Source organism: Pelobates fuscus, chromosome 1, assembly GCF_036172605.1.
Source record: "Pelobates fuscus isolate aPelFus1 chromosome 1, aPelFus1.pri, whole genome shotgun sequence".
NCBI classification, from domain to species: Eukaryota; Metazoa; Chordata; class Amphibia; order Anura; family Pelobatidae; genus Pelobates; species Pelobates fuscus.
The window spans coordinates 259445303-259589481 of record NC_086317.1 but is presented as its reverse complement, the minus strand read 5'-3'; the positions used below and the strand labels follow the sequence as shown (position 1 = coordinate 259589481).

Below are 144179 nucleotides of genomic sequence, written 5' to 3'. Positions count from 1 at the left end.
ACTCTCAAACCCTGAATGTGTGGGTTGTCCCTGATACCCTGCAGGAGAGGTTCAAGCACCAAAATGAGGATAAGAGGTGACAGAGAGCTAAGGGGAGTTGTTTGGTTGCTAATTTGAATGTGTCTATTGTAATGGGATGTTCAAAGAATTCCACCATGCTCTGTGGGATTGTTGTTTTGATTCAGGTCGAGAGAAAATAGTGTATCTCTGCTGGGGAAGGCGGGGAGTCTCTGATGTTATACAGCTAAGTGTAGAACTCAAGGAAAGCTGCCATTATATTCGGCATGAAATTTGATTGCTTGCCGTTTGCCAGTTTAATGTTTGGTATGAAAGTGTGTTGGCCACATTGCTGGAGTGATTGTCCAGGAGGTGGCCACTTTCCCCCCCCTTCCCACCCCCTGGGTGTAGTATGTGTGCTTAGTTAGTAACATCCTACGCTTCGTGTGTAAATGCAGAATGGTGGTTAGTTCCGATATTTTAGTGATCAGTGTCTTGTAAGTGTTCAATGATTTATCAGATCTGTGTTGTTCCTCAATGTTTTTAATGTCTTGTAGTAGGCATGTAGTTTGCCCTTCCCTCCTGCATTTGTGTGCTGTAGCAATTTTCATGAGTAACCCTTGCAACACTGATTTATGGGCTTCCCATTGTCTGCACGGTGTCTGGTTTGGGTGTTTTCTGCAAAATAGTGTGTTATGGCCAACTTTAACTGCTCAGTAATTGTTCTGTCGTTAAGGAGGAGGTCGTTTAACTTCCACTGCGGGGAGGAGGTCGGGAGGGAGGGGAGAGCAATGGCAAAAGACAGGGGCACATGGTCCGACCAAGTGATCAAACCGTATGAGCACACCTGAATTAGGTGAAGGAAGCGATGGGGCAAGAATAGCATGTCTATGCGTGTGTATGTCCCTTAGAATAAAGAGTAGAAGGAATAATCTTTTCCCGTGGGGTGCAGCACTCTCCAGCTATCATATAGTTGGGCCTCTTGTAATAGTGCTCTTAAACACCTGCAAGTGGGTTCTAGATATTCACTGGAGGGGGAAGAGGTGTCAAGGGAACTGTCCATGGTAACATTTAAGTCACCCCCCATAATGAGTATACCTTCTTGGAACTGTTCCACCATAGTGAGTATTTAATGCAGAGCTGGGCATTGCTTCTTATTTGGGAGATAAATGTTGGCCAGTGTGATGGTCATTGTAACGGACCGTTTCACTTACAAGAGGATAAAGCCCAGTTTAGGCGATAATCCCCTTTCCAGATGCACAGGCAGCTACTGCAAACACCATTCTCCCGACTGGAACCACACGAACACTGGAACAGCTGAACAAGAAAAGCAGACATCGGCTTACACTCTTGGCAGTCAGCATACAATCCCATTCCCCCAAAGACCGAGACGACACATCGCTTTGAGGGTTAAGCAAGACTCTAGACTGGGACACCCAGTCTGGCTTTTATTACCAACAAGTACATACAGGACACTCCCAGGGGGAGGATGAAATTAACCAATCACATGGATGTACCTCCCACACATTTCCTCCCCTTAGATTAACACTTAACACAATTATACTGTACACCTTTTTCCCCAATTCCTGGATGTACCCCAAATACCTATGCTACACCTCCAAAACAGGTATCCCCTGATAGCCCTTATTCAGGGGGACAACATATCCAAGAATCAGGTCATTCGGATGAATGATTCGGGAGATATGAAGTTCCAAAGATTTGACCGACCGCATGGGCAAAGTATCCGAAAACAGTTCCATGCATTTTGCCCTGCGGTCGGTCACAAACAAGGGAATGAAAACAGGCGAATTGCCTGTGTTATAGAGCCTGGAGAGGGTTTGAATGAATTCCCTTGTTTGTGGGGTTCTTTCTACCGAACGGCGGGTCATTCGGTAGTTTCCATACGAATTTCTGGAAGTATGGAGGTCTCAGCGGTGTTTGCCTAGTCAAGTGTCCGATTTTAGTTCCAGACACTCGACGGCAAAACACCGCTGTTCGGTAGTTTAAGATGGCCGCCGCCACGTGGTTGTTTCCTGAATGGCGGCCACCCAGAGGACACAGAACACATTACATGATTGCCAATTACCCGTTTGCAACATTGTTGCAAACGGTAATTGGAGGCACACTTAATCCTGGGTGGTCTGGTTGTTCGGTAGTTTCCTCAATACAATGAATGGAGTGATTCTACCGAACAATCAGATGAAGGCTGCATATATATATATATATAACCCAGGTTAACTGCATACAAAAATACATACATGACATGAAAGTATTAAAGGCAGGATTACTGTACTACGCTCCACAGTCTTAAAGGTACAGTAGTCCCAAAAGTTCCAATATGTCCATCGCTGCTTTTAAAGGGCCAGCAGCAGCAATACAAATTATTACATGCCCAAATATAGTTTCTAAAGTGCAATATGTCCAGGGGCCATAGTCAGCGGGCAGGAGGCTAGCAGCCAGGCCTCTCCAGTTCACAGTGGCGAAGCTGGTTTCGCCACATTTCTCCCCTTGGCCAATTAGACTAACAGGGTACCTGACTTTCTGCCGGTCAGTGCCCTGGTTAGTCCAGCAACCCACCCACAAAACAGAAATAACAGAGCAGCCCACCCACACTAACCGGTTACTACATCTGGGTGAGGAAGGATTTTGTCCAAGTTCTGGTGTTTCACCACTGCTGGGTGGGAGACGGGTAGGCTGCCTTGGTGGGTTGCTGAGGGGGCAGAGACCAGCGGTACTCTGTCCTGTTGCCAGCACTACCACGGGAGTAGTCTGGTGGGCGTCTGGTTGCTGGAGACTGGCTGTCTCCCCGTTAGGTGCGCAGCTCGACTGCCGGAGGGGGAGACCGACTGTCTCCCCTTTGGATCCATCACACTGAGGCTGGGGAACAGGACCGACCGTCCCTATCCCTTGTGCTGTAAGTGCAGAGACTACGGTCCCATCTGCACAGTTGTGGGGCTTAACATCTCCCCTTGGTGAGTTAGGCTGCCGCTGGAGAGAGGGTGTAACAAGCTCCTCTCTCTGGACGGTAAACTGCCGCTGGGGAGGGGGGTTAGCAGGCTCCTCTCCCTGCCACTCTCTCTGCTGGTGGAAAGGGGGACCAGCTGTCTCCCCTTTCATTCTCTTGTCCGGCTGCTGGGGTGCGAGACTGACTGTCTCTGCTCCCTGCAGGACACACTGCCGCTGGGGAGGATGGACGACACCATCAGCTCCCTGGGGCACACACTGCCGCTGGGGAGGGAGGACGCTGCTCTCCTCTCCCTTCGCTTCACACTGCCGTCTTGGCATCTCACTTTGCTGCTGGGGGGCAGGAACAACAACCTCTGCCCCCTGTAACTCAGCCTGCCGCTGGGGAGGAAGGACTGCACCTTCGGCTCCCTTGGACACACACGGCTGCTGGGGAGGATGGACGACACCATCAGCTCCCTGGGGCACACATTGCCGCTGGGGAGGGAGGACGCTGCTCTCCTCTCCCTTCCCTTCACACTGCCTTCTTGGCATATCACTTTGCTGCTGGGGGGCAGGAACAACAACCTCTGCCCCCTGTAACTCAGCCTGCCGCTGGGGAGGAAGGACTGCACCTTCGGCTCCTTTGGACACACACGGCTGCTGGGGAGGATGGACGACACCATCAGCTCCCTGGGGCACACATTGCCGCTGGGGAGGGAGGACGCTGCTCTCCTCTCCCTTCCCTTCACACTGCCTTCTTGGCATCTCACTTTGCTGCTGGGGGGCAGGAACAACAACCTCTGCCCCCTGTAACTCAGCCTGCCGCTGGGGAGGAAGGACGACACCTTCATCTCCCTGGGGTTGCTCACAGGACCAGTCTAGGAACTCTGCTACCTCGGGTACTGCTGGTTGCTGTTGGGCGGGAGGGCCGGTTGTCTCTTCCCAGGCCTCATTGATGAGTCGCAGGTAATCCCCCTCCAGGTTCCATTCCTGGTTAACTAAATATCGTAGGTCTGCCTCGAGGTCAATAGCGCCAAAGAGACCCAGCATGTTCTCTCGGATGCCGTACAGGTCCCAAAAACGATAGTCGGTATCTTCCCCAAAGTCCTCGTCACCACTATTATCCCAAAATAGACCGGGGCCAGTGTAATCTCCGCCTTCTGGGAACTCATACTCTGCCATCCTGGGGACACACTGAGCCGCGTACCACTGTAGCGCCTGGTATGCGTCGTCGAGCACCAGTTCTGCGTATACTAGAATCTCGAGTCTAGTCACCCACTTTTCTGTGGTCTGATTTCTCAGGAGGGGCATCCGCTCTGCCATTCTAGCCAGAATTCGCTGCCTTCTGCTGCGGCGCTGATCCCCTCGTGAATACTGTACTTCCTCTAGGGCTTCGTCCCACAATTCGGCTCTGACAGTCTCTCTGTACATCAACATGTCCTCTTCTGACATTGCTCTAGACCTCCGGAGTACGGAACCGTACAATCTATCCTGCAACTTCTCCTCCATTTTCTGAGTTCCTTTGTAGATAGGGTCGCTGTACGGATACTAGCGTTGCCCTCAATTTGTAATCCAGAAATGGTGTTGTCTGTAGCTGTCCCTCTGGTTGTAGGAACGATCCCGCCGCTTGCCACCAATTGTAACGGACCGTTTCACTTACAAGAGGATAAAGCCCAGTTTAGGCGATAATCCCCTTTCCAGATGCACAGGCAGCTACTGCAAACACCATTCTCCCGACTGGAACCACACGAACACTGGAACAGCTGAACAAGAAAAGCAGACATCGGCTTACACTCTTGGCAGTCAGCATACAATCCCATTCCCCCAAAGACCGAGACGACACATCGCTTTGAGGGTTAAGCAAGACTCTAGACTGGGACACCCAGTCTGGCTTTTATTACCAACAAGTACATACAGGACACTCCCAGGGGGAGGATGAAATTAACCAATCACATGGATGTACCTCCCACACATTTCCTCCCCTTAGATTAACACTTAACACAATTATACTGTACACCTTTTTCCCCAATTCCTGGATGTACCCCAAATACCTATGCTACACCTCCAAAACAGGTATCCCCTGATAGCCCTTATTCAGGGGGACAACATATCCAAGAATCAGGTCATTCGGATGAATGATTCGGGAGATATGAAGTTCCAAAGATTTGACCGACCGCATGGGCAAAGTATCCGAAAACAGTTCCATGCATTTTGCCCTGCGGTCGGTCACAAACAAGGGAATGAAAACAGGCGAATTGCCTGTGTTATAGAGCCTGGAGAGGGTTTGAATGAATTCCCTTGTTTGTGGGGTTCTTTCTACCGAACGGCGGGTCATTCGGTAGTTTCCATACGAATTTCTGGAAGTATGGAGGTCTCAGCGGTGTTTGCCTAGTCAAGTGTCCGATTTTAGTTCCAGACACTCGACGGCAAAACACCGCTGTTCGGTAGTTTAAGATGGCCGCCGCCACGTGGTTGTTTCCTGAATGGCGGCCACCCAGAGGACACAGAACACATTACATGATTGCCAATTACCCGTTTGCAACATTGTTGCAAACGGTAATTGGAGGCACACTTAATCCTGGGTGGTCTGGTTGTTCGGTAGTTTCCTCAATACAATGAATGGAGTGATTCTACCGAACAATCAGATGAAGGCTGCATATATATATATATAACCCAGGTTAACTGCATACAAAAATACATACATGACATGAAAGTATTAAAGGCAGGATTACTGTACTACGCTCCACAGTCTTAAAGGTACAGTAGTCCCAAAAGTTCCAATATGTCCATCGCTGCTTTTAAAGGGCCAGCAGCAGCAATACAAATTATTACATGCCCAAATATAGTTTCTAAAGTGCAATATGTCCAGGGGCCATAGTCAGCGGGCAGGAGGCTAGCAGCCAGGCCTCTCCAGTTCACAGTGGCGAAGCTGGTTTCGCCACAGTCATGTTGCCCATCGTCCCCCTCATGAAGAGGAATCTACCTGCGTCGTCTGTGAGTGTATCCTGCAGGGTGAAAGGGACTTGTGCACTGAACAGAATAGCCACCCCCCTGAACTTTGATTCGGTATAGTTACTAAAGTAACCTGTAGGGAACTTTCGATCATGCAGACTGGGTGCAGAGCAGAGTCCTTATGAAAGTGTGTTTCCTGAACAAAAAAACAATGTCTGCCCCCAGTCTGCAGAATACCGTTAAGGCTAAGGATTGTTACTCTGGGGTGTTTAGTCCTCGAGCATTGAAAGATACAACCTTTATCGTAGACATAGTTATCTGTATTCACAGCACCTATAAGCAGGGCAGTCTTTAAAAAGGGGCAAACGGGGTAGCTGCCCCAGGCCCAATAACTCCTGGGGGCCCAAAGCAGCTGCCCCATGGGCCCCCTGCCTGCAACCAGGACTGAACAGCCCACCGGGATATTGAGAAATTTTCCAATGGGCTGCAGCAGGAGAAGTAATCAGGGTCCCCCTTGGCCATTTAAGAGTGCTCCTGACCTGCCTGCTGGGAGGAAGTGACCTCACCTCACTTAGTAACAGAGCGCCCTGGGGAAGAGGAGACACACATGGAAGTGGAGGAGAAGGAGGATGCACACACAGGATGAGGAGAGGGACTGAGGTAGCTGAGTTCCTCAGACTCCCATCAACCTCAGCCATCCAGCTCCCACTGGACCCCAGGGAAGCCACCCTTCTGTAAAGGTAAGGAGACAGGAGGGTGGCTAAACTATTTAAATTGATATAAATGTGTGGGTATCTGACTGTATGTTTTTATCAGACTGTATGTTTGTGTATCTTACTGTATATGTGTGTATCTGGGTGTGTGTATCTGACTGTATGTGTGTATCTGACTGTGTTTTGGTGTATCTTACTGTATATGTGTGTATCTGACTGTGTGTGTGTGTGTGTGTGTGTGTGTTTGTGTATCTGACTGTGTGTGTGTATCTAACTGTATGTGTGTATCTGACGGTATGTTTGTGTATCTTACTGTATGTGTGTATCTGGCTGTGTGTGCATGTGTGTATCTGGCTGTATGTGTGTATCTGGCTGTGTGAGTGTCAGTGTGTGTATATCGGGCTGTGTGAGTGTCAGTGTATGTTTACCTTTGGGTCAGTGTTTATGTGTATCTATGTGTATGTATACCTGTGTCTGTGTACTTGTGTGTCAGTTTGTATGTGTACCTGTGTGTCTGTGTATGTGTACATGTGTGTGTATATGAGTGTAAATTTGTGTAAGTGTGTATCTATGTGTGTGGCAATGCATACATTACATAATTCCAGTACCAACACTGCACACAAATACACTACTACATTCCAACGCTAACACTGCACACAAATACACCACTGCATGTGTATCTGTGTTCCTGTGTGTATCTCAGTGTTTGTGTAAGTGTGCATCTGTGTGGCAATATACATCCCAGCATTACTACGCCAACAATGCACACATGCCCCTGTATGTGTACCCATGTGTCCGTGTGTATCTAGTGTGTACATATCTGTGTCAGTGTGTGTATGTGTCTATCTCTGTGTGTGGATGTGCCAGTGTTTTTATCTCTGTGTGTATGTGTGTGTGTATGTATGTGTCTGTGTGTGTATACGCCAGTCTGTTTGTGTCAGTCTGTGCATGTGTCCAGATGTGTGCATGTATCAGTGTGCTAATGTCTATGGATATCTGTGAATGTATGTCATACATCCCAGCAATCAAACACAACATGCAAACACACCCCTGCAAACACAAACATTACATACAAACACACCCCTGAATTCAAACTCAAAAAGTATATAGAAACACACCCCTTCATTCTAATACCAATATTACACCCTACATGCACACACACATACTCTATACAACAACATGCTCACATTCAAATGTACAAACACTGCTCACAAATACAGCCCTGCAAGAATGGCCAAATGGTAGATCCCCAGCTGGCATAGCATTGTGGGAATTGTACAACAGATGAGGATCTATCTTTTCTCCAGATGCCAGGGGGGGAGGGGGGAGGGGTGTGGGGGGAAGTCCAGGGGGCCCAAGCAAATGCTTGCCCAGGGTCCAATTAATGTTAAAGACGGCCCTGCCTATAAGGTGTCTAACCTCAAATGTGTAGTCCTATATGAACCGTTAGTAGTCTTCAGTTCAAATAACAGATTGTGCAACCTTTGCACTTAATAAGTATCAACAATATTCAGTTACTTAAACATGAAATCAGAGTAGGGGGAAACTGATGTATGAAAGCGTGAGGGGTGGAGGAGTTGGAATTGTGGGAGCGATTCCTCGAAAAGTATATAAGCCTGTCTTAGGTTTGTGTATCAGAGGCATGGTACATGTCAAACTCGAGGGATGTGCCCATCCCTGCTTCCATTTGAAATTCGTAGGAGACTTCTATTTGATATAAGTATCGAGGATTCAAAGGTCCTCAGGTAATGATTGGGGGGGGGGGACTCAGCCGTAGACATCTTTCCCACACTTATGTGGATGAACTGAGTGTCCCAGGGAGGACACGCAGGAGTAATAGTTACAGTCAACTGCATATTTTCATTGGGGGGCATTTGTGTGTGTGCATTAACATTCCTATTTTAGACCAGCTGTGGGAGTCCCTCTTTCCCTCCCCCTATATTATCAGGGTTCCCTCAATAGCATAGAGATTATATTAGATGATGAACCCATCTAGGGTGGCAACAGGCGAGGAGGGGGAAGGGGCACTCCCCACACAGATCTCACCCTTTATGAGTATGATACAATGTTAGCACTGCAGTGAAACAAAAGACATTTGTAAAGAGTTCTAATGCTAGACTTTTACCAACATTTTGGCCTAGGAACATAACATATTGAAGCAGGTCTTCCCGCTTTCATACAACCTGTACGTTGACCCCTCCGTCTTCATCTTGGTATGATATAGGTCTCGATCAATTGTCCATCTGGAGAGGAACATATTTGTGGGTTTTGTCTTTATTTTTTTGTGTAGTTTTAGTCTGTTCTTCTATCATGGAGTAATCTGAAACTTATATGGTGACTGCAGTCTCACAAGAGTGCCCTTCCACAGGGTATGGACCTTGGAGATGCGCAGCTATATGATAAGTTGTATTCCATAGCTGAGGCTATATTGTGGTATGCAGGCTAAGTTCTTTTGCCCGGTGGTTATTCCATGGGCGCTTCAGTTGCTATCTCTGCATACGGCCTTAGTCCCTGTCACTGTCTTGGCGAGCAGGTCTGTGGCTCCGTTCTCCTCTTCTTAGTAGGGTTGTTCCATCGCTGACTTTGAGGGAGTTGGGAAGGTCCAGATGTCAATTGAGGGGAGTACCAGTCCTGTATGTGTGTTTCAGGAAGATTTAGTGCCCTGAGGAAAGGTTGGACATCAGCGTGGGTGTTAATGGTGTGATTCACTCCTCCCTGCGAGACGATTAAGGCGAATGGGAATCCCCACCGGTATTTCAAGTTATGGTGGCTGAGCAGGTCAGTAACAGTTTTCAAGGCCCTTCTAACCCGCAGCATGAGCCATGAGAGGTCGGAGTAAATCTAGATTCGGTCCCCATGAAACAGCATGGGTTGGGAGGTCGTCCTGAGAGCTTTCAGTATGCTACCTTTGACCACAAAATAGTGAATACGGCACATGATGTCGCGAGGTGCTTCAGATGCCTAGCCCCTGGGTCGCAGCGATCTGTGGGCTCTGTCAATTTCAATGTGAGTGTCACTGGGGTTATCCAGGATGAGGTTAAAAGGACACTATAGCTTATTGAATTTGTTCTGGTGAGTAGAATCATTACCTTCAGGCTTTTTGCTGTAAACACTGTCTTTTCAAAGAAAATGCAGTGTTTACATTACAGCCTAGTGATAACTTCACTGGCCACTCCTTAGATGGCTGATAGAGATCCTTCCTGGGTCATGGCTGCCTAAAATGCATCCAAACATTAAGTATCTCCTCCCTCTGCATGCAGACACTGAACTTTCCTCATAGAGATTCATTAATTCAATTCTTCTCTATGAAAAGATACTGATTGGCCAGGGCTGTGTTTGAATCATGCTTGCTCTGCCCCTGATCTGCCTCCTTGTCAGTCAATCCTATGGAGAAGCACTGTGATTGGATCAGGACACCACTTCTGATGATGTCAGCAGACAGCTTGTTTTTTGAGGCAAACAGGGCAGAGCCAGCAGCTTCATGCTTGAATACAGTAAGATATTGCTATATTTAGGGAGGCATGAGGGCCCAGGGGGGCTAGATGGTGGTTTTAACACTATAGGGTTAGGAATACATGTTTGTGTTCCTGACCCTATAGTATTCCTTTAGAGAGCTCTGTGAGGAGTAACGGTAAATCTTCCTCTTTTGTCTCCGGTAGACCTCGCACCCAAGGTCATCTAAGAAACTGTGATAATAATATTCCATATTAATTAAGAATGATTGATTGATCACTATTGAGCAAATTAAACAATTATAGATAGTTAAGATGGCGCGGGTACATAGCACTAAAAATGTTAATAACCACAAAACACAGCACCAGAATGACTCAATCATACCATCACGAGAATATTATGAGAACGTAGCTAGCTTTTAGATAAGAGATAATTAACCGCACAGATCTGGCATGGCAATTTTGGTGGGGCAGGACAGACTGGCCAGCTGCAGGTCCCATCCAACCCTTTTGCAAGGTCTTTGCTGGGCTGCACTGATAAGATTTGGTGGAAAAGTACAGACTATCCATCCCATTGATTATGTATAACTTATAAAAGACAAGAAAACTTGGCACTAATTGGAGTACTACCCACCTGTAATACGGACGCGTTTTGCTGGTTCTGCTGATTTCCCAGCAAAAGAGGGTCTCCTGCAAGCTTGACGGCCAGAGGTTCTCTCAGTCGAGTGCAGCAAGCTCTCTTATGGTGATGTATACTTAAGCTGTTTCTTTAAGCTGAATATCAAGCTGTTTCTTTAAGCTGAATGATTAATGTTAATCAATGAAGTTTGTATTGATTATTTACAAGTACTTGATGTCAATGTCTTTCCCTTCCTTAACCCCTTAAGTCCGGAGGGCGTACTATTACGTCCTTTTAAAAGCGGCTCTAAACGCCGCCGGACGTAATAGTACGCCCTCCGGTTTTTAGTAACTTACCCGGTCGCCGGTGGTCCCACGCCGGCGATCGCGGTTGGGGGGACTCCCAGGGAGCCCCCCCGCGGCACATCTTCCTCCTCCGGTGCCTCCCGGTCATGTGAGAGTGAGGTCCTTGCGAGGACCTCACAATCACATGGCCGGTATAGCTGGCTCAGGCATTGCCAGCAGGGGGACCAACTGTAATGACAGTTGGTCCCCCTGCTGGCTGAAAATAAAATAAAAATAATGTTAAAAGTGTAAAAAAAAAAATTTATACTTAGATCATATATATATATATTATATATATATGATCTAAGTATATATATACACATATACATACACACACATACACCGTCTAGGTGTATTTTAATATAAATATATATATAATTATATATATATATTAATATCAAATTACACGTAGACTGATACTGATTAAATATATATATAATTATTGTTATATATATATTTATAAATAATATAAAATAAATAAATATGTAAATACGTAAAAAAATAAAATAAAATAAATAATTAAAAATAAAATATTAAAAAATATATAGATGTGTTTTATTTCGTTCTAACTGTATTGTGATATTAATATATATATATTTATATCAAAATACACGTAGAACGAAATAATATATATATCTATATACATAAATATATACGTATATATCACTATATATATACCTATATATAAATAAAAATATTAAAAAAAAAATATATATATATATACGTATATATACACATATGTATATATATACATATATTAATTCTACACATATATTTATGTAATAATTTTACATAATTAGGTATCCTAATTAATTACAATTAGCGGGACCTGCCTGACCACCCATGCCGAAAGTATAGGGAATTTAATTTGCTAGCACTATATTTAACCCTATAACTTTCCAAGACACCATAAAACCTGTACATGGGGGGTACTGTTTTACTCGGGAGACTTCGCTGAACACAAATATTAGTGTTTCAAAACAGTAAAATGTATTACAACCATGATATCGCCAGTAAAAGTGACGTTTTTTGCATTTTTCACGCACAAACAGCACTTACAGGGACGATATTATTGCTGCAATACTTTTTACTGTTTTGAAACACAAATATTTGTGTTCAGCGAAGTCTCCTGAGTACAACAGTACCCCTCATGTACAGGTTTTATGGTGTTTTCAAAAATTACAGCGTCAAATATAAGGCTTGTGTTTAATTTTTTTCACATTAAAATTCGCCAGATTGCTTACGTTGCCTTTATGACCCTATGGTAGCCCAAGAATGAAAATTACCCCTATGATGGCATACCATTTGCAATAGTAGACAACCAAAGGTATTGCAAATGGGGTATGTCCAGTCTTTTTTAGTAGCCACTTAGTCACAAACACTGGCCAAAATTGGCGTTTTTTGCATTTTTCACACACAAACAAATACGAACGCTAACTTTGGCCAGTGTTTGTGACCAAATGGCTACTAAAAAAGACTGGACATCGCTTATTTGCAATACCTTGGGTCGTCTACTATTGCAAATGGTATGCCATTATGGGTGTAAATTTATTTCCTGGGCTACTATACAGTCTCAAAGGCAACGTAACCAATCTGGCGAATTTCAATTTCAAATGTAACACGCTATATTTGACCCTGTAACTTCCCAAAACACCATAAAACCTGTACATAGGGGGTACTGTTTTACACGTGAGACTTTGCTGAATACAAATATGTGTATTTTATTGCAGTAAAAGCAAACAGTATTATGACATTGACAGTTAAAATGTCATGTAGAACGAAAAAAATAAAAAAAAATCTTATTTTGTCCCATTTTTTTCATATTAAATTATGTTTCATAGCTAAATATTTGATATTAAATGAAAGCCCTGTTTCCCCTGAATAAAATGATATATAATAAGGGGGGGTGCATTTAATATGAAAGAGGTGAATTACGGTTGGACAGACATATAGCGCAAATGCCAGGTTTTGTTTACGTTTTGTTTCGTTCACAACTTGTACATTTGGCTGCGGTGTTAAGGGGTTAAACACTCAATTCACTCATCCCGAACAGCGTTTTGGCGCTTCATGAATTTAATGATTAGGCACAACAGGAACGCTGCAGGTAAGTCATATATTGTGCATGGGCGTTGAGAGTTGTGGTTATATACTGGTTTTGCACCTGTGTAGCCCCTCGGCCCTCCTCCAGCTCCACCACCCTGTGGCCTAGTTGTTTGATCTCGGACCCCAAAGCATCCATCTTCGATTGTAAGGACGATCTCAGCTTTCCTAGCATATTGGCTAGGTCAGCTTTGGTTGGAAGGTTCCTTAGTAGATCCCTAATGTCTGGGTCTTGGGAGGCTATGGAGCACTTAGAAGGAGCTGGACTCGGTGGAGTGCAGTCCGTTTGGGAGGCCGCTGGGGCCATCTTGGATTCGGCGGACTCAGCCTCGCGGTCCAAATTATCTTTGAAGAACTTCGTTAGAGCGCCAGATTGTCCAGCAGGGCTATTGTAGAGGTGATTTTGATTTTTGGGGTTCCCCATTATTGCGAGTTGTCTCCGATTAACGTGGATGGGCAACTGGAGTTTGTGAGAGCTGAGTTAGTGCACAGCCATTCAGCTCCGTGGTCGGCCATGCCCCCCTTATTACTTTTTTATGTGCTCTTCCTTGCCCATTTAAAATTTCCTTGTCGCCTTTGATGAATACAGACAAACAATTCACACAGTTCACCCTTTACTATACCCCACTTCAACCTTCAACACCCTTACCCATCATTATAAAAAATGTTTAATCTGCTGTCTCTCATTTGTATCTTGTGTTATGTATAATAAACTATACCGAATAGCGGTTCTATTTTAATTGGAATGCAGAATTTGATACATTTAGGCTTAAATAACTAGAAAGAGTTCTCTACTCAACTATGTTTCCAAGTTGGCTATTTGGAATAACATAATGGGCTCATGTTTGTGTGATAGATCATGGGCAAGTGATACAGATGCATTACCTATTCAGTATGAATGTCATGGCTGGGTCTGTTTGAAAAAGAAGTATCATAAAGGTAAGCAATAGTATTTGAAGCACTAGACACACTTGCGAAAGCCCCTTTTTGTTATGGTGCTTAAACTGCCCCTTAAATAAATTTCCAAATACAGATAAAACTTATTGGTAAATTGCTTTTACAAACAACATGTAGCCCATGGATCAGCACAGATAAGAGAAATAGGCATTGACAGAGCCAGGAGGTATTCATAGCAGCCACAGGAAGTTAGTGACAGCTAGCATGCTGGGTAGGGCGGAGCCATAAGGGGAGTATTTACACCAGCCATTATATGAAGTGGCCATTTTAACTGAACCTAAGCTTACCTGTCAGTTGTGAAAGCTGCCTGTCCTGGAGGGAGAAGGCAGCAGCATGGAGGCAGCATAGAAGAACAGAGCAGTATTGAGGCAGGAGGCAGCATGGAGGTACAGGAGAGGCTGGAGTGAGCTGCTGCTGCATGCTCACTCCCATCAGCCTCAGACAGAACTCCAAGCAAGCCACCATCCTGGACACAAAGGTTGTGGCAGAAATCGTGGCTGGTGGCTGCAGGAGCAGCTGGGGGCTCTGAGCACGTCTGCTTCCCCCCCCCCACGCAGCGACGGAACGGAGGCCAGCATGGAGAGCGAGGCTGTTCGGCGGCGCAAGAGCCTGTCAGGAGGCCGTCTGTTCGACGCGGCGCTGGTCAGGCAAGGTGGCAGGCCATGATGAGGCCACACAGGAATAGCGCCCCCTGCCATAAGGCGGGGGGCGGGAAAGCACGAAGGACAGCGGAATCCAGCATGACATGATGGCTGCCGGCAGGGAGAGCGGCAAGAGGCGTCCTGATGAGTCTGCCCCTGGTGGCATACCTGAGGGACGGGGGGAATGATGCAAGGTGCCAGCAGTGTAAAAGTGGTGTCCCCCCCAATGGGCAGGCGGGGGGGGGGGGGGTCCAGGTCGGCAGGACACAGACAGAGGCGGCCCTGGATGGGGCCAGGGTCAGGTCAGAGGTGAAGGAAGGGGATAGTGAAAGCAGCAGGCGGAGTCTTCACAGGCACAGCAGAGCAGCTATGGAGGGAAAGGCCAGCTACCAGTATTAATTAAAGGGGCCACAAGTGGATGAGGCGGCCGGGGAGAGGCCAGGTACTGCAAGCAGAGGGCAGAAGAGAGGACAAGGACGGGTGGAAATGGACGTAAGGGACAGAGGCAAGCGGGAGCCCCCTGGAGGAGCCCCCTCAGGAGCAGGAACACAGGAGGGGCGTCAGCAGGTGTGAGTACAGGAGGGAGCAGCGCAGGGACAATGACAGGCATAGCAGCAGCAGCAGGGATGAGGGATGGAGGAGCAGGTGAGGAGCCCGTCAAGAAGTCGGTGTGGTAGGATGAGGTCCAGTTCCTGGGAGATGAGGAGGTCTCAGTGCAGCTCTTCAGCTTCATCTGGCAGGATTTCACTAGGGCAGAGGCGGGAAGGGGAATGACGGGAAGGGGAATACGGTGTACTGGTACATCCGACGGGGCAGGAGAACAGTTAGATGTGTGGCAATATTCCAGGCACAGCACGATGAAATGGGCATGTGTCCATCGCGGGGACATTGAGGGGTCACTTGAAGGTGGAGGATAAGATTTGATTAAGGGGATTTGTTAAAAAAAAAAAAAATTCCTGTCTTCCACTCGAGGAGTTCCTTGATTTAAAAGGGGATGATAGGAAGGAGGCCGGAAAAGAAGAGGAGGGGAAAGGCGGAAGTATCGCAAGATACTGAAGACTTTGGGAATTGGCTTAGGGCTTTTGTATCCTAGTAGGCGTAATCGGGGTAAGGTGCCCGGTTCCTAATGATGGTGCAGGAAAAGCGCTCTTTCCGGGGGCTGCTGGCGTGCCCCCAGGAGGTACGGTGCTGGCCAAACAGAAGAAAGGTCAATGCAACTGGGGACCATCAGGTAGGCTCGGATACGGGTGTTCCGGAGGCGGTGGGAGTCACGGTGTCAACTGACACGTCAAGAAAGGAAAACCTAAGGCAAGAGGGGTACTCGCCGGGGCTTCAGCTCGGAGCGGCACTGGTGACGATCAGTACGTTGCTGCCGTGGCTAAGGCAGTAAGCCTTCCATGAAGGCACTAATTTTATGGCTGGGATTGTTGGGGGGGGTTTTCGCTATTCCATTAAAAGTCGTGTGGTCAAGCGAGGAAGCCCAATTGGGGAGATGGCGGGTCCGTAACATCCCGATCTGTGGGTGTCTCCGTCGGGGGTGGTGCCCTAGAAAGGGGCAGGCAAATTCCGTCTGATACAAAACTTATCGCACCCGAAAGGGGCATCGGTAAATGAGGACATTGACGCAAATCTGTTCTGTATCTTTGGCATCATTCGGCCTTGCCGTCGAGTTGGTTCGGGGGAGCAGGACGCGTTCGATTATTGACGACCCTTCCATCTTTTGGGTTGCATGTTTGCAGGTGCCTATTGGTAACCTCTGCTTGCCAAGGGGCAGTTCCATTTCATGTTCCTACTTCGGGAAGTTGGTTCCGTCTGGGAGTGGATGGTGAAAGAGGAATCAGGAAGGGGTTCCTTAGTACATCAACTGTAAGATAGCTTGCTGTGTGGGCTCGGTTGGGCCGGGCTGTTGTGGACATACCTTACGCTCACGGGAATCCTACCGCGCGTCTTAGCTTAGGCTGGAAATTGTTTTGGTGGTAGGAGAGTGTCAATTGCCTGGGGATCAGTTGACTGCACTTCGGGAGTTCAGGGTGAAGGTTCGCAGGTCCAAGAAGGTCACGCTGAGAAATCGCAGTTGTTCGCAGTTTCAAGTTCGCATGTCAGGTTAGTCGCGAGGAATGGGTCTGTAGCCGTTTCATGGCGAAGGCTACTTGTGGAGCCATTGCGGGTGGTATCGAGTTGTTCACGGATGCCTCTGAGAACATACCTGGAAGGCAGGTGGTGTGCGGAGCGGTGGCGGGAGGCATGAAAGGTAAGTCTTCTTAATTGAAGTTGGCATCTTTTGAGTTATTTCCATTGGGAGTGGCCGTGGCTCTAAAAGGTGAAGGATTAAGGGACGAAAAGTCGTAATTCACGGACAATACGGCGGGGTTCATGCGGTTTACCATCCAGCCTAGTCCTCGGTTCAGGAGGTACGCCGATGGCGGCGATTCGTATTACTGTGCAGGCCATTTAATATCAGGTGCAGGCACACCACGTGCCTGGTTGGCAGAAGGTAGGGGCTGGTTACTTGGCTCGCGCACAAGGGGACAAGCTGCGAATGGCGGCCCCAGGGGGTGAAGGAGGAGGGACAGGCCGGTCTGAAGGAAATGTGGCAGCTCGAGACGCCATGCTTGGAGGATCGATATGGAATCCTGTGGCACCGGGCACGGGGACTGCCTATGTGAAGGTTTGGAATATGTGGGACGAGGTGGTTGGTTTCACTGGGGGGTCCCAGTCAAAGGAGGGGCGAAGGGATACCTTGCTGTGCTTCCTAAGCCGCTTGTTCCGTCAGGCATCGCGGGTCTTACGGAGAGGTATGAAATATGTCGGTGCCGGGCGGCTGGTTTCCTTGGGTAACGCAACGCCTGGTGGTGTGTTACTCTACTTTTGCGGTGAGTTTGTTTGCGGTGGCCTTCTCGGGGACTTGGAGCAATTCGAATTGGGGAGCTGGTGAGTGCCTTTCAGGCGGGTGTTGGGGGGTTCTACACTCGGTTGTCGAACCTCAGTCGGTTAAGGTAACGATTCGGTAGGGTTGTACAAGAACGGATGTGTCTGGTAAAGGAGGTTTGGTAAAGCTATATTCCTTGCCGGGGTCAGGGGTACGCCCGGCGTCAAGCGCATCATGCTACTTGGAGCTTCGCCCGGACATCCCGGGTGGCTAACTGGTAAAAGGGGACGGATCGGCGCTGTCACGATTCAATTCCCGCAGGGGTTTGTTCGGAGGGGTTTGACAATGTTGGGTTTGGATCCTGGGCACTTTGGGGCCCATGCTTCCCGGATAATGGCGGCGACAGAGGTGTCCCGCCTGGTTTTAAGTGAGGACCTGGGGAAACGTTTAGGCAGGTGGGAGTCAGTACGGTTTAAGTCCTGTTTACGGCCGGTCTATTTGGTTTAATGGCTATGGACGTATAGGTTTGTGTTTTGGGCTATGCCTTGTCGCTAATTACCTTCGTTTCAGGTTTGGTGACATGGTTGGTGGGCCACTCTTACATCTAAGAGGCGCAGAAGGGAGCCGCGGTTAGAGTCAAGCACAACTGGGCTTTCCTTTGGAATTGGTGGAGCTGGAGTGGTTTTGGTTTTCGGGGGTTTTGGTGGCAAGGCATTAGTGGAGAAAATCTTCCGGAAGGTAACAAGGGGCACCCCTACAATTTAACCTGGTGGAAATGTGGTCATATTGGGTGGCCAGTTTCTGTATTAACATGTTATTTAGATTGTTATCTATTGTTATTATTGTGGGGTCATTGCTAGGGGTATGTTATGTATATGGGGGGATGTTAACTTTAATAAGATTTGTTGGCAATGACCCCATTTGTTATTCCTTAATTATTTTATTAATAATTTAATAAAGCTGTGGACTAATTATTTCCAACAGTATAACCTGGGTCCGTGTTTTATTGGGGGTTTGGGTAAGGTTAGCGCATATGCCGGCAAATCCGACTGTGCGCCTGTCAAGTAAATGCCACGATGATTAGTCTCTTCTGGTCCATATTGTTTAACCTTGCTGCTTCTGACAGTCAAAGGATTAATATTTAATTTGCTATTATTCTTGCCTGAAATTTGCTATTGTTGTTTCATGCTAAGTCAACCAGTGAAAGCTCATTTTAAACCTGCCAATTTGATAACTAAAAAAAAAAATTGGGATATAAATAGATTTAATCTCCGATTTAATTTGGAGCACACATGCTTGGATCTATGGTTTAATATACAGTAATACCAGTAAGGGGTCCCTTATTCCGAATGCAGAAAATAAGTAGCATGATTAATTTTATTGAGTAGAAAAATAATCAAATAGAGTAATTTCTTCATGAAATCCATAAATAGTTTTTTGTTAACTATATAAATGATCCGAAATTGCAGCTGCTTTTCTGGAATATCATGTTTTTATTAACTGCAAAGCATTTAAATCGACATTGTCAAGAAATATATAACACAATCCCAATCCCTTATTGTATAGTTGCAAGCTGTGCATAAATGCTAGTAATAGATCGCCTTACTAGATATAAAAGGCAAGGCATGTGTGACCTTCAGAACAGCACTACTTCAGTGATTCTCCTATCAGAGTAAAAATACTATAATACAGTACCTGACCTCAACCCCAGTGAACACCTTGGGAAATGAAATGAAATGCTATTGGGGGCCAAGCCACAAACACAATCCGAAATCTAGTGGAACTCCTTCTCAAAAGTGGGTGCAAAGGGTTGAGGGACTGCCAAATTAGTTTGATGGTCAGGTGCCTATATACTTTTCCCATATGGTGTATTTCATTAGTAAAAGGAGCTAAGTGCAATTCTGAATAGGATGATGTGCATAAGGAAACTTATCTTCGAACACTGCCTACAAAATATTATTGCTTGCTTCAATAAATTATGCTTCCCCTGTTGCTGGAACTACAAGGGGTTTGAATCCATCAGGAATACTTACTCTGTGAGTGTACAGACCCCTAAGAAAGGATGGGCCTAAGACATGCAATTACACTAACAGAATGTATGCCTACCATTTTTTTTCTTGTCTTGTCTTCTTAACCTAGCATTTTCTGTGTATCTCAGCAGTTTATACCACCTTGACCAAATGAATGGATATCAGTCAGTTAATTTTAAGATGTATTTTCAATATATATTGCTAATAATTTAATGATAAAGCGTGATTGTAAGCCGTAACATATGTTAATTAAAAAAAATTCTAATTACTTGATTTTTTTTGTGAAAAAGTGGGATTATGTGAAAATCAAAAATATATAAATTAAACAGAATCAAACATTTGTACCACATGTATAACTTGCCTATAGATAACATTTTTGATAGGAAACGTATATATGCATTGAATTAATATTCTGAATTCTTATTGAAAGTTGTGCCTTAATCAAGGGTGTGTGTGATACCAGTAAGCTAATCCTGATGATATTTTCTTGATATAAAGATAACATAACCACAACACGTTCAATAGTTGTCACATACTAGTTCTTCTGAGGTCTTGTACTGTATATAGATAGATGATCTATGTACATTATCTTACATATTCAGGATACCTCATGCCTAATGAAATCTATAAAGTTTTATTTTGCAAAGAATATTCCTTTTCCAAATGTATAGATACCCATCAGTGTATTCCCATTATAGACAGAGGACTGCTTTGACATACTCACACTGCTGTATAATGCATTGACATAACAGTATTTTCTCTGAGGTGCTGATATCAGTGCCAAAGGTGTATGAGCAAAGGTTCATGTATTCCAACTTTGTGTGGAATATGCGAACTCTGAGGGCCGGACGGAGTCGAGAGAAAGTTGTGAATTCGGAGAGTATGCCGAAAGGAGTCATTCGGTGGAAAGGACAAATTTGGAACTGCAAATTTGAACCTAAAGCTTAAATGCCAGTAATGGCCCCACCAAGTATTATGTAAGAGTTTCTATATAGTACCTCCTTTGAAACATAAGGAAGGGAGGCAGGGATAATGGGATGGTACCTAAGGGGATACAATGTTGCACCAATGACTGCTGGCAGGGATAAGGGGATGGTACCTAAGGGGATACAATGTGGCACCCTGGCATTAAGAAGGGGAGAAAGGGGGGCGGAGCTTGACCGCCATGCAGACAAGTCGCAGCTACCCGGAGCTCCTATTAAGAGGCCGACAAATGCACCCAATTTGCGGCAATCCAGCCAAGTTAAACGGGTACTTCAACTACCCACCCCACGGAGCACCCAGTGGGAACAGGGCGAAGGCACTATGCACTCTCCGGGCGCACTTACCGAGGCAGGTCCAACTTGGGGCCTAGCAGTTGATGCGGGGCGGGAGATGCGGACGGTCTCCCAGCCCCGAAGTCCTGCAGGACACCGCTGATCCCCCCCCCCTCTGGACTGGCGGGGGTCATCCCGGTCCACCACGGCATCCACACAGCCCAGCGTCTGCACACACAGGCCCTACCAGACGGGCAAGGCCGGGAGGCTGCAGAGACAATCCGCTCACCTAAGATGGCGTCGGCCACACGCAAAGCGGATCCCATATACCACGGAGAGATGCTGATAACATGCCTGGATCGGCTCTATACAGCACCTGAATGACAGGAGCTGGAGAGCACCACTACAACAGCAGACCCCAGGGGGGCGAAAGCGGAAGGGAGAACCCCCTTCTCTCTCATGGAAGGGAGAACTCCCCAAGTGTTGAGGCAAGCACCGCTCACGACACTGGGTCCAAAAAGCCAACAAACAGAACCAGCTGCCACACACCAACCCCAATTCAGCCACAACCTAGGACGGAAGGATCCAGCCTCAAGAGATGGAGTGGGGTGGAAAACGGGTACAGACCCTGGGACTAAAAGTATTATGATGAGTGTTTTTTATCTATCAATATGTTGCAATCTCTCAGCCACAGACCCCCCCCCCCCACCCCCTCCTTATTTTTGCTCTTACCGCTCAGGGCTCCCTGTAGTGCAGTAGATAAGAACAAAAATTTTGTGGTTTGCCATGAATCTCGTATCCTAGCTGTGTAGATGTCTCAAGAAGCCTGTTTCTTAATCTTGTCTCTAAGCTAATGCATAATAAGCAAAATCAAACCTGCTACTTGTTTTAACACTAGCATGTTCCACAATCTATCTTACACCTATACTCACCATGTCTGATACTGCATAACTCAATATTTCCCTCTCACTATTAAGCCTATACATGATAGAATTCAACTGGACTCTAAACTATGTTATAAAAATAAAAACAAATGTGCAGCATACTCAAATGCCAAAAAAAAAAATAAAGCTTCCCACCCACCCACCCACCCACAAGATGTTTTATGTTTGGATTTCGTTTGGTTATGTGTTGTTGTTGTTTTTCTTTGTTTTGTCACAGCTCGCGGTAGTCCTGGCCAGCGAAGAGAATTGGAAGGAAGTGCCCAAGCGGCTTGGGGAGTCGCAGCCTGCTGAGAGCTGATGGCGGGGGCAGGCTGCTCCGGACTCGTGGTTCATTTTGATAGAGCTATCTGTTGGTAAGATGACAGGTGTGGACGCTGGCAATGATCATTAATAAAGCTGTGGCCGTTGCCCTTACCCATACAAAAGGTTATTGGGCAACGGGTGGTTGGGGTTTGGTCTGGGTCAGCAGTCATGTGTTTAAAGTGGTTTGTAATAAATGGTATAATAGGATTTTTTTATGTTCTCATGTTTCCAAAAGTTAACTGAAAAAGTGAAGATGGACGCAAGATTTTAATTAATATAAGACAAGTGTGAGTTTTCCAATATTAAATTGCACTTGCATGCATAATTTATTTTCACAAAACACATATATTGTGGAGATTTGACTCCTGTTACAGTTTATTTTTTTAATTTAGTAGTTTTTTTTTTTTTTTTTTTTGCTATAGAGTGACCCAATATTTGTTTTAAATTAATTTCAAAAGACTGTTTTATCTCTCAAAAAAAAAGATTGTTTTATCTCTCATCAGAACCTGCAACTTCTTCTTTTTATGTGTTTTATTGACCTTTTTAGCTGTGAGTGTATTGTGGGGATACACAAAGTGTTTTGTGTTTATTGTGTTATAGGTTTTACTAATGCAGAATGACCATGGAATTTGAAACTGTGGGCCCAAACAGCTGAATTTAAAAAAAAAACTTTACCTCTTCTTCTTTTGCTGTTTTGGCCCAAAATGTGAAATTTCCTGGAATGTTCCATGTTATTTCTGATTTAGGAAGTAGCTCTGTAAATATATATTTGTGTAGAAAGATATTAGTTATAAAATGAATTATAAAGTAATGCGAGAAAAAGGAAGCTTAAAGGGTACTCATATAGGGGTTAACCCAGAAACTAAAGAAGTTAGTGAAAAGAGGAAAAGTGAGTGCCCTTAAAAAGTAACTTTTATTAATAAACTTCCAGGTTAAAATCGGTCATAGTAGAAATATAAATAAATAAATAAACTGAAGTATATACAAAAATATATGAAGTGAACATGATAATTACTGAAAGTATATAATCGTAATGAGGTTCTGTTCAAAAGTTTTCAGAAACCTTCATCCAGTAAATTTTGCAATACACATGAGCTATGTATATTGAAATCACTGCATTGTAGCAAGTTTGTTGTCTAGATACAAAGTAACATAGCTGCAGCATAACCAGGTAAAAATATTGTAACAATTCTCAAAAATAGAGCTAGGTAAGTAACAAACCTTGTGCTATGTGAAGTTATCACTTCACATGGACTATATACGGTATTAACTCTGTATTCTAGCCGGTATGTTTGTCTAAGTACAAGATATCCTCGCTGCAGCATGCAAAATAGAGCAATATATTGACTAAACTATAATCGTTGTGATCGATGTGCTAAGCGATATGGGACGCTGCACGGATACCACGATAGTTAGTGTACAAAAAATTTGATCGCTACTAAGATGATTTTTAAGCTTGGTAACTTAGCACATGTGAATAAGTATTCAACCGCTCATGCCGTAATTATAGGGAAAGAATTGGTACCCCAAACAGTCATAAGAGAGGACAGAGAATCTGATCCTCCAAAGATGTAGTATTATAGTGTTGCCTGAAGCATAAGTGGTTAAACCAACTCGGGGTCATGAGGCAGGAATGGTGTCCGATATTCATGGAGTGTTTCGCCCACAACTCATCAGAGGGGAGCCGATGTGTGGGAGATAGCCGAATTTAAGCAATGGAACGTTGGTTCTGATAGGTGAGTTCAAAAAACGTTATCACAAGATTATCCAATAGGGGTCTTACCCTGTGATGACGTGATAAGTGGAATTAAGCCTTCCAGGATATGTTGAGAGGGGAATTTTTAACCCTTGTTGTTCTGTCTAAATATATGAACAGCTCTCAATATGGTTAATACATTAGAGGGATAATTTAGAAAGTAGCTCTGTAAATATATATTTGTGTAGAAAGATATTAGTTATAAAATGAATTATATATTTAATGAATAAATTAGTTATAAATAAATCAGGAAACATGTATTGTTTTCTTAAGGTGCCATGGTTAGCTAAGCATTTTAGTTAGAATCAGGCTATAACTACAAAAACGAATTTTCCTTTAACCTCTAACTGACCAAATGTAATGGTTTTCTGAAAAATAAATTTATTGAATGGGCCTTTGGGGCGCATGATAGGCAACAAATGGTAAAGAAGATTGTGACAAGGAAAATGTGAAAGCTTTATGGGTACATATCTGCATTTGGGCAAAAGAAGGGAAATCAATTATTGGTTGTCTATGCAACTACGCAAACAATGTGCACTGTCAATCCGCAGTTTCTAAGGCCAGTAAGTTATTGTCATGTATAAATAGGAGAATTAATTCTTGGGTTGAAAATATAATTTTGCCTCTTTATAAATCACTGCTAAGACCACACCTTGAATATGCTGTGCAATTTTGAGCACCTTTTCTAAAGCTCCCTGTACCTCTGACTGCTTCCTAGCTGGAACAGGGGACAAACCGCAGCAATTCGGTTCACAGTCGCCGTGGCTTGACTGGGGTCCTGGAATCGATCCCTTCTGGAGCCGAATGGAGAACTAGCTCTAGCAGCCTCCAGGCACTGGATGACACTCAGTCCTGGGAGCTCTAGTCCTTACAAGGACTCTCCCCGCTAAATCCTCCACACTGGAACAGTGATTCGTGATTAGCTCTTTCCCCTCCCAGTAACCAGATGACACATAGTTCTGGGAGTACAAGCTGGAATGTTTTACACTCAATTATCTCCAGGCACAAAAAACACACATTTCACAAACACCCCAAAAGTACCTTAAAAATACATTTAAAAGGGGGCGGGGCCTGACAGCCAAGATGGCCGGTCGTGTTCATTGAGAGCTCCTGCACCAGCGGGCACAAAACTGCTAATCCTAAACGAAATATTAATGCCTGCAGCACGAGGTGCCTGGAAAACGACACAAGATTGCACAGGGAACGGAATGACAACTGTCCCGCACCGAAACTCTGGGAAATCACCTGAACCGGCCATGCAGCCTAATTCAGAACGGAGCCTGAAGCCTGGGGGAGGCAGCCGATCTCCCGGCACGGGTCCCGCTCACAAGCGAGCATCCAACATGGCCCAGCTACCCCCCCCTTTGGACCGGCGGGGGTTATCCCGGTCCGCGCTGGGGATGTTTGCCCCTGCCAATCGGCTTAATCAAGCGACGAAACCAGCGGCCTACCAAGCCTGCCAGGGCCCACGCAAGATGGCGGCCCGACAGAGACCCGCGACAAGAAGCACCCTCACAAAGCCGCCTGAGAATGTCCAGGAATTTTTCCATCGGCTTTGTACCAACCTATGGACGCAATCTCGCATCAGAGGTCGGGCATTCCATCTAGTGGTGAAGGAAATGGCGGCATGGATCCGTCCTGCCACCAGACGCCGCCTGGGGAGACACTCACACCGCGCTCCTAGAGCTGCCTCCGGACTGAGTTCGGACCGGAGAGCCGGTTGGCGGGTAATGCAAGCAGACTCCCCAAACATCATCCCTCACCCTTGCACACAACCGAGCGAAACCGCCAAGCACACTCGACCCACTTACCACTCAACGGCACCAGCAGCCTCCGAACACAGCAGTTTGCAAGCCACAGCATGCACAGCGAAGTCTACTGCTCGCACCCACGCCAACCGCCGGAAAAACGAGACCTCAGCCCTCACCCCAGCCTGGCGCAAACTGAATGGCGAGAAACGGAGGGGTCGGTACCTGCAGACCCGCTCATCACGGCAGACAGGGGCAGAAAGAAGGCACTTGGTCGGACCCACAGATACCCGGGACTGCTACTCCCATCATCACCGCCTGGACGTTCTGAGCAATATCGCTCACACGCCTGCACTTTTTCTGCCGCTGGTGGGAATAGGCTGAGCAGGTATTCCAACCTGCAACCGTGATGCCCAGTCACTTAAAGGGGAAGCCGAGTAACTGGACTTACCCGTTATGAGACTCAACATAGAAATATATATAATATTCTCTTGTTGCTGTATATCCCCCAGCCTACTTATAAAGCTACACCAACATCCTTGACTGTATGAGCAATGTGAATTAACAAGTTCTGCAATTTCTAATGCTAGGACCAGACACCAGTGGTACATATATAGCTTGTAATACAGATCGAAGCCACAATGCCTAGATTTACCCTCGATGTTTGTAATTGCCATTTTTGAGTTACGCTTCATTTTATGTTTTGTGTCCCTACATTCTTAAAAGCGAGATTGTTTAATGTATAACTACCACTACAAGCGCAGAATATGAGTGAGCATACTAGCGTCTGCATACCTTGCTACTTTAAAATGCATAGCGTAACTCGGATATTGCACCTATGTGACCAAACGTTTAATATAATCTCCAACGTTGTTAACTAGACAACTCATAGAATCATATATAGCTTGTAATACAGATTGAAGCCACAATGCATAGATCTACTCTCGATGATTGTAATTACCGTTTTTGAGTTACGCTTCATCCCATGTTTTATGTCCCTACATCCTTAAAAGCGAGATTGCTTAATGTATACCTACCATTACAAGCGCAGAATATGAATGAGCATACTAGCGTCTGCATAACTTGCTACCTTAAAATGCATAGCATAACTCAGATATTGCACCTATGTGACATAACGTTTTAATATAATCTTAAACGTCGTTAAACTAGACAACTCATAGAATCGTATAGCTTAGTATGTCTAAATATATCTACTACTATTATAAAGCTAGAAGTTCACATGTTTGTTTTACAAAAAAAAAAAAAAAAGTGCTGTCTAATCTGCCACAACATAATTTGTAAAAATGTTATGAAAAGCCTGCAGCTGCTATCGTGGCCCTGCACGCCTGTTGTTATTTCATGCACAATGAAAATAAAGAATTAAAAAAAAAAAAAATACATTTAAAAAAATACTAAAAGTTACATCCCGTGATAGCCCCGATCTTAGAGACCAGTGTAGCAGAGGGTACTAGGGCGGTTCTTAAAGACTGTGGTAAAAATGCAATTTGTGTGTGGTTTTCTTCTATCTGGCTAAACTGTATGTAGGATTCGTATGATTGTTCGGTAGTTTCTATCCGTATTCCATACGAATGGAAACTACCGAACCAATAGACCTTCCCAGAGAGAAGTGTGTACCTTATTAGACTTCACACTTCTCTAACCGCAGGTTAATTGGTACTTTGTGCATGTATCTGGGTGGCCGCTGTTCGGTATACGAACACGTGGCGGCAGCCATCTTACGCACGAAAATCTCAGCGGTGTTTGGTCGTCGAGTGTCTGGACCTCAAATCGGACACTCAATTACCCGAACACCGCTGAGACCTCCAGGGCTCCGTAACTCCCAAACGGGAAGGCTCCCGAACAAGGGGATTCATACAAATGTAATGTTAATCGTGGGTGGCAGTATTTTATGTAAGTTTTACCTCCCGTACGGAGACCGACCGCAGGGCCAAAACACATGGAACCCTTTTCGGATACCACCTCGTGTGCGGTCGGTCAAATTACACCCTCCACCTTACTCCCGAACCCCTGGTCCGATCTGGGTGAATTTTGGATATGTTAGTCACCCAGATCAGGGCTACCAGGGGGTACCCAAAGTATTATTATCACTGCTTGTTTTAGGGTACATCCAGAACTCGGGGAAAACTACAGCACGTGTAATGGGATTAAGTGTCACACTGAGGGGAGGAGATGTGTGGGAGGTAACGGTTACACTATTGGATACTGTACTGATTAATGTGAATCCCTCCCTTGCATGGGAGAATGCTTTATAAGGAGGCTGTGTGAATTAAAAGTCAGTTCTGCTCCTGATGCTGTGTGTCGTCCAGTCATTGGGATCTGTATGGGGATATTCGTGGATTACTTGCTTGCTGGAATTATTACTTTATGGTATTTTTACTACTTGTTCCTGAGCCTCACTGGGATCTTTAGTGGAGTTAACCTGTGGAATACCAGGCCTCCGCTACAACCAACATATCCAAAAATCCCCCAGATCAGTTCAGGGGTTCTGGAATTTCCTGGAAGTCTTAATTTGACCCACCACACACAAGGCTCCTACCCAAAACAATTCCATAAGATCAGGGCTAATGGTTGGTCTAGTATGGTAGTTCGAAAACCGAACAAATTACCGAACATAGTCAATATTCTTACCTTGGAGCTTGTTTCCCTTGTTAGTGGGAACGTTTCCACCAAAAAGTGTCCTCCTAAGTGTTGTAGATACGAACGCAGGCAATGCTGAAAGTCCAGCGGTGTTCGGGAGTTTCTGTGTCCGTTTTCAGTTCCATGCACTCGACGACCAAACACCACTGCCTGCGTTCGTGCAAACAAGATGGCCGCCACCTCATGGTCATCCATAGGAAATGCAGCCACCAGGACGAACACTTAGAACACTGCGGTGGAAATTGCTACAAAGTAGCAATTAGGCTGAGCAAGCTCCCGGGTGGTCTCCAGTTTGTGCGGCTATATAGTTCACATACACATACGGAGACTTTTACAGGGCATGTTTCAGGGCCCATAGTCTGTGGGCAGGAGGCTGGCAAGCAGGCTCCTCCAGGAGCTTGTGGCAAACTCCCATGGAAAGGGGAGTTTGTCACATATCTTCCTCCTCCAGGGGAGACTATCCAGACCCCAGACCTCCAATCGGCCTCCTGCTACAAGTGCCCATTTATACATCCAGGGTCCTGCGGGGTAATGACTTGACTGCACTTGACACCCCTGTTGGACCAAGTTGTCGCTGGGATGGAGGGTGCAATTCCCCACTCTAGGAAGTAACTACTGCCACTGGGGAGAGGGACCGGTTGTCCCTTCTTCCCTGAAACCCATACTGCTGCTGGGGAGATGCACTCTCCTCTACCTGGGCCTCACCTATGAAGCCATCTGTGGTTGATTGGCAGAGGCCAGCGCTCTGCCCTGTAGCCAGCACTTTAGCTGGTGTGGCCTGTTTGTCGTCAGGCCCAGAACTAATGGGCCGGTAGGGCAGAGGACAGCTGTGCTCTGCCCTGATGCCAGCTCTTCTGCTGGAGGGATGTCAGTAGAGGCTGTAGTTCCCTCCACTGCACCCAGAACATGGTTGGAAATTGGTTGCTGGAGAGAGGAATCAACTAACCCCTCTCCCTGGCATTCCCGCTGTAGCTCAGGAGGGACATCACCCTCTTCTCCCAGGTTCTCACCCTGCTCTTGGGGAACCTCCTGCTAGCATCCTAGTTTTCTCCGGGATTCCGCAGTTGGTTGCCCAGCATCTCTGTAGGGCTAGTGCAGAGACCTCATTCTCATCTGCACTATCCATGCCAGGGGGCTTGTTTCTGGATGACAGCCCAAGCTGCAGGGGAATGGGACCAACCATCGACACTCCCTGTATCTTTCCTGTGGTTGTGGAGGGGGACCGACTGTCCTCTCCCAAGGTGTCTCCAGCTGCCTCTGGGGAGAGAGACCGTTTGTCTCCATCTGGCCACCTCAGGGTGCCCCCGATTATGTGTTTCTTTAATATGGCAGAGTAGGCACCTGCTTACCCTGATGGCAGGTGCCTGCTCTGCAGAGAAATGCCGGAGTAAAGGGGGACAGGAGGCAGGCTTCTGTATTGTGGGCGATGAGGGAGGCTGTTCTTGCATCTTCTCACTCCTCCCTCGCACGCCCTCTGTGATGCCAGGAGCCAGAATATGACATAATTCTGGTCCCAGCATGCTTAAACTTTGCAATTTGGTTTTGAACTCACTGCAATTCAGAGTTTAGTGAATAAACCTCTGTGAGACTGTATTTGCTTTCATGAGGGAGCGGCAAAATGGATCTTTATGATTGTGGCCTAAGGCACACCTTTGCAATAATCATGCTGTCTAATCAGCATCTCGATATGCCACACCTGTGAGGTGGATGGATTATCTCGGCAAAGGAGAAGTACTCACTAACAGAGATCTAGACAGATTTGTGAACAATATTTGAGAGAAATAGGCCTTTTGTGTATATAGAAAAAGTCTTAGATCTTTGAGTTCAGCTCATATAAAAAGGGGGCAAAAACAAACGTGTTGCGTTTATACTTTTGTTCAGTGTATGTTGTTGGGCAGGGACCTCTTTACCTAATGTACCCATATGTCACACATGGTTTCTTACAATTGTTTGTCTTGGTTTAACTATTGTGTAGCACAGTGAAATATGATGGCATCATATAAATAATTTTAAGTTGTTCTACAGAAACTTCCCTACTGAAAGTGCATTCAGAAAATGGCCACATATGAAAGTTGTTGTTTTTTACAATGCTGCCACCTGGTGGACTTAATAATATAAAAATATAATGTATAACTCATTCTTTATGTACACAACATAACATGTACATTAATAGATTTGTTGTGTTTGGTATGAGGAACACTGAATTCACATTCTGACAAATAATGTTCTGTTTCAGAAGCAGAAACAGTCTGATAGGCTAAGAGTCATGAAGTAACTGTTGTATGTAGAACCTTCTTTACAATAAAAAATATTTTGTTACCAGGCATATACTTCAGCATTCCTACTTTTGTCCATCTCTGTCATATGGTGTACCTCACTGTAGTTATCTACCGCCATTCCAATGTTCATACATATGAAAATGATGCATCTGTATGTATATGTATTGCAGTATAGACTGTTTCCCAATATAAAAGTCATTATGTATGTATAACACATACATGCACATCCTCTTTTTCTGCCATCCTATGTATACATATGAAAAATATTATTTCATGTATTGGAGTTTAAATGTTTAGTTTGCTAGTTTAGCTCGTTTCTACCCAGAGTTACTCACAGACAGGGGCTGACTGACCATTCAGGCACTTGTGCATTTGCTGTGGTAATTTATTATAATTTTTTTTTTTACATGATGGATCTTCCCAAGTATGCTGCCGGTACTGTCAATACAGCTGTGGTCAGTGCACCCTCTCTGCTGTGGTCAGTGCACTGTCAGAAAGCCATGCGGGGGGAGAGGGAGAGACAAGGCAGGGGAGGATCTGTAAGGAGGAGGCTCCACTAGGCCACAAGGGACTGGCAACTGACTCACTGGGCCATCAAGGAAATATGAAATGTACCCCCTCCCTCAGGTAAGCATAGAGGATGCAAAACAGACACAGCCTCCTACACCCTGCACAATCCTATACCCACACACTTTCCTTGGTTCTTTCCATACACAGCCACACACATCAATCACAGATACACACACATCACTCACAGCTACCTGCACACAGCAACACACCAGTCACAGGTAGCCATAAACAGCCTCACATACCACTCACAGCTACTTACACACATCCCTCAATGGACCCACGCTTAGCAGCATACATCAGTTAGTGCTACTGCACTTACAGACTCCTCCACCTAAACACAGGGTCACCACACATGTGCACACACAGACAACATACACCCTGTCACCTCACACACAGTCAGAATTAGAAAGCTGCAACACACACCACACACAGCTCCTTTGCTACACTACAATAGCTACAACATTTATAACCCCTCTACATCTAAACAACACCCACACTATCACTAAACCACACAGCCACAGAAAACACACATCCAGCCAAACACTTCACAACACACATCAAACAAAGCTGCAACATTTAAAGCAACTTTAAACCTAAACAGCACACTCTACATGCTCTAGTGGTTATGGAGGTAGGAGAACCCTGATGTCCTTTCAGGGTAGGTAGGTTAAGAACAGTTTGACAACTTACCTGGGCCCTAGTAAACATACACACTCTAAAGTCCTGACACACACACACACATTCACACTCTCCAGGCCATAAACACACAAACAATCTCTACAGTCTTTAGACACACACACACACACACACTACAGTCCATACATAGTACACTACAAACAGACCCCTTTACACACATACTACATCAGAAACAACCTCCTCCACACACAATCCTTCAATCAACCTCCAAACACATATATCACCACAGGCAGCCCTATCACACGTGCACAGCACTCTTTACAAGACCTACCCCAGTGCAAATGTGCCATTAAATTGTGTTTTTTTTTAAATATTAATGGAGGGGGTTGTGTCAGCAACGGATTATCCATCAAAAAACTGTGTTTTATTAAACCACTGTTTTTGGTTGCAGTGACCTCTAAAAGTAAATCTGACCCTGAATAGGGGACCTGCAGATGTGGGAGTCATGACTGTGCAGCGGTGTAACGAAAATATACCCCAACTCGCAGGATTCAACTCGACAAAAGACAACACAGAGGAGAGATACGTCTACCTTAGAATGGCCGGACTCGACGCATATGAGAGGAGACAGAGTCAGGAACGATCCGAGGTCAAGGGCACAGAGAGACAGCGTAAACTAGGAATAGCCGGGGTTTGGTACACAGTAAACAGCAAGCCGGCAAACAGAACAGATAAGGATAAAGAGATAACGTAGTCAGAAACAAAGCCAAGGTCAATACGAAGGAATACAACTGAACACAACAAGCGCTAAAGGGAACTGCAACAGAAACCACGATAGGGCAAGGAGTAAGGGAAAAAGGTGAGTATAAGTACCTTCTAAGTTAATTTGATTGGCTCCTGTCATATCCACACCCCCAAAAGGTAAGTGTATGGGGAGTGTGGCATGACAGGGGCCAATGGGAGCCTTTTTCCAATTTAGGCTCCCACTGTTTCTTTAAGAGCACGTGCGAGACTTCGAGGACCGTGCGCGGCTTGAAGAGAGGACCGCGGCCGGCCCCTGGATAAGGTAAATAACGCTACAGTACCCCCCCTGAGGACACGCCCTCCGGGCGGGTAGGACCAGGTCTGGCAGGAAAACGAGAATGGAAAGAACGCACAAGTCGGAGAGTGTGAACAGCATCAGCAGAAATCCAACTGCGCTCCTCAGGCCCATAGCCCTTCTGAAGTACCAAGTACTGAAGTCGACCCCTAAGGAAACGAGAGTCAAGAACAGCAGAAACTTCGAATTCCTCATGACCCTCCACAGAGACAGGAGGGGGAGGAGGAGTATGCCGGGTATAGCAATTGCGTACGTAAGGCTTCAACAATGAGGTGTGAAAGACATTAGGAATACTCAGATTCTTAAGCAGACCCAAGGCATACGAAACAGGATTAATATTATGTAGAATACGATAAGGACCAATGAAGCGGGGAGCCAATTTCATAGAAGGCATCCGTAGGCGAATATTCCGCGTGGAAAGCAAAACCCTGTCCCCCACAACATAAGAAGGAGCCGCTCTGCGATGCTTGTCAGCCTGAGCCTTCTGGCGAGCAGCGGAATCCACCAAAGAACGCTGAACCTGCTCCCAAGTATTACGCAAACCAGCCAAATGCTCATCCAGAACTGGCATGCCCTGTGAGGAGAATGAAGCCGGAAGAACAACGGGATGCTGGCCATAGACAACGTAAAAAGGGCTTTTGCCGGAAGAATCATGAGTGGCGTTATTCTGAGCAAACTCAGCCCAAGGAAGAAGGTCAGACCAATTGTTCTGATGGTGGTGTCAGGATCGGGACAGGGATCCAACACGCAGAGTACAAACAGATACAGGATACGTATACAGGACCTTAGAATGGCCGGACTAACGTACGGAGAGTATAGAGAATGGTCAGAGACAAGCCAAGGTCGAGGGAACGAGAGGACAGGTAAGCGAGGAACAAGCCGGGTCAAGGATAACAGAGGTAAACAGAGTAAGTCAAACAAGCCGGGTCGGAACCAAAGGGATAACAGAAAATACCAGAGCACTGTGTGACTAGACAGGCTAGAACCACGACAGGGCAATGAGCAAATGGGAGAAGCAAGTTTAAATACCCTGGCTCGGAGGAAGAGACATGCCTCCGACGAGATCTGATTAGTCTCTACAGGATTGAGTGACAGGTCGTTCCGGGCTGGCGTCATGACGTCGGTTTCCGGACGTCCTGCTACAAAAGGAAGTGACTCCCTCGCGGCCGGCGTTTACGTGACCGGGTGGACCGCGAGGAACAGAGGAAACAGCCCGTCCGGACAGATAGACGTCTAAGTCTCTACCTCTCTCGAAGGTAGAGACTTCAGGTACCCTGACAGTACCCCCCCTCTCAGATACGCCCACCGGGCGGGAGGAACCGGGACGAGATGGGAAGCGGGAGTGAAACGCCCTGCGGAGACGAGGAGCATGAACATCCTCTTGAGGTACCCAACTCCTCTCCTCAGGACCATATCCCTTCCAATCGACCAGATATTGTACTCTCCCCCGGGAGATTCGAGAATCGATAATAGAGTTAACCTCATACTCCTCCTGACCCTCCACCTGAACAGAGCGAGGAGAGGACGTTGTGGAGGAAAATCTGTTGCAGACTAGTGGTTTCAGCAATGAAACATGAAATGAGTTAGGGATGCGTAAGGCAGCGGGAAGAGCTAGACGATACGCGACTGGGTTAATCCGCGTCAGCACCCTGTAAGGTCCGATATAACGAGGAGCGAACTTCATGGAAGGTACTTTTAAACGGATGTTTCTTGTACTCAACCAAACTCTATCACCTGGAACAAACAGCGGAGCCGCCCTTCTACGTTTATCTGCGTGTTTCTTAACCAGCATAGAATTGTGCAGAAGAATTTGTCGAGTCTGATCCCACAACTTCCTCAAATTGGCAACATGAACATCAACCGACGGTATCCCTTGGGAAGGGGAGGCCGAGGGAAGAATAGATGGATGAAAGCCATAATTCATGAAGAAGGGGCTTGAATGAGTAGAATCACAAACGAGATTGTTGTGTGCAAACTCCGCCCAAGGAATCAAACCAACCCAATCGTCCTGGTGTTCAGAAACAAAACAACGTAAATATTGTTCAATTTTTTTGGTTGGTGCGTTCAGCAGCTCCGTTAGACTGAGGATGATAGGCAGAAGAGAAATTCAATTTGATACCCAGTTGAGAGCAGAAGGACCTCCAAAAACGGGAAACAAATTGGGAACCTCTGTCAGATACAATTTGGAGGGTATCCCATGTAAACGAAAAATCTCCCTTGCGAATATCTCTGCCAATTCGAGTGAAGACGGGAGTTTAGGCAGAGGAACGAAGTGAGCCATCTTGGTGAATCTGTCAACCACGGTGAGGATGACAGTCTGTTTTTTAGAGATAGGCAAATCGACAATGAAGTCCATAGCTAAACAGGACCATGGTTTCTCTGGAACCTCTAAGGGATGCAGAAATCCACATGGAAGCGTATGAGGTTGCTTAGTCTTAGTACAGACCTCACAAGTATCGATGAAATCTTTAATATCCTTACGCAAAGCAGGCCACCAGAAATCTTTGGAGATTAAAGCATACGTCTTGCGAATGCCAGGATGCCCAGCTACCTTGCTGTTGTGGAAACACCGTAACACTTCCAGTTGGAGAGCAGAAGGAACGAAGTGTCTATCCCCAGGAGTCTGTTTAGGAGCTAGATGTTGTAACTTCATGATCTCGGTAAGCAACGGAGAATGAATCCTGAGATTCGTGTTAGCGATGATATTACATTTAGGAACTATCGAGGAAAGAACTGGCTCAACTATAGTGGACGGTTCATATTGGCGAGATAAAGCATCGGCTTTGGAGTTCTTAGAACCAGGTCTATAAGTAAGCACATAGTTGAAGTGAGTCAGGAATAGGAACCAACGAGCTTGCCTGGAGGATAGGCGTTTAGCCTCCCCAATATAGGACAAGTTCTTGTGGTCCGTTAAAATAGTAACAGGATGTAAGGTCCCCTCTAATAAATGCCTCCACTCCTTAAGAGCCATAATGACCGCTAACAGTTCCCTGTCACCGATGTCATATCTGCTTTCAGGACCAGATAGTTTCTTAGAGAAAAACCCACAAGGGTGTAACGGTTTGTCCACCCCTAACCTTTGTGACAGAACCGCTCCTACTCCCGTCTCAGAGGCATCGACCTCGAGTAGGAACGGCAGAGTCGTATCAGGATGAACCAAAATTGGGGCAGAAGCAAAAAGTTCCTTGAGCGTCTTGAAAGCAACAAGAGCCTCAGTAGACCAGGTCTTAGTATTAGCCCCTTGTTTGGTCATATTGGTAATAGGCGCAATAATAGAAGAGTATCCCTTAATAAAGCGCCTATAATAATTAGAGAAACCAATAAACCTCTGGATAGCCTTGAGTCCCATAGGCAATGGCCAATCCAAAATAGATTGGAGTTTGTCAGGATCCATCTTAAAGCCTTCCCCAGAGATCACGTACCCAAGAAAGTCTATCTGAGACTGGTCAAAACTGCATTTCTCCAATTTACAGTATAGGCCATGTTGCAGAAGTTTGAGCAATACCATTCTGACTTGTCTGTGGTGGGTCTCAATCTCCCTAGAGTGTATAAGTATGTCATCCAGGTATACAATGACACAATCATGTTGAAACTCCCTAAGAACTTCATTAATCAAATCCTGAAAGACTGCCGGAGCATTACAAAGACCAAATGGCATAACCGTGTATTCATAGTGACCATAACGGGTATTGAACGCTGTCATCCACTCGTGTCCATCCTGGATTCTCACCAAGTTATACGCCCCTCTGAGATCCAACTTGGTGAAAATTTTAGAGCCCTTTAAACGATCAAACAGCTCGATAATCAAAGGAATGGGATAGGCATTTCTGATGGGTATCTTATTCAAACCCCGGTAATCAATACAAGGTCTCAAAGTACCATCCTTCTTTTCAACGAAAAAAAAACCAGCCCCGGCGGGGGAAGAGGATCTCCTAATGAATCCTTTTTCTAGATTCTCACGAATATATTCCTCTAGAACTGAGTTCTCTTGAGTGGATAGAGGATATACATTGCCCCTTGGAGGCATAGTACCAGGTAAAAGCTTAATTTTACAATCAAATGACCTGTGTGGAGGTAAGGTATCGGCATTCTTCTTGTCGAATACTGCTTTTAAGTCCTGGTAGATGAACGGTATCTGTCCCTCTGTAGACTGAGTGGTACTACCCGGTGTGTTTATTACAGCCAATGGGGAAACCCTGCGTAAACACTTCTCCTGGCAGCCCTGACCCCATGAGAGTATCTCCCCTAACTCCCAATCGATAATAGGGTTATGTCTTTTTAACCATGGGTACCCCAGGACTATGGGGACCGAAGGGGACGAAATGAGCATAAGTGATAAGTTCTCCTCGTGCAAGATACCAACAGTTAAGTTAACGGGTATAGTCTCACGGGAGATAACAGGCTCAAGTAAAGGTCTACCATCTATGGCCTCAACGGCCAAGGGTGTATCCCTTAACTGGGATGGGACAGTGTGTTTGGTAGCAAAGGCTTGGTCGATAAAATTCTCAGCAGCTCCAGAATCTATCAAAGCCATAGTCTTTAGTACTCCCTTCTCCCAAGTTAAAGAAACTGGTAGCAGAAGCCTGTGATCTTTATAATTATGAGTAGAGGACAAAATAGAAACACCCAAGATCTGTCCTCTAGAGAAACTTAGGTGCGAGCGTTTCCCGAACGATTAGGACAATTCAGGCGTAAGTGACCTCTGACTCCACAATACATGCATAATCCCTCTCTTCTCCTGTACTGTCTCTCCTCTTCTGAGAGGCGAGTATTGCCTATCTGCATAGGTTCAGGAAACAGTGAGGTAGTGGGATCAGGACTTTGAAATGCGGGAGCTAATTTAAAGGAAGGTCTAAGGTTCCTCTCTCGAGTGTTTTGTCTCTCTCTTAAACGCTCATCAATACGAGAAATGAACGAAATTAAATCCTCCAAATTTTCAGGGAGTTCTCTAGTAGCAACCTCATCAAGGATTACGTCTGATAACCCGTTCAAAAATACATCTATATAAGCCTGCTCATTCCACTTAACTTCTGACGCCAGAGACCTGAACTCTAGTGCATAATCCACGAGAGTTCGGTTCTCCTGTCTCAGGCGCAACAGTAATCTGGCTGCATTGACCTTTCTACCAGGAGGGTCAAAAGTTCTTCTAAAGGCAGCTACAAAGGCATTATAGTTATATACTAACGGGTTATCGTTCTCCCATAGTGGGTTGGCCCATCTCAGAGCTTTCTCAATGAGTAAGGTGATAATAAATCCAACCTTTGCCCTATCTGTAGGATAGGAGCGAGGTTGTAGTTCAAAGTGGATACTGATCTGGTTAAAGAAACCACGACACTTCTCAGGTGAGCCACCATAACGTACTGGTGGTGTAATACGGGAAGAGGCACTTACAGTGGCTACCTCTAGGCCTGAGCTCACAGGAGAAATAGAAGTAGTACGCGTCTCCTCTGGCGGGTTATTAGCACGAGACAATAACGCCTGTAGTGCTAGCGCCATCTGATCCATTCTGTGCTCCATGGCTTCGAACCTAGGATCAGAAGGACCAAGCTGACTGTTTGTACTTGCAGGATCCATTGGCCCTGTCGTAATGTCAGGATCGGGACAGGGATCCAACACGCAGAGTACAAACAGGTACAGGATACGTATACCGGACCTTAGAATGGCCGGACTAACGTACGGAGAGTATAGAGAATGGTCAGAGACAAGCCGAGGTCGAGGGAACGAGAGGACAGGTAAGCGAGGAACAAGCCGGGTCAAGGATAACAGAGGTAAACAGAGTAAGTCAAACAAGCCGGGTCGGAACCAAAGGGATAACAGAAAATACCAGAGCACTATGTGACTAGACAGGCTAGAACCACGACAGGGCAATGAGCAAATGGGAGAAGCAAGTTTAAATACCCTGGCTCGGAGGAAGAGACACGCCTCCGACGAGATCTGATTAGTCTCTACAGGATTGAGTGACAGGTCGTTCCGGGCTGGCGTCATGACGTCGGTTTCCGGACGTCCTGCTACAAAAGGAAGTGACTCCCTCGCGGCCTGCGTTTACGTGACCGGGTGGACCGCGAGGAACAGAGGAAACAGCCCGTCCGGACGGATAGACGTCTAAGTCTCTACCTCTCTCAGAGGTAGAGACTTCAGGTACCCTGACAGGTGGGACACAAAACAACGAAGGTACTGCTCCAGAGACTGGTTGGCACGTTCTGCAGCTCCATTAGACTGGGGATGGTAAGCAGAAGAAAATGAGAGAGAAATACCCATTTCTGAACAAAAGGCTTTCCAGAACCTGGAAATAAATTGGCTACCCCTATCGGACACAATAGATACGGGAATACCATGCAACCGGAATACCTCTCTAGCGAAGATAATAGCTAGTTCCCTGGATGTGGGCAACTTGTGAAGAGGCACAAAGTGAGCCATTTTGGAAAACTGATCTACTATCATCAGGATAACTGTGTAACCATTCGAAGGGGGTAATTCAACAATAAAATCCATGGATAGGTTAGACCAAGGTCTCTCTGGAACGGGTAACGGATGCAAAAGCCCACAAGGAACTCTACGAGAAGATTTCATACAGGCACAAATAGTACAAGCCAAAAGAAGTAAACATACAGTGGAAAAGAAGGGGAAAAGAAAGTGAGCAGCTCTACAAACACCTATAATGTGGTATCCCCTACACCACCATAAAAACATAAATATACATACAAAGCAATAGGTGGAGCCTCTAAAGTCTTGTACAATCTGTAAAACACAATGGATATACAAAATAGCGTAGTATGTCAATATTAAACAAAATGAGAAAATAGATCCTAATTGAATTACTCACAATGTTGGAGTCATACAATCATATGACTCTTGTGGTATGCTTCTTTGGACCATTCAAGGGTTGTCCAGACCCTTATGAGATCAGGATCTTGGTAGCTTTCTTTCCTTATTTTGTATTCCAAAATGAGGCTTGTTGGAGATCCAGATGGTGCTTTAAAAGTAATTTTATTGTATAAAAAGCAAAACAAATATATAAAAAACTACCAGAAACAACTGGTTAAAATACAGGAACTAGAGACTAATTGCAATAAATAGTCTCTCAAAGTTCTTTGCTAGGATGAATATCCCAATGTCCAAAACGCGTTTCGCCTATCTGTTCAGGCTTCCTCAGTTGGATAAAAATTACTTGCTTGGTTTGGCTTCTTTTTAAACGTTCCCGCCGGGTAATTACTCCAATCGGGCACATCCGGTATTTGCGTGTGTTGGAACACAAACGTGCGTTCCGGGTATCGCTTATATCAAAGCACGCATGTGTCCCATGTATCTGAGCTCACTTCCGTATTTGAATGGAACGCACGTGCGTTCCAATCTCCGTCGGACGTCATCTTAGTGGGCCTTTTTCGGGATTCATGTGTGCCCTTATTACGCTCATTTTCGTTGTGGAACGCACATGCGTTCCAAGTATATTAGTCCAAACATATATTTTAAATGAAGAAAAAAGCATCAATAATAACTTAGCATAGTATTATATAATATTACATATTACATGAGAAGAGCATCTGTTAAAACAAAGTATTGAATAATAATGAATTAAAATAATAGGACATAAAAATCCTTAAAAATTAGGAATTACCCATAAAAAAAAAATTTTTTCACATCAGATAATCATTATAAAATGGTGGTAATGGTAGAGAATTGCAGGTAATGTTCCTGATATCCTTATATAGGGTGTAGATAAGGAAGCATGTATTGGTTGGGACATTGCTTATATATGGCAATCTAAGAAACAGTTAGTTCAAGTATATGGAATCTATATAGGAGTAATAGTCATATCTAGTAGCATATATTGAGACTATATAATAGGAGTCTGGGAGTCAGTGAGACGTATTATTAAAATATATAAATTATAGACTTATGGATGGTGGGGTAAATTAACGCATAAAATTATATAGTTCAAAGTCATTATTTAGACCTTCAGGTATCATTGTATTGAACTCAAAAATAAACTTAATTTCCTCTTTTCCTATCTTATTTATGAAGTCACATCCTCTCCAATCTTTTGTCACTTGTTTTATTGCACAAAAGAACATCCCTTCTGGGTTTTGTCCATGTACTTTTTTGAAGTGATTTGAAACACTGTGAGTTTCTATACCATTCTTTATATTTCTCACATGTTCTGCTATTCTAATGTTTAGGTTTCGGATAGTACGGCCTACGTAAACCAAATTGCATGGACATTTTAGAATATAGATGACCCCCTTGGAGTGACAGGTTAAATGATCTCTTATGGTGAATTTTTTATTAATGTGGGGCTCTAAGTCTACAAGATGTCTTTTGTGACTTTTTGTGTTTTTACATGCTCCACAGTATCCGCAGCCATAAAAACCCTTCTCCATAGAGTAAAAGGTTCTTTCTTTTGTATTATCTTTATTATTGTTTCGTACTAATGTGTTCCTCAAATTTTTTGCTCCTCTAAAGATTATTCTTGGTTTTTCAGGTAAAAGTTTCTTTAAAATTGGGTCGTCTCTCAGAATGTGCCAGTGTTTACGCATTATCTTGTTGTTTCTTAGATTGCCATATATAAGCAATGTCACAACCAATATATGCTTCCTTATCGACACCCTATATAAGGATATCAGGAACATTACCTGCAATTCTCTACCATTACCACCATGTTATAATCATTATCTGATGTGAAAAAAAATGGTTTTATGGGTAATTCCTAATTTTTAAGGATTTGTATGTCCTATTATTTTAATTCATTATTATTCAATACTTTGTTTTAACAGATGCTCTTCTCATGTAATATGTAATATTATATAATACTATGCTAAGTTATTATTGATGCTTTTTTCTTCATTTAAAATATATGTTTGGACTAATATACTTGGAACGCATGTGCGTTCCACAACGAAAATGAGCGTAATAAGGGCGCACATGAATCCCGAAAAAGGCCCACTAAGATGACGTCCGACGGAGATTGGAACGCATGTGCGTTCCATTCAAATATGGAAGTGAGCTCAGATACATGGGACACATGCGAGCTTCGATATAAGCGATACCCGGAAGTTCAACACTGACATTTGAAACGCATGTTTGCGTTCCAACACACGCAAATACCGGATGTGCCCGATTGGAGTAATTACCCGGCGGGAACGTTTAAAAAGAAGCCAAACCAAGCAAGTAGTTTTTATCCAACTGAGGAAGCCTGAACAGATAGGCGAAACGCGTTTTGGACATTGGGATATTCATCCTAGCAAAGAACTTTGAGAGACTATTTATTGCAATTAGTCTCTAGTTCCTGTATTTTAACCAGTTGTTTCTGGTAGTTTTTTATATATTTGTTTTGCTTTTTATACAAAAAAATTACTTTTAAAGCACCATCTGGATTTCCAACAAGCCTCATTTTGGAATACAAAATAAGGAAAGAAAACTACCAAGATCCTGATCTCATAAGGGTCTGGACAACCCTTGAATGGTCCAAAGAAGCATACCACAAGAGTCATATGATGGTATGACTCCAACATTGTGAGTAATTCTATTAGGATCTATTTTCTCATTTTGTTTAATATTGACATACTACGCTATTTTGTATATCCATTGTGTTTTACAGATTGTACAAGACTTTAGCTGCTCCACCTATTGCTTTGTATGTATACAAATAGTACAAGCACCTATATAGTCAGTGACATCCTTGCGTAAGGAATCCCACCAAAAATACAGAGAAACAGCTGACATCGTTTTGGAAATACCAGGATGTCCAGCAGTCTTAGTATCATGATATAACAACAGAATATCCCGTCTCTCGGGAACATCAACGAACAATTTATCAATAGGCCTCTCGCTAGGTGCCATGCTTTGTTTCGCCTGTATGGCCTGCAAGAGGGATGAAGAAATAGACAAAATAGTAGTAGCTATTATCCTGTCTGGGGGAATGACAGGAGTAACATCAATCTCCTGTTTGTCAGCAGTTTCGAACTGTCTGGACAGAGCGTCTGCTTTAATGTTACGATCGCCTGGTCTATAGGTGATAATATAATTAAAACGGGACAAAAACAATGACCACCTAGCCTGCCTAGAAGATAATCTTTTAGCTTCACCAAGGTAGGATAAGTTCTTGTGATCCGTAAAAATGAGGATAGGATCCTTAGTTCCTTCTAACAAGTGTCTCCATTCTTTAAGAGCTAAGATAATAGCAAGGAGTTCGCGATTACCCACATCATAATTCTTTTCAGCTTTGGACATTTGTCTAGAAACAAAGCCACAAGGATGCAATGGCTTTTCAGGCGACTCTCTTTGGGACAAAACAGCACCTACCCCGATATCAGAAGCATCAACTTCAAGAATATAAGGCAGTGAGGGGATAGGATGCTGTAAAATAGGTGCAGAGGCGAATGTAGTTTTAAGAAAGTCGAAAGCCTGAAGTGCCTCGGGAGACCAGACACGAGTATTACCACCCTTCTTTGTCATACGGGTGATAGGCGCTACAATAGAAGAAAAACCCTTAATAAAGCGTCTATAATAGTTATAGAAACCAAGAAAATGCTGAATGGCTTTCAAACCTTGTGGTAGAGGCCACTCTATGACAGCAGAAAGCTTCTGGGGATCCATACGAAAACCTTTGGCGGAAATCAAATACCCCAAAAACTGGACTTCGGATTGGTCAAATAAAATGTTTTCTAGTTTACAATAAAGACAATTAGCAAGAAGGGTCTTCAGGACCATTGTAACATGTCTGTGATGGGTGTGTAAATATGTAGAATATATTAGTATGTCGTCCAAGTATACAATTACAAATGTGTGAATAAAGTCTCTTAAGACATCATTAATGAATTCTTGAAATATTGCTGGGGCATTGCAAAGACCAAATGGCATAACAGTATACTCGTAATGACCAGATCTAGTGTTGAATGCAGTCTTCCATTCGTGGCCTTTCTTAATACGTATTAAATTGTATGCACCTCTAAGGTACAATTTAGTGAATACAGTAGCCTTTTTCAGCCTGTCAAACAATTCTGTGATTAAAGGTATAGGGTATGCATTTTTGATAGTGATTTTATTTAGACCTCTATAATCGATACACAGTCTTAAATCACCTTCTTTCTTAGATACGAAGAAGAACCCCGCTCCAGCTGGAGAAGAGGATCTCCTAATGAACCCCTTTTCTAGTGATTCCTTAACATATTCCTCCATGATACGGTTTTCTTGAATAGATAAAGGGTACACCCTGCCCTTTGGAGGTATAGTGCCAGGGAATAAATCGATAGCACAATCATAGGGTCTGTGAGGCGGCAATTTTTCAGCCTCCCTTTTATCGAATACAGTCTTGAGAAACAAGTACTGAGGAGGTATAACAGTAGACAAAGGAGGAGTAGTAGGAACATTAATAGAAAGTAAAGGGGTCACTTTAATCATACAAGATTCGTGGCAGGCTTTGCTCCATGATTTTAATTGCCCCGACCCGTCGAAAATGGGATTGTGAGAACGTAGCCATGGGTACCCTAACACGATATGAGAAGAGGGAGAGGTGATAACCTGGAACTGAACAGTCTCAAAGTGTAAAACCCCTGTATACATGAATAATGGTACAGTTTCATGGGTAACAACTGGAGTACTTAAAGGTCTACCATCTATGGCCTCAATGGCCAAGGGTATCTCCCTCTCTCTGATGGGAATGTTGTTTTTCGTAACAAAACCAGAGTCTATGAAGTTCTCAGCAGCCCCGGAATCAGCCAAGGCTAGTATGCTTTCAGCTATACAACTCTCTCCCATATGAAGAGAAACAGGGAGAAGCAAATGGTTAGGAGGCAATTTAGGAGACTTAGATATCACACCCAAGGCCAGTCCCCTATAAGGTCTTAGGTGCGAGAGTTTTCCGGAAGCAAAGGACATTCCTTTACCATATGGTCTCTCCTACCACAGTATAGGCAGAGTCCGTCCCTTCTCCTAAGTAATTTTTCAGTATCAGAGAGTTTGGCAACACCTAACCCCTAAACCCCACTTTAGACCTATCAGTGGGAAAGGAACGTGGATACATCTCAAAGTGGAATTCTATTTGATTAATGAAACCTCTGCATGTCTTAGCTTCCCCTCCATACCTGGGAGGGGGTGTTAAATGGGGTGATGTATTAGGCAAATTGGATATTTCGGGAAGAAGAGGTGTAGGAGGGTTAGGTGCGGTTGCAGGAATAGTTCTAGACAAGAGCGTCTGGAGAGCCTGAGCTATCTGATCCATACGGTGATCCTGCTCTACAAACCTTGCCTCATGAGAAGCCATTTGCTGAGCCAAATCTGCGGGGTCCATGGCCCTATTGTAATGTAACGAAAATATACCCCAACTCAGAGGATTCAACTCGACAAAAGACAACACAGAGGAGAGATACGTCTACCGGACCTTAGAATGGCCGGACTCGACGTATATGAGAGGAGACAGAGTCAGGAACGATCCGAGGTCAAGGGCACAGAGAGACAGCGTAAACTAGGACTAGCCGGGGTCTGGTATACAGTAAACAGCAAGCTGGCAAACAGAACAGATAAGGATTAAGAGATAACGTAGTCAGAAACAAAGCCAAGGTCAATACGAAGGAACACAACTGAACACAACAAGCGCTAAAGGGAACTGCAACAGAAACCACGATAGGGCAAGGACTAAGGGAAAAAGGTGAGTATAAGTACCTTCTAAATTAATTTGATTGGCTCCTGTCATATCCACACCCCCAAAAGGTAAGTGTATGGGGAGTGTGGCATGACAGGGGCCAATGGGAGCCTTTTTCCAATTTAGGCTCCCACTGTTTCTTTAAGAGCGCGCCCGAGACTCGCGGCGCGCTCTTAGATACAGGCGGGACACGTGACTGCTTCTCGCGGTCACTGTCCACCTTCTTGTTGCAGCCGTCGGATGAGCCGCGTGCGGCTCGTGCAGCAGCAGGACCGCGCGCGGCTCGAAGAGAGGATAAGGTAAGTAACGCTACAAGCTGCTACACAGCCATCCTCTGTGCTGGTCTTCAAGCTCAAATCTGTGTGAGAGTTACACAATCATTGGGGATAACAGGGGATAACAGTCATTGGGGATAACATTGGGGATAACAGGATAACAATGTGAAGTGTTGGGTGACAAAATACCGCAAAGCATGGCCGTATCTGAGCTGGGAGCCGGGGACGTTGCCCACCATCCGTAGGCATAGGCTGAGTGGTTCCAGGACAGGACTGCAGGATCCCCTGTGGCTGCCGATCCATTGTTGGGCTATAACTCTATAAGCCTAGAGTTTACTTTTAATATTATTCTGTTGCAGTAAGCACCTTGTTATATTTGTTTTATTTGTTTAAGTTTGGGTCTATTCTTCTGGGCTGGGGTTGTTCTATGGCATTGCACACCTCTCTGCAAGTATTAAGCAAATCGTATTTATTCTGTGCCCTACCTGTTTCTCTGCAACACACACATCTACTCTCTTTCCTCTCTTTTTGTATCTACCCACAGTTCTATGCCACAGCATATTTTCTTCTCTCTCAGCTCATCTCATAGGACTGTGCTATAAATAGTGCAGTAATTTAGACATTTCAAGCTTTAATTGTACTCTATTAATGTCACATGAAATCCTATGCAATGACCATGCATATTTCTCTGTTATACTCTGCACTACATAAACAAAAAAACAAAACAAAAAAAAAAGGCGCAAACAACTATGATGAAAAATGGCTTCATGTGATCTCCATCCTTCAATAAAATAAGTGGTTTGCATGATCAGTCATATTTCCAAAATCAATGCCAAAATGTCACAATTTCTGCCAGGTATGGGAACTTTTGAGCACAACTGTATATATTTTTACAATGAAGAAAATATATATGTTTGTACTATATAAAATTATGCCCTAGGTTTAATTTTTTAGATAAGACTTTTATTTTAGAGCAGAGGGGAAGGTAGATCCACAGATGTTTTAGAACTAAAGTTTCCACGATAACTTTGACATTCTTAAGTCTGGAAAATCATCATGTGAGGTTTAGTCCTACCTTTTGGGAATCCCTGTTTAGAGCTTTTGATCTGTATATACATTACTGTAGACCTTGCACCTTTCAAATAGTATTTCTTTGAATTCACTATAGTTTTGGAATTCTTTTTGAAAATATGGTCAGCTGGAATTCAAATAAATGTCCACATTGCTACATATAATAAAACATTTTAACTGTTAGTGTTTTGTTCAGAGAGGTGTAGAGGTGAAGAGGGAGAGAGAGCGAGAGAGAGAGAGAGAGAGAGAGATTAGACAAACATTAAAATAATAATAGTGAATTACTAACCTTAAAATTCCTTGTTTAATTTTGTTTTCTGATGTTTATTCTTCTGCAATCGGTTTTCTTTGGGGTTAGACTCATTCCATACATGTATGAGAAAGCTCATTTGGAAACACATGAAGATGAGCTTTTAAACAATTTGTGATGAGAGAGCTCCGATCATGTGGCTAATTTATATATGTTCCAGTCTAATGAAATAGCATGGTGATGATATGAATTATGGGAACAATTAAATAGCATATATAATAATCTCTACTTTACAAAGGATAGCTCTGATTGTTCTGCAGTAATTAATGTGATACTCTACAAACAATACCAATGTTTTACATCAGCAGGCTTTGTATAGTTATCAAAAGAAAGCTTTATCAGGGTTTGCCCAGGGATACTGAGACATCACTTAACTGTCACATTAATGCTGGATTTTGTAATAAAAAGTCAACAAAGCCCTTTTTCCAAATTTTCTTTTCTGTACTCGTGTAGCAATTCTTCGGCTACACAATCCATTGTATAACCAAAGAAAGGTAAAAGCGCACACACACACCAAGGAAGTTATTACCTGAAATATGACAAATAATAGGTATCTCCTCCTTATATACAATGAGTAGATTCACTTATAGAATTCCCTATGCAAAAAATATAAACACAGAGAAGGACATAGTGCAACCTGTATATTATATACAATAAAATGGGAAATTCTGAATCCATTGTATGTTATCTTAAAAAAATCACAATAAAACTCAAATATGAAAAAAAATCAACACACACTATGAGCCACTCCTCCATACCTATAAATTAAACCCTTACACCAGATGCGTGCTGTACTCTTATATCATCATATGTCCTACTTCAACACAAAAATACCTATCATGCCAAAACTTAGCCTTGCTTGTTTCCCCAGTGAATGGCTCCTCCACCCATTCACTCCATGTCTCCATCCTAACGTTCTTATATTATAGTGTTATTGTATTATAGTCATGTTGCCAGATAATAGATTTATGATTTTATGATTGACTTAAAAACTGGTGATTGCAGATCATACGTATATAAAACTTGTTTGGCAGATTATCCAGGCGATGAAGGGGGAGCATGGTGCCTTAAACACCCTTTCCAATTATGCCCCATCCCCCAAAAATGAGAACCTTGCCTTTTTAAGAAACAGGACTGCCCATGTATGATCATTTTTCCCTTTTTCCATTATTTGTGAGACAAATCATATTTTGGCCAAGCAGGGGTATACCAAGTACATGGTAATAGTTATCTGTACCGTGTGACAGTTGAGAGATGGATGCTGTTGAGTTCAATTGAACTGCACCCCATGTTAGTTGCTATTGTGAGACTCAGCTGAAGACTTTAATTGGTCATGTTATGCTATGTCTCTTCAATGAGAGACCTCATGTGTTGATAGACAGGATGTGACATAACATATCCCCGCCTATTTATGTTCTGCCCCACATTGTTATCCATACAAAGAGAGGTGCCAAAATGCACTAGGACCTCAATCGAACAAAAAAGCAAGAAGCAGCCTGTTCATGTCCAACCACTCTTCTAGAGAGAGAGAAAGAGGAGGAGAGACTCTATAGGTGGTGGGAGATGAAGGTAAAGAAATGCACAGAATGATGCCTAGATATGTGGGGGCAAATCACAAGAGAATAGGGCTGAATCCACATGTCAGGAACCTATAGGCACAGAATTCTAAGGTACCACCCCCCTAAAAAGTTGAATCAAAGCAAAGACCACACGTACACCACTTCCACAGACGAGTTGAAGAAATAACACCCAACCTATGGAACTCATATATAGTTAATGGACCAATGAAAAACCCCATACCCATAGGGAAGAGATATTTACTGACCTTCATTGATGATGATGATGATGCCAGATACACAATGAAATATATGCTAAAGCACAAAAGTGAGACATCAGAAAGTCTTTAAGAATTTGTAGCTATGACCAGCAACAAATTTTAAAGGAAATCAGGAATAATACAAACTGACAATTGAGGGAAATATATGGGTAAAGAAGTGGAATCATACCAAAAGAAACAAGGTATTGTACACCAAATAACTGCTCTATACACTCCCAAAGAAAATGGTGTAGCAGAAAGAAAAAAAACGCACTCTCACAAAAATAGCCAGATGCTTGCTTTTAGATGCCAACTTACCTAACAAGTACTGGGGAGAAGAAATAATGACTGCAACATACCTACAGAACAGGCTACCATCAGAAACCTTTAAAAGTACCCCATACTAAATGTAGAATGGATAAAAACACAGCATAGGACATATCAGAGTGTTCAGCTGTAAATCATCACCCATGTCCCAGGCGAGAAACACTCAAAGTTAGAGAACAACGCCAAAGAAAGCATTCTGGTGGGCTACAGTGAACAAAGTAAGGAATATAGAATCCTTCATCCATAGACCAACAAGGTCACAATAAGTTGCAGTGTTTATTTTGATGAAAGCAAAGCATTAGAAAAAACGATACTCAAAAGCTGTGACCAAAGTGAAGATGCACAAGAGTCAGAACAAAAACTGGAACTTACAATGGACAAACCAGTAGAACCCACCGAAAAACCAGAAATCAGATGATCCACTTGGGCAACAAAAGAGATACCATACCGCAGGCTGTCATACACTGCTAAGACATATGGAATACAGAAACTAATCAGTGGAGAGAGGCAGCTGAATAAGAAATTAATTCACTTCAGGAAAACAATACCTGGTACCCCATTGAGCTCCCCACAATCACAAAATTATAGGAAGCATATGAACTACAGTGAAATATGATGCAGAAGGAAATATCCTCAGATACAGAGATTAGTTGCCAAAGGATACTTCCAGAAATTTGGAGAAGATTATGACGAAACATTTGCTCCAGTTGTAAAGCACACAACCATCAGAGCACTCCTTAGCATTGCAGCCGTAAAGGGAATGCAGGTGAAGCATCGGGATATCAAAACTACTTTCTTAGAGAGATCAAGAAGGATCTTTATGTGGAACAGTCACCGGGGTTCAAAAAGGGACAAAACCTTATAAAAATGTAACCTTCAAAATAGCCTCTATGGGCTCAAACAGGCTGTGAGAACGTGGAATAAAAAAGTGAATGCAATTCTCACAAAAGAAGGATTATCAAGAAGTAAAGCAGTTCCATGTTTATTAAAAGAATCAAGAAAACTAATGGATATTTAGTTTTACATTGATCAAATTATAATTTGTTTTGAAAAAGAAGGGGATTTCAACCAAATAGTTCACAAATTGAAACAAAACTTTGAGATAAAAGAACTAGGGAACATCAGTCACTACCTAGAAATTAAGGTAGACAGGAAAGAGGATGGAAGCTTTCTTCTTAATCAAAGTCAAAAAAATACAGAAATTTTAGAACAGTTTCACATGCAAGATGCAAAAGAAGCGAAAACACCAATGGAATAGATTATCAGAAAAACAATGGAACAGAAAACTTGTTAGCAAACAATGATAATTACCGCAAGGCAATTGGAAAAGACCAGACTTTGCTGTAGAAGTGGGTATACTTTGCAATGAAAAGTTGCAATGCCTTGTCAATGTGACTGGAACGCAGTAAAGAGGGTGCTACTGTACCTAAAAGGAACAACTAGAATGAAGCTTCAACTGCCAGCAACTTCAAACCCCAAATTAATTGGTAATGTAGATGGTGATTGGGCTGGAGACACACTGACCGCAAATCTACAAGTGATTACATCTTCCATGATGGAGAAGGAACTGTAAGCTGGTATAGTCGACAACAAGTGACTGTTCAGCTGAATAAATAACTTCCCCAAAACATCCTAGTAAAGAACTGTGACATAATCCACTGTTAAAGGCTTCCCAACAAGGCAACAGTATAGGGGTTACTTTTTAAGGACTATGAATTATCTTTTTGAAGGCTTATGGTTTGCCTGTTTATTTTCTTAAGACTTCTGTGTTATCAAAAATTTTGTAATGTATAATCTGGTTTTATATTATACCATATCATATATAGGGTTATGCACTAAATTGAGAAATGTCAGGAATTCAAAGCGAATTTCCAGTGTAAGGCCAATGGAGATAAAATGGAAAATGTCAGCTATGTTTGGATATTTTGAATTCACTTTGAATTCCTGGCACTTGTCACTTTATTAAATATACCTGACAGAGTTCGACTGTTAGTTTCTGCTTATATTGTTTTTCCCGTCTAATTCGACAATCTATATCCATGTGTATGTGTTTACCTACAAAAAAGACTGAAGTAGACTACATAGTTGATTTGAAAAGAATGTGTGAATGTGACTGATTTAAAAACAAAATATTATACTCATCACCCATACAAGATGTTGGTTTTTACTTCTTTATTTTGTGATTTAAAACATAAAACGTCAAAAGTTAAAAGAAAATCTAAGACAATAAACAAACAAATGTCCAAGATAATCAGCAGTAATACATTGAAGTTGCATATAGCATGGGTAATGAGGCAAAACAATATATGTATATAGAAAACAAGTTTCATTTATGTCAGCGCTGTACAGCTTAATAATTTTAGATTGTGCTGATGGATTGGACATATTAAAACAATAATAGTCACATAAAAGGTATCTCCTACAGAGAGACTTTGTATGTGTCTAAAGAGCATTCAACACTATATGGAAGTTATATTTAACTGAACTACAAATGGAACCTTGTTGGTAAAAGCACATGTTACATATGCAAACAGTGTGTCATACCTTCTAACTGTCACGATTACTGTGTGACCCAACACACAGAACTATATTAACACAAACAACGTATACAGGACCTTAGAATGGCCGGACTTAACGTAAAAGAGAATGGTCAAATAACAAGCAAAGGTCGGGGAATTAGAACGAGACAATACAAATAACTCGCCAAAGCTCAGGATTCCAGAAGAAGGGAAAGTCAAAAACAATAGCCAAAGTCAATAACCAGAAAATTAACCAAGAACAAGCTCTCTGACAACCAACAAGTGGAAACCACGACAGGGCACTGAGAAAAGGCATTACAGGGTTTAAATATGTCTCTCTGTGCTGTGATTGATTAGTACATGGCTTTTGACCCCAAAACGTGTGTGTGCGTATATAACATGACTTCGCACGCACACCAGCGCCATCTTTAATATGGGCAGTGTTCCCTTTAACAGTAAGAACAGGACCGCAGTGGCCGGCGGCCCTTAGAACGCCGCACCAGCTGGGACCTGTCATCTTGGAGGATCTTGGAGGACCCTACTTGGAGGACCCTGCTCATGTGTAGCCGCGCCAATTAGGGACTTACTTTTATCTGAAGTATCGGCGCGGCCACACTGATAAGGCGCGACCGCGTCAATACAGACACCCTGCGCTGCGACACTAACATTTTAAATGGACAAAGGGGACACTTTAATTTTAGGGGTGTGAGTATGGGTGTGGCTAGGGACTGGGCTGTTCTTAAACATCTTAGGTGACTTACTAATAGCAATATATGCAACTAAAATGTATTTTAGAACAAGAACAATTAATCTTGTTTTTAAAGAGGCTGATTTCTAAAGACATTTATTGTAGTTTAAAGACACATTACTGTGAGTATTAATGCTGTACCAACAACATAATGCTCCTAGAAAAGAGGGACATTTGGGCCCAGGATAGGGACTGTCCCATCTAAACAGGGACACTTTCAAAGTATGGTATGTTACCACCATTTTCAAACATATGGATGCCACCCTCAAATGATGTGTACAGCATGGCAGACACTTCCACTGGTTTCTTGTGACTATATTTGTAATGTTCCTGTTACTAATGAGCTTAGCAACAAAACTGTTTATACGTACGCAAACGAAAACTTTCTATATCTAAGCTTTTGCTACCAGTTTGGAATTCACAGCAATCCAAATCATGTTTGTCCCCATTACTATGTAAATGATGATCCCCATTAGATCAGCCATATTGGTCTTTACATGGTAAAATATGACACACTAAACACCTTTTAAAGTAAAAACCTTTTCTGTATTTCTTTACAACTAATACTAGATTAGTGAGGTTTCTAGCAAAGATAACTAGATCAGGCATCTAATAGGACTATATTATAAGAAATTCAATAACGCTTGTCCATTATAATGTGAAGTGATATTAGTTACATTTTCCATATTTTATTCCTCATGACTTTGGCTCCTTATTTTTTGTTAAAATCCTTGCCAACTGGTTTAGTTAACTAATGAAGTTATTAAGCATATGATTTTCCAGGTACTTTTATTTTTACCCTAATAAAAAATTTCAGATGCAAATCTATACAGTACATTTCTGCTGTCACAAATAAGTTAATTTAATACGCCTTTACCTACTAAGGCTTTGATTTAATATTTTTGGATAAGCTCTTTAGATTATTTTATATCATGGGGGAAAAAAATTGATATATTTTTTTTTCTTCAAAATATTAAAATGACAAAAATATACCATATATAATAAAATACATCAATATATAAAGAATGTTTTAAAATATTCATTTTAAGAGTGTTTACAAAGATATTAAATCGTTTGGACAGCCTATCCAAAAATATTAAATGGAAGCCTAAGTAGTAAACAAATAAAACAAGGATATCATTGACTGGATTGCACAGTGTCACAGTAAGTAAAGTGTAACCTTCATTTTAAACACAGGATGCAAAGCTGGTCATAAAACAACTAAAGATCATATATTTTGATTTGTTTGTTGATTCATTACTGAAATTACATGGCAAGCGTGTAGCTATTTCCCCTCATCTCAAAATACCTGTATCAAGTAATCATGTGATAAACTGCGATAAACTGCGAGCCGAATGTAACACGCCGCTTGGTGTGTTTCTTTAAAGATGGTAAAGCGTTATAGTATCATGCATAATGGGAGACTCTGTTCCACAACAGCTGGAAGACTACATTTGTTAGTTATACAGAAAATAGAAAATAGAAATATCCCAAGTGGTAGATATTGTGCACTGAATGTTGAGAATTCCATTTGGCTGTTCAGGGAATGTCTGCCTCTTCTGAACACTTTAACAAGACCTAGTTTGCTGCTGTTGCTTACACATGCTGAAAAAGGAAACGAGAATTTGTTACTAGGCTTGATTAAATAACTATTACTGGACCATCCTTCTTATAATTGAATTAATAACAATCATAAAGCAATCATTGCTCTCAAAATTTACTACTTAAGGTAACTGGATTTCAAAGGCCTTTCGGTATCTAACGGCTTAGTGATGTGTTAGAGTAAGAATAATACTAAAGGGTACTTTTTTCACAGTTTAAGTGAAGGACAAGTAAGAGGACAATCATACTGCTTCTCAACAGAGCACATTAATATTTTCATCACTTGTTAGGCCTCTCTTGTGTTTTGGGGGGTTCCAGGAGGACCCCCATTTTTGTGGCTCTAAATATTGCCTGCTGAACATGTAATTACATGATTGGCATATATATCATGTTTAACTCACTGTGTTATCTTTTTCCCCAATTGAACAGTTCTGCCAAAAATGTTGGCACTTTATTAATGCCAGTAATAATAATAATAATTATAATAATAATAATTAGCACATTTCTATGGTTTCCTATGGATCACTAGCACTCTGCCCAGAATCAATTTCTTATTGACGTCACAGCAAAGTTACATCAGTGAGTAAATAGCAAATTTGGTATAACTTTCTGTGACTGCCCACATAACAAATGAAAAATGTTGGCTCCAGTAAATTAGCATGACTGTCTCTCTGGATGGGCAGTGTGGAAGTAATCAAAATGGTGGAGGAATTACTTACAGTTTTATTTACTAAAGCGAGAAATTGAAGTGAAATCAAATGAATTTACAATTCAAGGTAAAAGTAGCAGAACTGGAAAAATTCTCTAAGTCAGCAATGCATTCATTTTCGCCACTCTGGCCTTAAATTTGAAATTCACCTTAAATTCTCACTTGAGCAAATTACCCTGTTAGGATTAATCAAGAGTCAGGACCCACTGTGATACATGTAAATTGCTTAATGCTAGTTTAATATCCTCGTTAAATGAATTAACATGAAGCATATACCTGTATTTGGTGGATTGCTTGCTATTTTTTCACCCAGTGGAATGAAAACTAATAAAAAAAAGTAACAATTGCTAGCAGAGGCGTAACGGGGCCCTGGTGCAAAAATTGCCATGCCCCCCCCCATACATCTACCCCCTGTTACCCCCCATAAATATGTCTACCCTCCCCCCCATACGTTGCCCCCCCCACACATGTCGAAACACACACATAGACACACACACATATACAGAGACACAAACATACACACACATACATACAAACACACACATACAAACACACACACACAGAGACACACATATACAAACACACAGACAGACACACACAAATACATAAAAACACACACAGACATACAGACACACAGACATACAGACACATACATACAAACACACATACACACACAGAAACACACACACATACAAACACACATACACACACACACACAGACATATACAGACACAAACACATACAGACACACATACATACAGACATACAGAGAAACATTCATACAGACACATGCAGACACACAAACACACACACATACATACAAAATGTTTTAGTCATCCTCCTGTTTCCTACCTTTTAGATGCACAAGGGTGACTTCACTGGTCACCCTGATCTGAGTGAGCTCTCGGTGTAAGCTGGGTGGAGTGACCAGGGCAGTCACTTCTTTCATGCTTCTAACATCATCACATAAATTCCCATCGGGTGGCCCTAACACCATGGGCCCCATGATGGGTCCCTTAACGTGCAGCCCCGGCGGTTCTACCGCGCGGGCTGCAGCACATGGCGGCGAGCACCACGGTCGCAGGGGTTCACAGAATGGCTGGGCCCCCTGGAGTGACAGGCCCGGTTGCAGTTGCGACCACGGTAGTTCCGCCACTGATTCCTAGCAATATGGCTTGCACAATGCATACATAGAATTATATATTCTATACAATGCTAGCATGTGATTTTTATTTGATAACAGTTGTCTGCAGTCACTTTAACGGTACAAAGTAAAGCAATAAAAACGTATTTCAATTAGTTCCAACTTACCAGCTCTTGAACATCAAAGCAGTAAAAGTGATCAGTAGTATGGCAAGCAAAATAGGTAGGATGGTGGTGATAATTATCATCGTAGGGCTGTGTTTTTTAATGTTCGTATTAATGGTAGAAAAATCATTTGCTGCATAAAACAACATGTGTCAGTTGAGCCTCATCCTTCAAAATATATTTTCATGTACTACTTCATAATAATTAAAAAAACATCTACAACAAGGAATGCAGAATCTAACAGAAATATTAGCTGGGTTATTCTCTAAAGTAAATACAAATACATAGAAACATAGAATGTGACGGCAGATAAGAACCATTCGGCCCATCTAGTCTGCCCCCCTGTCTCGTCTTTACTCCAAGCTACACATGTTAAGATCCTTTAACCATTCCTTGTAAGTTTTTTCCTGCAATCCATGAACCAGTGTAGTAGCCCTTCTCTGAACTCTCTCTAAGGTATCAATATCCTTCTGAAGATATGGTCTCCAGTACTGCGTACAATACTCCAAGTGAGGTCTCACCAGTGTTCTGTACAATGGCATGAGCACTTCCCTCTTTCTACTGCTAATACCTCTCCCTATACAACCAAGCATTCTGCTAGCATTTCCTGCTGCTCTATTACATTGTCTGCCTACCTTTAAGTCATCTTAAATTATTATCCATAAATACCTTTCCTCAGATGTTGAGGTTAGGACTCTATCAAATATTCTGTACTCTGCCCTTGGGTTTTTACCCTGCGCTCAAACTCCCACTACTACTGGGCGGCAACAACGACTACAGTACACATCAGCCCCAATACAAACAATAAAAGTAATAATTGTCAGGAATTCAAAGTGAATTTCATATTTATGGCTAAAATAGTTGAACAAAAAAAAATTCTAAGTCAACTATGCTTGCAGTTCAGCTATTTTGGCCTTAAATTTGAAGTCTACTTTGAATACCTGATCATTATCATTTGTGTGAATAAGCCTGTAGGAGTTCTCAATCATGGCTGTTTGCGCTTCAAGAATTCTCTAGTATCCTAACTGCAACATTGTACTCTTTCTTCAAAAGAACATCACCACCATGACTTCATTAGCTTCATTCTTTCATTACAAAAAGAACCAGGGCAATGTGCATATCAGGCTGATCCCACCCAAAATGGCGGAACAAATAAAAAATGCAGACCATCTCTTTGCATGAGAGATACAGCAACCCCAGACAGTCGTTTCAACCTCACTGATGAGGTACAAAGAAGGCCAAAACTATCTTGCTGTATCTCTCAAGCAGAGAAAACTTGCTGGCATTTTAGTTTTGGACTGCCCTTACGGGTGAGATCAGTCTTATATGCTTCAGATATGTTCTCTTTGTAATGGCAGAAGTAAGCAAAAACTATTTTGAGACGTAAGCGGCGATTTACCGAAGGGCAAGCTAATGAGTTTCTTTAAGCTTTTGTCCGTTTTCAGAGTTCTCATATCCTTTGTTTTTATTGCAATGTTGCCTCAAAAATTTTTTTGTAATCTCACAATTTAATACAATGTAAGCAGTAGCTATTTACACTCTTCTGGTAATGTCTTGGAAGTATAAACTAACATCTCTAAAGAAAAATATCTCTTCTTGCATATTCACTAAACCGGAAAATGTAGAGAATTAACACAGGAATTGGTTCAGTTGGAGAATATTTTCAATTCAGATGTTTTGGTTTAAAATTTGCATTTAACTTGCTAATTTTTCTGTATTCTCTGTTTAGTAAACTAACTCTTTGTGTACACATTAGACTCTGAATAATATATATATATTTCTTTATTTTATGGATGGCAAGTACCTACAATCTGATATATTTTGTTGAGTAAAAATGAATAGCCATTATCAATGCTGCTTTCTGGGTCCTTGTCTGTAACATAAGGTACCATTCATCTAGAGACAATATATTTCTTGTAAACAACTCACCTCGATTAAGGTGAATTACATCGGACCATTCAGTTGCAAGAACAAAGGTTCCATTTTCATTAGTCAGTACAAATACCACCCTTTCAAAATTAAAAAAAAAAAGTGTAACAATGAAATTATAAATAGGTAAGTGTTTGGGTTAGATTGTATATTATTAATATTATTAAACTTAAGAGAGGGTTGAAACGTTAACATGATACAGGTGTAATTTTTTCTTGCTCATTTATAAGTCCTCTTTGTGCACCCTGCATTTAAATTATTACTGCGTTTTAAATCTTTTTTTAAAAAAACAACCTGTTAAAAAACATCCTGTTATCTTTGGATATCTTTCGATAACAAGTCCGAAAAATATAAAAAATACATGGCCTGGGAGTGGGGCCTGACAGCTGACTAGACAGTCGCACATGGCTGGAGCTCCTCCGGGTAAGAATCCAATTAAGCATTTTAACTAATCAATACATCATATTTTGGGCAAAAACCTAAAACTGTGCTTCCAGAATCAGAAAAGTGAACGTCGCAGCCTGCACGTCTCCATATACGTCCCAGATACCGACATTGCCTACGCTCACCATGGCTGCAAGCCAAGTGGGACCAGATTCCCACATACAGCTCAGATTATCGGAGGGCTCCCCTGACGCAGGCATTGGCTAAATAGGCTATGGGCCCATTGCACTGCAATACTGTAATAGTTTTCTTTACTTTACTTTGAATTATCTTCTTGTGCATTCTTATTTCATTGCTCGGCATATAGAGGCTGCCTATTGTTGTGTGTTTTGCTACCCAGTGGCAACTCTCTTTTTCTAGTCTGGCAAACCAGTTTTCACTAATTAATTGTCTTGAGCTTCTGGCTAGCTGTGCTGGTGCCACTAAATGTCTGATATATTGCCACTCTTCTTTCAACTCTTGTATGAGGCAAGTTCAGTTTATTTGCATATGGCTTTTTTGGCTTTTTTTTTTTTTTTAGAGATGTCTAAGTTTTATGCTAAAAAAAGATAAGTGCATATATATATAATACTTCTGTTAATTGCTGTATATCAATCTTTGATGTTGACATTCTTGCTACTGTGCTATATTTATTATTTATCTGCACTCCAAAAATAAAGAATTATTAAAAAAAAAAATACATGGCCTTTTTGGGCTTCCATACCGTTATGCATCACCTGCATGTCTCGAGTTGGACTTTGAGAAGTCCTTCTTAGGCACAAAATCTCGACATGTAGATGGGCAATGACAGGCATCATATATATAGAGAGACAAACTGTAAATTTATTGCCTGACCCTCTTCCAAAGGAATGACTAAACTCTTATTTTGTTAGAACTATTTATTGGAACTATTGTTGGAACTATTTATGTATTTACTTATATTTAAGGAGTTATTTTCTGTATATTTCTCAAGCATCTAATGAGGAACCCTGTATCAAATTATTGATTTATTTATATGCATAGCACCCTTTTATATTTTCATTTGTATGTTTAGATGAGTATGAGAGAGTGATTGGTCGTGCTTACATAACCAACTAATGTGGGTACTACATTGTGGAAGAAATCTATTTAGAACATTTTTAGTTACTCATAGCTACCTGTATTCCACATTGGGATCCAATGGACCATTGCAAAATGCTGAGGTAGGATTTATAATGCACTGAAAGTCATTTCCCAGACGCTGGAACGTTAGTTGATTATTTGGGGTTAAACACACCAAGGTTGCTAACCCATTAACAGGCGTTGAAATAGCCAGGTAAAAACCACTACGGCTGAAGTTGAAAAATGATGGCAGATTTGCTTCTGTGATAGCAGTGAGATCAATATTGTTGACTTCTAAAAAAAAAAAAGATACAAATTCAGATAGTTAAAGAAATAACGTATAAAATAAATGGAAATACATTTTTGTTAATAAATGTGTTTCTAAAATTCTACTTTAACTCCACAAATTTAAAGGATCACTAAAGTCACCCAGGCCATTTATCTCAATGAAGTGGCCTGGGTTAAGGAGTCATCCTGTCAGTTCAACAATTTAGCATAAAACAGCAGTGCCAAAGCACACATGAAGGGGAGGATCGTATTACTAGGGACAGGGACCCTAAGGCATTAGGAATACAGGTATTAAAGTGTGTAGGCACACTTGTATATTGAAATACAACCAGTAATGCTTTTATTTTAGTGCCTAGCTCAACAATTTTAGGCACGTATGCAAATAAATGTCACTTTCTACTAATTTAATATAGTTTCATTAGCACTAAATAAAAAAAAAAGAAAATATCCATTGTTTTATATATATATGTATCCCTTCTTCCCATATTTTGCAAAAGTGACAATGGTGTATTTTTTCATTTTCCAGCTAGTTATTGTCTCCTCTCAATTCTGGCACCTTCCTTCCTACACAAACCTATGACATGATCTGCCTCTTATATAAATTGTCAAGCAGAGGCGGCTCGCTGATTAGGCGATTTAGACGGCTGCCTAAGACCTTGCGCTAATTAAAGCCTCACGGCCGCCTAAATCACCTAAGGGCTCAGTGATCTGTCGAGTCCTCAGTCTATGACCGAGGGTCCGACACCGGGGGGGGGGGAGGGCAACCGCATGTGAGGCCCCTCCGCTCAGTCTGGCCCTGGGAGGAGAGAGTCAGCGCCTCCGGTGTGCAGCACAGCCAGGTGCAGAGCTGCAGACTGAAGTGTCTTGCTATCTCTGACCAATCAGAGCATTGCCACCGGTTACTATTACCACAGCAACGCTGTGACACCTCACGCTTGCGAGCATCTTATTACGTAGTCTGCAGTTCTGCACCCGACTGAGCTGCAGACCACAGAGCTTGCCCACTGGACCACCAGGGAAAAATTCCACCAGACCACCAGGGAATTGATTATGAAAATAAATATATTTCAGGGGGGCTGAGGGTGGGAACTATAGCACAGCCTCCCCACACTTGCAGTACACCCCCAACGCACACTGTCACCTCCCTCTAAACATACTGTCACCCCCCTCCACACACACTTTCACCCCACAGACACTGTCACCCTCCTCCACACACACTGTCACCCCACACACTGTCACCCTCCTTCACACACACACTGGCAACCCCTTCACACACACAGCCATCCCCCTCCACACACACACACTGTCTCCTCACACACTCTGTCACCCCCTTCACACACACACTGTCACCCCACACATACTGTCACCCCCCCCCACACACACACTGTCATCCCCCCACACACATTGTCATCCCCAATACACACTGTATCCACACACACTCTGTCACCCCCTCCACACACACTGTCACCCCACACACACACTGTCATCCCTCCATACAAACTGTCACCCTCCTCCACACACACACACTGTTATCTCACATTGTCGCCACCACCCAAAACACTGTCAACCCACACACTGTCACCCCCCTTCACACACACTGTCACACTGTTTGTGTATGGGGGTAATGTGTGTGTATGGGAGGTAGTGTGTGTGTATGGGGGGTAGTGCGTGTATAGGGGCAGTGTGTGTGTGTATGGGCCTGGCACACAGTTTGGGACCCGCTGGTATAAAGGATTATAGAATATATGGGAGTGTCTATGACACTGTTTTCTTATCTGTGTTTTATTATTTGGCAAATGTTTTTTTAAAGCTTTTTTGCCCAACCAAAATTTACATTTTTGCTTCATATAACACATTTGCACCGGCACTTATATATACGGCACTTATATATACACGACTCGCAGGTTGTGAAACCATACCCGACAATCGCGTATAAGCGATTATCACCATTGCAAGTTACATTTGTTCACTTCAAATTATGTCATAATTAAAGTCAGAAAGCTTGCAATGCAGCGGCACAGGGGTCCAGACTAACTCTCTGTATCCAGCGCTGCTAGAACACCCTTCAGTATAACTACAGCTCTTTATACACACACAAACCAACCCCTATTTTCTTTTTGCACAAATGGTGTTAGTTGGGGCCTCTAGTTTGAGACTCGCCTAAAGCCATGCAAAGCCACTGTTATCAAGCGTTAGGACTTACTATATTAAAGAGAAACTATAGAGGGAAGCCCCACATGAACAATTTTAGTGCATTGTAGAGATAATACATTAAAGCGGTTTTATGGTCTGAATGGTGACTGCTCTGCTTGCAGTGCGGTGGCTGCAGGTTGCAGGTAAAGGTGAGTATTACTTACCTGAAGCAATACCTTGTGGTTGCTGCCATCTTCATCCGGTTTGTCCTCTTTAACTCCTGGTCCTTCATTGGCCAGGAGCCTGCATGCATGCGCGAGAGTAAATCACTGAGGTCCATGGAGAATCCTGAGAGACCGCTAATTGGAGGTTCCATAGACAACTTTTTCCCTACCACTGTCACTAGCAGGGGAAATGAAAAAACTTGATGGGGCAATCTCTGCTTTTTGTCAAGTTTTGTCAGGCGTAGGGGATATGAGTATGGCAATGTAGTCCTTTGTCTCAGCATATCTTTTGACTGGGTTGGAATTTCAGTGAAATTCCAACATAGTCAATGTGAGCCTTTCATAAAAATTTTATCTTTATGAAATACTCATTTTGGAGATGTGGGTGGGAGACAGAGACAGTTTTAAAAATGATGGAAAATGTAATTTAAAAAAATGTTAATTACCTTTAAAGTTCCCAACAGATGCAATATTTAATGGATCTGTGTGCAGTTACAGAAAGACCTTACACTACACAGGAAGAGACTAATCGTTTCATTTTGGTCTATGGGGTTCAATCTTATACCATAATCCTCTGCCCAGCAAGAGTTTTACAAATTAATTAGTTAATCCCAAGGGAGCGTTTCCACACATCACCTATACCACAGCTTCTTGTACGTGGCAAATAGGTCAATTCATAGCATCTAAGCTATTTAATATACCCTCAGGTCTTTATCAGGCAGAGAAACGTATCATTTAATTACTTCAACAAGTCCTACTAAATCTTAGCCACATGGGGAGGATTAAAGTAACCACATGGACACTACACACAACGTGTATATAACTAAGTAAAATTAGTTATGATCAGTAACTAAGCCAAAGATGAAATGTGATACGTAGGAGAGTAAATACAATATACCCACATACCATTATACATGGATCTCTATTATTATATCCGATGATAAATACAAACTTTGATTTGAAAAAGGAAGAGCTCAAGTTGCATTTGTGGAATAAAGGATATCAGTAGCCAGAACTCAGCTTTCCGGCTTTGTAACAACTATGAACTGTGACAACTTTTAAAAATTGCTGGAGTTCGGGGGGCGGAGCCTGCCAGCCGCATGGAACAGTCGCACACATCGAGAGCTCCGTGCAATCTGGCTCTCAAAGAATAAATATTTGCAAATCAACGACCCAAATCTTACCTCCCTTGACACCATGGTGTCGGGAAACATCCCCAGCGCATAAACCAGGGGCATTTCTGACCGTGAGCGGCAAGCAACCCCGGAGAGGAGTTTGAGGCCTACTAGCTGTGCGGGAGAGGGAGGCGGCCAATCCCTCTGCCTGCTATCAAGCTCATACCGGGAGGACCTGCATGCAACTTCTCCCCCCCCCCCCAGTCGGTGGGGGTTATCCCGGCAACTACCAACGGAGTCTCAGTGGTGGAGCTCCCGCCAACACACACTGGGGACTACCCACCTGCCTTGACCAAGATGGAGGGCAGGAGAAGCGGGGCGCCCTGTTTGCAAAAGTCTGGTCCACACTAGCTGCACGCCGGCACGAGCCTACTGGAGTCCAACCAGAGCCAACCTTACTGCTAACAACTGGGCAGCCCGCGATTCCTGGGCGATGCCACGCAGCAGTAAGGCCACCAGGGAAGCAGCGGATGCCTCATAAACAAACCCGGAGCCGAAGAATCCGCCCAGCAAAGCCCAGCAGCCATCCCAAATCCCAGTCACAACCGGGAAAATCAGCTAGACACAACCCGCAGCCTCGGAAGACCTACACCACAAGCAACCAAAAGCAACCCCCAAAAGGGCCTCGAGGACAGACCACAGCCCCTAATGGGAGTAATGGGATTGGCGATATGAGCACTGTCACAACCCAAGGCTGGTGGAGCAACAAGGCACAGGACTGGAATGCCTCCCCAGACTGGGACAGCACCCATCCTATGACAGGAGTGGGCTAAATGCCGGGAGGCCATACACCTGCTTCTTTGGTACCCTCCCATACCAACTGCAGACTCTCCTAGTCACAATTTATTGCATTGTTTAGCCTAGCCCTAGTCTGAATCACCCTATGCTACCACAGAGGCCCATGCTCTGCCAGTGTAGACGCCTTCATTATTAGCCTGTTAACCTTGTTTTAATATTTGTTTCAGCTTGTGTTCATACAGAAATATGCCTAGCTTGTCTTAAAAGCGTAAGAAAACTCTAGCCAGTTCATACAAATAAATGTTGCACTTATAACCTTGCTAGTCTGTAAAACATACTGATTATATGCCTGTGTAATTTAGCTATGCATAGTCCTGGGCAATCTAACTCACTACTAAGTCGCTTGGCTTCACACTAATATGTCTCAGGACTCACGGCCGACCTAGTTATTACCCCAAACTGTCCGCAACAAAATAAGTACAGCTCTACTTAGAATACCTATATTGACTAACTATACTGTCAGACAGCTAGGCATGCTATGTCTACAAATGATGTTTTATATCTTATGATGTACTCACTCTCAACTTGTTTAAAAAAAAAAAAAAAATGTGCAGTTTCTCTGTGCCTAAAAAGTATCTTTGTTGATAAGCCTTTGCATGTTGTAATGGCACCTCAAGCATGATTGTACCTCTCTTGTACGGAAAAATAAAGAATAAAAAAAAAAATTGCTGAAGTTTTAACCACTCTTAGAACTGATGTTGGGTATACGCTAAATTAACCAAGTTGGAAATGTTTTGATATATATATATATGTACAGTTGTTCATATGTTTGTGATACATACCATTGCTAGCTGCCACAATAGTCAACAACGTTCCAGATGATGGAGCAAGACTATTTTGAAGTAAGCAGCAGGGGTTTAACAGTGAAACTGTGGTGGTTGTGATTCGTCCCACGAAATTACCTCCAACTATTGTAGGTAAGCAATTGGCTGTTAAGCAGAGAACAAACAGGTAAATAACAATAATTAATAAATGGTAATTATTTTATCCATTCATTTCATATATTCCTATCGGCTTGAATGAATTTGTGTTTGGATCTGTCAAAAAAGCTAATTATGTATAAACAAATTTTAGAGACAGGACAAAAAGTTGATTCCTCTTCTTTATCGACCCCATATATGCACTTTACCAGAACCTAAAGATAGATTAGAAAATCAAAGCAAAAATAAAAATACTGACTTTTCACAACGTGCTTACTTGCCTGTTAATGTTATCTTTAAGCCAAAATGATAATGCTGGATCAATAACAAAATGTGCTACTTAGTTTTAGGCACTCTTTTAAATGACTCGTAACTTTTCTTCTTATGTTTTTGTAAAACTTGTTTAGAGCAGGATTGCCTCAACCATAGATCTAATAAAAGATCTAAAAAATTATCTAAGTTAGCAATGTTTTCAATTTCGTCAGCGTAGCCTTAAATTTGAAATTCAGTTTGAATTTTCACGTTGTTGAATAACCATGTATTTGTCTAGTACTGCACTATTTGTTTGCCTTACTACTATAGAATAACTGAAAATGTTCCCAGTGGTGCCAATACGAAGCTAAATATTATTGTAGAACTATCTAACCAACATACAAATGCCCAATCACTAAAAATCTGGTATCAAGTGTGAGATAGAAAATATGTTATCTGCTTCTAAAGGTCGCTCAATGTTAGTGTCATGTTAAGAGCAGATCCAAAAATATGCTCAAGAGCCTAATTAGAAGGCATATGGCAGCAATATTTTTGCTGAATCGGTTTAAGTAAGTGACCCGTTTTACAGTTTTTATTATTTACAATGCTAACTTTATATATGAAAATAATTCACACCTTGCATGTCACAATAGCATATAATACGTGTTCTTTGGTTATGTGAGCAATAATGGGGGTGATGGCCCAGTTATCACATAAACTACCATAAAATGACCATATGTGTGATTATAGGTGAACAAACACTCCAGCTGTACTGTATTGATACACCCACCATCATTTTAATATTAACATAGCTGAGCAGTACAATCCAGTGCAAGAAAGGAGTTGAGCACATACAATGCTATATGTCTGAGACGGATTTTATTACCAATATTCCGGTAGGTAGCATAGGTATTTTTTTGCTTTTTTTTATAAACCAATGTAAAATCCAATCCTACACCTTTTTATGACTAAGAAAAAAATATTTAGCCAGTTTTCTACTTCTCTTTATAATCGTATTACATATTATCTTATATGTAGAATGGTCTTAATTATGCTTACTTTTTTTTTTTCTTTAAAGAAACACTCCAGGTACTATAATTTACTTTATTGGAACCAACTTACCTTTAGGTATTAAAGTGTTTGCAAACCGGAGAACGCCACAGTCTTGAATCCAACATTGTTTAGCTCTGCCCTATCCTTCCACTTCTCTCTGATTCCTGAAGCAGGAATTCTCGGATCAGAGAGCTTCTGATTGGCTGAGAGCATGAGCTGACACTCTAAATCAATCAATAGCTTCCCATTCATAAAAAATTAATTAAGAGAAATATGTTTCTCAAGACATTTTGTGAATGGGTAGCTACTGATTTGCTTAGAGCATCAGCTGACGCTCTTAACCAATCAGCGGCTACCCTGTCCAAGCATTCCTGCTTCAAGAAACAAAGAGAAGCAGAAAGACAGAGTCAGAGCTAAATGGTGCTGGGTTCAAGGCTCTGGGACCTTGTGAGTGGTTTTACACCTAAAAGTAAGCTAGCGCCAAGCACCTCCTGACACCATAACAACTTCAATCATGAAGTGCCTGGAGTGTTCCTTTAAAAAATATTAAGAACATTACAAATGAAAACATAACACTGAATTAATTAGAGTGCTTACACTTTCAACTTGTCTATTTAATACTGAGTACTGTAGCATAACACGTAAAAGAGAATACAAATGTAAAAATCTGTTAATTTTTTAAATCCTCAAAAGTATATATATATATATATATATATATATATATATATTAATTATATTGCTTATACATATAGTATTTCAAACATTTTAAACCAATTGAATTACTTATATATATATATATATATATATATATATATATATATAGTAATTAAATTGCTTGTCAAACTTTTTTAACAGAGATCTCATAGTTAAATCTTCTTGTGTATATTGTACTTACATATACATATTAGTTGCTATAGTTTATTAAATGTATTACAAAGAAAATAACACCCCGTCGAATAAACGTACTGGTGAATTTACACCCAAAAAACAGTATAAATAATAAAAATAATTAAGTCATGCACAAACCTTCAAATCAAAGGTGCTCATTTATTTATAAAGGAGCAACTTTGATTTGAAAATGTGTAATGAACTTCTATTAATTCCAAATTAGTTTTTTAAAGAATTCTGGCCTTGATTTACTATTTTTGGTTAGCCTTTTCATATGATTTAATATGTTCGAATAAACGTTTATGATGCTTTCTCAAATTATTAATATATCAAAAATATATAACTTAAAAAGCAGCATATAGAAAATAATATCAATATATTAAAATATGAAAATATCTTTAAAAATATTTAAATATTTTCAAAGTTTATCCCAAATTATTAAAACATTGTAAAAGCTTACCCAAAAATATTAAAGGCCTATATTTGAGCATTTGTTTGCACTTTTACTGCCTCTGAAATTTCACAATTCTCACAAAATTGCCCAATCATTATAGAAGTCATATACTAGTATTAACTATTGAAAATATAATGAAAAATATTCCAGACTTACGTATTACTACAAGTTGAGTGGAAACACCATGGATAAGAAATACAGTTATCAGTGTCCACGACTGAGCCAACATCATTTCGTTAGTTGGTTTGTTTTAGGTGATAACCTTGCTGCTGAAATACAGTAAATATTTAGCTCCTCACTGCTTTCAGCTAATATAAGCTCTCTTAAGTCTATAAAAAAATAATTGCTCACATTCAGGTCACGTCTTTTGCTTCTGAGTTTTTTATTGTAATTGAGATTGCTGTATAAGTATAGATGGTAAACATGTTTGAGCAGGTTTTTCTCCTTTGCAGAGAGAAGTGATACTATTATTTGCCTTTATCAAGAAATTATTAATCAGACAAACAGCTGATGAACTATATCAGTGGATTGTGGTCCATCAGCTATATAAAATGGATAACTATAGTTACGTTTATGACTCCAAAAAGAACACAAAGCCAAATGTGGTAAATAAAATGTATAGCACATCCACTTGCTTTTACATTATTGTCATGCTGTATTATTGTTCAGAGTAAGTGTGCTGAATGAAGTTGATGTTTGATATAGTGGTTAATACATATATATTATGGCATAGTTATACTTCAAAGAACCTTTTCCGCTGTAATGAGCATATATTTTTAGTTTTTCAAAGGAATATCCCTTGTATGGTAGACCTGCTGCATTTGGCCCAGTTATTGGTGCAAAATAATCCAATACAGTAATGTCAAGAATTTTTTTTTTTTTGGAGCTACATCCCACATCAATGGTAACTCCATAAAGGTAACTATAGTTTCAGGTAAGATCTCTTAATCAAGTATGATCTGTTAACCAGGGTAGAAAGCCAGTTGATCATCAAACTTCTTATTATGTAGGAGGGCAGTTGATTCAAGTTGACTGAACATCCTTCAGCAATCAGAAACACGAGTTCTAGCTTTTAACAATAGAAGACGTAATAGATCACCAAGTGTAATACATACATTTCAAGCAATCAAAAGTAAATGCTATCAAGTAAAAGTATGTAACTTGTATTTGTAGCAGTCTTCTTCATTACTGCATGATGAACCATGGTTGGTTCCTAAAGCGAACTTACTTGTACAGACTCACCTCAATGAGAACAATATCTCCAGAACACCTTGGTATGATGTTTAGAGATACAAGATCAGCATCCCCCTTTTTAATTACACTGTTTAATCTTGGGTTTTTTTATTAAAAAGGGAACTTTATTTCAAAAATATTAATATAATAAAACATATAAAGCATGTAAGTGGACAAATGGAGGGGGGGGGAGCATCTTTGGCTGGACATGTTTCATGTTAGAATAGAGATTCTTCCAGCCAGACTTGTTACTCCTCTTACAAAATTGCTCTTAAGGTTTTTAATAGATCTGTGTGTAGAACAATAATAAGTTTCTCTAGCACTACAACAACAAAGATAGCATTGTTCCATAAAAATTACTCATCCTGAAGGAAAATCTGAAATCTGTTAAATCGGTGGTTCCCAAACTAGTCCTCAAGGCACACTAACAGTCCAGGATTTAGGGATTACACAGTTGTGTTAAAGGTGTTTTCAGACAAAAAAAAAAGACTGGTTTGGGAACCACTGTGTTAAATGTTGTCTTCAATAAAACCCTTCTTAAACCTTTATTGTTATCATGTATAAAGTTACCCACTATATTATTTCCCACTCCCAAAAGACCTCATTAGTTAAGTTAGTACCAAAAATACTTGTTAGCTAAAGTAAAAACAAATTCCCTTTATGATGTAATCAAATTAATCTATTTGGAGACTTTGAGGGGAAAAAATACCTTAAAATTGAAGATGATACTGAAAACTAAAATTTCTTATAACTGAATATACCGTATATACTCGAGTATAAGACGAGTTTTTCAGCACATTTTTTGTGCTGAAAAACACTAACTCGTCTTATACTCGAGTCAGTTGTCTGTATTATGGCAATTTTCATTGCCATAATACAGACAAGGACCGGGGGCTGTCAGGAAGCTGTTACCTACCTTCACAGCAGCTCCTGTCAGCTCCCTTCTCTCTCCTCCGTCCGTGCAGCTCCCAGGTCAGCTCCCTCTGCAACTCTCGCGGCCGCGCGGAGCGTTGCCACGGTAACCCGTGGCAACGCTCTGACCCCGCGGCTCTCGCGAGAGTTGCAGAGGGAGCTGACCTGGGAGCTGCACGGACGGAGGAGAGAGAAGGGAGCTGACAGGAGCTGCTGTGAAGGTAAGTAACAGCTTCCTGACAGCCCCCTCCTACAGCCCATCCACTGGACCACCAGGGAGTGAGAGCCCCCCTCCCTGGCCAGCTAACAAGCAGGGAGGGGGGACGAAAAAATACAAATATTAATAATAAAACAAAAAATAATTAAAATAATAACATAAAAATAATAATACAAATAATAATAAAATTAAAAAAAATAGTTACCTAAAAAAAAATAACATTTAAAAAAAAAATTAAAATAATAATTAAATAATAATTAATAAAATGCCCACCCCCCACCAATGCTCTGCACTCATACACACACACTGCACATACACACACACTGCACATACACACACTGCACTGCATTCATACACACTGCATTCATACACACTGCACTCACACACACTGCACTCATATACACACACTGCACTGCATTCATTATACACACACTGCATACACACTGCACTCATACACACACACTGCATTCATACACACACACACTGCACTCATATACACACTGCACTCATATACACACTGCACTCATATACACACACTGCACTGCATTCATTATACACACACTGCATACACACTGCACTCATACATACACACTGCACTGCACTCATACACACACACACTGCACTCATACACACACACACTGCACTCATACACACACACACTGCATTCATACACACACACACACTGCATTCATACACACACACACTGCATTCATACACACTGCACTCATACACACACACACACTGCATTCATACACACTGCACTCATACACACACACTGCACTCATGCACACACACTGCACTCACGCACACACACTGCACTCATGCACACACACTGCACTCATACACACACACTGCACTCATGCACACACACTGCACTCATGCACACACACTGCACTCATGCACACACACTGCACTCATGCACACACACTGCACTCATGCACACACACTGCACTCATGCACACACACTGCACTCATGCACACACACTGCACTCATGCACACACACTGCACTCCATTCATTATATACACACTGCACTCATACACACACTGCATACACACACACTGCATACACACACACTGCATACACACACACACACTGCATTAATTATATACACACACTGTAAATAAATATTCAGTTAATATAATTTTTTTAGGATCTAATTTTATTTAGAAATTTACCAGTAGCTGCTGCATTTCCCACCCTAGTCTTATACTCGAGTCAATAAGTTTTCCCAGTTTTTTGGGGTAAAATTAGGGGCCTCGGCTTATATTCGGGTCGGCTTATACTCGAGTATATACGGTATATATTTTATTGTCAATAAATCAACCTATGCCATGGCAGGCATTGAGAATATACTCAAAGAGTTACTCCAAACCTGATAAAAAAAATATATACTTTTTGTAGCGGAGTGCTAGTCCTAGCAGGGACTCTCCTCCACTGGTTACTCCAAGATGTGCTCAGGAACAAATAGAATACTCCAAGGGAACAGCCAAATACAGCAAAGTAATCCAAGAATCTCCCATCACCTCCCCAGCAACTGGATGACACTCAGCTCTGGGGGTATAAATGATTTTTTTTTTTTTTTTTTCCAAATTCGTATTTTATTGAGTTTTCAAAGTAGTCATTTGAGGGGGATACAGAAAGGAAGAAGGGGAGGGGGGCATCCACAAATATAAATATCCAAGTTTTGTACTATAATAGATACAGATAGTTCGTTACAATTACAATATGTTACAAGCATAATATAGTATAAACATAATATAATGTGTGAATGTTGATACAGAAACACTTTAGATCCAGTTTGGGCTAAGACAAAGAACAAAATACAAGTTGCTAAAACTCAGATTAGCAACAATTGAACAAATTGGGGAGATTATGGAGAGAACCAATAATTAGACTTAATCTAACACCTAACATCTCACAGTGTTCAGTTTATTAGAGAGAGAATGAGAACATAACTTTCTAAATAGTTGCTCCGTCACCTACAGGTCTGATGTGGGTACGTTGCGTTCATGTAATAAAGATAATGCATTTTAACATAAAATAGAAATTTATATACATAAGATTGCGGTCAGGAAAATACATCTTTCTTGAAGCGCCATGTGCATTTAACATTACAAATGGTACTTAATGGCATAATTGAAACAAACATGAGTGATCAACCCTTTGTTATCAGTTATGTGTCGTATGCCATGTTTATGTATAAAGCTTACCCTATATGTAGAATCATCTATGCCTGCATGGCAGATTATTTCGAGCTTTGATTGTCAGTTATGCAACGACTCCATCTTAGCCAATTATTATGTGCGATGTCTCTACGTTTGGTCGTAGAGGAGGTTAATGTTTCATGTTTCAAGTATTGTTGTATTTTGTGGTGTAATAGTTTTGGTGTCGGGCAAATCTGTTGCTTCCAGTGGCAGGCAATAAGGTTCCGTGCAGCTAGAATTAGCATAGTTAACAGGTGTTTGTCCTGCGCAGGAACCTGATCAGGAAATAGTAGGAATATAGCGTTGGTGGGTGTGAGTATTTCCTCTAGAAGTCCTAGAGAGTTACCCAGATGTTGGACCTCTGTCCACAGTGGTAAGATAGTAGGACAGTCCCACCAGATATGACTCATGGTCCCTATCCCATTAGTGCATCGCCAGCATGTTAGTGGGTTATTCGGATAAATCTTATGTAGCTTGTGCGGAGTGAGATACCATCGATACACCAATTTTTTATGTGCCTCTAAGTGTGTATAGCACGATGTTACGCCTTTGAGTGCACCAAGTGACCTCAACCATTGGTCATTAGTGAATTGTGGGTGACCTTCTTTATGCCATTGAATCGCAAAAGCAAAATTTGTCAGAGAAAGATGTTGCTGTAAGGCGGCGTATCCTAGGGATAGAGCCTTGGCCTTGAGTGGTGTTTTGTGGCACCTATTGTACATGGCTATAAGCTCCGTGTTCAGAGTGGCAGCATCTTGGATTGGGTTATGTACCATTTCTATAATTATGCTTTTAAGTTGGAGGTACGGGAATATATAGTTTGACGGTAAGGCATATTTGAGTTGGAGATCAGGGAACGGCATTATGGTCCCATGTCGGTATACATCAGTTATATGTAAGATGCCTTTTTCTTTCCATTTGTGGAAAAATAACCATGGAGATATGGACTGTAGCGCTGTTATTGGGGCCCACGGGGAAAATTTTGCAGTGTTCGTATGTTTTTTATGGAGGTAATCCCATATCTGGATTGTGAGTTTAGATGTAGGAAGTATCGAGATACTTTTCTCCCTGAGGTGTTTGGGCGTCCATAGTATGTCTACCACTGAGGAGCGTGGGGAGTACCCGTTTTCCATATCTACCCATTGAAATGTATGTAAAGGGGTGTGCAGTTTTATTGCTGCTTCTAGTATCGCAGCTTTGTGATAAAGTGCGATGTTAGGGAGGCCTAACCCCCCCTTGTTTGCCTGGATTTGCAGAAGCACGCATGGGAGGCGTGGTCTCTTATTATTCCATATGTAGTTGTTTATAAGACGTTGGAGTTGTTTGCTTAGTGATGTGGATAAAGGGAGATGCAGCATCCTAAATACATATAGAAGTTTGGGAAGAACCACCATTTTTACTGCATTAATTTTCCCGAGCCAAGACAACCTCACATCTTTCCATTTGCGTAATGTTTGCAGGCAGAGGTGTGGGAGTTGGGAGAAGTTGAGAGTGTTAATTCCTCTAAGTGTGGGTGCAATTTTTACTCCTAAGTACGTAATATGTGTAGTTCTCCAGTCAAATTTGTGTTGCTGTTTTAGCGACTGTACCAACTCTTGCTGCAGCCTAATTGGTAGGGCTTGGGTCTTTAATTGGTTTAGTCTATAGTACGAAACTCTGCTATATTCCTCGAGGACAGTTATGAGATAGGTCAGAGATTCATCGGGGTCTGCTAGGGTTATGAAGATGTCATCAGCGAACATAGCCAGTTTAAATTCGTCTGTTCCCACCCGTATCCCTTTAATTTGGGCATGGTTCCTTATTATGTGTGCTAAGGGCTCGAGGGAGAGCACAAATAGTAATGGTGATAATGGGCAACCTTGCCTCGTCCCATTTGTGATGGTGAAGGGACTCGAGACAAAGCCTGCATTTGTGACTCTGGCTGAAGGTTGTTGATACAGTGCCATGATCCCCCCTATAAAAGACGTTGGGAAACCATACTTAAGCAGTACCTGTTCCATGTAATACCAGTTCAGTCTATCGAAGGCCTTCTCCGCGTCCAGCGCTAGGAGAAGACCTTCCAATCGGTTTGTGTCCATATGGGCTAAAATATTTAGAATTTTTCTAGTGTTATCTGACCCTTGTCTCGATTTAATAAATCCTGATTGGTCATTATGTACAATACGTGTCAAGATTCCTTTCAGTCTCTCCGCTATTAGTTTTGCATAATCTTAGTGTCACAGTTCAAAAGGGATATGGGTCGGAAATTTGGGCATACATCTGCAGGTTTGCCTGGTTTCGGCAATGTGGAGATATGTGCGTGAAGCATCTCCTTTGGCATACATCCATTGGTGTAGCAATGATTTATAAGCAAGGTCATATGTGGGAGTAATGCCTTCGCAAATGTTTGATAGTACAGGTTTGTAAACCCGTCTGGACCCGGAGATTTATGTGTGGGCAGATTGGTTATCACTGCCGCTACCTCTGATTCCGTGAATTCGCTCGTGATCTTTGCTATTTCCTCGTCTGTGAGAGTAGGTAAGTTCATTTTGGACAAAAAATCTTGAACTTGGGCGGGGGTGGGGGGTATAACTGATTTTAATGGAGCCACACACAGCCTTTTATGAGAACCCCCTGCAAGGGGTTTTCAAATACACATTCCAGGGGCATTCCAAACTGGACCTGAGAGTAGACTGAGGCAAAGTACACAGTATAATTACATTAACTCTCAGGTCCAGGACTTGTACAATCTTTATCACCACAAAACATACATTTCCCTACAAGGTACCCCCTCAAGTCCTATGTCCCCGGATAGCTTTGGTCTGAGCGACCAATATAGCCGAAAAGCGCTCAGATCCCACGAACACAGCCAAAACGCCATTGGAGTATAATTTACACCGACCTCTCTTTTGGGAGCATAAAATACATGAAAAACTAATACCAAACTGTTCATGTATATGTTTGTTATAATTATCTGGTTCGGGAGTTTACCCTTCCCCCCTCCCCCCCGAACGCCACTCTGTTCGCCTGAATCTCCACAAATGTAGCAGAAGGTGAAAGCCCCAGCGGTGTTCACGCCGTCGAGTGGCCGATTTTAGTTCCATACACTCGAAGACCAAACACCACTGTGTCTGTTCATATTCCAAGATGGCCACCCAGCCGACCGCTTGGAACGTCCAGGTAGTTGTGGTTTGTGGAGGTGTGAACGGGGTTATTGGTGTTAATAAGCGGCACATTCCACATCTGGGTGGCCTGCTGTTCGGTACTTTATTCGGTTGTCGACTAAAACAGTGGTAACAAATCAGGAGAAAGGTATTTACTGAACAGGGGAAACAGGGGAAAAGCATGGTAATAGGGAGATTTGTCTCACACAGGGACTGGGAGGGGAACAACCGGCACGGACAGCCCAGAGCAGGCATAAAGGTACCGTCCCAAAGCCCATTCCGCTACACTTTTTAACATTATGAATATTTTATGGAGCATAACTATTAGGTCACCCCCTGTAAAAACCTTTTAGAAGGTTTAAGACATACTTGTATCCACTGTCTGATGATGGAGAAGCCTGTGATAGGAATTATTTGACTCTGACTCTGACCTGGCGAGGGGAGGGAAAGAGGAGGAGGGAGGAAGGATTTCTCCCAGATCTTAAATAGAGGAAGGCGGTTGGAGGAAGGAGACTGCTATCTTCCTCTTGCAGCCGCTCTGCCTGCATAGGAGAAGATTATCATGTCTGTCATAAGCGAACTGTGTGCACTGTTCTAGCGCAAAATGTGCACAAAATTGACATTAGGCATCCTGCAACAGAATTCTGGTTGTTGAGGTCATGTGTGCTGCGGTTGTAACTGGCCCCCGGCACACTATTAAAAATAACTCAATATGTCTATTGTTTCAAGCTGAAACACTGCACATATATACTCCTACCACCTTCACCACTTCAAATCAATGAAGTGGTCATGGTGATTGGAATAAACCCTGTAAAATAGGAGGGGCTTAAAGCTGTAATGTGGTGTCTTCATGGTAATGCTACTTCTCTCCATTACAATAGGTTTTATTTTTAAAAATACATATTTTGACAATCTTTCAGGTACTTTTCTTTTTTGGTTTTGTGCGTGTTTTGTTTGATCAAAAATGATATGTTGTAGAAGGAAGGGATATTTCCCATGTAACTGTGATTATATGTAGTTGTATTTGCAGCTATAGCATGTTTCTGACAGTGTTTTAGTCATTATTTCTGTTTGCATTTACTGACACTTATTAAGACGTCAGATCTATTAAAACCTTTAATGGGAGCAATTCTTTCTGTAACAACTGAAAATGTTTAATTCTCCGTGCCTCATGGCTGAGAGTAAAATGTTTCAGTAGAATTTTTATTTGATCACTTTTTCTTCAGTTGTGTGTTTTCTTTCAATAATTCACCTTCTTTAAGATTTACCCTTCAAGTACCTTGTGAATGTTAGGAGTGACTCAGATATTTTTGTCCTATGGTTGTCCCCTTTGAAAAATATCTTCCAGTGGTGTAATTCTATGGTGGGTGTACATATCCTTCATATTCATATCACTTCTGCGGTCTATTCTGCGTACTGAAATTTTTTCATGCATCATGTTTTTTGGTTTTTCTCATATATAAATCCTATGTCACTATGTGTGGTGTGGAATTCATTCATATTATGTGTTCTTGGACTAGTGTGTGTAGAGTTTGATTCGATGTTTGTTTATATCTCTCAGCTTGTGTCTCTCTTTGATACCATTTTCTGTTTACCTTATATATGTTTATTAGGGCTATTTCTTGTCTGCCAAACTCCATGTGTGGGATAAATATTTTTTATCTCTTTTGTGAGTGTGTGTATTTTCTGTTATGTAATCCTCCATATCTCTATGGTTATCAGGTCCCCACTCCTCCACTCACCTACCTCCCTCTCCACAGCGACGCCACGTCGGAGACTGACTCTTCAGACAGCGTGGCCGGCCCGACCACCCACGCCGAACGCTCGCATTTATGCGAACGCCGTCCTTTCCCGAACGCGGCAACACAGGAGACAGAACTTTGTTTGTGCGAATGCCACAGCTTTCCAGATACAGCCACACAGGAGGCCGCGTTTACCTGGCCCTTGATATTGTGCCCTATTGTGGGTTCTGTTCCCTGTACCATTTAGTGTGTTCCTTGTGTTATTGTTTTGTTTTCTGATATTGACCTGAGCTTTGTTTACTGACTCTGAGTTTCTCTTTAACCCTTGCTTGTCTTGTTTGCTCATCTTTTTATTACAGTGTACCCAACTTTAGCTACTTCTCGTTTTCGCTGTCTCTCTGTTACCCAGACCTCGGCTTGAATTTTGACTACGCTTCATTTTTGCTAAAGATAGCAAGCTTTAACTATGCATTTGTATATATTGTATAAGAACAGTGCTCCGCTTGTTGAAAAGTACCCATAATAATTGGATGAACTGTTATTTGTATTAGTGTCAAAAACATATTCAACCATCAATTAAAATGATCACGTTACCTAGTAGTGCAATCCAGAAACCTCACTGCTCTTCTTGTTAAAAATCCCTTGCACAGTTATTGATTTGTTCAGATTCTTTGCACTTTGCACCAGAGTAAATAACCAAGTTTTTTCATGAATAAAACATGCATGTATTACTTGCATACCCGGTAGTTTATTATTATATTTGTGGTTGTTGATGTTGTTATACAGCTCATTATTATTGACAGTCCATTAAAATCTGCAAGCACAATTGTACAGTTGGTGCAAGTAAAAAGACACATTACAATATAACTAAGAGACAATATAAAATTTGACAAACAAATATAGCAGGAGAAGAGGGCTCTATTCCTGTGGGAACTTACACTATAGAATCCATGTTTCTGTCTGATGATCTGGTAGCATTAACAGTGTCAGAAACCACAAAGATGTGTTTTTGACTTGGGCATTACTGGTGTTTTTATAGCTGTGTCTTTTCAGCACAATAGGGCCTTCGGGAACCATCATCTGGGATACATTTGTGGCTCCATAGGCAACAAATGATTTTATCCACAGTGAAGACATGAGGAAGCCTGCACAATAGCGCCTGCCCATGCACTGGGCATCTTTATGAGCAAAGTTGGGATTACTTGTTGTTGTAGGTAGCCATTTAAATAGTTATCCTGTGTAAACATTTATACACCAAAATGACCATCCAGGCTGAAAGCCATGAAATGAGTGAGCTAGAACCCATTCTCTTTGACAACAGGTATGCAGATAAAGTAACAAAAGTATTTTTCAAAAATACTAATATACCAGTTGTCTAGAAACATAGAATGTGATGGCAGATCAGAACCATTTGGCCCATCTAGTCTGCCCAATTTTCTAAATACTTTCATTAGTCCCTGGCCTTATCTTAAAGTTAAGATAGCCTTATGCCTATCCCACCCATGCTTAAACTCCTTTACTGTGTTAATCTCTACTACATCAGCTGGACGGCTATTCCATGCATCCACTACCCTCTCAGTAAAGTAATACGTCCTGATATTATTTAAGTTTATGTCCTCTTGCTGTGATAGTTTTTCTCTAGAGTATCAATATCCTTCTGGAGATACGTTCTCCAGTACTGCGTACAATACTCCTAGTGAGATCTCACCAGTGTTCTGTACAATGGCATGAGGACGTCCCTTTTTCTACTGTTAATACATCTCCCTATACAACCAAGCATTCTGCTAGCATTTCCTGCTGCTCTATTACATTGTCTGCCTACCTATAAGTCATCAGAAATAATCACCCCTAAATCCCTTTCCTCAGATGCCCCATCTCAAAGTGAACATGTTGGCTCAATGCTTTTCCAAGGACCCAGAGTGTGTATAGGAGATCTAGTGAGTGTGTGTGTATAGAGGATTCGGAGTGTATATAGAGATCTAGTGAGTGTATATCTGTAGATGATCCAGAGTTGGGTAAGGAATCTAGTGTTTGTCTGGAATTTGTGTTTAGGGGTGCAGTTGCCATGGCAATGGCCTGGATCTCATGAAACCTGGTGGAGTTGCAAGTTAGAGCTTGGCCCGTGGCCATCGCCGCCCACCAGGCATTTGCCCGGTTTGCCCAATGGCCAGTCCGGGCCTGCCCACTGGTGACAAGACCATGCTTCGAATATACTCCATTGACTACAGCCCTCTGTTGCCTCACACTCAGCCATTGCCTTACCCATTCAACAATATTGGAATCCAAACTGAAAGATTGCAGTTTATTGATAAGCCTTCTATGTGCAATAGTGTCAAAAGCCTTGCTGAAATCTAGGTAAGCAATATCTACTGCACCACCCTGATCTATTATTTTAGTTACCCAATCAAAAAAATCTATAAGAGTAGTTTGGCATAACCTGAAGTAAACCCATGTTGTCTCTGATCTTGAAATCCATGTGTTTTTAGATGTTCAACAAAGGAAAGGTCCTTTAACATGGTTTCCATTACTTTCCCCACTACTGAAGTAAGGCTTACTGGCCTATAGTTGCCCGACTCCACCCTACTACCTTTCTTGTGAATGGGCACAACATTCGCAAACTTCCAATCTTTTGGGACTACTCCTGTTAACAATGATTGGTTAAATAAATCTGTTAATGGTCTTGCTAGTACACCACTAAGCTCTTTTGATAACTTTGGGTGTATTCCATCAGGTCCCATTGACTTATTTGTCTTTACTTTTGACAGTTGAAATAGAACCTCTTCCTCTGTAAACTCACAGGTAACAAATTACTAATTTGTTCTTTTTCCTAATTGAGGCCCCTTTTCTTCATTTTCATCTGCAAGTAATGAACAAAAATATTCATTTATATTCAGCTATACCTTTATCCTCTTCTACATACCTTCCTTCTTTTGTTTTTACACAAAAACATATGATACCGCACTCTTGTATGTTTGATACGAATGTATTATACTGAGCTAATGCTTGAAAAAAAGACCAATTTTTATTCAATGTATCATGTCACGAAGTGAATAATCTCTTAAAACAATGTAATTCCTACAATAAATCATATATATCTCATTCCACCATAACCACCGTGGTTATTATTAATACACCAAACATGAAACAAATATACCCCAATATAGTCCGACAATGTCAGTATTACTAGTGCTTATTGGCACTGTTTAGTAGAGGACCTTCTATTCAATCAAAAAATATTATCACTGGTAATGGGAACAAATATAAGTCCATTCGAAGAGAAACCAATTTTTTTTTTAAAAATTACAAAATATGCAAAAAAATAAAAAAATAAAAAATTGAAAAAAGAAATATTTACAGTCCCAGTGTGTACACACCAATTGTCAATGGTATATGTCCCATTAGAATAATATATGGTTAGATCTCACCAATATTCTAGCTGATGTCTGTGTTGTGGAGGATAAGGTAATAAGAGACTGTAGTTTTTCCAGGTCTGTGTAAGTAGAGAAAAGACTCCTTCAATACTTCCTGGTGTGTCCACCTGTATCCACTGGTTGAGATAGAGGGTCTCTTTAGCCGTCGGTGGGGTGCTCGGACTGCGCGCTCGAGACCCAATAGTCCCTTCAATGGCCCTTTGCTTTCCTTTTCTCATTTATGTATCTAAAAAATGTTTTGTCCCTTTTTTTTTTACTGACTGTGCTATTTTCTCTTCTGTGTGTGATTTGGAAGCTCTCATAACTTTCTTAATCTCTTTCTGTCTAATCTTATATATCATTCTTATATATCATCAGTCTAATTCTAAATGCTGACTTTTTGTTTTTTACTACGTTGGCCACATCTGCGGAGTACCACAGTGGTTTCTTTAATTTTTTGCTTTTACTGACAAGCCTAATGCAATTTTCTGTTGACTTCAGCAGTGCAACTTTTAAATAATCCCATTTCCCTTGGACTCCATTTAAATTGCTCTAGTCTGATAATGACTCCTTTACACATATTCTAATTTGAGTCCCTAAAGTTAAAGTCCCTAAAATGCATCTGCCTGTTTTTCTGAGTGTTATGCACAGGCAGAATCTCAGAGAATGACAGTGTAGAAGCAACCTGCCGTATATTATTGGCAAAAACACTAAAAACTTCCTTTACCTCTGAAACCTCATTGCAAGCCAAGTCATTTGTCCCTACATGGACAAGTACATCCAATTCCCCTTCCTGCTTTGCTCGCTTAACAATATTAAAAATACATCTCCTGTCTCTGTGAGCAGTAGCTCAGGGAAGACATCTCACAAGACCACCATTGTCCAGCTCCACACCTCTTATGATAGAATCCCCCAACAACAACTGCTTTCTATTAGGCCTCACCATAGTCTCCAAGCCTATATCCATAATACCACTACACACGGTGCCTGAGAATGTTTCCACAACACCGCTACACTTGGTGCCTGAGCCTGTCTTGGTGCCTAGGATAGTGTCCATCTGTTGTAAGTGCAGCTTGGGTCCAGTAGACCCACAAAGACCCGTTATAGGCCATTCATGTACATTTCATTTGTGTAGGTACATTTTTATTTTATTAATAGTGCAATATGACATTAACATCTTGGTGATAGTTAACAGTGCAGTTTATAATTCTGTGATGTGATAATAGTCTACATGGGCATCCAAACTGCCCATGTGATCTTGTTCTCTCATACTATTAACCATCCTTCAAGGAACTCGCTTAGCCAGTATTCACTGGTTTTGCTGCAGGCTCTATCAGGATAATAAAATGTAACAATAGTAACATTAATTATAATTCAGAGCTATTCATTTTTTTATTAGACAGTAATCAAAATGTTTTGAACTGCCAAATATTTGAGGTACAGCTAATTGCTATGATTTTGATGCATGTTTTATGTAGAACTATGCCAAGTCAAATTATAAAACTAATCATCGTTGTTACAAATATTATTTGTAAAATAGTAAGAGAGGGCAAGATATAGAGAGACAAGGATCTATGCACACTATATACAAGTCATAGATATAGAGTTACATCCTATCTGAGCCAGAAAAAAGAGGATTGTAATATTATCATTTTGCTGCCTTAATATACACTTACAATGAACAAAATGAGAAATAAATTTTTTTTTATATTTAACAGCAAGGGACTGCCAAGTTTAAAATAAATGCTTAGATCTCCAGCAGCACTTGCAATTAACTATATATTTTCTTTAACTAAGGAAAGACTCCATTAAATATAAAAATAGTAGATAATATACCCCCCAAATGAAACATGTATGTCATTTGTTTTGCATGTTGTTTTTTTGGAGTATATGAATTCTTGGCTTGCAATAACTACAGAGCAAGTATCTGCAGCTACTTCAAGCCCTCCTCTTCTTCCTTAGCATTGATTTTCTGTGGTTGTCCAATCATGTACTTCTCAATGGCCTGTATTACAGCTCATTTAGGAGTCTTTGCAAGGTAGGTTCTCTGGACAATTGTCTGCCACTTGTGTTTAACTCCACTGAGCTACACGACCAAGAAGAATGTTTGTCTCATTGACAGACGGGGAGGTGTAACATTGTTCATTTGTAAAATTGTCAATTTCTATTGAAATTAGCACTTTTTTACAATGAACAGTTTCTATTTTTCTTCACACATATAGGAATATTCTCTACAGTAAGAAATCAAAGTGAATTTAGGTCAAAATGAAAAATTCCTTGAATTCACAGCAAAGTCAATACAAGGGTATAGAAAAAATATACACTGATCAGATGAAGTGAAGATTAAAACCACTGACAGTTGAAAGGAATAACATTGATTATATTGTTACAATGGCATCTGTCAAGGGGTGAGTTACATTAGACAACCAGTGAACAGTCATTTCTTGAATTTCATGTGTATCGCAGTTTGCATCTGGAACTGCTTGGCCTCCAACCAGTCAGAGTGCCCATGATGACCCCTGTCAATGGGAACGTGAGCATCAGAACTGGAACATGGAGCAATTTAAGATGGTTGCTTGGTCTGATAAATCAAATTTTTTTTAGCTTAGATGGAAGGCTGGGTGCATGTGCATTTTTTACCGAGGGAAGAGATGACACAGGATGCACTATGGAAAGGAGGCAGTGTTATGCTCTCGGCAATGTTCTGCTGGTAAACCTTGGGTCCTGCCATTAATGTGGATTTTATTTTGACACATACAACCTACCTACAGATTGTTGCAGACCACGTACACCCCTTCATCTGTCCACCACAGGACATATTCAGAGCTCTTGTGGAGTTCATTCCTCAATGCATCAGAAATGTTTTTGCAGCACGAGAAAACCTACATGATATTAGGCGGGTGGTTTTAATGTTGTATCTGATGATCGTATCTTCTGTGCTGTCACAAAAAAATACATAAGAAAAATAATTAAAATATGGCAGTTGGTAAAGTATAGTCCCACTACTACTAATTCAAAGTGAGCCACACAAATCATACCTCCATTCTTCTAGATCCCTTGGTTTAGTCTTGATATGGGAGTACAACCTGGTTCTTTCTCCCGTTTCCCTGTAAGCAGGTGGGTACCTTATAACAATAACTGGACAGCGGTAGGATACCAAGAGAGAATTTTGATATTAAAAAGGGGGCGAGTGATGTGAAGGAAAAATATGACTGTTTTTTTCTTTCCTGAGATACTATACACTCTGTCTGGATCTCAACAGCACCCTCGTGTTATCAATTTGACATGAACCTGCAGTTCAATAAGCCATTCATTCCTGAGTTGAACTGGATTATTGTAAAACTCGTCTGTTTTCCCTACATCACCCTACAGTTTATATGAACAAAGAATGTCCACCTCTCTGTTCCTGTACGTCCAGTTGTCTGGTTATAATTACATGTCTGTTAGTCCACCCATTGTACAGCGCTAAGGAATATGATGGCGCTATATAAATAATAAGATAATAATAATAATGTGATTACTTTGTTATGTAGTATATATTATATTTCCTTCTGTAGAGACCTTCTATAGATGTCAGCTGTTGAGGGTGATCATTTAGGGATACTCCTGGAGGTACATAATGGAGTGTTTTTTTGCAACATATCTCTGCCCATTAAGGGAAAACTCCACACACTATAATCACAGCAACACTTGGGTAGTTTTTATGGTTCCAGAAGTGCTCTACCCTCCCACATGTAAGTTCTCAAACCATTTCCTAAATTATATATGCAAGTCTTTTTTCATCACAATATACTAAGATTAAATAATAATAATAATAATAATAATAATAGTACTAATAATAATAATAAACCACCATTTGAGGGCTAGTAGTAGGCCAGTAAAAATGAAGTAACAAATAAAGAGGCAGAGAAAATCAGCGGTTCACTATACATCCTTCAATAATAAATAATACTAAGCTAAACTGCGCCTATTTATTTGCACCCCCCCCCCAAGTAGCTTCTTGTCCCATAAAGTAAGCAAAGAGCATAAGTACAAGAAAACAAAGTTTCATCTGAAGTCAAACTACAGGCCAATATTAATTTTCTTTAGTACACATCTATACCTTTTGAGAGATGGTTATATATCCGAAAATCACCTAAATTACTTTATTGTGCTGTCAAGAAAATATAATTTAGTCTATGTTAATTATCTTTTTCCAATTATGTTTTTAATAGATGATGACACATCCAATTTTGTACATTTTTTTATTGCTGCACCTAGTAGTACATTATAATTAATATTATATGGATTTTTATGATTTTAAGGGAGGAGTTTCAATACATTGTAATTATTTCTATGAAGAGTAAGGAGATAATTTACATCTAATTTTTCTGTTAAAGTGGTACTCTAAGTGCCATAGCCATTACGTGAGACTATTGCCTTTCTTCTATCTTAGATTGGATGTCCTCCTGCTTTCTGAAACTCAAACTCTCTAAAAAGTTCCTTATTTTTACTCCTCATAACACTGATCCTCCTCCTTCACTCTCCCTGCAGGATGATGGTACCTGCCTCACCCCATCCTTTCAAGCTCTCTGTCTTGGTGTCATTTTTGATCCTTGCCTAAACTTTGCGCCTCATGTCCAGTCTGTTGCTAAAACCTGTCAATTCCAGCTTATAAACATTGCCTGCGTACGCATGATGATACCAAGGAGCTTGTTCATGCTCTAGTAATCTCTCTGGATTAGTGTAATTCTCTCCCAATAGGTCTCCACAGAAGCCGTACTGCCCCCCTACAATCTGTGATGAATGCTGCTACCAGGCTGATCTTTCTCTCCTGTCGCTCCTCTCACACCTCACCCCTCTGTCGCACTTTAAACTGGCTTCCTGTACCCTTACCTATAAAGCTCTAACCAACTCTAGCCCCTCTTACATTTCTTCACTGATTCACAGGTATGCCCCCTCTCGGTCTCTCCGCTCTACTGGTGACCTTCTCCTGTCTGCTGCTCACACCTTTACTGCAAATTCACACTTGCAACACTTTTCACGGGTGGCTCCTTTCCTTTGGAACAGCCTGTCTACCCCTGTCAGACTCACCCCCAGTCTTCAATCATTTAAGAAGTCCCTCAAAACCCATCTTTTCAGGATTTCTTGTGGCCTCCAAGATTAACTTTTATCTCTCAATCCTTCCTCTTGCTCTCTCCTATAGGGCCACTCTCCACTCTCACATCCAGTTCTGCTACTTTCTCACCATTGTCACCCCATAATTTGACATCCAGCATTCCCACCTCAGAGTCAGGTTCATTAGGCTCTGAATCAGGTGAGAATAACATATAGATATATGTTAAGTCACTATCAATTTCAGACTCTCTGCACCAGTGGCCGACTAAGGGGGAGTGGAGGGGGCGGTCCGCCCCGGGTGCCACCTGGTAGGGTGGTGCCATGACCCTGGTCTGAGGGCTAATGGGGATGTATGAGCTGTGCCCCATGGCAGCTGGGGTGTTGCACAGCTCACACGGAGACCAGCAAGCTTAACTGGCCACACGGGAGGAAGAAGGGGGAAGAGCTACGACCATTTAGGGGTGGAGCCTAACCGCGAGCAGGGGCGGGGCTTAACACCGCCCTTACAAGCTGCTGTAACTGCTGCACATGGAGGTGCAGCAAGAAGAAATCCCTGCTCCTCCACCTAACAGGCTCCAGGGAAGGACTTCAGGGAATCCACTCCTCCAGCCTACACTGTCTGTAAGTAAGAGTGTGTGTCTGTGTGTGACTGTCTGCCTGACCCTGTAACTGTGTGTGCCTGTAACTGTCTGCCTGTAACTGTGTGTGTGACTGTCTGCCTGTAAATATGTGTGTGTGAATGTCTGTCTGTAACTGTGTGTGTGTGTGTGACTGACTGTCTGTAACTGTGTGACTGTCTGTCTTGTGTGTGTGTCTGTAACTGTGTGTGTGTGTATAACTGTCTGCCTGTAAATATGTGTGTGTGTGTGTGTGTGTGTGTGTAACTGTCTGCCTGTAACTGTGTGTACGTGTGTGCAACTGTCTGCCTGTAATAGTGTGTGTGTGTGTGTGTGTGTAACATCTGCCTGTAATTGTGTGTGTGTGTATGTAACGGTCTGCCTGTAACTGTGTGTGTGTGTGTAACTGTGTGTGTATGTGGCTGTAACTATGTGTATGACTGTCTGCCTGTGACTGTCTGCCTGTAACAGTGTGCGTAACTGTGTGTAACTGCTTGTAACTGACTGTGTATGTGTGTATAACTGTCTGCCTGTAAATATGTGTGTGTGTGTGTGTGTGTGTAACTGTCTGCCTGTAACAGTGTGTGTGTGTGTAATGGTCTGTCTGTAACTGTGTGTGTGTGTGTGTGTGTGCGTAACTGTCTACCTGTAACTGTGTGTGTGTATGTAGCGGTCTGCCTGTAACTGTGTGTGTGTGCGTAACTGTCTACCTGTAACTGTGTTGTGTGTGGCTGTAACTATGTGTATGACTGTCTGCCTGTGACGGTATATGTGACTGTCTGCCTTTAACTGTGTGCGTGACTGTGTGTAACTGCTTGTAACTGACTGTGTGTGTGTGTGTGTGTGTAACTCTCTACCTCTCTACCTGTAACTGTGTGTTTGACTGCCTGTGACTATATGTGTGAGTGTTTGCATGTGACTGTGTGCGTGTGACTGTCTGCTTATACCTGTATGTGACTGTCTGCCTGTAACTGTGTGTGAGGGAGTGCACGGATTTTGTAGGGGTTTTAAAAAGTTTACAAATTTGTTCAATACATTTTTTAAAAAATTGAAAAAAAGAACACATTTTAAAAATGTAGTAGGTGGTATTTTTTTGTTTTTTGGGGGGGGGGGGGTTTGGATAGGGGGGTGGGGGGGGGGTGCCAAACCCAGGACCCGCCCTGGGTGCCACATGCTCTAGGTACGCCCCTGCTCTGCACTATTGTACGCTTTGTTTTCATCCCTGGTTTTGCACCCCCTCCCTGTCTAACTCCAGGGCCCTATTTAGCCTTGTACTGCAGAGAGCCCCAGATGTAATTTTTTCCCCAAATAAGTGGGTTAACCTCATAAGAGCATATTGTGTAATATATATATATGACTCCACTCCTCCACCCCTAAGGTTACCTATTCAGAAACAGTTATTTAAGGACATGTCTGACTTATTGGATACACCCCCGTTTGAATACACAAATTTGGTAATTAAACGGTCATTTACTTGGCTTATTACGGTTTGCTTAGACCATGCAAATTCACTATACATGGTCATAAATATGCACGAGACTGCCTTAAACGTTCCTATCTCATCAAACGACAAGATCACTATATCTTGTCCCTACCCATTACTAAAACAAGTCAGCTTGGTAAAGTAGTGCATGTCACTTATTATCCTACTTCAAACAAATGGTGCCCAGTAAAAGTGCTGGATACATATCTCCAATCATTACCACCCCAGCCAGATATCCCACTGGTTGTCCTCCACAAAGCTGTCTTAACAACAGCGAAGCTCATGCAATACGTACGCATATTACTGATCAGGCTAGGTCTGAACGCCAGCAATTTTTCTGGACATTCTTTTCGGATAGGGGCAGCCTCCACGGCCTCTAGTCATGATATTCCAGTACATGTAATTAAATCTTTGGGCCGCTGGAAGTCATCTGCATTTGCTCTGTACATACCTCCACCTGTGTTAGAAATGAGGTATGCGTTTGTAAAACTGTCATCTTGAGGTATTTTCTTTGCACTATGTTTCATGTATGCAATTAATATTTCTTTGGCAAGACACTGCTAATTTTTGCCATCTTTATTAGAGGCCTGCCGCATACGTCGGTTTCGGCACACTTCAACCAACTTGTTCATATCTATAATTTACATCAAACAATACATACGCTAAAGTTACAAGAATAGCACCAATAACAAATGTAAAGGCTTGCCTGGAGTTGTAGGAGGGGCTTGTTGATCCTACTTAAGGCACTCCCCCCTTACCTGCATCACCGTGGAATCAGACGTTTCGGCAGGCCCCACCCACCTCATTTAATTTTAATTATTTTATATTCAGTGTGGGCCCTCTTTATTACAGGCCTACCGCATACGTCGGTTTCGGCACACTTCAACCGACTTGTTCATATCTATAATTTACATCAAACAATACATACGCTAACATACAAGAATAGCACCGAACACAAATATATATATATATCATAAATACAGTGTAGACTTTGCTAATGTTGTAAATTAATATTGCAGCTGGAAGTGGCTTATTGTATATGGCATATCTACATGTACAATGGAGCTTTATTAGCAACCATCTGTCCTTGTTCCAATGGCACATTATGTTTGCCAATCCAAGTTTAGGGCTAACTGATTATTAGAAAACCCTTTCGCAAGTATGTTAGCACAGCTGAAAAATGTGTGCTGATTAAAGAAGCAATACAACTGGCCTTCATGAGACTAGTTGAGTATTTGAGACGCGGCAAGCGAGAACCAAGTAAGTGCATAGCGGGGGGACCTGACACAAGGTGTTGTCGGACATACTGTAACTGGGCTTCTTTTGTGGCGTTGGTGCAGTAAAGGCTTCTTTCTGGCAACTCGGCCATGCAGCTCATTTTTGTTAAAGTATAGTTGTATTGTGCTCGTTGAAACAGTCACACTGTCTTTTTCCAGAGCAGCCTGTATTTCTCCTGAGGTTACCTGTTGGTTTTATTTTGTATCCCGAACAATTCTTCTGGCAGTTGTGACTAAAATCTTTCTTGGTCTACCTGAAATCTTGGTTTCAAGAAATCCCCAAAATTTCCACTTCTTAATAATTGATTGAGCAGTACTAAATAGATCAGGCTTATAAAGTAGCTTCTACCCTCTATTCTCTATTTAGGGTTAAATTCAGTATAGCTTACCCTCTACCCTCTCTACTTAGAAAAGTGCAGGCTACTCTATAATATTTTTGACTTTCATTTGAGTCTACATTTTTAGATTTGACTATGTGAGGGTTTTATTGTTAATAAAAAGAATCCTTTGTGGTGTCTTAATTGTGTCAGACTTGGTTCTGCTAGAGTTTCAGTGAGTTTGTGACTTTCTTGGAAGGATCACACTGACTTGAGATTCACTGCCGTTTTTAGCCTCGGGCACCTGGGATCATATGACATATCAAATTGTATTTCTAATTTATGGTACTCAAATCGTGATCTTTCTTATATGCCAGCACTCCAGTCATTTTGTAAACAGTTATGTAGATTTCAAACTGACTTGGATTAGACTGCACAAGAGCTTTATCATTATTATTGTTAAGCCTTTAGTACCTTGAAATAATAGGCATACAATACACCTCTAAGAACTCTTAAACCATCCAATTTCTCGTAGAGTTGAAACCTTACTGGTCAAATTGTAAAAGCACTAGATATTTATGACCTTCCTTAGTATTGTATATACTTTCTCTAAGATTAATACTTTGAATTATACAACTGGGAAATTGCCATTTTACTTTAGCTTTAGCTACATTGACCCAACCTAGAGTATCAAGTCGATTAAATTGATACGTTGTGGCGGTTATTAAATTTGTAACGAAAGGAGCTCCAAGTGTATATAAGAACTGTGAGATATAAGAAACTTCCTAGACTATGATTATAGACTCATTCAGACCTCTCTCTTTGTTGTAACATTTATTATTTTTCTTTTTACTTTAATTTTTACAATCATATTTTCCTTTAAATTTGGTTCACTTTTTTATATGGTTTTTGTGTGGTGTATTTAATCCAATAAAGACTATATAGGTTTTAATACTTTCAACTATATCGGTACTGCCTAAATAAATTAATTTACTAGTGGTGGTAATTGTTTAAGATCTGGTCCCCTTGCTGCCATTTTTGCAAGTGGAGACTATTTCTTAAATTCTTAACGTGTCCTACTAATATTGGGGTTAATGCCCTTTATATTCACCTAGTCCAACTTTTTTACAGGGTGCACTTTGGTCCAACACCTGTATCTTCTTTTTCTCTTTCATTAAAAAGTACCCACAAAACAGCAGTCTCAACGTCAACAGTGTCTCAGAATCGACAATAAAATGAAAATATTAAGTTGGGCAAAAGAACATATCCACAGGGGTAGATTAAAAAAAGTGTTGGTGAATATAAACTTGAGGTGTTCTGATCACAAAGAAGAAAATTTGTGTGAAGCGGACTACATGAAATGATGCTGGACGAGTGCCTGACACCACCTGTCAAGCATGGTGGAAGCATGTGATTGTGACTGAGGGTGCTTTTGTGGTTGTAAAGTTATACAAGGTGAAAGGGACCTTGAGGAAAGAAGACTATCATTTCAGTTTGCAACACCATACCATACCTTGTGGACAGTGCTTGATTGAATTTCCTCCTGGCAGGTTGGACAGGGAAAGTTGGACTCATCATCTCAAGGAGGTTTCCAGCTCACTCACATTATGTTGCATTACAACTTTTTGTTGGAACAGCATAAGGCAATCCATCTTCCAACCACTCCATTGGAGTTGACTCCCCACTAGGGCATGAGGATTAGACAATAATAGGGTAGCTATTGTCAGTTCCTATTCCATTTAGGGATGTGACAGAAACTTTGAACCACTGTAATGCCAGTTTGGGACAGGTCATCCTTTTTTACCCACTTTATTAAAAAAATAAAATAAAGTTGCTGCTGCTCACCCTCTTTTCCAAATGCCTTTCATTATTGGGATTTTCACAGCCTGACCGAGTCTTGAGGTACTTGCTGCCTCTACAGATGCAGTTGGGACAAGCTGTTTCAGACCTAGAGGCCCTTACTCATCTTACTAATCAGAACTTTTATGAGTAAGGACCTTTGGGTATAAAACACAATAGGCTTTGGCTCCTCCATGTGGTGCAGTTCCTCATGCCAATGTTGTTCATACTAATAAATCTGCAATGATTTGTGTGCTTTGCTGGAGAATGGTGTTTTTGTAGTGGTTTCTTTGTCTAGAGACCTCTGTCTTCCACCTGGTCAGCAGCAGCAATTTGATCAGCAACGGCCATTTTTTGTTTATTGAGTGCTTCTGATTTTATTTTTTTTTCCTTACTTTGGGTTTGCCAAATTTCATATAGGAAACCAGGAAAATATAATTCTGGCTTATAATTGGGGAGATGTCTCCCAATTGTTGCAATTATAAGACCCTTCCTGTAATCATTTACATACATTATGTGCCCATAGCCCTTTCAGCTAATTATCGTGGCAGATTGCTAACATGATGTAATTTAATTACAAACACTGTTGTTATCTAATATTTATTCATCTTTATTAATAGATTCACATTGAGTAGTATATAACATAATCTGATACATTATAAGATAATTAATATAAAGCAATTAGCATTTTGGCTTTTTCAGATTTTATATCTTAATAGAGGTAAACATAAACACTAGTGTGCAGCATTCCATTAAAAACCAAGACATTTTTCAAAATTGTTAAATATAACCTTTAAAAAGTCACTTATCATAGGCTTCGATTTAATATTTTTGGATACGTTTTTCATATAATTTCATATTTTGAAAAAAAAATGTTTACTTTTTAATTCTCTGTTTATTGAGTTTTTAAATATTTTTTTTTTACAAATAGGTAAAGTACTGTGCAAAAGAAAAATAACTAAAATGACATTGGGTACAAGTCATGGCCAAACAGCAGTTCAACTTCCATATGTGTATAGAAGTTCCACATAGATTGCACAATTATTCAGGTAAGTTGATTGGCAACACAAAATTAAAACCCTTGCATTGGACTTGAAACAGGTTATCTGGAGCTAGCATGGATTAGAGTCGCCCATGTATATAGGTAAAGGGAACCTTTCAATTGGTCATTGCCTCAATGTGGTGAACTTCATGGTTTGATCCCAGACCCGCACGTAATAGGTAACATCCATTAAGCACTCACACTACAGCTAGTCTGAGAACTGTAATAATCTTCATAAAAAGGAGAGGAGAGAGAAAAATCAACTAGGAGAAGAGGGGGCAAAACCTTTTTTTTTTTCTAGTAGTTGGTATTACATTTCCTAATGCACTATCAAGTATGCTGTATCAGTGTGTATTCAGTCCATATCTTGGAACAGCAGAGAGAGCTACATGAAGTGTATCACGTTATGTGTCATTGTCCCAGCCATGGGTCCTAGATCTTAAGGAAATGTTTAGAGGTTTCATGAATTTTAGCCGTAAATCTGTCCATCTCAACTGTATGTATGGATACTCTTTGTTTTTATTGAATAAACCTGTGTTTGTTGCTCTAACTTGGTACCTGTTATTCCCTTGTTACTTTGGGAGGATTGAAGTATTCTACACTTTTAGCTGTTTTCCCTGAGCCAGTGACCAACATGCTCATGAAAATGTGAGTGGGATACTATATATACATTGTTTTACCCACTGATTGATACAGACTATATTGCCCTATTGTGAGCATTTTATTTTTCAGATTTATTGAAATCCTATCTGTTTTTAAGTATACTTGGTTTTTTTTTTTTTACCTATTCACTTATGTATAAAGTAATATTCACACAGGGAAAGGTTTAGATCACTTACTAATGCGCTATCCATTGTTGCTTTTGTATTTTGGTTTATTTGGTATAATTTAGTGATGGATTTCACTGTGGATTTGTAGCAGCACCGTAACAAGCGCCCAGTTATATCACATATTCTATATCTTGCGATCTTTCAATCCTGTCTTTTTTTCTTGGACCAGATAAACTGATCTATCTGTGATTGTAGTATTTGAAGTCTGTGGGAGAAATAGGGATAGGAAGGGCCTGAAAAAATAATTTTATATATTGATTTATTTTATTTTTGGAAAAAAAATTCTGACATTTTAATACTCTGAAAAAAGTATTTTAAAAGTTTATCCAAAAATAAATTATTTGAAAAGCTCATCTAAAAATATTGAATTAAGACCATAGATTGAAAGAAAATGCTTACGGTATGTAAATGTATGCCTTCTTGGCAATGCATATATGTGGTGGACTCTCAATATAAAGAGGGAGGGACCAAGTAATTTAGAATATACATTTAAATCATAATGTTCTTTGATTTCTTTGAGTAGTTAACAGGTCTTGACAATGTCTTCCTTCCTTTTTTTTAAAAAAAATCATTAGACAACTGCACATGTATAGATAGACACGTATATTTATGTTTGTAATGTATTGTGTCTGAATCTGTAAGAATATGAATATGCTGCTGTGTATATGCACGCAGGGTTAAAGATAATGTAAGAAGAGGTTAGGGTAAATGGGAGTTTAAGGTTAGGAATGTATTAATGTCAGAGTTAGATTACCTAGGGTGTTTTAGAGGATTAAAAGCTTGAGATGGGTTATAATTGTGGCATATGGAGATTACAGTTATTGAGTTTGGGGAAGGGTTGGATTACATTTTTATTGGGGGTACATGGTGTGTTTACCTGTTAAGTGGAGTTCAATCTAGGATTAATGTAAACATATTTTTTTAAAGGTGTAGATATTGAGTGCTTAAATTAAAGACAAAGACAATGGTCTGGGTTTTTTTGGTGGGGAGTAGGTGGTGGTGGTTGTGAATTTAGCGTTAGGAAAAAGGAATGTTTAGGGTATGTGGAGTTTGAAGGGTTATTTGCATAGTAATCCCCGTCCTATGTTTTGTGTAGGCTCCAATGATTGGCAATAGAGCTGCACTGTTATACAGTGTGCATCACTCAATGCTGCTCCTGCTCTTCCTCCAAAGCATTTTCTGGGTGAGACATGTTAGTGGGCAGATGGGAAGTGATCCCATCCACTTCATTTACAGCCTCACTCACATACCCTAGAGGAGGTTGGACAGATTGAGTTTCACACCTAATATAACTGTTCCTGCAGCTCTGCTATCAAATCTAGTAGGCAGACTAAACTATTGGGGACACTAGCCAAGGCTCCTGGTACTTATCTCCCCAACAGCCATTTAAATACACTATAGTCCCCAGAACAACTAAGCTTAATGCAGTTGTTCTGTGTCTACTGCCTGTCCATGCAGTCCTTTTAATATAAACACTGCCTTTTCTCTGCCTAATAACACCTCTGGTGGCAGTCACTTTCTAATGAAAACCGCGCTGTGTTGGAAAAAATGTGAGTAAACCACCTTTTAAACGGGGAGGGGGGCTGGGGAGCTAAACAGCTCATTTAGACTGATGACACTATAGTGTTCATTTTAGCTCCAAAAGGGCACATTATAAGTGCATAAGACAAGGTGTCCCCTACAGGACATTATCCTGCATGCATTTATTGGACATTTTGGAAAGTACATTTGTCATGTAGACCTTTGCATTACTAAGACATATGGCTGCCCCCCACCAAACTAAAGTTGCAAGTCTGCACCATATTAGGGGCAATTCTACTCAAAGTATGAAAGTAAAGACAAATCAACAGAAAATATTAAACTTTGGGGTGGAGGGTTATGCTCTTTTTTCTTCTTCACATAATCCATGGTATTTTGGGGCAATTTATTTAAGGTGAAAAAAATATAAAAACTGTTTATTTCCAAGCCATAGAACATGAAGGCTGCTTGGTTAAAAGGATGTTCTATATTTTAGGAATATTTGTTTCATAATCTGTCAAAGGTCCTTGGTAATCATCCAATTTAATTTCTTCTGACAATGGAACTTCGATCTTTTCAACCGTCTTATGTGTTTGACGTCCCTTACTGATAGAAAAAAAATAAAAGATAAATATATTAAATGTAAAAAATACCATTGGAAATCCTATACATTGCCATTATAATGTATTTCCATAGGGCATTAAACATTTTATACAGCAGTGAAAATAAACCTTTGAGATATTTCAGACTCATTGGTCCAGTGGCCAACTGATAACATTATGACTTTCATCCAGAATCAGGACACCGTTTTTTTTTTTGTTTTTTTTTAAATCCAAAATTCATGGACCATTTTATTTCCAGTAATGCTGCCATAGTCATGAAACATTTTGGACTTAAAACCAGGACTAACTATTGTTTTAATTGTAAATATTGCAATGTTAAGCTTAAAAGGTTACTCCAATGAAAAAAAACTGCGCATTTCATAAAACACTATTTTTGCTTAGAGTAACCCTTCCTATGTTGGTTGCCCCCCACAAATAAAAAAAAAAAAACAAAAAAACAACGTTATTACCTGCATTCCAGCACAGAGACCAAGTTGTCCCATCATCAAGATCCAACTTCACCGACATTACTTCCCTCTCGCTAGAAGGTGAGGGATGTCAGGGAGGGTAGGGTAAGGAGAGGAAATGGGGGAACGGGGGTTGGGCCTGCTGCTGTTGGACGCTTGTCGCCCGCATGCTGTACCTCCACTTTTCTTCTGTGACAAGACCTTTATACAGGCTTTTCCCATCTTGAATGCTCATTTGTGTTGAGCTGTTCATAAGCTCACATGAATGTTTTCTGTTAAGGCAGTTTTTTTATGTTTTCAGCTGGTTTTTGCATAGCATCTTGATAATTTATTATTTTTGTTTTGCATGGAGTATTTTAGTGCCAAAGAAAAGAGATCAGAAAAAACAGATTTTCCATCGACTATAAATGGCAAGTATTACTTTTTTGTTTTTATAGGGTTTTGTTGTTGTTTTTTTTTTTATTATTTGCCCCTCATCACTACTATTAATGTGAAGGGGTAGGTAGGGCCTTATTTTGTGACTGTCACAACTTTCCCCCACTCCTTTGCTCCGCCAACAGCTCACTACTACCAGGCCCATCCAAGTGTGTGATCATATGACTGCCAGGGGCAGACCACAGACTGTCTCCCAGGCAACATCAGATGCAAGGGAGACATGCAGGCCAAGAACGGAACAGCCCTATAGGTGCAGCTAGGATTAAAAAAAGCACTCTCCCAATGTCCCCATGGCAGCTTCAACTTTACATAGTACAGGGCTCCATATTATTTATAAAAGGGGCTATTCAAATTGGCGATTAATACTATTTAACTGTAGAAATGTTGTTGTTTTTTTTTGTTTGTTTTTTAAATATATATGTTTACATAAAAAAAAAACATTTGAATTATACAATAATAACAATACAATACAATTACATCACTACGATAGGATTACGACTGGAAAGATCAATATATATCTTTCTTAGGTATACATTTATCAAAAAATATAAACAATAAGGTACAACTAAACTTTGAGAAAAAGTGTCCAGAACTGAGAGCTGAACTCCATAGATGGGGTAAATTATTCGAAATATCTTGGCTGGGCAGAATAGCCGTTTAAAATAAATGTTTCTTTTGTTGTGTCTCTACAATGCCCCTAACACCCTTTTGTTCGGTAAATTATAAACACACCCACTCACATTGATATACACACATACTCGCACACACTCACATTCATATTAAAACAAACATTGATACAGACACATGTTCATGTTCATATACACATACTCAAACTGATATACACATATACATGTGTACTCACACCTACTCATATTCATATACACATACACACATGCAGTATACTTACATTCATATATTCTCATACACATTTTTTCTTTTTTTTATTGTGACTGTTATCCCTGTTGCCTAGTGTTCTGCTAGGATCAGTCTGTGCACTGATTGCCCAGCTCCCAGCAGCTTGGTACTTATATTGGAGTTGAGGTGATATTACATCCTGGCATTAGTAAGAAGACAGCAGGGGAGCTGTGCTGCCAGTGCGCAGACTGATTACAGCAGCTAACTTGCCGCCACTCAGCAGTCTGCTAAATGGGATCTGTAGAGCCGTTAGGGCGGTAGGCAGATGCCTGTCTGGCAACATGGGGTGCTCTGTGTAACCCCCTGCTTACTGTTATGCTGAGTGGATATCCACCCCTATTAGTACATTGCTGGTAAGCTCAGCTATACATAATTCTGGACATAAAATGAAGGTAAATCATAGAAGTGGAGAAGCAAATGTTTGTGGAGTGGGATAAATCTAATTTCACTTTAGTGTGTAATTAAAAAGGTTATGCTAAAACATATGTCATTAAAGGTCAAGAACTTCTAGCTTACCTTCCCACAATGAAAGTGGCAATCAAACCGGCAAGGAAAACGGCAATACAAATTGAAAGTATAGTTGTAATGACAATCATGCCTCCACTTCTTCTCCCGGGCCAGGTGTCAATCGTAGCTCTGTTTCTTGCTAACAAAATTTAAAACCATAATATAGAGGTGTTTATCTAAAAAATAATTATGTGCAAAGTTCTATAAAATGAAGCAGCACCATTAGACTGGTTCCTGTGGTGATTTCTCCACTTTGGAACTTGCTTTCTACAAATAAGCCTCATTGTGACTTTTGTCAGAAGTATTTGTGTTTCTTTCTAATGAAAATATATACTAAGATGTATATTTATACATGCATGTATTAAAGCCACCATTATAAACATTTTGAAATTGTGCAAATTAGAATATGCTGTAAGTGTGCTTAAAAAGCTTTTGATTAAAAAAAAAATGTCAAGATACAAATAAAAGTAACACAAAAATTGGAAAAACCTGCAAAAATTAAGGCAGGTCTGCATACCTGTAATATGATATTATCTTATAATTTAGTAGTCATATCTTTTTGTCACATAACATCTTTAAATTTATTGCCTTTTTATAGCTATTCTAAAGATTGTTACTTTATAGTAATATCTAATTCTCTAAGCGTGTTGCCGTTTCCAGAGTTCTCATAGTCTATGTTTTTGTTGCAATGCAATTGCTTAGGCTATCCCTAAATTAAAAGGATAATGCAGAAGTGGATCCTGTGTTCAATGTGCCTAGAGGGGTATCAACTACACCTCCCTGACGAGGCCCAAAGAAGGGCGAAACGCTTGTCCGGGGTTGCTGTATCTCTTGTGTAGAAAGGACTTGCTAGCATTTTGGTGAATGCCCTTATTGATGGGATCAGTCTGATGTGCAAATGGTATAGTGAGACAAAACATTTTTGAGACCTGAGCAGGAACTAACTGAAGAGCAAGCTACTGAGATCTCATGTTCTCCGTTTTTCTTTCACAGTAATGCATTTTTTAAATTTATTTTTTTGCAAGTCACCCACTTTGTATATGGAACATTCCAAGTATCATGACCACTACAGTTTATTACATTGGCTATGTTCCAGCAAACTTTCCCCTGTAAATGTACCTTTTGCATATTCTTGATTTTAGTTAAAACTGCACCACGCTCTGCACTACCTACCTCTTTATTGTCATTTAGACAATTCAGTCATTCAGGTTCACTGGGATCTACTCACAATGAAAGGAGGATTCCACCTGAAATTCTGTGCCCAGAGACTGTATGCCAGCTAAAAGGAAGGAGGTCGGGGTCTGATGAGTGTCAAGGCCACAGTCTTGGATGAAACACAGTACATCATGAGGATGGCTCCCAATGATGAACTGCTAAGGGAATGTCTGAGACTTCAACAGATAGAGCAGGGGTACCCCACAGATAGATCCTCAAATGTTGTAAGAGTACAACTCCCATGATGCTTTAGAATGACAAAGCACAATGGAAGCTGTAGTTTTAAAACATCTGGGGATCTACCTCTTGGGGACCACTGAGATAGAGGATGCAGAAAATGAGGCAAAACATACTTCTCTGTGGCAGATAGCACATGTGGCACACATTATGAATTCCTACCAGAGGTTTAAAAAGGCTAGACTGAAAGACAGCAATGAGTCACTAATCCTAGCAGCAGAGGAACAGGCACTCAGCACCAGATCAATAGAAGCAGAAGTTTACCACACCAGGAAAAACCCAAGGTTCAGACTGTGCAAATAGACCTTTGAGACAACCCAGCACATAGTAGCTGGTTGCAAGATGTTAGCAGGAACAGCATGCACTGCGAGACGAAACCAAGCTGCTGGGATTGTGTACTGAAACATTTGTGAAGAATATGGGCTGGACCTGCCTAAGTCCACATAGGAGATACTATAAAGGGTAGTTGAGGATGACAGGGCTAAGATCCTGTGGGGGTTCCAGATACAGACAGACAAACAAGTACTGGCCAACCAACATTACATTGTGGTGGTTGACAAGGAACGGAAGACTGCTGTTGTGGTTGATGTGGAAATACCCAGTGACTATAACAACAGGAAGAAGGATAATGAGTAGACATGTGCAATTCGTTTGGTTCCAAAGCAAATTCGGACGAATATTGGAAATTTGGACATTTCTTCAGAATTTCCGAAGTGCCGAAGAGCTTAATTCCGGAATGCCGAACCGAACCGAATTGCCAAAGTGACGAATTTCGGAAGTGCATCGGATTTCTGAAAAGTGGCAAAACAGGAGAGGGTTGGGGTTAGGGGTTGAGGAAGGGTTAGGGGATGGGGTAGGATTAGGGGTTGGGGTAGGGTTAAAGGTAGGGTTAGAGGTAGGGTTAAGAGTTGGGGTAGGGTTAGTGGTTGGGGAAGGGGTAGGGTTAGGGGAGCCCTATTCCTAACCCTACCCTAATCCTAACTGTAATCCTAACCCTACCTCTAAACCTACCCCTACTCCTAAACTAACTCTACCCTTAACCCTACCCTAACCCTACCCCTAACCCTACCTCTAACCCTATCCCTACTTCTACCCTACCGTTAACCCTACCTCTAACCCTAACCCTACACTTTACCGAAGTGCCGAACCGAAGTCCTGCATTTCGGAACGCCGAGCCGAATATGTTTCCCATGCATATCCCTGATAATGAGAAGAGGGACAAATATCAAGGATAGCATAAAATCTAGCCTAATAAAAGTTAGTGAGGCGAACATAGAGTCCGTTTGGATTACATTACAATTTGGTAATCACACAGTAACTCGTGTAGGTGTGATTTATAGGACCCCAGGACAAATAGAAGAGTTAGATAATCTACTAGTTGAGGAAATAGCTAAAATGACAATGAAGGGGGAAGTTATCATCATGGGTGACTTTAATCTTCCTGATGTGAATTGGAAAACCAAAATAGCTGCTTGTGCCAGGAGCACACATATTCTAAACTCCCTACTGCGATTGTCTCTAAAACAAGTCATTGAGGAGCCAACTCGTAAAGAGGCCATACTAGATTTAGTGTAAACAAATGGTTAATTTGGTATCAGATATTACTGCAGGTGAAAGTTTAGGATCCAGTGATCAGTCAGTGTGGTTTAATATAAGAACAGTGACTGAGTCACACCACACAAAACCAAACGTTTTAGACTTTAGAAAAACAGACTTTTCTAAAATTAGAATATGTGTAAAGGAGTCATTACCAAACTGGAGCAATTTAAATGGATTCCAAGAGAAATTGGATTATTTAGAAGTTGCACTACTGAAGGCAACAGAAAATTGCATTAGGCTTGTCAGTAAAAGCAAAAAATTCAAGAAACCACTGTGGTACTCCGCAGATGTGGCCAAAATAGTAAAAAAAAAAAAAAAAAAAAGTAGGAATTTAGTAAGAAGACAGGATGATCTATAAGATTAGGTAGAAAGAGGCTAAGCAAGTTCCAAATCACAGAGTCAGTAAAAAAGGGGACAAAATATTTTTTTAGATACATAAAGGAAAAAGGAAAGTAAAACAAGGATTAGTTAGATTAAAAACAAAAGAAGGAAGGTATGTAGAAGAGGATAAAGGCCAAGCTGACTGCCTCAATGAAGGTTTTTGTTCAGTATTTATAGATGAAAATTAAGGAAATGGGCCTCAGTTAAGAAAAAGGACAAATAAGTAATTTGTTACATGTGAGTTTACAGAGGAAGAGGTTCTATTTCAACTGTCAAAAGTAAAGACAAATAAGTCAATGGGACCTGATGGAATACACCCAAAGTTATTAAACGAGCTTAGTGGTGTACTAGCAAAACCATTAACAGATTTATTTAACCAATCATTGTTAACAGGAGTAGTCCCAAAAGATTGGAAGTTTGCAAATGTTGTGCCCATTCACAAGAAAGGTAGTAGGGAGGAGTCGGGCAACTATAGGCCAGTAAGCCTTACTTCAGTAGTGAGGAAAGTAATGGAAACCATGTTAAAAGATAGGATTGTTGAACATCTAAAAACACATGAATTTCAAGATCAGAGACAACATGGGTTTACTTCAGGGAGATCGTATTGTTTTTTTTGATTGTTTAACTAAAATAATTGATTAGGGTAGTGCAGTAGACACTGCTTACCTAGATTTCAGCACGGCTTTTGACACTGTTGCACATAGAAGGCTTATCAATAAACTGCAATATTTAAGTTTTCCAATATTGTTGAATGGGTAAGGCAGTGGCTGAGTGACAGACAACAGAGGGTTGTAGTCAATTTTACCGGGTGCTCAGAAGCACTTACAATGTTGCTCACTAGCACGTGGTAGAACACAGGTCCGGCGGCATCCACCACAGCCCACTCAGTCAGGCCCCCCTCCCAGACATGCATTGCGGCAGCGCGTGGGCACTTCAATTTCTCGCTCCCGCCCCTTCCCCTGTACGTGGGGAGAAGTGGGCGGGAGCATAAGAGAAAATGTGCAGAGAAAGGACGTGATGGGTAGCCAGGCGCAGGCAATGAACTCTTATGAAGGTAAGAGAATGTGTGTTAGTCTGCTTCAGTCAGTATGTTTATGTATGTCAGTCTGTATGTGTCAGTGTGTGTCTGTATTTGTCAGTGTGTGTCTGTATGGGTCATTGTGTGTGTACTGGTTAATGTCTGTGTCTGCATGGGTCAGTGTGTGCCTGCATGGCTCAATGTGTGTGCCTGCATGGCTCAATGTGTGTGCCTGCATGGCTCAATGTGTGTGCCTGCATGGCTCAATGTGTGTGCCCGCATGGCTCAATGTGTGTGCCCGCATGGCTCAATGTGTGTGCCTGCATGGCTCAATGTGTGTGCCTGCATGGGTCAGTTTGTCTATATGTGTGTCTGCATGGGTCAGTGTGTCTGTATGTGTGTGTCTGCATGGATTAGTGTATGTATATGAGGCTGTGTGTGGCAGTCTACATGGGTTAGTGCGTGTGTGTCAGTTTGCATGGTCAGTGTGTATCTACTTGAGTCAGCGTGTGTTTGTCTGCATGATTGGGTGAAGAATTGGACCACAATAAAAGGCCACTCTATAATGTGCAGTTTTATGACACAGCACAATGCCACAGATGTCGCAAGTTTTGAGGGAGCATGCAATTGGCATGCTGACTGCACGAATGTCCACCTGTTGCCCATGAATTGAATGTTAATTTCTCTACCATAAGCCGTCTCCAAACGAGTTTCAGAGAATTTGTCAGTACATCCAACCAGCCTCACAACCGCAGACCACGTGTTACCACACCAACCCAGGACCTCCACATCCAGCATCTTCACCTCAAAGATCGTCTGAGACCAGCCACCCGGCCAGCTGCTGCAACAATCGGTTTGCATAACCAGAGAATTTCTGCACAAACTGTCAGAAACTGCATGAGATACCGTGACGAGATCCTGAGGCCCATTGTTGTGCCATTCATCCACGACCATCACCTCATGTTGCAGCATGATAATGCACAGCCCCATGCTGCATGGATCTGTACACAATTCCTGGAAGTTGAAAACATCCCAGTTCTTGCATGGCCAGCATACTCACTAGAGATGTCACCCATTGAGCATGTTTGGGATGCTCTGGATCGGTGTATACGACAGCGTGTTCCAGGTCCTGCCAATATCCAGCAACTTTGCACAGCCATTGAAGAGGAGTGGACCAACATTCCACAGGCCACAATCAACAACCTGATCAATCATGTGAAGGAGATGTGTTGGACTGCGTGAGGCAAATGGTGGTCACACCAGATACGGACTGGTTTTTCGGACCATCCCGGACCCCCCCAATACAGTAAAACTGCACATTTTAGAGTGGCCTTTTATTGTGGCCAGCCTAAGGCACACCTTTGCAATAATCATGCTGTCTAATCAGCATCTTGATATGCCACACCTGTGAGGTGGATGGATTATCTCGGCAAAGGAGAAGTGCTCACTAACATAAATTTAAACAGATTTGTGAACAATGTTTGAGAGAAATAGACCTTTTGTGTACATAGAAAAAGTCTTAGATCTTTAAGTTCAGCTCATGAAAAATGGGGGCAAAAACAAAAGTGTTGCGTTTATAATTTTGCTCAGTGTATATAAACAAGGCTAGACAATGACTGAGTTATTCCGTCATTAGCCCTTAATCAATCATAACCATTAATGAGCAATCTTTGTATGACCAATTCGTCTCTGCATTAGTAGTTAAACATAAAAATTCCAGCATTATAAAAAAACTTTCTAAATAACATTTCAAATTATTGATTACCTGTCATCAGACTAATCACTGCAGACCACTGTGTACTATTCAGAAGAGTGGTGCCACTTAGCCGAATAAATTTCACTCTAAAAAATATAAAATTGATAATTGCTTATAATAAGAATATATTTTAAAATTGTGTATAATTACATGTGCACTGTTGGTGAAAGGAGTCATTAAAACTTTCAGAAGCTGCTAATTACCACACATTAAACTTTGGATTATATACACATGGAAACAGCTGGTATTTGCTCATTTGAGATGTAGAAAAAAATCCTTCTTATAATATACATGACTTTTCTTTATTTCTCTTCTTGGCCGGATCCCTGTGATGTTACTATACAGATATATTATAATTCTTCTGTGTGTCAGAAACACGAATACACATCAAATGTACGTTTTCTTTAGGGTTTCTTTAGATTTATATTTACATATAATAAAACAATAAATGAGTGGTCCACTGGCTTTGTATCTCTTCCTAAATTGTGTTTCAAAGCTCTTGTACACAGCAAACAAACTCCAAGGAACCCATGTTTAAGATGGAATAATGAGGAAAAAAGGTGAATCTTTGTTAAACCCAGGGCCGTCTTTAACGCGGGGCAAACGGGGCAGCTGCCCCGGGCCCTGTCCCTGCTGGGGGGCCCAAGACAGCTGCTCCGTTTGCCCCGGCCCGCAAACTATGGGGGCCCATCGGGTGGCCCATGCACTTAGGGCCACCCGGTGGGCCTGTGTCAGCAGGGGCCCGGTCGGGCGCTGTGGCGCTTTAACAGCGTGACCGGGCCCTTGCTTTTCGGCAGCCGTCTGGGAGGAAGTGACCGCCGCGCGTCACTTCCTCCCACAGAAAACGGAACCGCGCGGGAGGAAGGAGGACCAGCTGCTCAGCAGGGGGCCAGGCCGGGAGAGAGCGAGAGCTTAACTCCCAGCCACCCCCATCCACCCTCCGGGAAAAGGTAAGAAACTGGAGGGTGGTTATCAAATTCTGCATGAATGTCTGAGTGTGTGTGTGTCAGTATATATGTATGTCTATCTGTGTGTATGTGTGTTTCAGTATGTCTGTCTGTGTGTATGTGTGCCAGAATGTCTGTCAGTGTGTTAGTATGTCTGTGTGTGTGTGAGTCTGTCAGTGTCTGTGTGGTTCTGTATCTCTGTGTGTTTCAGTATGGCTGTCTGTGAGTGTCAAAATGTCTGTATGTGTGTGTGTCTGTGTGTGTGTTTCAGTATGTCTGTATGTCTGTGTGTATGTGTACCAGAATGTCTGTCAGTGTGTCAGTATGTCTGTGTGTGTGTGTGAGTCTGTCAGTGTCTGTGTGGTTCAGTATGTATGTGTGTTTCAGTATGGCTGTCTGTGAGTGTCAAAACGTCTGTATATGTGTATGTCTGTCAGTTTCTGTGTGTATGTGTGTTTCAGTATGTCTGTCTGTGTGTATGTGTGACAGAATGTCTATGTGTGAGTCTGTCAATGTCCGTGTGGTTCTGTATGTCTGTGTTTGTCAATATGTCTGTCAGTGTATGTGTGTTTCAGTATGTCCATCTGTCTGTGTGTATATGTGCCAGTATGTCTGTCAGTGTATCTGTATGTCTGTGTGGTTCAGTATGGCTGTCTGTGTCAGTACGTCTGTCAGAATGTGTCTCTGTATCTGTATGTTGTCCATTTGCGTTTGTGTGTGTATCTGTAAGTGTCAGTGTTTGTATCTGTATATCTGCATGTGTGTCTGAATGTGTGTCAGTGTGTGTGTACCTTTTGTATCTGCATGTATTACAGTGTTTGTATCTGTGTGTGTGTGTCTATGTGTGTGTCAGTGTCTGTGTGTATCTGTATGTTCTTGTGTGTATCTATATGCGGTCAGTGTGTATCTGTGTGTCAGGTAGTGTATTTGTAGTGTATTTGTGTGTATCTATATGTAGTCAGGGGGGCCCAAGTAAATGCTTGCCCAGGGTCCAATCAAAATTAAAGACGGCCCTGGTTAAACCCATTCGTATATGCACACACAGAATCACTTGCAGTGGTAACATTGATGCAAATTTGACATTTCTGTGGGAAAAGCACATGACTACCGTGCAGAACTGTGTTTAACAATGTATTGACTATCTACTGATGCAGAAAAGTGGCAGCTCACTGAGCTAATTGAACTTAGCCAGACAGCACATAACACAACTTCACAGTCACAAACCAAAACACACTAATTATATTTTATTTGCCATAGTTTTATGTTTTGTTAAATAGCAAACATACTTTAATGTAACACTCCATTGGTAATGGTTTTAAAATCACTATTTAGTACATATTGCCAATAAATATGTAGTAATATTATATATATATATATATATATACCCATATACATATACATATACATACACATACACATACACATACACACACACACATTTTAAAGCAGTGTCCATAAATCTTTTCTCACCCAAAACACAAAAGCTCTTAAAGTCAGAGTACACGCAGAAATGTATGTCCAGTCGTTTTTAGTAGCCACTTAGTCACAAACCCTGCCCAAAATTAGCGTTTATATTAGTTTTCCCATCTTTTACAAAACATGCCCTTTCACTGACGATATCAATATCATTATAAGTTTTACTGCTCTAAAACACTCATATTTGTGTTTAGCAATGCCTCACAAGTCAAACAGTACTCCCTTGTGAAGGCTGTATGGAGTTTTAGAAAGTTACAGGGTCCAATATAGGTTTTTCCTATTTTTTAAAATAATTTCTTTATTTTTCACAGGTTACAGCTTTACATATTGTTGTACATATGATATTCATTCTAAAAAGTGCAAAGGCAGTAAATATAAAAATGATTACAAACTGCTAGGTCCATAGTTGGAACCAGTATTAGATTAATACCAAAGCAGAGTATGTAGCTATAGAAACTAAGGCGGTCTTCTAACCAAATCATACAAAGTCAAACCTATGTTTCCCAACTAATAACCTACCAACACACTTCTAGCACACCTGTCATACTGGTGGCAGAGGGTGGGGGGAGGCAGGGGGTTGTGTCTAATAACCATAAGATGTGTTACATTTGGCAGTTTGTTAAAAAAAAAAAGTGGGTGGGGGCCATAAATAACAATAGGGCCTATTGTCCCCCCACCCCCTGTCCCCCACCCCCCTGAGCGGTGGGTAGGGGCCATAAAGGAAAATGAGGCGGGGAAACCTATTGTCTTCTCCCCCGGCCACAACCCCTGAGTTGTTGGTGGGGGCCATAAATGACAATAAGGTGGGGGGACCTATTGTCCTCCCACCCGGCCCACACACATGAGCGGCGGGTGGGGTCCCTAAATGACCCCCCCCCCCCCTTCCAAGGTGATTAGGGGTCCCTAAGCCCCTAGTCATCCCCCCCCACCCAAATAAAAAATAATCCCCTAAATATAGTGAGGGGGGAATAAAAGAACTAACTACCTGTAAAAAAAATAAAACTTACCATGTGAGGTCTTCTTTTTTCTAAAATCTTCATTTTTCAGCCCCAAAAAAGGCCAAATAAAAACCACAATACCCATCGAACTTGTAAAATAATAAACCTGAGTGCAAAAAATAATCAGACGAAAAAGGAAAAAAAACAGACGCTAAAAATTAATCCATCTTCACCCGGCGAGGGCACGGCGCAGACTGAGCTCTGCAGGGCAGGGAAAGGCTTATAAAGCCTTGCCCCGCCCTGTAATTAGGCTCAGAACACTGATTGGTTGACTTGGAATTCAACCACTGTTCTAGTAATTTTACACAGTGTGGTAAAGTTCTTTGGAATTTCCCCACGCTGTGTAAAATGACACAGAGCACTCTGGTTGGATTTCAAGCCATCCAATCAGAGTGTTATGAGTCATTTGAAAAAATTTCTATTCCCCCTATATCTAATCTGCGGGTTTCCCCTTTGGGCTTGGTGCCTATGAAGGAACGCGGAAAATATCGCCTGATTCACCATTTGTCATACCCTCCTGGGGGTTCGGTGAATGATGACATATCGGCCAAACTCTGCCGGGTTTCCTATGCATTCTTCGATGTGGCAGTTCACATGGTGAGGGCTGTGGACCTGGGGGCATTGCTGTCAAAGGCAGACGTGGAATCGGCTTTCTGGCTGCTTCCGGTGCACCCGGATTGTCATCATCTCCTGGGCTGTACCTTTGACGGTCAGTTTTTTGTGGATATGTGCCTCCCTATGGGTTGCTTTAGCACTTTCCTGGAATAGGTGGTGCTGAGGGAAGCCGGGGTCAACTCCCTCCTGCACTAACTGGATGACTTCTTGCGTGTGGGGTCTGCAGAGTGACACGTTTCAGCGGTTTGGTGTTCCGTTGGCACATGACAAAACCATGGGTCCGGTTACATGCCTTAGCTTCCTGAGCATCGTGATCGATTCCGTGGCCGGAGAATGTCGATTGCCCCAGGCTAAGGTTCAGGTGGTGTTGCTGGCGTTAGGGCGTCGTAAGGTCCAACTGTGCTGCCTGCAATCTCTTCTGGGGAAGCTGAATTTTGCCTGTCGGATTTTGCCCATGGGGCGTATCTTTAACAGGCGTTTGGCGGCGGCGACGTCTGGGGTCGCTCACCCTCAGCACTTTATTTGGCTTACGCTGCCCTTGCGTGATGATTTGGCTATCTGGGATTCCTTCTTGGCCTTTTACAACGGTAGAACTTACTGGCAGGCTCTCGAGGTCTCGAATGCTGACCTCCACCTATTTACCGATGCGGCTGGCTCGGTGGGTTTTGGGGCCATCATGGGCTCGAAATGGTGTGCTGACTCATGGCCGGAGGACTGGCATACGGTAAGGCTCACGCGGAACTTGGTCTTTCTGGAGCTCTTCTTGGCCTATTCTGGTGACTTTGGAGGTGTGAGGTCCCCAACTCACAGACAGGAGGATGGTATTGCGACAATTTGGGGGGGGGGGGGTGCAGGCTATTAATCAGTTGACTGCTTCTTCTCCCCCAGTGGTACGCTTGCTGCGGCGCTTGGTCCTGCGTTGTTTGCGGCTCAATGTGTCTTGTAGGGCTGAACATATCCCGGGCGTGCAGCCCTCTTGGTTTCTTTTATATATTTGGGAGTCCCAGGCCAACTCCTTGGTTTTGCACCCCTCCCTGTTACAGGTGCCTCATTCCAGGACCCTATTTAGCCTTGACTTGCAGAGAGTCCCAGTAAGGAAGTATTTCCCAAGTAAGTGGATTAATCTCATAAGAGCAAGCATTAGGCTGCTACTAGGATAGATTCCGGTTCCGCTTGGTAAGTTTCGCCATCCTGTTCTGCCGATCACATGATCGGGTGCGTCGTTCGTGGAACGCACATGCGTTCCATTGAGCGCATACATTCGCCTCCTATACTAAATACAGGCGGATAGGACGGCTGTGGAACGCAAATGCCTTCCACCAACGGGAATTTAAAGAGAAAGCATACCAAGCTAAAACAAATGTATATATACAGAAAAATGAAGTCTATACTAAATTAAAAAAGCAAGACAATAGAATAGTGAGGATAGAAGTGAGGATAGAAGTAGTGGGAAAAAAACATATGTATTACCACTCTTATAGAGATAGCATGGGAGAAAAGTAATTAACAGTAAAAGTTCAATTTGTATTATAAAAATGTACACATAAAATATATGTCATAACTCCTATAGGGAGTGCTTATATAAAATATATATCACCACTCCTATGGAGGGTACATGAGGAGGAATATATTAGAGATGAGGATCTGCCGAATATGGTGTACTTTGATGTAGTTCAGAGCCGGGACCCCAAGGAATGCCCACCGTCCTTAAGGGGTTCAACCAATGCACCATTTAATCACGGTTTATTTTGATGGTCTTTCGGGCTGTCAGTACGTTGTAACTTTCTGCCCGTTTGGATTTAATATGATTGAGCGATTCCAGATATTTTTCTAAATTTAGATGTCGCTGTACATGTGAGCAGCCTTTTTTTCGCGCATGCGCGGCTACTTAAACACCGCTGCATATGCGATCAGTCATCTTTTTGGTGTCCATGAGTGGGGCCGGTGCAGATACCGGCAAACGATATTTATGTTGATTAAAATGTTAAGTGTTCATTTTTATGCGCATTTTATTATTGTGTTCTTCCCCCACATGATGGCCAGTCCGTAAAATGAGTACAATGGTTAGTCACTGGATTATGTATCCAAAAGACATAATTTAACGGCTGCGAAATTGCTCTCCATATACGATCTCGGTGGCCATGTTTTAGGTGGGATTTTGTTTTTAAACTCACCTGATTTGGTTCAAGCCATTTGGGGAACCCAGGTGCACACAAATTGGTGGGGTTTATAAGTCTCAATGGTGTGGACTACATCTAAGTTCTTCCTTGAAAAAGTCCTGAGGATGAAACCGGTCGGACACATACAGAGCCTCCATAACTCAGATCCATACCAGCATCTGAGTGCAATTTACAATATTTGACAATGTCACAGGTTAATACAGCACAAATTTTAAGATTATAACGGAGAATTGAAAAAACAAAAAAAACAACACCGTCAGTAAACCGTGAGTTGGAGGGCATGTAGCGTTCCATACAGGGTCATAAACGAATTCCATGTTGATAAGTAAAGGCAGTCTCACCTCTGCCATTGCCCATTTGCTTAATGAGAGGCATATTGGCCGTGGGAGAGGCCCAGAAAAAAACCAGGTAACATCGAAACATTATAACCAGTGGACCTTCCTTTTTGATATACATTTATATTGCCGTCACATGCCTATCCCAGGCCAATGCCCAAGGTGACCGCTGCCGATAGTGAGGTGGTGTAGAGTGCGACTGGCGCGGCCGGTAGAGTGGCAGGTCTTTTGACCTATTGATGTGCCTTTCTGGCCACTATTAGGGGTGGACCACTTGTGAGTGCATCACCTTATCTTTTATCATTGTATTTTACACTATGTTTTGTTTTATGTTTATGTTTTTAAGTGATTAAAAGCAGAAAAATAATTTCCTAACTGGAGTACTACTGGAGTCAAAGAAAACACCTAGGCAGTAAGCCTAGGGCTAGAGTGGATGGTAGCGCCATTGAGGGACACAGACAAGGAAGTAGTAACACTTGAGGGAGGGAAGGCCAGAAGTTCTGTTTTAGGCATGTTAAGTTTAAGGAAATGAGCAGCCATCCAGTTGTAAATAGCAGAGAGGCAGTCAGAGACACAAGTCAAGAGGGATAGTGAGAAATCAGGGGAGGACAGATAAATTTGCGTGTCATCCATCTAGAAATGACACTGGAAGCCGAAAGAGCCAATGAGTTTACCAAGGGAGGGAGTGTAGATGGTGAACAATAGGGAATCAAGGACAGACCCTTGGGGAACACCAAAAGAGAGGGATTTGGGAGAAGAGGCAGAGCCAGAGAAAGAAACACTGAATGAGCGCTGGGAGAGGTTGGAAGAGCACCATGAGAGAGTATTATTTCATAGACCAAGATTACGGAGGATGAGAAGAAGCTGTTGATTATCAACAGTGTCAAAAGCAGCAGAAAGGTCGAGGAGAATTAGGATAGAGTAGTGGCCATGGGATTTAGCAGTGATAAGATCATTGTATACTTTGGTTACAGCTATTTCAACAGGAAATTAGGGTATCTGATATATATATATGTCAAACAAGTTAAAAATAAAGACCACTCACCAGTATGAGAGTTTGGTCTGTGAGAATAAAGTATAATCACCAGGAATAAGAATGACATTTCGGTTAGCTTGAATTTTATAGGGAAAATCCAGAAGGTTTGTTAAAGTCCAATCTGGTTTGGCAACAGTAAATCAGTCCATAGGAATATCCAGGAGAAAGGTCAACTTCAGTCCGGTTCAGCAACAATTAATAAGCAAAGTAAGGAGAGTCCAAGAGAAGTGTCAAAGTCCAATCCAGGTCAGTAATAAGCAAATAATTTTAACTGGGAATTCACTTTGAGGGGAATTGAAAGAGTCACTGGGAGAGTAAATAGGTGTCAACTGCACACGGGTAGAGATACATTAATTGTGCACTGAGACATTGAAGTTCAAGGCTTAAATAGGTGGATCCATGAACTTCAATTAGAGTCTTAAAGTAATAGATTGGGAAGTGAAGTGAACCATTTAAAGGAACCGTTACAATATCATTGGACAAAGTATAGCTTCAGAATACCTTTTTTTTTTATCAAAGAAATTACCAATATATGAGATGAGCCTGCAATTTTTTTCTAAACTTGTGAGTTCTTCCATCAAGTGTACTGTTTTACTACTCTATTGTGGTCCTTGTTTGTTTACTTTTTGTAGATACATCTTCGTGTTGTTATATAATTCAGGATAAATGTTAAACTGGCAGGAACAAGGAGCAATTATATATCAGAGTTAGTTGAATTAGCTTAGCTTTAGTCAGCAGGCAAGTGTAGGGTTCAATTCTTTGCAGATAACTTGCAACAGGAGATTAGATCAAATAACTTTGCAGGAGAATTATCAAAGTCAGTTCCATTTCGAAAGGACCTAGAGCAGTTTAGATTTTTTCAAATATTTAGTTTTTGTTATTACACCCTGGTGCCAGGGGGCGGGGACACTACATTCCATGGTAGTTCAGTGTCATTGCATAATCTCCAGTAAGGTCCTCAGCTGGGTGCCCAGACTCTTCTCATGAGACCAAGCTAAGTACTTGCCGGAGTAGTGCTCCATGGCAAAATATGGCAACGCTCTGACAGCTCCCTTATAGGCTCCGTCACCTGTTGTGCAGGCCCTTCTCATCGGCTGTATCAGGGCGTGAGCCCTGCAGGAACGGTGTTCCTGCTGGGGGAAAAGTATGTGAATGCCATTCCTTTGTGTTCCTGCAATAACTCTGTCATGCATGTGTATTTGAACGAACGTAGGATGCATGCCGGCCATAAGTACACACTATATTACTAACCCTAGAAAATGAGCATCCATCTCTTAAGGGGCCCTAGTGCCAGGGGGAATGGAGCCAAGCAGCCACTGGCCTTCACCTTCGGCACAGCCTTTGGTAATCTCTCACGAGTTGCTGAATTTAGAGAATTGCTGTGGGTTACCACAGCAGCGAGTTTAACACTATCTATAAGTTTTGGAGCTCTGAGTGTCATAGCTACCGATTGGGGATTCCCTCGGAGATGCTTACGGGTATCGCCGACCGAGCTTCGCCAATGCATCTGACATGCCCTGCAATATAGGAGAGTCGCGGCAACTTTGAATCGTTCAGTTAATTTGTGGCTAAGTGATTCATAGTTGCGATTGAGCTCCCTATCAACTATTGAACTGTGTACCGAACCCCTGCCTATTCTATACCAACTCTGTTGATCTCTCTGCCTCCTTGACCATGGAAAGGACCTGTACTATCCTTCAGGAAAACCTCCACAAGTTAAGGTGTTAGAAATTATTTCTGTTTGCAAGGATTCATTCTGCAAAGACTTTAATCATCTAATTGCCTGATACCTTACAAAGACTTTAACCCTCTAATAGCCTTAAGTTAAATCTACTCCACCAATTTGCTTTCTACGTGCCTAACAACCAAGCTGCAAATCATTTTTTTTTCATTATTTTTTCTGCTCAATTCAATTGATTCCTCATACTTTTTTTTATTATCTTCAAATAAGAAGAGAACTTTAATAATTGTATTAATTATTATTATCATTGCCTTCTAAAAAAAATACTCAATTCCAACTTACAAGGAAATAGTAAGTAAGTTGCTTGCTATTAAAGTTCTTAAAGTGACAGAACTGCTTTATGTAAAATTCTGCCGTTGTGTGCCAATATCGTAAATCTACTAAATATCACACCGAGAGAGAATCGCATGGTTTGCAAGTGCGCCAAAGTTTAGCCTAAATACCTTATACTCTAACCAGATTAATGCACTCTGGACAGCTCCTAATGATGAGAAAAGCCACACACGACCCAAACATTATCCATGCTCAGAATATTATATGTCAGGGCCCCTTGTGCCTACGCCTGAGGCTGCGGACTATATAATCAATACAACGTCACTATAACCACTCACGTCTTCTTGTTAGTCACAGCAATAAGAAGAATTTTAAAGGAACATGCATCCCTTTGAGACACACAGTCACCCTGTCAAATCTACCCCATTTGTGGTCATTCTGGTACATGCACACCCCTCAATCAACCTGTCACACTCACTCCCCCAAAACACTCTCATCCCCTCCACGAACAGTCACCTTGCTACACTCACCCAACACAATCACCCTGTCACCTTAGCCTTCCCACACTTTATTTGAATCAAATCTAACTTGCATTACTAAACTCCCATGGCTTAATTTACTACCATGAGAAGTTCAATCTTATTTATTTCAATGCATGAAATTCTAGTCACATTTTATATTAAAGGAACAATCCATAGCCACTTAGAAGACAAACCATACTAAAATGGTCTCAGATTAGTCAAATTACCATCATTTTAAAGAAAACTTGCTGTACATTTGTTTACATCAGGACATATAATATTTTTTTTTATAAATATTTATAATTATCAAATAATTGCATTTTTACTATCCAATATCATGACAATAACTTACCTATATGCCAGTGATGAATTTAAAGGACCATTGCAGAATGCTACTTCATCGCAGCTATCACCATTGCCAACTCGAGTGTAAATAAAGTCATTGGAACACGGGTAAGTAATTCCACTGTATGGCTGGATATGATAGTAACCATTTCCGGAGAATGAGTTATATGTACGTTTATTTGCGAGAGCTGAATCAGACAGGGTTAAAGCAACTGTAGAGAAAAGGAGTATTATTTTTCTTGTTATGTTTTAGAAATCCACATTATTATTTTTTTTTTAACACTCTCCAGCCTATATCTGCAACTATTAAATATTTCTGCATGTCTGTGTAGCTGCATTTGTGTCAGTATGTGTCTGTGTATCAGTGTGTGTGTCTGTGTATATGTATGTGTGTTAGTGTATGTATATGTGTATCAATGTATGTGCATATGTGCATACATCTAAAAAAACAACATTAAACACAAATATACCCTTGCGTTCAAACGTCAACACTACATGCCCCTGTCACGGGTGGCAGTCCGAAGACCGGGACCCTTGATGATGATGGGAGTCTCAGCATGGTAATGGACCATCAGGGCCTGGTGCAGGGTAACCACACGCCCCCTGGTGTTGAGCACCAGCGTTTGTGCGGCCACATACAAGGGTCCTGATGCAGCTTCTGCGGATCCCAAGAGCTAAGAGCTAGATGATATGCAGACCTCCCAGGAACTGGATAGGAAGGCTCTGCAGCAGACATGTATCGAGTACAGAAACAAGGCAAGACTAGAGTAGACACCAAACAAGAAAACAAGACAAGACTAGAGAAGAACCCAGAACTGGAGCAGGGCAGAAACCAGAACCCAGAACATGTACACAAGACATGAGGGAAACATGAACAGGGCAGGACAGGACTGTACATGAACTGGGACTACAAGACAAAATAAAACAAGACCAGAGATGCAAGGCAAAACAAGAGGAGACATAAATAAGTACTAATATGTGCAATAAACATTGGAGATTTAGACATACATAAATGGCCAAGATGTATGCAGCCCACCACTGCGTCAAAGTACTCCAATTACGGTGGGTTCTATCTCTACATTAGTTCAGTCACTGGTTCAGGAAGGCCTACCAACTGTCACAATTTCGGTCCTGTTCTGCCATCCCAATTGAGTTCCCCATCCCCGGGGCAGCACAAGACGAGAACATCATGCTTGCACTGTGTAGTGGGCACTAGGACCATGGATCTGCACGAACCTATAATTTGGGGGACAGTGTGCTTGATGCTAGGCTGACACACCCCTTCAATGGGAAGGCCAACCCCTTTACAAATTATTACCAAGGATCTAGGACCAACAACTCACTCTTCTTATTTTGGTTGGCAATGTTAATAAGGAAATAGACTATTTGCTGTAATAGTAAGACCATCTTACCATCTTGTTTAGCAATGACCAGCCAAATATCACTTCCTGAGTAGTCACTAAAGACACATTGAGGAATGTCCAGTACAAAGGTAGTAGCTGTGACCTTTCCTAGCACCTGCTGAAGTGTAATTTGGGGAATATAATTACTACTGTTGAAGGCAGTATCTGCAATATAAAACAAAGGAGGTTATTTAAAAATGTGAACTATGCATAGAAATGTCTGTGATGATTAAACCACACATATATTAAGCTGTTGAGGAAATAAGGTTTCTTAGCCATAACAATAAATTGTTAAACAGGGTTGGGTTTGTACACATGAGAATATCACAAGATGTCAAAAGTAATATGCTCCTGATTTTAGAAGAGGGATTTATTTGATGATTCAAGTGTATGGATGAAATATCTTATTTTGTCCCAATTTCTATATGTTGCTCTCTTTTTGTATCTTTTGTACAAAAAAGTTCTATAAAATACCACAATTGAGAAAAAAGTAAAATGCTCCTCAGTTGTTAAATACAGGGAACAAAAGTAGCTATTATCTTACAAATATTAAACAAAAATGTAACCAAGTGAAAGGAGCTCATAAACCTGATATTTCGATGGACCCAAAGGTTACATGTAGAGAATGAAACTAAAACTCTTGTTAATACTAATCTGACCAAAGACCATGCAGGTAACAGAGAGTAAGTGTATATTCATGAAGCCCAATATCATGCACAATTGGCAGACATGAAATGTATACAGCAGTTTAAATAGCAGTTACCAATTATAAAGACAAGTGAGCTGGGGGAAGGACACAGGAGCTCCTCTATGAGACAACATTATATTTCAATATATAATAGCTTTAATAGCAAAATTTACTTCTTTCTATATATCCCACCTTTGTCACAAAAATAGTTCAGACATTGAATAAATGTGGTATAGACCAGCTATTTGAACCATCTTATTTTGAATCTTATCTGGTCATGAAAGTGGACACAGGGACATCTAAGATGATGCTTCTATAGATGAGGTTATGCAAACAGAGTCAGACTCTTCACATTATCAAGAATCTGAAAAGTTTGGAGAATCGGGCAACTTCTGACACTACACTTATTTGGACCAGTAGACTGGGCAACTCCTGGTCCATCTATTATTGGGGTAGAAAGCTTAGGACTTCCTGTCACTCATTACAGGTGGTCCTCATTTAGTGACCTACCTGTTTTACAACGGCTCGCACTTACGCCTGGTCGTGGGGATTCCCTGCTCTGGTGCGCATGTCTATGTTCGGGGAAACTTCCCTGAATATAGATTAGAGGGATTTAGTCTTGAGTTCCTGGAACTTCATTATGTGATGTGTTCCTGGAAATTCAATATGTGATAGCAAGAGTGATTTTTATAAACTATTGTTCATATAATATATAAACAAACAATATAATACCAGTACATGGGACAGAGGCAATTGCGCAACTTCTGAACCAAAACAAAATCTAGAATTTGTGCTATGTGTTCATTCCATGGAAGTACCCTGATAGGAGTATTTTCCTGGCATTAGGTGATCACATAGATCAAGTGAGCAAATGAAACCAATAGAGGAAAACACAGGAGGAGCAGTAAAAAAAATTAAAGTTTATATATTATATATCTATCAAATATAGAATATTTATTTTTTTATTCTTTTTATTCAGAATTACAAACCAAACCGAACATGCTTGGCCATTGCGCATTTCGGTTGGTTCATGATTCAGCTATATTTCAGCACAAAGTTCTTAAATTAAACCGATCACCGATTGTTCAATATTCAGGTGATTTGCAGTCTGGACCAAAATGAATCTCTAAGTCTACTGTTTTCCATAATACATATATGTATAATAGGTATATGTATTCCCAAAACATTATTAAAAACAAAAACAAACAAAAAAACGAGGGGGGAACACGTTTTTGCAACTGAAGTGCAACTAAAGAAAAATAACTCGAAATTGATTTACCATCAATCTATGTCAACGTTTCTAGCACACAATCAATGTTGCATTCTCATTAACAAACTTTTCTCAAGACGGCAAGTTAATGGGGCTAAATATTGATGCAATACATCTGCTTAGAGTAAGTTGCTCTTTTGGTTAAATACAAGAAAAAGTGTAGAGTAGGTTAGCGCTAATAATATACAAAGGAGGCAGCAACCTTACAGAGGGTCACCCTCTAACCCTCTGGGATAAGGATGTACAGGAAAAAAGGGGAGAAAAGGCTGCGCCAAGAGATACAATAAAATAAGTCCCAATAGAAATATAAAAAGGATATATATAAATATATATAAAAGTCAATATAAAAAGGAGGATAAATGTCTATGTTGCGCTGGTGTTCTCTCTTCTTATGATGCTTTGGATCCTCCCGTGATATGTAAAATATAAAAGGGAAAAGGACCAATGGTGCAGATTGTGGGGTACGTGGAAAATGAAGAATAAAGATGTAATAAACTCACATTTGTATGAGCTATAACCAGCTCAGGTGGAATGGGCGTTCTGCAGTATAATCCCTGCTAGTAGGATATCAGGAAACTCCAATAAAATTGGAGTGATAAAAATATATATAATAAAAAATATATATATAATAAAAATATGAATGGCACAGAGATAAAGCCAAACGTAATTTATTATTAAAAGTATACAATAAAATCCATTAACGCGTTTCACCTCAAGGGTTTTATCAAAATGGAATAACATTTAAAACCTGGCAAGAATAAAATTCTTGCCAGGTTTTAAATGTTATTCCATTTTGATAAAACCCTTGAGGTGAAACGCGTTAATGGATTTTATTGTATACTTTTAATAAAATTCTTGCCAGGTTTTAAATGTTATTCCATTTTGATAAAACCCTTGAGGTGAAACGCGTTAATGGATTTTATTGTATACTTTTAATAATAAATTACGTTTGGCTTTATCTCTGTGCCATTCATATTTTTATTATATATATATTTTTTATTATATATATTTTTATCACTCCAATTTTATATTATCCTTTCCTGGCATTTTATATATCCTAAGGTGGGGATTATACCACCCACGCCATATCTCAAGTGCAGTGTCATCTGCACTGTATACTGTGAGTATATTTATTTTGTTTTGTATATACCACATCTTATCTTCAGAGAGCACTATCTGTTATATATTTTTCTCCCTTCTCCTGAGAATTGGACAGCACCAGTGGATCAGAATTTCCTGATATCCTACTAGCAGGGATTATACTGCAGAACGCCCATTCCACCTGAGCTGGTTATAGCTCATACAAATGTGAGTTTATTACATCTTTATTCTTCATTTTCCACGTACCCCACAATCTGCACCATTGGTCCTTTTCCCTTTTATATTTTACATATCACGGGAGGATCCAAAGCATCATAAGAAGAGAGAACACCAGCGCAACATAGACATTTATCCTCCTTTTTATATTGACTTTTATATATATTTATATATATCCTTTTTATATTTTTATTGGGACTTATTTTATTGTATCTCTTGGCGCAGCCTTTTCTCCCCTTTTTTCCTGCTCTTTTGGTTAGTTTGAAAACCTGTAAGTGCGATCCTTCATGTTGGAGAAATAATTTTCAATATAAATTATTTTCCTATTTGTGTATCTGCACACAATATTGAAAAAATGCATAATCGGCCGCTATACAAATTATTCCAATACAGCTTTTTATTCACAGTCTGGCCCTGTACCATTCATCACATGATTACATTTCCCCATCACCCCCTGCACACAAGGTGGAGAGAGGTGACAGGTCATTTGCTAAACCTGGTTTAAATAATGGAAATGTCGGGAAGCAGCGCTTTCAGATGGAGTCCTTATATACGAATCGTTTTAAGTATATTTTAACACCATAAAATAAGATTCTTATATCCTTTCTGATCTCTATTTTATGGTGTTCTAATTTGATGGGGTTTTTTTAAGTTAATTGATTTTTATGTCTGTTGATATGATATCATCTGACTGTTTTATTTGCATTTTAGAGGTATTTAAACAGTGAAGGTCCTTTGCACTGTAACACTTTGAAAAGTCCTTTATATAGGTGAAACGTGTTAGTTTTTTTTATCATCTTGTTTATTAATAAAACTAGATTTTATTAATCTCTGGACTTCCCTAACTGTATTCTTTTTTTTTTTTTTATTCTTCTTTTAGAATTTTTTTTTTTTTGTACTGCGTGGAACACATTGGCTTGACATTTGGACTTTCGCAGAAGCCGATCACATCTCTGATTTGTTTTTTTGTCATAATAGTTACAGAAAGGAAGAATATCGGTTAAAACAACCATGTGGCTTCGCGTTTACAAAGTAGTAGGCGTTATTAGGGTAGCCCCCAATTGCTTTCTGCTTCCCAGTTTAAAGCTTGCATTCCTGCAGTTTTTCTCTTGTGCCCACCAAGCTTGTGGGTCGTCAAGAGTTAACTAATAAAACAATACAACTTAACAATTCAAATATCCTGTACACTTGCTTTTGTCCAAGTCGTGGGATGTGTAGTGGTTTTCTTGTTGGTTTTTTTTAATTCTTTGTTTATCGGTGCATGCAGAGTTATATCACAGAGAGAGAGCACCCTGTATAGACAGTCTAGTGTACCGTGGAACATCACAACTTATATAAACAAGGGTATTTTCTGTTAACATATCATGCAATACCAGTGGTTACAGATTATATTACAGGATCGTCTATATAGAGACGTTTCCGTTGCATTAGCATTTCTTTGTATTAACTGTCATCATTGCGTGGTGTCCTGCATCTGTTAGATGCCTCTCTTCACCTGTATCTTATCAGTAGTTGCTTTCAACTTCTGCATGTATTATCCACTTTTTGAAAGGAAAATTGAGAAGGAGAGAATAGATAAGAGTAAGATAGGGGAGTGAAAAAGGGGTGGTAGTGGTGTTGTTAGGGAGGAGGATCTGCACGGGTGGCAGAGATCGTTGTTGCGTGTGGGCTAAGCGAGTCAGGAGTTTTTGAGTCGCAACACTATGGATTCATCTCTTTCATCGGTTGGTGTAGTCTTCCCAGGGTTCCCAAATTTTAAGGAACATTGGATAAGTGTCTCTGATTTGTGCAGTTAGTTTGTCCATGATGTGAGCTCTTCTGGCTCTTCTAGCGGCCAAGTTTATCTTATTGAATAGCTTTTGTTCTCTGTTTGTCAAGTCGTCTAGCGGTCTCGCTATTAGAAATGCCTATGGGTCTGGTTGGATATTTTTATGAAGTATCTCAGACTGGAGTTTAGCTATGTTTTCCCAGAAGCTTTTCGCCTTAGGGCACGTCCACCACATATGGAGATATGTACCCTTGTCCCCGCATCCTCTCCAGCAGGCGTCTGTAGTTGTTTTACCCATCCTACATTGTTTAACTGGTGTAGTGTACCACCTCATGAGGGTTTTGTAGCATTGTTCCTGATGTAGTACGCAAATGGAGGCTTCAGCTGCTGCTTCCCAAATGTCTTGCCATTCCCCGCTCTCTAGTGATTGTTGTAGTTCTGCCTCCCATTGCGCCACATATGTAGGTGTCTGTGTTTCATTTGTTGGTGCGCTTAATTGAGTGTATAGAATCGTGATGAGGCCGGTACACGGCCCTTCTGTGGCGCACAGCATTTAGTAAAAGGTTGGTTTGGCCATAGCTGCTGCGCGAATTTGCGATTTGTGGCAAAGTCCCGCAGTTGCATGTACCAAAAATAGTCTTTCGTGGTTAGTGGAGCCATTAATTTTAGGTCATCAAAAGTTTAGATTTTGCCTGCGTGATATAGTTGGTGGTATCGTTGTATGCCTGTGTTTTCTATGTTTCGGAAGTCCCTAGCAGCTAGTCCTGGTGTGAATGCTTTGTTGTGGAGATTTGGGCCAAGGGTGAGATTGAGTGTGTCAGGGCGTATTTGTGTGCTGTGGAGTCCCAGATCGTGATCGAGTTCAGGATGGCAGGGCAGCTTGTGCGGAGCCTAACTGTATTCTTGAGGATTTTACTTGGAGGACGCTGCATCTCACATTTCTTGGTGGGGAACATACTACCTATGCTGTTTAGGATCGAGCAATATCTACTTGCTCTTCCTTTGTGAGTATATCTCCTTTTATTATTTTATAATTTTAACATCACAGAGAGCACTATTTCCTGTTTTCATATTTTTTTCCTATATTACTGGAGAACTAATTACTGGCTCATCAAAATACACTGAATGTAAACACTTCTTGTCCCCCCCCGGTGTGATTGAGAATAAACTGCAATGCCGGCACCGGCAAGTAGGTGACGCTGTGTGTGGAGAGAGGCAGGGATAGGAAGCTACAGCTTATCCGTGCTTCTGTCTCCTGACTGAATCCGAGGGAGCAGCACAGAGTGCAGCCAGCAACTTTCAGACTGCAGAGACAGCATACAGATCAGGTAAGTGAGGGATGGTGTCCAGGACCCTTGTATGTCTGATCAGTGGCGTATACATGATTCATGGGGCCCTGGTGCAAAAATGGATCCGTGCCCCCCCCCCCCCTCCCATGGGCCCGGTCGCAGCTGCGACTTATGCATGTACGCCACTGTACACACACACACATACAAACACACACAGAGACACATATATACAGACAAACACATACATACAAACACACATACAAGCAAACATACATGCAGAGACACATATATACACACACACACACATACATACAAACACACACACATACAAACACACACATGCACAGACATACACACACACACAGAGAAACATTCATACAGACACACAAACATACATACAAACAGTCACCCTCCTGTTTCCTACATTTTAGATGCAGGAAGGTACTTCCCTGGGGTCCAGTGGTGGCTCAGCCTGATGGGAGTCAGAGTTCCCACTCTGACTCCCTCCTCTCATCCTCCCGCGCGGCTCTGTCTGATAGCTGGGAGGAGTGACTGGGGCAGTCACTTCCTTCCAGCATCTGATGTCATCTCAGGGGGCCCGGTCGCGCAGTTAAAGCGCTGCAGCGCTGACCGAGCCCCCTTGAAATACATAGCCATCGGGTGGCCCTAACAGCATGCAGCGCTGACCGAGCCCCCTTGAAATACATAGCCATCGGGTGGCCCTTCACGTGCGGCCCCGGCAGTTTTACCACGCAGGTTGGGGCTGCAACACATGGCGACGGGCACCCCTGTATGTACGCCACTGTGCCTGATGATAGCAGTAGTCACGGCGTGGAAATGAACTACCAGGGTCTGGTGCAGGGTAACCACACGCCCCCTGGTGTTGAGCACCAGGGTTTGTGCAGCCACCTACCAGGGCCCTGATGCAGCTTCTGCAGATCCTAGAAGCTTGATATTATGCAGATATGTATCCAGTACAAGAAACTAGGCAAGACTAGAAAAGGCACCAGACAAGACCAGAACCAAAGCACAACAGAAAGCAGAACCCAGAACATGTACACAATACATGGGGGAAACAAGAACAGGAGTGGTCATGAACTGGAAATACAAGACAAAATGAAACAAGACAAGAAATAGAAGGCAAAACAAGAGGAGAAATAAGCAAATACTATATATGTAGTAAACATTGGAGATTTAGACATACATAAATGGCCAAGATGTATGCAGCCCACTACTGCGCCAAAGTACTCCAATTACAGTGGGTCCTAACTGCATAGATATGCATGACTAAAAGTACAACAATAAAACACACACAGTACTTATTGTACAATGCTGTTGAATATGTTGGTGCTCAATAGATGATAATCCACCCTTTTCATATTTAGTTATCATACTTAATCATAAAGCATTGTTAGCAAGCCTAACGCCAGGTGTAAGCAGCGTATCCAAACAGTTTCTGTATGAAATGCTGCACATATAGAAATATCTGATAAAGTGGTCTAATGTGCAAGTCCAGCTCTAGCAGCAACAAGAGTTCTGGGCTGGCTATGTTAAAGCTGTGGTCTTAATAAAGAATGCAGATCACACGAAACAAGTAGGTTATGCGGTTAGCATGAAGATTCTAACTTTTTTCATAACTATATTAATTGTGCTAATAAATATGATTGAGATTTTTAAGTATTCAAGGTGATCTTTGGAGCTGAAACTTTTTTTGCTTCATTAAAAGGGTTCATAAAATACGTCCATTATCAGAGTTCAACACATGCTCCTGGAGAGAGCTCCTTCCTCTAAGCCCTCCTTCAGCGCTGCTTTAGTTACATCCCTCCCCCTGCAAGGAGTATCAGATTTGCCTCGCCACTTCATATAAACAGAGTGTGTTTTTTTTTTGTTTTGTTTTTTTAAGGGCAAGCGGTATGCTTCCAAGGGTTAATCCAAGTAAAAATAGTGTTTTATAAATCCACTTTGGTTGACTCTTTAGATCTGGGATAGTCACGTTTTGAAACTTTCGCATGGAGTCATGAAATATATTCTATGGTCATTCAGCCAAACCAATAGGTGGGCATTATGGTAAACAGGCAGGCCATCACGAGAGTCAATTTTCAGATCCAAGCGCTCTATTTTTACTTTTAAAGGTCCCTGAAGGTCACACAGTACTTACCTACAAGGAAAGGAGCAGAGGAATGAGACCACTGCCCTCAGGGAACACTGAAACAAAAAGGATAAATGGCAAAGGAACGGGTGTGGCAACAAAAAACAAACATAGAAAGGAATCCAGGATACTGGGAATTCCAGTAACGGAATAAAGGAATGAACCCAGAAAACCCAGCATAGAATAGAAAACTAGAAAAAACAAGAAAAACTAAACAAGAAGAAATAAGTGCAGCTCCCATAGGTGAACTACCTCATCAGGGACCCAGTCGGGGTGCTGCAGCCCTTTGGCGGGCCCTTTAAAGTTGCAGAGACTGCTGGGAGGAAGTGACTGTTACTTCTTTGTGGCGGAACCAGCCTCGCCACTGAGCATTGGAGAAGACTGATTGCCAGCCTCCTGCCCTGTGACTATGGCCCCATGTTACAATGCTTGATTTTCCCCTGCAAAGACCAGAAAGCCGGGTCATTCTGTACTTTCCCTATGTGAGCAGTGTTACCCCAGATAGCTATGCCATAGAGCCCATTCGTATAACGAAAGACTATGTGAAAGACTTTGGCTCCATGGCAATTGAACTGTATGTATGTGATCTGAGCGCCATTCAGTCATAATGTGCGCTCAGAACTAAGCTATCTGGGGATATGTTGAATGTACCTGTTTTATGCAATAGCTGCACAGTTATATATTTTTATGTATTTTATTGTATTTTGCTACCATGTGGCTAATGGAGTTTTGCCTCTGTCCTTGGAGATTGTGAATAAAAGAGGCTGTATGCGCCAGTACAGTCAGTTCTGCTTGACCGCAAAACGAAGTGTCGTCTCGTTATTGGGGGAATTGGATTGTATGCTGATTGCCAGGAGTGTAAGCTGATTGTATGCTTTTCCTGTTCAGCTGTTTACAGCATTCATATGCTTGAGAGCATTCGTATGCTTCTCCAGTTCGGTGGTTGTGGTGTCTGCTGCAGTGCTTGGAGTCCTCAGGAAGCGCTAGGAGCATCCTTCAACGGAGGTACCCAGTCGGGGTGCCCGTCGATCCGTTACATTCTTCCCAGCATACAGACCGCGCGGGCTGACAGAACACTGAAGAAGCAACTGAGAGAGGAGGAAGAAGCAGGAGAGAGAGCTCTCTAGCTTCTCCTTCAGACTCCCATCATCAGCCAGCCACAGGAATTAACCACCCTGCAAACAAAAGGTTTGGGAGCAGAGGAAGGTTAACAAATGTAAAATGCAATTTGTGTTTTGCCCATGTGTATGTTTAGGTATGTGTTTGTGTGTCTCAGTGAGTGTCTGTGAGTGTGTGTGTGTATGTGTATCTGTGAGTTTCAGTGTATATATGTGAGTGTCGATGTGTATATGTGAGTGTCGATGTGTATCTGTGAGTGTCGATGTGTGTATGTGTATCTGTGAGTGTCTGTGTATGTCAGTGTGTGTGTGTATCTGTGAGTGTCTGTGCAGCTGTGATTGTCTGTGCAGCTTTGAACATGTGTGTGTGTGTGAGAGTGTCGATGTGTGTATTTGTATCTGTAAGTGTCTGTGTATGTCAGTGTGTGTGTGTGTATCTGTGAGTGTCAATGTGTATATGTGAGTGTCTGTGCATCTGTGAACATGTGTGCGTGTGTATCAGTGTGTGCGTATCTGTGAGTGTCAATGTGTATATGTGAGTGTCTGTGTGTGTCAGTGTATGTGTATCTTTATCGGTTACAAGTATCTTTATTGGTTACATAAAATACAGAATAAAACGGAACATTGGAGATTCCGTTTTATGCTGTATTTTATGTAACCAATAAAGATACTTGTTCCTGTACCTACCCCTCTATCTGGCTTTTATCCAAGCTACTTAAAGGGAAGTGGTAACTCTACAGTGGACATCTCTATTCTGGTTCCAGCATTGTGGTCTCCAAATTATTGATTAAGGCGCTTATAGTCTGAGCCACTTTCTAACGGCTCAGCACCACGTGAGTGGGAGATTTTATTCCATTATTGTCCATTTTCCACATACAGGTCTGTGTTTTATATTTTTTTGGATGTACCCAGATACATGGTAAATTGCATGTTTTATATATTTTATTCACGATTGGTTTATTCACCACCTAATTGGCTCTCACCATATTATTTATTATAATCGGTTTGTTGTATTTTCTGTGATTTGGAGTGACACACACTTGGTGATTTTGAGCAATTTCTTCAATATTCTCCCTTTTTACTATTTTTTTTATATATCTGTTTATTGTGTATCTGTATTATACATAGAGCAGTGTGCATGTCTGCATATGCAGGTGTGGGTCAACACAGGGGACAGCAGCTGTTTTGTGGGCAATGTGTTTTGTGGGCTAATCAAGTTAGATTCTGCAATGTGAGTGTCCACCTGCTGTGGCAGCCAGCAAGTCTATCTGCTACAGCAAAGGGCTGCGTTGATGTAACCATAGATTGCTCTAAAGGAATAGTGGGTCCAATCAAGATAACCTTTTGTTGTCAGGTTGTATTGGCACAGGCGGAGTAACAAGTGTAAGGAATCACTTTGTAGCTTTGTAGTTCTTTTCCTGTGCCCTGTTCTGTATTTCCATTAGTGAATGTTTTGTGTAATGTTTATTTTACTGTACGCTGTGATCTATTTAGCTGGATCTGGATATAATAAACAGTCTGAGTTCTGCTGAGTTGCCAAGAAAGAATCTGGTGTTGTTTCTTCCTTGAGGTCTCACAAGATATGGCTATTCATTGTCCTGTATAGAGTAATTACTAATAAGTGTATTGCCAGAAGACTGTATGGATAGAATATAATATAGCAACCTGATATCAGCTCAGTATATCCTGCCCACTCTACCAAAGAGTCCTAGCATTTAGTGGAGCAGTTTAGTGGTGCAAGTAATGTAAAAAGAATACCCACGGACGATATAATAAGGCCGTATCGTCACACGTACTATTTCCTATCTTATCTTACGATCAATGATTGACTTATTCCATTTTGCCATCAACAACATAGGACTAAAAACAGGAACTTAAAAATACAATGACTTGTTTTAACAGTAAATATCAGTGATACATGGGAGGAAACATGTTTAGCTTAACATGTTTAGCTTAAGGCTAAAGTGGTATACGAGAATCAAGTTTCTACCACTTCTTCCTGGTTGACTGGTAGAGCTAGTTTTTTTGTTCTGATATTAGTCAATGTGTTGGCTGTAAAACTATTTGTAAAATAGAAGTGATTAACACAAAAGTATATATTCACATTCTCACTTTAGTTAATCACCTGCCAGTGGTCTTAAAATACAACTACAGCAACTGAAAGGGAAACTATAGTGCCAGGAAAACTTTGGCACTATAAATGAGCTGAAGTGGTCTGGGTGCCTACAGTGTCCTTTAAAGCCATTGTAGAGCTTCTTATTACCATCCTCAACAGGCATGTAAGACCTGCTGTTAAATGCCTGCTCACACCAGACAGCCCCATGGTGCCATTTTTTAGTGCTTTCAGACTTTTTGATGAGCTACATGCAGCGCTAAATGCAGTTTTTTAAATAGGAATTTAAATGCCTACATATTGATTGCAGTGTGAGCAGGGTTAATTCCTACTTATACCAGTAGACCAGGTATCAACAGATACCTGGGGTTCTCCTCTTCCAACTGGGTCAATTTTTAGTGGCCTCAGACAAACAGATGAGCATAGAGCTCTTTAACTCTATTAATTTACGCCGCAGCTGGGCGAGATTAAATCTCACTGCCAGGCCATGCTACATTTTGGGCAAGTAGAGTCTGTCAGTGAGAGTGAGCGTGTGTGTCAAAACAGTGACAATGTGTGTTTGTCACAGTGTATGTGACTATCAGTGAGTGTGTGTCTATCATTGTGTCAAATCAGTGAGAATGTGTGTATATCAGTGTATGTGTGTATATCAGAGAGTGTGTATGTCAGTGTGTGTCTGTCAGTGCAAGTGGATGTTGGTTAAGCAGCGTGTGTGCCAATGACTGTGTGTCTGTCAGTAAATGTATGTCAGTGTATGTGTATCAGTGAGGGAGAGTGTCTGTCAGTCAAATTGTATGTTGGTCTTAAGCAAAAAGGATGGGACATTTACAGGAATGGGTCATGCAAATTTAGTTTGGGGGTTGCCTATTGCAGCACAAAACTAAAATACACCACTGAAACTGCTTACAATTAAGATTACAGGTGGTCTATGTGGATTTGAAATGGCCTGTTGTTATAGACAGATGGTTTCAGTAAAGAATACTTTATATGATTTAAGGGGCAAGTCACAGCCACTTAAACAGTCCCCTTTATTAAAAGTTATGTTGATAATACTCCTCCCCGGTCTTTTACACACGTCTATACCATTCTGTTGCCCAAACCAGCCAAGAATACTACTTTAGTACAGTCTTACAGGCCTATCCCCCTTTTAAATAAAAAATATTAAGCTCACCAAGATAGCAGACAATTGTCTTCAGACTTTTTTCCAGACATCATATACCAAGATGGACTTCATTAGAGCCCTCATTCCACACACAGTGCCATGGTGGCTAATGCAGCATTTCACTCCCACTAATAAAGGGTTAGTATTATTAAAGGGACACTCCAGGCACCCAGACCACTTCTGCCCATTGGAGTGGTCTGGGTGCCAACTCCCACTACTCTTAACCCTGCAACTGTAATTATTGCAGTTTTTATAAACTGCAATAATTACCTTGCAGGGTTAACTCCTCCTCTAGTGGCTGTCTACAATCATTGCTATATATATATACTCATGTTTGCTTTGTGGTGTTAGCCAGCGATATATATACTTATGTTTGCTTTGTGGTGTTAGCTTGACAAAGACCTCATAGTAAGTCGAAACGTTGCTGCTCTCTTTTTTGTTTCATTAAAACTACCTGCGGCTTTAACACCTTAAGTGCCTGGAGAATTTCTTTCATTATAACCCACAAGGCACAGCAACTGCTATAAACCCTTATTACTGATTAAGGCATAAAACTAGTAAAGACAATTTAACAAAAAAAATATTTACCAGAAAAAAGTTACCTGTTGAAGAAATAGAAAGCATTGCAATAAACAGCCATAGCGTGCATCTCAGATCCATCATTGCAGTGATCTCTGCCAGAAACAAGTGCAGTATGTTTTGCATGAACACCGTATAGTCTTCAGACACTGCTCTCAAACTACAACTGTTTAAGGGGATGGCACTCATCTTGATTCTCCGCCTCTTTATGCAAATATGAAATGCAGATAATGTAAATTTTCAAATGTTAAAAAACAAAACCTTCAAAAACAGACAGACGTGTTAGACTTATTTTAATGCATACATGCTTGCATTACACGTAAGTGAGAAGGGGGTTAGAATTAGTGCTTGGGGTTGAGAGTGACAAAAATGTGACTCAACAAGGTAAATTCCATTCCATTTTTATCAATGTTGGAGGAGAAACAGAATATCTTGCAGAATAATTGAAATTGATTCAACATTTTAAAAGTTTTGAACTGACTTTAGTTCAGTTATTTTTGAGGGGAAAAAGTATTTGATCCCCTGCTGATATTGAACGTTTGCCCACTGACAAAGAAACTTTCAGTCTATAATTTTAATGGTAAGTGTATTTTAACAGTGAGAGACAGAATAACAGACAAAGAAAATACAGAAAAATGCATGGCAAAAAAGTTATTTCAATCATTGACATGCAAATCAATTTATAAGTATTTGACCCCTTCCACTTAGTACTTGGTGGCAAAACCCATGTTGGCATTCACACAGGTCAGACTTTTCTTGCAGTTTGCCGCCAGGTTTGCACACATCTCAGGAGGGATTTTGTCCCACTCCTCTTTGCAGATCCTCTCCAAGTCATTAAGGTTTTGAGGCTGACGTTTGGCAACTCGAACCTTCAGCTCCCTTCACAGAATTTCTATGGGATTAAGGCCTGGAGACTGGCTAGTCCACTCCAGGACCTTAATGTGCTTCTTCTTAAGCCACTCCTTTGTTGCCTTGGCTGTGTGTTTTGGGTCATTGTCATGCAGCAATACCCATCAAGGACCCATTTTTAATGCCCTGGCTGAGGGAAGGATGTTCTCACCCGAGATTTGACAGTACATGGCCTGTCCATCGTCATTTTGATGCGGTGCAGTTGTCCTTTCCCCTTAGCAGAAAAGCACCCCCAAAGCATAATGTTTCCACCTCCATGTTTGACGGTGGGGATTGTGTTCTTGGGGTCATAGGCAGCATTCCTCCTCCTCCAAACATGGGGTAATGCTGTCATAAAAACACAAAAGTTGATCTCACGCAGCCAATATTTTATATGCTCCACTAAATGTGAGTGGTTTTTAGCCTTTTCTATAATTTATTGTGACTTCTAGACCATCTACACTATTTTTTATTTTTTATTTTCTCCTTTATGTATTTTGACATTCATTTTACTACTAAAATTGTGGGTTAAGAAAAGAAACCCCTGCACAGGTTGTATCCCTATAGCGCTCCACTAATAGGTATATTTTTACCATATTTTGCTTGGTTAGAATTTGTTGTGGGGGTATCCTTATGTATAGTCCTGTTTATAAATAGATTTCCACACAATGGTTTGTATTGGCCCCGAATATATTTGTACAATATCCCCACTGAGGTGCCATTGTTCCATTTTTCGCAATAGGTGGTCATATAACTGCCAGCAGGGGGACTGCCTGGGCTGTCAGGCAGTCACCCTAACCTCCTAATGGTGGAAAAATGAAAAAAAAGTTAAGAATGAATTAAATAAATATTTAAGTGTGTGTGTATGTATGTATGTATGTGTATATTATATTATTATTATTATTATTAACTTGCAGAAAAATTGTAATTGGTTAACTCAAGACAAGGTGCTGCAGCAACTATATAAAGTTAATATAAACAAAGCTCCAGGGCCTGATTGTATTCATCCACGAGTACTTAAGGAACCAAGTCTAGAAATAAGTGAACCTCTGTTTTTAATCTTTCAAGATTATTTTCTTTCAGGAAGTGTTCCTGTCACGTATTAATCCGCATATAAAAATGTGATTAATGACATTTACTGTTCTGAAAGGAAAAGTTGTGCCGAGCAGCAATCAAATCCAAAGGAGGGTTTGTGCTGAGCAGCAATTATGCAAATGGGAACCTGGTAACTGCCTTTGGGGTCAAAGGCCAATTACAGCCTATCAGATCCAGAGGAGGGGTATTTAGGCCCAGTTCTCATCCTGCTCAGTGCCCTGTCGTGGTTTCCCTAGTGGTTGTCCGAGAGCACGTTCCTGATTAAAGTTTCTTCTGTTTTTTTACTTTGGCTTTGATTTTGACTTCCCTGTATTCTGGTATCCCTGACTTCTGTCTTTCCCTTATCATTGTGTCTCTTTCTGTATCCCCTGACCTCGGCAAGTATCCTGACTACTCTTTGGTACGTTAAGTCCAGCCATTCTAAGGCCCGGTAATACGTTACCTAATAGTCATCTGTGTGACACAATTCTATGTGCTGGATCAACTAGTAATCCTGACATGGCCATAGATCCTGTAGAATTGTGTCAGCACATAGCTGCTTGCGAGAGAAAGCTAGTGGAGAATGATCACCGTATGGATCAGTTTGCCCAGGCTTTCAGAACGCTTCTTACTCGAACAGCGCATCTGCAACCTGCGGCTTCTCCAACTGTGTCCCCTCTTCCCAATGTACCTCCTGTAGTACATAAGGTACCTACTATCTCCCTATCTCCTCCCTTGAATTTCGATGGTAATATTCAAGAATGCCGGGGATTCATTAACCAAATTAAGTATCATTTTAAGGCCTCACCGGGATCTTTTCCCACTGACAGAGCTAAAATTGGTTACCTTATGAACCAACTTGGGCCAATCCGTTATGTAGTAGGAGCATTGCACACAATTACCAGGAATTCCTTGCGGAATTTAAACTTACGTTTGTACCATTAGGCAGCGAGGATGACGCCTCCACTGCCCTAATGCATATTAGACAAGGGAACCGGTCTATCTCGGAGTATGCCATAGAATTTTGCACCTTAGCTTCCGAGGTAGACTGGACTAACAGCAGATTAATCTCAGCATTTAGGAAGGGATTATCTGAAACTATGTTGGATGAGATTGCTGCCAACGAACTACCCAAAAAACTCAATGAGTTTATTATGTTTATTATGCTAATTTATAATAGACTCAGAACCAGACGTATGGCTTTGCCATTAGCACCTCATTTCTCCAGACCGGTTGTTCCTGACCTCTCTATACAGTCCGAACCCGAACCTATGCAGTTGGGGGTCACTAGACTGTCTGAGGCAGACAGGAGAAGAGAGGGTCTATGCATATACTGTGGTAAAAAGGACATATGAGGAGTACTTGTCCCATAAGTCCGGAAAACTACCGGACCTTAAGAACCTTAAGGGGACAGGTCTTAGGTGTAATGGATACGTCTTCTGGGAATAACATAAATAGATTTCTCCTTGATATTACGATCATAGTTGACAAAAATAACTTTTCATGCCAGGCCCTGATGGACTCAGGTGCAGCAGGAAATGTTATTGATGTTCATTTTGTTTTTTGTTTTTTCAATTTGACAATTTTTATTCGTTTTAGGGTACAGAAAGGAAAGTGGGGAAGGGGAGAATATCAATAAGTCATTAATGTATAAGCGTAAAATTACAGTTACGGATTCATAGCGTTTACAATTACATTTACAGTCTCACACAGTGCCAACATATGCTTGCGGCTTATTTGTAATACACTTTCTTTTTCTTTTAGTTCACAATATTACCGGTTTTATGTCCAGAGATAATTAAGGGTGCAGAACAGAAATAGGGGTGGGATGTAGGTTACTTAACATCTGATCGTTTTTACATCCATTTGGTGCGTCTGTTTTGCCATCTCTTTCCCATTGCATATCCCATAGCATATCCCACATCACATCCACATCCGTTCAATACCCTGTGCTTTCTTTGGTGTGATTACCCCTGTATCATGTTCTAGGAGCGACTTAAGTTGGAGAAATGAAAACAGTGATTGGGGCGGTAGGTCATACCTGCTCTGTAAGTCCGGGAATTGCATTAATGTGCCATTTTGGTACAGGTGTTTGACTATCGTGCATCCCCCTTTTTCCCATGGTTTATAATTGAATGTGGGGTTGGCTATATGTATGCTCTGAATCGGGGTCGCTAGTGACCACTGTTTATCGTAGCCTACAAGGCGTTTGGTTGTGTCCCATGTTCTCAATAGTAGTGAGGTAGTTTCGGGAACCTCTTTTGGCAGTGGGCGTATGTGGTGGGGTATCCAGAATAAGTGGTGTAACCCTTTTTGGCATGCCCCCGTCGATTCGATGTCTACCCACTGCGGCCTGTCGACTGCTTTGTGTGCTTGCACCATTGTGGCTAGTAGGGTCGCTCTGTAGTATGCGCCTACATCTGGTAGTCCCAAACCCCCTTCTGTCACTGGTTTGCGCAGTATTTTTTCTGCTACTCTGATTTTGCGGTTCGCCCAGACGAATCTATTTAGGGTTTGTTGTAGTTTTTGTAGGAAGATTTTGGGGAGTGGGATCTGCAACGTGAGTAATAAATACTGTATTTTAGGCATCACCATCATTTTGATGGCTGCTATCCTTCCCACCCAAGACAGGTATTTGCCTTCCCATGTTTGCAGGGTATCTATTATGTCCCTCCTGAGTTTCCCGTAGTTGTGTTCGTGGAGTCCAGCTATCGTCTTTGTGATCTTGAGGCCTAGGAAAGTGAGATAATCGTCCCTCCAGTCTAGCGGGAACGTGGCTTTTAATTGTGTAGTGACATGTCCCGGTATCCCCACCCCCATTGCCTGCGTCTTTGCGACATTCAGCTTATAGTACGACTGATCTCCATATAGGCGGATCTCATGCAGCAGATTTGGTAGTGACACCTGGGGTTGTGTGAGTGTGAGCAAGATGTCGTCCGCGAATAGGTTGGCCTTATATTCGTTGTTCCCCACTCTCACCCCATGTATGGAAGTGTTCGCTCTAATGTTTATCGCCAGGGGTTCTAGTGCAAGCACATACAGTATCGGGGACAAGGGGCACCCTTGCCTGGTCCCGTTTGTGAGCTTAAAGGGCTCCGATAGAAATCCGGAGTTCAGTACTTGCGCTGACGGCGCGCTGTACAAGGCTTTTATCACTGCCGCTACCTCCTCTGGTACTCCGAACCGTTCCAGAACCCTGTGGAGGAATCCCCAGTGCAGACGGTCAAAGGCCTTTTCTGCATCCAGGGAGACCAAGATTCCCCCTCTGTCCTGAGTGTGTATTTTATGCAGTAGAGTTATGACCTTTCTGGTGTTGTCCGATCCCTGCCTCCCTTTCACGAATCCCACCTGGTCGTTGTGTATGATGTGTGGTATTATCGATCCTAGTCTCGTGGCGTATATTTTCGCGAGTAATATAGCATCTGTGTTTAAAAGTGATATGGGCCGAAAGTTTTGCGGTGTTGTCAGCGTTTTGTTTGGTTTCGGTAGCGTTACTATGTGTGCTAGTAGTATTTCCCTGGGGAGGGACTGGGCAGCGATTGCCTCGTTGAAGGTTTTGACTAGGTGAGGCGCTAATGTGTCTCTAAATTCTTTATAGTATGCGTTGTTGAGGCTGTCTGGGCCCGGGGACTTTCCGTTTGGTAGTGAGTTTATTGCGTCTATCATTTCCTGATTCGTGATCGGGTTACTGAGTGTGTCCCGTTGCGATTGTGTTAGCGACGGGATTTGTGTCCTGTCTAGGTAGTCTACTATGCCCTGTGTGGTCGGTTGTGTGGTGGAGGTGTTGTCTTTAAGGTTGTATAGGTCCGAGTAGTATCGGGCGAATACATCACTGATGTCCTTCGGAGTCGAGGCTTTTTTACCGTTCTGGTCTATCAGGTGGTGTATTTTTTGGTTCGACTGCCTGGTTTTAAGGCGAAGTGCTAACAGTTTGCTAGCCTTGTTGCCTTGAACGTAGTGCGTTGTGTTTAGCTTGTTCATATGCCTGTTAACTTGGTCTATAGCTTGTTGATGTATGAGCCGCGATATGTGGGTTATGCGTTGTTTTGCTGTGTCTGTTGGTGAGATCTGGTTTTGCGTGTTTAGATCGTATAATTCTTTCTGCCAAGCCTTAAGTTGTGTTTGTGTGGATTTCTTTACATACGCCGCTCTCCTTATCAATAGGCCTCTCATGACTGCCTTATGGGCTTGCCATACCGTAGTGGCAGCTATGTCTCCTGTGTCGTTGTTCGCGAAGTAATCCCTTAACTCTGCTTTAAGTTCCCCTGTGAATCTCCTGTCTCGCAGTAATGAGTCGTTTATTTTCCAGGGGCTACGGTGTCTGAAGTCGTAACTATCCTTGAGCTCTAGTGTAACCGGTGCATGATCCGACCACGTTATTTGGCCTATGTCACATGACTGTATTTGGTTGAGGTGTGAGCCGGATATCAGAAGGTGATCTATCCTGGAATATGAGTTATGTACTGGGGAGTAGTGGGTATAGTGTCTTTCGGTAGGGTGAGCGAGTCTCCAGGTGTCGTAAAAGTGGTGTGTGTGTAAGAGTTTTTGTATGGCCTTACTTTGTCTTTTCAAGGGACGGTGTCTGCGGCTGTGTATGGATAGGGTAGTGTCTACTCTTGGGTCTAGGACGTGATTGAAGTCCCCGCATAGTATCATGATGCCGTGTTGTATGTTTGCTAATTTGTGGAGGATTTTATGTAGAAAATTCCTCTGGTTAGTATTGGGCGAGTAGATGTTTACGATTGTATACTCTATGTCATTCAGCGCCCCAGACACTATGGCATATCTGCCATTGGAGTCAATGTCCTGGCTATGTAGGGAGAATTTAATCTCTTTGCTTATCAGGATGGAAACGCCTTTTGATTTCGTATTGGTAGTGGAGTGGAACTGGTGTGGGAATTCCGTAAGTAGTGTGTTGGTAAAGTCGCCTGTGCGATAGTGTGTCTCTTGTAGGCAGAGGACGTCAGTGCGGGCAGTACGGAGGTCGCGAGTGAGGAGGTGTCTCTTTGCAGGGATATTCAGTCCCCTTACGTTAAATGTACATATCCTCACGGTGGTTGTCGTGTGCGAGGTTGTGTGTAACTCTTTGGAGTTTATATTTGTGCGAGGATCCCTGCTCTCCCCAGCCGAGTCAAGCTGAGCAGGGTATTCCTCAGAGTTTTGCATGAGCTTCCCCTTAGTGGAGTGTGAGGGTGTCTGTCGTGTTTAGCATATTGCGTGCATTCGTTACCCTTGAGGAGTGGTGTGGGGCCACCCATATGCCCCATGATGAGTGCAGTCACATTAACAAAATAAACATAACATATAATAACCAAAAACATATAATACAAAAAATCTTGAACTACTACTATGTATGCCACACTTATGGCTAGGCACTGCGTGGTCGTGCCTTGGGGGTAGAGGTATCAACCTCTTGTCCTGTGGGAGCTCCCTCTCTCAAGTGCTTCTGAATTGGTATACATCCTCATGCAACCCTGTTACTTTTTTTTATTTTTTTCCGATTTTCTTACCCCTACTTGTACAGATCTTACTCTCTATATCCCTGTGTCCCTCTTGTAGTGCGCCTTTCTTTACAGCATCTATTTTATTTGGGAGAGCTCTTTAATGAGGCGCATATTCCCAAAATAACCTGTACTCGCTTAAGGTCCTGATTCTTCCCACACCCTGCTATATTTGACATATTTCTCCCCATTGCCAAAACGGTACATTACCCAACTGGTTGCACATAGTCTGTCTGTTAAGCTGAGTGTTGGAGGCCGTAGCGGCCTATAGTCCATGGTGTCTCGTTCTTATTTCTTTTTTGAGTTTCTCCACTCCGGGGCGATTTTGGACCTTTCTCCTGTTGTGGGTGGAACTGTCGCTGGATCAATGTCCCATGACTTTAGTATTCGCTCTCCTTCTTCTGGAGTAGCAATTGCCGTCGTTTTCCCTCCTCTGGTAACAAGTAGTTTGGTGGGGTAACCCCATCTGTACGGCAGTTTGTGGTCTCTCAGCGACGTCGTAATTGGTCTGAAGTCTCTCCTTCTTTTCAGAGTGTAGGCTGAGATGTCTGCAAAAATGTTATGGTTTTTGTATTCAGCAGGTAGTGGTTTTCCAGCTCTGTTTGCCTCCAAGATAACCTCCTTGGCATGGAAATAGTGGAGTCTCACGAGTACATCTCTCGGGGTATCTTGTGGTAGGAATGTAGGCCTTGCTGTGCGGTGGATCCTGTCCAGGAGGAGCACATCTGCGGGCAGATCTGGAGCTAGGTGTCGTAGTAAGCCCGTGGTGTGTGCGGTAAGGTCAGCAGTGCCTACCGTCTCAGGAATTCCTCTGATTCTCAGATTGTTCCTGCGGGCGCGATCCTCCATGTCTGCTATCTTGGTGTCCTGCGCCAGTACCTGTGCAGTTAGCCCCTCCACTTTGTCTGCCAGAGCATTGTGAGATTCTAAGATGTCCTCCATTTTGTTTTCTGTGTGGGACGTTCTGTGTCCTAAATCTTGCACCTCTTTCTTGAGGTCTTTCAGTGCAGTGTCTAGCTTCTGGAGGAGTTTGTCAGACATTTCCTCAAGCAAGACTTTCATCATGCTGTGGGTAAGTGGGGGTTCTCCTACCGGGGTGTGTGTAACAGCCTCCTGGTCGCTTTCGGCGCCATCTTGGGCCTGGTCCGGCGGCTGCCAGTTTTTGCCGTGACCGTCTCGTGCCGCAAAGAAATTAGCTTTATCAGCTTTTTCCGTCGCCCGTTTGCTTTTAGGCTGTGACATGTCCGCGGTGGGCGCTGGGTTTTGCCGTTATCGCCGGGTTAATTGCTTGTTTGAAGCCAGCTTGAGCGGAGCTCCTAGCACATGCGGCCGGTGCGCTCGGCTTCCAGGACACGCCCCCCGATGTTCATTTTGTTAAAAAGAATGCTATACCTATCAAGGAGAGAATATCACCTCTGGCCGTTGAGGCTTTTGACGGGAGACCACGCTCTCAACCCTTAATTACCCATGAAACCTTGCCCATTAACATGTCTATTGGTGCCTTACATAAGGAAAATATAATATTCCAAGTTATTGCATCTCATATTAGGCTTCCCTTGGCTTAGTAAGCACTACCCTCATATCGACTGGGCTAATAGGGGAAATATTGGAATGGGGAAAGGATTGTAATGGGAAGTGTATGTTACACCTCACCAAGAGAGTGGGTACCATTAAAGTACCCACTACTACACCTCAACCCCCCGAAGTTCCCATACAATACCGGGAGGTCCAGGAAGTATTTAGTAAGAGTCAGTCCAATATCTTACCTCCTCACAGGTCATATGACTGCTCCATAAATCTTTTACCCGGCGCTATGCCACCTAAAGAGGCAGTATATGCCTTATCGCCACAGGAGAGTAAACTAATGGAAGTATATATCAAAGACTCACTAAACAAGGGCCATAAACGGAAATCATCCTCACCTGCTGGTGCAGGCTTCTTATTTGTAGAAAAGAAAGATGGAGAATTACGTCCATGCATTGACTACAGAGCATTAAATAAGCTTACTGTTAAGAATGCCTAGTCAAACTGGATCTCAGGAGTGCATACAATTTGGTAAGATATAAAGAAAATCATGAGTGGAAAACGGCATTTAACACTAGATGCGGGCACTATGAGTACCTTGTTATGCCTTTTGGGCTATGCAATGCACCAGTCGTATTCCAGGATTTTATTAATGATGTACTCAGGGATTATATCTATTCATTTGTCCTGGTTTATTTGGATGATATCCGGATTTATTCCCCTGACCTTCAAACCCACCACAAACAGGTCAAACAAGTATTGCAGACTTTATTGGAAAACAAACTTTATTGTAAATTGGAAAAAATGCTTGTTTGATCAGACTGAAGTACAGTTTTTGGGGTATAACATTTCTGCCTCTGGTTTTCAGATGGACCCTAAGAAACTAGAGGCTGATATGCAGTGGCCAGTATCTAGCGGACTAAAAGCCATCCAAAGATTTATTGGGTTTGCGAACGATTACAGAAGATTTATCAAGGGGTTTTCTTCTGTAATAGCCCCCATCACCAATATAACACGTAAGGGGGCTAGTAGTATGGTATGGTCTAAGGAAGCTAGAGAGGCTTTTGAACTTCTTAAACAAAGGTTTGTTTCTGCCGACATACTGAGACACCCTGACACCAGCAATCCCTTCGTATTGGAAGTCGATGCCTCCAAAACTGGGGTAGAGGTGGTTCTTTCTCAAAGGGAGAGTCAGGACACCCCCTTTGAATCCTTGTGGTTACTTTTCCAGAAGGTTGTCTCCCGCTGAGCGCAATTATGATATGAGCAACAGAAAATTGTTGGCCATTGTCCTAGCGTTTAAAGCGACATCTTTTGGAAAGTTCCAAGGATCCCCTTTTGATCATTACGGACCATAAGAATTTGGCTTATATAGGGGATGCTAAATGTCTATCTTCTAGACAGGCTAGATGGTCTTTGTTTCTGTCTTGCTTTAACTTCCCTATAACTTACAGACCTGGTCCCAAAAATGTGAAGGCTAATGCCTTGTCTAGACAGTTTGATACTGAGTCTTTACAGGAACACAAGACATCCCCTATCGTGCCTCCTGAATGTATCATTGCTTCTAATGTTCTTTCACTGTCTTCTCCCTTGCTTGGTGCTATAATGGAGGCTCAGTCTCAGGCACCATGCAATAAACTACTGGGCAAATAGTTTGTTCCATTGGGTGAAAGAAAGAATGTGCTGAGGATGTTCCATGACAATGGGACTGCTGGCCACCCAGGTATCAATCAATCCATATCTGCGATCACGAGATCATTTTGGTGGGATTCACTTAAAAACTATGTGAAGGACTATGTGCAAGCTTGTTCAGTTTGTGCTATTTCTAAGGTCCCTCATAAGCTTCCTTGTGGTTTCTTGCAACCACTTCCTGTACCTAGTGTTCCATGGTCCCACTTGTCAATGGACTTCATCGTTGAAATTCCTAGTTCCAATGGCTATACCAGCATCCTTATGGTGGTTGACCATTTCTCCAAGATGGCTCATTTTATTCCACTTAAAAAAATTGCCATCCTCTCAAGACCTGGTTCTTATCTTTATACGTGAGATTGTCCGACTGCATGGCATTCCTCACAATACTGTGACTGATAGGGGCTCTCAGTTTGTGTCTCGGTTTTGGAGGGCGTTCAGTAAACAGTTGGACATTGAATTGTCTTTTTCTTCTGCTTACCATTCCCAAACTAATAGCATGGCTGAGAGGGCTGACCAGTCAGAGTTATATCTGCGTTGTTTTGTAAATAGCACTCAAGATGATTGGTCAGAATGATTACCCTGGGTCAAGTTTGCTAGGAACAACTATTAAGAAGGAAAGAAAATATTGAAACATTATTTAAAGAATCTGTTTTTTTAACGAGAATTTGACAGGAGATACAAGCCTCACAAATGTATGGTGTACCTATAAATCTGTAATCAGAGGACAAATAATTAAGTTAGATGCATATCAAAGAAAAAAGAACTACAAAAACCTTGTATATCCAGTTGGAAAAATTAAAAAGGGAATTCAATATAAGTTTATCTGCTTTGACTAAAAAAGTCAAAAAGGCTATAAAAAACTTAAAAACAAACAAATCCCCAGGACCGGATGGAATGTCTAATATATTATATAAGAAACTAGTCAATATATTGTCTCCTAATATGACTAACCTTTTTAATGAAATAAAACAAACAAAAAGATTTCCAGAAGAGATGCTTCAAGCATCCATTCTGCCCATCCCGAAGCAAGATAAAGATCCCACAAGGGTAGCAAACTACAGACCAATATCATTAATAAACTCTGATACCAAGATAGATAATCGGCTATAATGGCTGAGAGAATTAATATAATTCTGCCCCTGATAATTGGAGCGGACCAAACAGGGTTTGTGAGATCCCGCCAAATTTAAATAGTAATATAAGGAAGATATTGCACTTAATCGAATATACAAAACAAAAACATCAACCAATGTTAGTGTTGTCTATCGATGCGGAAAAGAAACTATGAGAGCATTTAACCTTGGTGACAGTCTAATTGACTCTGTCATGGCCTTTTACGCATCTCCATCTGCTAGAGTGGTAGGTCAAGGATTCTGCTCAAATTGGCTGTATATTAAGAACGGTATGAGACAAGGATGCCTGTTAGCTCCAATTCTTTACATCATGTCTCTGGAACCACTTGCTAATATTATACAAAACAACAGAAATAATAAGGGCACAATAGTATGCAAATTACCATGTATGCAGATGACGTGTTGGTGACTCTTAGTTCCCCAGAAATATCTTTATCTTATTTGTTTGAAGAGATAGATGTATATAGTTCCATGTCTAACTATAAAGTAAATAAAAACAAATCTGAAATTATGTAAATAGCAATAGAAGAAGAAACTATACATACAATTAAAAGACAACATGGGCTTTTAGTGAATAAATCAGGGACTACATATTTGGGGATAATCTTAACAGGCAATGTCAAAAATATTTGGCAAACTAATTATCTTGCTTTAATTAAGGAATATGAAAAGAATTTAGCAGAATGGAAACATCTTTTTGCTTTGTGGATTGGCAGGATGAATATAATAAAAGCTTACGCATTCCCCAAGTGGTTATATCGTTTACGTATGATTCCCCTTAAAATTCTTATAAAATATTGTGACTATTTTCAAAAAATTACAGAAAGGTTTATATGGTTGGGGAAAAAACCTAGAATCTGTAGAAACATACTATATACTATGGTTCATCAAGGAGGGTTTAGCCTTCCTAAAATGGAAAACTATGCTAATGTAATGATGGTTACTCAAGCAGACAATTGTAAACAAGAAGATTGGTACTTGATAGAATCTTAATTACTCAAAATCAAGAATTTAGAAAATATTTTGTGGGCTCATCATAATGAGATTAACAAAATAACTAGATATAATACTTCAACAATTTTAATGGCTGGATAAGATTTAAGAAAAAACTCCTAATAAATGATTATGTTTTTTAAAAACACCTCTCTCGCAAGCCTAGAATCTAATATTCAAAACATAGCGGTAAAAACTCCACATGATAAATATAAAATCAAAATCAGAGATTTACTAATAGGAGACAAAGTCAAGTCCATTAACAGATTATGTAAAGAATTAGATCTTTCAAATCCTCAGTATTATTCTTGGATAAGAATGAATAACTATATTAGAGTGCACTTATATAGGGAGGATGAAAATAGAGTACATGATCATCTAAACAAAATCTTTAATAATAAACCTCAAGTAGGTATCATTAAGATGATTCATAGAATAATGCTAACCCTAAAACAAGGGGCAATACCAAGAGCGTTATCAGCATGGCAAAATAAATTACAAGTAACTTTAGAAACACAGAATGTGACGGCAGATAAGAACCATTTGGCCCATCTAGTCTGCCCAATTTTCGAAATACTTTCATTAGCCCCTGGCCTTATCTAATAGTTAGGGTAGTCTTATGCCTATCCCACGTATGCTTAAACTCCTTTACTGTGTTAAACTCTACCACTTCATCTGGAAGGCTATTCCATGCATCCACTACCCTCTCCATAAAGTAATAATTCCTGATATTTTTAAACCTTTGTCCCTCTAATTTAAGACTATGTCCTCTTGTTGTGGTAATTCTTCTTATTTTATATATACTCTCCTCCTTTACTGTGTTGATTCCCTTTATGCAGGCCCGGACTGGCCATCGGGCACACCGGGCAAATGCCCGGTGGGCCGCGGTGGCCATGGGCCGAGGCCGGCAGGGGAAGGTCCCAGGATCTCCCCTGCCGGTCTATGCCGGCCCGCTGTGTGCCATGAAGGGCCGGTGGGGAGATCAATGATCTCCCTCACCGGCCCACTTGGAGAGACATGCGGCTGGGGAGGGAGGGAGAGGACCCGGCGGAGCTCTATCTTGCAGCTCCGCCGGGTTCCTCTCGCGAGATCCGGCGCGTTGCCATGGCAACGACCGGATCTCACGAGAGTGAACTCTAGCCTCGCAGGCTAGAGTTCACTCACCCACTGGACCGCCAGGGAAGATACCAGCGTGCCGGTCCCCCCCTCCCACTCACCAGCGTGCCGGTACCCCCCCACCTTCCAGGCTACAGGTAAGAAGGGAGGGGGGGCATAATGCTACATTTTATTTTACCCCCCCAACACTCAATCCCTTCTAACATTTACACACAGCACTATCACTCCCATCACTCTCACTCCCATCACACACAGCACTCTCACTCCCATCACACACAGCACCATCACTCCCATCACTCACTCCCATCACACACAGCACTCTCACTCCCATCACACACAGCACTCTCACTCCCATCACACACAGCACTCTCACTCCCATCACTCTAACTCCCATCACACACAGCACTCTCACTCCCATCACTCTCACTCCCATCACACACAGCACTCTCACTCCCATCACTCTCACTCCCATCACACACATCACTCTCACTCCCAGCACACACAGCACTCTCACTCCCATCACTCTCACTCCCATCACACACAGCACTCTCAAACCCATCACAGCACTTTCACACACAGCACACTCAGCACTCACACACATCATCCACAGCACTATCACACTCAGCACTCTCACACACATCACACTCAGCACTATCACAAAACACATCACACTCAGCACTATCACAAAACACATCACACTCAGCACTATCACAAAACACATCATACACAGCACTATCACACACATCACACTCAGCACTCACGCACATCACACTCAGCACTATCACACTCGGCACTCTCACACGCATTACCCTCAGCACTCACACACATCATCCACAGCACTATCACACTCAGGACTCAGGACTCACACACATCACACTCAGCACCCTCACACACATCATACACAGCATCCATCATACACACATACTGCACCCCTCACATACACACAGAACCTCCCCAACACACATACACAATACTTCCAAACATACACACACACACACACACATATATATATATATATATATATATATATAAAATATATATATATATATATATATACACACACACACTCTGGATCCCCTATACACACACTA

General features: G+C 41.6%; 2 protein-coding genes and 1 long non-coding RNA gene across 3 annotated transcripts; all 3 read right to left on the bottom strand.

Annotated features, from left to right (window-relative positions):
- Positions 1–53996: 53996 nt before the first annotated feature.
- LOC134615298 (uroplakin-3b-like) lies at positions 53997–58676 on the bottom strand. Its single transcript, XM_063459828.1, has 4 exons — positions 58660–58676; positions 58121–58200; positions 56195–56324; positions 53997–54177 (listed from the first exon to the last, which is right to left on the bottom strand). The coding sequence occupies exons 1-4, from the start codon at positions 58674–58676 to the stop codon at positions 54141–54143; spliced, it is 264 nt and encodes an 87-aa protein (XP_063315898.1). The 3' UTR covers positions 53997–54140.
- A 6491-nt stretch (positions 58677–65167) lies between these two features.
- LOC134593319 (uncharacterized) lies at positions 65168–68214 on the bottom strand. The gene is made up of 3 exons (XR_010089823.1): positions 68181–68214; positions 67993–68098; positions 65168–65191 (listed from the first exon to the last, which is right to left on the bottom strand). It is a non-coding gene; the product is annotated as an uncharacterized LOC134593319 (long non-coding RNA).
- Positions 68215–95135: 26921 nt separating this feature from the next.
- On the bottom strand, positions 95136–129334 carry UPK3B (uroplakin 3B). Its single transcript, XM_063444575.1, has 6 exons — positions 129191–129334; positions 115724–115879; positions 114319–114523; positions 103854–103930; positions 97648–97777; positions 95136–95318 (listed from the first exon to the last, which is right to left on the bottom strand). Exons 1-6 carry the CDS (start codon positions 129291–129293, stop codon positions 95198–95200), a joined length of 792 nt encoding a protein of 263 aa, XP_063300645.1. The 5' UTR covers positions 129294–129334; the 3' UTR covers positions 95136–95197.
- Positions 129335–144179: the final 14845 nt, after the last annotated feature.

Bases quoted from the DNA above. Each gene is read 5' to 3' on its own strand.
- LOC134615298 (XM_063459828.1), bottom strand. The intron at 56,325-58,120 runs GTGAGTTGTTTA...TGTTTTATGCAG, and splicing joins TGTAATTCACCTTAATCGAG to CAAATGATTTTTCTACCATT. The intron at 54,178-56,194 runs GTAAGTTGGAAC...TTCCTTTTTCAG, and splicing joins GCTTTGATGTTCAAGAGCTG to CATGTGTAAGCAACAGCAGC.
- UPK3B (XM_063444575.1), bottom strand. From the start codon at position 129,293: ATGCAAAACATACTGCACTTGTTTCTGGCAGAGATCACTGCAATGATG. The intron at 115,880-129,190 runs GTAACTTTTTTC...TTTATATTGCAG, and splicing joins GCTTTCTATTTCTTCAACAG to ATACTGCCTTCAACAGTAGT. The intron at 97,778-103,853 runs GTAATCAATAAT...AAATTTTGTTAG, and splicing joins AGTGATTAGTCTGATGACAG to CAAGAAACAGAGCTACGATT.